Source organism: Odocoileus virginianus, chromosome 9 (assembly GCF_023699985.2).
Source record: "Odocoileus virginianus isolate 20LAN1187 ecotype Illinois chromosome 9, Ovbor_1.2, whole genome shotgun sequence".
Taxonomy (NCBI): domain Eukaryota; kingdom Metazoa; phylum Chordata; class Mammalia; order Artiodactyla; family Cervidae; genus Odocoileus; species Odocoileus virginianus.
The window spans coordinates 56,167,970-56,286,732 of NC_069682.1; the positions used below are offsets into that span (position 1 = coordinate 56,167,970).

The 118,763-nt window shown below is 42.6% G+C and overlaps 1 protein-coding gene, 1 long non-coding RNA gene and 1 pseudogene across 4 annotated transcripts; 2 read left to right on the top strand and 1 right to left on the bottom strand.

Moving 5' to 3' along the window:
* Positions 1-19,440: 19,440 nt before the first annotated feature.
* Positions 19,441-48,910, bottom strand: LOC110141860 (uncharacterized). 2 transcript variants are annotated; one of them, XR_011489591.1, is made up of 5 exons: positions 47,957-48,910; positions 41,415-41,560; positions 26,118-26,217; positions 24,859-25,061; positions 19,441-23,411 (listed from the first exon to the last, which is right to left on the bottom strand). It is a non-coding gene; the product is annotated as an uncharacterized lncRNA (long non-coding RNA). The 2 variants fall into 2 exon arrangements; XR_011489590.1 differs by lacking the exon at positions 19,441-23,411 and having other exon boundaries at positions 24,813-25,061; positions 47,957-48,900.
* A 65-nt stretch (positions 48,911-48,975) lies between these two features.
* On the top strand, positions 48,976-103,160 carry CSNK2A1 (casein kinase 2 alpha 1). 2 transcript variants are annotated; one of them, XM_020900871.2, is made up of 14 exons: positions 48,981-49,081; positions 62,666-62,825; positions 81,237-81,446; positions 83,676-83,787; positions 88,165-88,266; positions 88,781-88,831; positions 89,991-90,050; positions 91,518-91,601; positions 96,215-96,325; positions 97,054-97,155; positions 98,283-98,383; positions 99,120-99,268; positions 100,443-100,529; positions 102,882-103,160. In XM_020900871.2, the coding sequence occupies exons 3-14, from the start codon at positions 81,346-81,348 to the stop codon at positions 102,995-102,997; spliced, it is 1,176 nt and encodes a 391-aa protein (XP_020756530.1). In that variant the 5' UTR covers positions 48,981-49,081; positions 62,666-62,825; positions 81,237-81,345; the 3' UTR covers positions 102,998-103,160. The 2 variants fall into 2 exon arrangements, with proteins under 2 accessions (XP_020756531.1, XP_020756530.1); XM_020900872.2 differs by lacking the exon at positions 62,666-62,825 and having other exon boundaries at positions 48,976-49,081.
* LOC110141841 (large ribosomal subunit protein eL19-like) lies at positions 67,652-68,363 on the top strand (annotated as a pseudogene).
* Positions 103,161-118,763: the final 15,603 nt, after the last annotated feature.

The following is a 118,763-nucleotide window of genomic DNA, read 5'->3' on the forward strand; positions in this document are numbered from 1 at the left end:
ATGTATCTTGTTTTTCCATGTGAGTAGTGACATTTCACACACTGATCTGCACTTGCATTTGTTTTTTTTTCCGCTGAACAATACATCTTGGAGACACTTCAGTGTTTAAAGAGCTGTTACATGCTTTTTTGCTGCCTCATGCTTTTTTGCAGCTGCATACTGCTCCATTCTGCACGTTTTGCTGCTTGTTGTCTTCCCTGGGCCTCATTCCTGGGTAGTGGACAGTTAATATCTTGGGGCCCATGTGAGCTACAAGGCCAGTGCAACACACGTGACTTGGGAGAGGCACAACTGTGGACCAGTGTCTCTGGGAGCCACTTGCCAAACATCCCTGCCCCCAACACACACGCTTTCTGCCTGTAGGATGGGACAACCCAGCCATTCCATGTTGCCTAAGTGAGGACTTAACTCAGGGCTAGAGGAGTTTAAGGAGTTCGGGGAGGAGAAACCCAGGGCTGAGGCAGGTGGGATGAGCAACTTCATCCAGGCCACCTGGGACCCTGAAGGGGAGGCCTAAATATCAGTTTACACCCTCCACCCAAGCCTTCTTAGCCACAAGGAGCATCAGAACAAGAAGGATCTCAGAGTGCATCATTTCACAACGAGAAGTTGAGCCAATACAGACAAGCAACCTGCCCAAGGTCCCCTAGCTAGTCCCTGGCTCTTCTGAGCCACCAGGAGCCCAAGTCTTCCTGCCTGCCATTTAGGACTCTCTTCTCTAATTCCACAGTTGCAAGTTGGAAAGCCTCAGAGGCCACCCATGGAAATGGAGAAACAGAGAAGGACAGCGAAGGGCCAGGGTTGCACAGCTTTTGGAGCTGAGAATGCAAAGTCCCTCTCTCTAGCCCAGGGCTGCTCCACCACTTTTAGTTCCCCTCAGTATCCCAGACCACTTCCATTTTATGATGCTCCTATTAGATTTTTTAAAAATAAACACACTACAGAATAGAATCCTCAAAACTCTAGCATATTCAGCAAGTTAATCTATTAAGCAACCTATACAATCACAAGAATGATGAATTATCATGAGAACATTAGAAGATTTACAAAATCATCAGTCTGTGGGACACACATGTAAGGTTGACCATCTTTGTTCAACCTGTCTGCATCTCTTGCTATTGTATATTTTACCTCCTGTGGGCTTGATATCTAAAGTCTAGATAGGGACAGCAAAATGCCACATGCCCCTGGGCTGGGCCCTGTCCTACTGGGGATTGATGCTATAGAGGATGTTACTGGGCAGTTGACAAAACTGGAGTAAGAACAACAGATTAAGGGATCATGTCAGTGTCACACTTGGGGCTTCCCAGGTGGCTCAGTGGTAAAGAATCTGCTTGCCAGTGCAGGAGACACAGGAAACTCAGGTTCGACACCTGGGTTGGGGAGATCCCCTTGAGGATGACACAGCAACCCACTCCAGTGCCTGGAAAATCCCACGGACATAGGAGCTTGGTGGGCTATAGTCTATGGGGTTACAGAGTTGGACACGGCTTAGCAACTGAGCACACACACATACATCAACATTACATTTACTGAATTTGCTACCAGTACGGTGATGTAAGAGGATATTCTGGTGCTTCAGAATCACACTCTGAAGTATTATGGAGTAGAAGAACATGGTGTAGGTGACATACTATCAAGTGGATCAGAAAAAAGTAACTGCAAGAGTGAGAGCAAGACAAAGCAAATGTGGCAAACTGTTAAAACTCGGGGAATCCAGGTAGAGGGTATGTTGGAGTTCTGTGCACTCCTTCTGTTACTTCGCTGCATGTTTGTAAAGAACTCCAGAGCAAAAAGTTAAAACAGAGCTGAGATCTTGGCCCACTAGGAGGTAAGGCCTGCCAATGGTCTCTTGGCCCGCTCTGACCTGCCCTGTTCCAGCTGCCCCAGAAGAGGACAGAAAAACCCCCAGTGGACCCAAGCATTTCTGCCCATGACACTCAGGCCCCTGTGCCCTTCAGGAGGCTAAGGTGGTCGTAACCCCAGAGGCTTCTGCCACCATGATTTATATCCCTGTGAGCTTCAGCAGCTGTGAGCACGGGTCCCGCCAGGCAGCCTGCTGGGGGGGCCCGGCGTTTGCTTACCAGCGTGTCTAATCCAGACCAGATTTGTAGACCCCACGAGCCTGGGATTGGGCTCCCGGGGGGACCAGGGTCAGAGGGTAGGCCACCAGGGCCTGGAAACCAAGGAGATCCTGAGGTTGAACTGGTTGGAAGACAGGAGACCTGGCTTGGCCACTGTTCCTGTGTGACCTAGGGTGGGTGTCTGCCTCTCTCTGGGCCTTGGTTTTCCTCGTTTTAGCACAGCCTGCACCAAGTAGACCAGAAGGCTATATGAACTAGGACAGACTGGCCCTGTGGAGGGAAGACTGGTAAAATTTAGGAGTTGGTGTTTTCTGAATGCCCAGATCCTCTAGACTTGGAAAAGTGCCTGACTTTTTTTAAGGTCCTACTAGGTGTCAGGTCTTGGTCTACACACTTTGCGTAAATTAATGTAACCTGTAACCTACTCAACAAGTTATGGCTCCATTTTATAGGTTCGGGAACTGAGGCACAGGGAACATGCCCTGTGGATTTGAACAAGATTTGAACAACAAGTGGATTTGAACCAGGTTCTGACTGCAGAGCCTCAGCGAACTCTCACCCCTGGCCCACACGGCCTCACCAGGTATGTGCCCAGTCCTGTAAGGGCCCGGACGGAACCTGAGCTTGCAGAACAAGATCGAAAAGGTCATTCTGGCCAGAGAGTAAGACAGATGTGGTACCTGCTCTCACGGAGGCCAAGGTCCATCAGAAAAACAGGCTGTGAGCAAAGAAAGAGTAAAAATATGATGGGTGCTTCCAAGGTCTGTGGGGGTGTGTGAATGAGAAAGAATAGAGGAAATATAAGGATGATGCCTCGGAGGCAAGAAAAGACTTTGCTGAGTGTGCAAAGGTCCTGCAAAGTTGTTCAGGCCACCCCTGCATGAGATGCAGTGTTTGGGGCTCTTGCTGGTCCCTGGACTTCCCTTGATCATAACCTGATAATCCCTGACACATCCCCTCTGGGCATCCAGAGCTGCTCTGCAAAGTACTCGGAGCAAGGCAAGCCTCTGCAGACAGAGGAGAAAAGCATGGGGAGCTCACGGAGCACCAGGTCTGCGCCGGGTGTGGTATGACCCATAATTTATCTACTTCTTCCAACCCCGAGAGGCAGGGACTGTTAGCATCCTCCTGGTCACTCAGCCACTGAATGATAGACCAGGATTTGGACCCAGGCATGAAGAGTCCCTGGAGAAGGGCATGGCAACCCACTCCAGTGTTCTTGCCTGGAGAATCCCGTGGACAGAGGAGCCTGGTGGGCTACAGTCCATAGGATTGCACAGAGTCAGACACGACTGAAGAGACAGCATACACGCAGAGTCCAGAGCCACCCCTTCATCTTCCTTCTCTGCTGTCCACGCGCTCAGTGTCGAGGTTCCGAGGCAGCAGGCAACTCTCCCCAGGCCCCTGAGCTGGGCCAGAGCCCCTGCTCAAAACAACTCTGGCTTCCACCATCACGCGGCAGCATCCCAGGGCTTCACATGGTGCCAGCACATAGCGGGTGCTTAGCGGAGACCTGCTGAAGGACCAAGAGGCTGGGCTTCCAGAACAAGACGGAAAAGTTCATCCCCCGAGTCTGGGTCTTCTCCCCTGCCCAGAGTCCAGCCCACACTGAGGGAACCAGAGTCTCAAAAATCAGAGTCTCGTATCCACCCTGCGAGGCGGGTTTGACCCATTTCATAGGTGGAGACCATAAAGGAGCAGTGGCTGACCCGAGGTTACACAGTGAGGAGCACAGTGAGACCTCGAACCTGGCTCTGCAATTCATCCCATCTGTAGAAACCCACGCCTGAAAGCTCAGAAGATACTGGCAACGGGCCTTTAACCAGAGAGGAAAGAGGGATGGGCCCAGAGCTTAGAGAAGAGAGGAGGCGCTGACCAGCTGGGAACTCCGTGGGAACAAATCTTGCCCCCAACCCCACCCCACCCCAGTGCATCCCCCTAGGCAGCAGCCAGGGCAGCGGGAGGAAGGGGTCAGGGAGACGGGTCTTGGATTCCCAAGGAGCACGCCCCCTCCTGTCCCCTGTGGGGTGGTTTTGAAGCCACCCGGACGGAGCCGGGCCTGTCTGCAGCTTGCCCAGCCTTCACTCTTCTCCTTGGATGCTGCCGCCCCCTCCTCCCCACCCCTCACCTACCTTCCCCTGCCTCCCTCTCTCCTCTCAGCCCAGGCCCACCACCTCCCCCGCCCCAGGCTCTCAGAAAGCCCTGGAAAGGCTGCTTTCTTTGAGACAGGAAGGTGTCCTCAAGTCTCAGGAAGGAAAAACAGTCAAGCTGAACCCACCAAGACCGTCTCCAAGGGGCCGGGGCTGGCGCGGGGCCAGGACTGACATCACCTGGGAACTGCCACGGCCCGCAGCTGCAACACGCCTCCTGGGGGGACGAGCTTTGGCTATTTAAAAAAATAATAATAATAAAAATAAAAAAAACATTTCCAGTCTGATGTTTTCAAATGTGCTTTTTATAGTGGGCCCTGGGGCGTGGGCGTTTTGGTGTCCACCCGCCCCCCTCCGCTTTTTCCTCACGTCCTGACTTTCACACTACACAATGCAGTCTTTGACCAATTCCAGCTAATTCTCGGGGATGCTGGGTGGGACCTCCTTCCAGTCTCTGATCCCCTCAGATTATCTTTTATGTATCTGAATACACTTAACTTTAACTTTCAAAATATGTATCAATAATACATGCCCACGGGGACTTCCCTGACTGTCTGGTTGTTAAAATTTTGCCTTCCAATGCAGGGAATGCTGGTTGAAGAGCTAAGATCCTGCAAGCCTCGTGGCCAAAAACCAAAACACAAAAAACAGAAGCAATATTGTAATAAATTCAATAAAGAGTTTTTAAATGGTCCACGTCAATAATTTAAAAAAATAATAATATTTGCCCATGTTACCAAATTCAAAAGTTGCCTGAGAGCATGAGATAAGTCTTTCCACCACCGCCTATCATCTCCTATCTGCCCACTGCAGCAATTCCTCTTTTATTTTATTCAACAAAATCTCCTCTAGTATGTACTATGTTCCAGGCACTTTTCTAAACAATTATCTAATATTAACTCATTTAATCTTTATAAAAATTGTATGAAGTAGGGTTTCCATTGTCTATATTATTGTGAATATTGCCAAAGGTATTTTATGCATATAGAAACAAATCTAGATGTGTAATCTTACCCTCAACTCACTTTTTAAAAATGGAAGTTTATTATACACCCTCATCTGCACTTTCCTTCATTTACTTAAAAATGTATCTTAAAATCATTTCAGATTGGTGCTGAAAGAGATTTCTTCATTCATCTTTACAGCTGCATGGTGTTCCCTTCTATGGAAGGATTACCATAAAATAATTAATATGTCCATTCTTGGTGAACATTGAGGATATTTCAGATTTTTTCTCTTATGAATAATGCTGCAATGATTGCCCAAGTGATCCTTCCAAAGCATAACTTGGGGGAAAAAAAAAAAAAGCATAACTTGGAATTCATCAGTCCAATATTCAAAAATTCTCCACCTTTCTCTTGTATGCAGAAGAGCATCTTGAACATAGTGGTTATCAAGAACCCCTCTAAGACTCTGATGACAGCAATCAGCCTGCTCTCTGAAAACAGCTCATGAACAACTGAGCTTCATATAAAGTTCAGAGACTCCTGGAAACCCCATCATGGGCCCAATAATGCTATTAAAACCTCCCCTGGCTGTGTGATGTGCCCATAACTTTGAACTGGGCACTCTGAACTGTCAGTTCTGCTGCCAGCTCCGCTGCCATCTCCACTGCTTCCAGGTTTCAGGGCTATGGGGACATTGCTTAATCTCACCAAGCCTCAGTTTTCCCACCTCTAAAATGGGACTAATTAGAGTAGCTTCCTCCTAAGACTGTGAAAAAGAAATTAGATCCAGACTCTAAAGTATTTAGCTTGGCACATAGCACATTCTTAAACCAAGTTAGCTATTGTTGTTTCTGCAAGATACATTCCAAACTCATTCATTTATTCAACAAATATTTATTGAGAACATACTATGGGCAGAGAACTAGGGGGTTCCAGGAAGTGAGGAGAGGTAGCGGTTTGGGAAAAATCAAACCAAACCAAGCAGCCATGCGTGACAGTGTCCTCTGGACTGCTGGTGGAAGAGGCGGGGGAACACAGAAGAGGAGACAGCTAAGGTAGCCTGGGGTGTAGACAGTCAGGGAAGTCTCTGCAGAGAGTGGTGCTGGGTTGACTCTTAAAGGATCATGGGGGAGATTCTCTAGGTAAAAAGGGACCTGTGTAGAGGAGAGGGTATGTGCACCAGCCTTGAGGAGAGAGCCTGAGGCAGCAGGGGGACTCCTGGAAGGCTCAGAGCAGCCAAGGTGTCGGGGGCGAGTGTGAGGGGAGAAGAGACTGGAGAGCTGGACGGGGCTGGACTGGAAAGTGGGAAGACGCGGCTCTCACCAAGGGAAGGACTGGTCACAAGTGCAGGTAGAAAAATCCTCCAGTGGACACGGTGGAGGCCCTATTAGCAGGAGGCCTGAAGGCTGGTTGGAGGCTGCTTGTGTCATCTGTGTTAAAAAACGATAAATTAGGTAGTGGTCATGAAGGTAGGAAGAAGAGGGCAGCAGCCCAGGAGAGATAGTCAGGAAGCAGAGGTGAGATAACTGACCTGATTAAGAGACAGTGCTGGAGAGAGGGGAGAAGTTGAACAGAAAGGGCCAACTCCTGCCCCTTCTCCTGCCCACACTCGCAAGGGTTCTCATCACTCTTACAACCAAACCCAAAGTTCTCTCCCTGTGCTTCAGCTTCTGCCCCCCTTGTGGCCTCATCTTCCTCCCTCCCTGTCCCCCTTGCTCTCTGCCTTCCCTCCTTGCCCTCTTGGCCGCAGGCACACCAGCTTCCTAGCAGTTCTCGCAACGCACCAGGCATACTCCAGCCTCCTGGCTTTTGTTCATGTAGTTCCCTCTGCCTAGACTGCTCTTCCTCCATGTATCCTCAAGGCTCACTAATTCCCATTTTTTATATCTTTGCTCAAATGTCCCCTCCTCAAGGAGGTCTGCCCTGACTACCATCACTACAATAGCGCTCCTCCACCCATCTATTTTTTAAATTCTGATAAAATAGACATAACATAAAATTCACCATTTTAACACTTTTGCGTGTACAATTCAGTGACATTAAGTACTTTCACCATGTACACCATCACTGCCATCTGTTTTCAGAACATTTCACAATCCCAAACAGCTCTCCACCAACCTTCATCCACTTTGTTTGTCCTAGTTTTTCTTTGTAAGTTATCACTACCTGACCTTATGATACTTATTTATCAATTTATCATGATTATTGCCTGTCTGTTTAGACTAGAATGGAAGCTATAAGATAGCATGGCCTTTGGCTGTGTTGTTCACTGTTGCCTTACCAGCCCTTCAGCAGTACCTGGCATGTAGACGTTGTTGTTCCCTTGCTAAGTTGTGTCCGACTCTTTGCAACTCCATGGACTGCAGCATGCCAGGCTTCCCTGTCCTTCACCATCTCCCGGAGTTTGCTCAAACTCATGTCTATTGAGTCGATGGTGTCAACCAACCATCTCATCCTCTGTCACCCCCTCCTTCTCCTGCCCTCAGTCTTTCCCAGCATTAGGGTCTTTTCCAGTGAGTCAGTTCTTTGCATTTGATGGCCAAAGTATTGGAGCTTCAGCTTCAGCATCAGTCCTTCCAGTGAATAGTCAGGGTTGATTTCCTTTAGGATGGACTGGTTTGATCTCCTTGCTGTTCAAGTGACTCTCAAGAGTCCTCTCCAGCACCATAATTCAAAATCATCAATTCTTCAGTGCCCAGTCTTCTCTATGGTCCAGCTCTCACAACCATACATGGCACGTAATAGGTGCTCATTAAATGGTTTATTGATGCTTTTGAAGTTTGATGTGGTGTTGGTATCAAAGATGACTGCTAACAATGCTAGATCAGGACTTATCCTTTTAGAAACCCCTTGGATTGGGCCCCTTTTCTAGTAGTTCCAGCAGAAGTCCAAGAGAAGGCCCCCATTGGCCTGCCTTGGGTCGCATTACCGACCTGTGCCAATCACTATGGCTAGAGGCACAAAGCGTTCTGATTGGCTAGACCTAATCCTATGGCCATCTCTGAAACAGGTGTGGGGTTTGCCTGACCTGAGCTACAAAACCAAGAATGGGAGGAGGGGTGGTTTTCCCAAAAGAAATGATTACTGGGGCAGGCAATAGTCCCAGATGTCAGCAGTGATGAATGTAACAGCTATGCCTCTGTTGGAGCACTGGCCACACTGCCACCAGGAACTTAAGTTATTTTTGTCTTCCCCTTGAATCTGTGAGTGCCCCTGGGGCAAGGTCTCAGCTCAGGGTCTAGTACATGGACTCTGCTTGAGGGACATCATCATGCTTACCTCCTCTCCTCCACAATCTGAGCCCTCTTTACATTCAGTCTGTGTTTTGGCCATCTTAGGAAAGACCCTGACCCTGGCTAGCACAGCGGCCAGGCCCGCGAGAGTATACATGATCCCTGACCCTGCCCTATCCCTCTGGCACAGCATGTCCCCACCACAAGGAGATCAGGAGGTCCAAGTCTCAGTCCATGTCATCTATGTGACTTTAGAAAAGTCCCTTCCCCTTGCCAAGCCTCAGAGGTCCTTTCTGTTCCACAGGGGCTGGCAAGGCATTTGACCTAAGAGGCATTTCCTCCCTTTCAGTCCATCATGTCCCTCTTTTCAATTTTTTCCATGTCTGGGTACCACCTGTGCCATCAGTTATGTAATATTTTTTTCTTTAAATGAACCCTCTTTTAAAAACATAGATATATTCATTTCAAAAGGGAACTTTAGATCCCTCCATAAATGGAAAACCAGTATCTCATGCCATAAATAGAAGGTAACCATAAAAATAAGTACAATGAAAACAAAACAATGTTATTAAATTCTTGCCAGATCCGGCTGCCTGCCGAAGGCTCGGAGGTGGAGGCCTGCTCTCTGTTAAAAAGGGAAGTAAGTGTTAAGAGAGGTGTTAAAAACACACCAGCATTCAACAAAGACTTTCTCCTCAACAACAAGTTGAAGGAAAACGGGAAAGGGAGGAAAATTCCACTCTGGGCTCAGTTGCTCTTAAGTTGGGAGTGGCTCCACCTGGCAGCAGCTCAGGTGGGACCTGTCCCACTCCGCCCACTCTTAGGAAGCTGTTTTTCCTGTGGAGGGGCCGAGCCTCCCCTGCACACAGGCCAGGGTGGAGAAGGTCAGGATGGAGCCAGGATGGAGCTTGAGTTGGGAGCTCTGGTTCTTGTACATGGGCACAGGAGTCTCCACCTGTTCAGTCCCAGCTGCTCTCACCAAGCATGGCCTGGGGCTCAAGGATGTAGTTTTCATTTGCATAAATTTGAATGAAGAAACTCTGAAAAGATCAGAAATGAATAAAAGTGGTGGGAAGGAGACAGACTGGGAATGAGACTCTTCACAGGATCCCTTTTTATACTTTTTGAACTGTGTGAATATATCACCCACTCAAAGTTTAACAAATATTTATTATAGCCCCTGTTATGTAAGCAGTCTTTGTGTTAGGCACTGAGTTCATTCATTCATTCATTTATTCACTCTTTTATAACTGTGCTTCTGCAACTGGTCCCTTTGCTATTCCTCAGATACACCAGACTCTTTTCTACCCTGTGGTCTTAGCACATCCTGTCCACTCAGCTTGGGATGCTACCTTCTTCTCTTTCTTCAGGCTTCATTTTAAATATCTTCGCAGTAAGCCCTTGTAAAACTGTATTATTTAAAGCAGAGATTAGCAAACAATGGCCCATATTCCAAATCTGGCCCGCCATTTGTTTTTATAAATAAAGTTTTATTGGAACACAGCCATATACATTTATTTACATATTGTCTATGGTTGCTTTCCCATTATAATTCAGAGGTAAGAACTGTGACAGAGACTAGATATGCCTCAAAGCCTAAATATTTACTGTTTGGTCCCTTACAGGAAAAAGTTTCCTGACTCCTTATCTAAAGTAATCTTTCCCCTCTTCCCAAGTTTTCTTTTTCTTTTTAATTATAGTTGATTTACAATGTTGTGTTAATTTAGAAAGAATTCAGTTGTACATTGTACACATTCATTTTCATATTCTTTTCCATTATGGTTTATCACAGGATATTAAATATAGCTTCCTGTGCTATACAGTAGGACCTTGTCCCCAGTTCATCTTGATCATATCACTGCATTGATTTATTTCACACACTTAGAACAGTGTATAATTATCCTGGTTGTTTGGCATGTGTGAGTGTATATAACTGTTAGTTGTCTCAAAGAAAATTTAGAGACAAAAGCAGTTAGAAAGCAAACAAAAATTTACCCGAAAAGAAGTTTTGGAATGATAAATCACTGAATAAAAAATATAATAGTGGGGCTTCCCTGGTGGCTCAGTGGTAAAGAATCTGCCTGTTAATGCGGGAGACGTGGGTTCAATCCCTAGTCTGGGAAGATTCCCATATGGCATGGGACAACAAAGTCCATGTGCCACAACTACTGAGTCTATGCTCCAGACCCGGGAGTCACAACTTCTGAAGTCTGAACACTCTAGAGCCTGCGCTCCACAGCATGAGAAGCAGCTGCAATGAGACGCCCCTGCACCACATCTAGAAAGTAACACCCGCTCTCCACACCTAGAGAAAAGCCTGTGCAGCAACAAAGACGACAGATACAATACAACAGGTATTGGTATTAACAAAATAAAAATGCAACAGATATGTCAAGGGAAAAAAATTACCAAGCATTAGTCTCTCCAAGTTAGAAAAAATGATTTTCTCACCTGATTATTATATCTGCAAAGGTAATCACTTATTTTTGGACATAGTTTTGCAGAAGTAAGAAATAAAGTTGTTTTTGTTAGAGAGGTGGAAATTCACAGGAAAGCCTCAAGGCTTGGCTTGTTTGGGGATTTAGAACTAGACAGGAGAGCCCTGGTTTTTCTCAGACTATAAAGTGCTTTTATAATCTGATCTGACTATTAGACAAAAATGGCAGAGACTTGGTTTGGCTTCCCAAAACTTTCTGTTCCCTAGACCACTGCCCCACTATAAGAACCTAAGAGAACATTTAACATTCTTCTTTCTGAGGGAGATATTGTGTCTGTATGGTTTACCTCTGTATTACCTGTACCTAGTACAGATTTGACTCATATTGAGGAAAATTGTAAACGACTTCAAAATGGCAAAATGCAAAACAAAACAAGAGCCACAAAGATCACCAGCTGTCCTATAGAATCCTATCCCTAGTCTTCACCTCATTTGGGGTTAACTGATTCTATGATAGTTGATCCCTTTCCTTTTCTTTGAGCTATGGCGCATCTCCGTGTAAGTTGTAACAAGACTGGTAGTGACACAAATAATTCTTGCTCATAGGGAAGCAAGTAAGTTTTATCTGTTGGAAGTATAACCAATACCCCCACCCCACTCCCCATCCCTCTTGGAAGAAAATAGTTTTACATCTTAACAAATTAATTTTAGCATATATATGCTCTGGCTTCTCCTTTGATCTAGTTTTTAACATCTTATTGTTTCTCTCATTAATTAATCATTTAAATAAAAACTTTGACACATGTTCATTTTATGTTTGAACAAGGGGCATGACTTTTTCTTTTGAAAAAGTTATTTTTAATATATAAGTTCCCTTGTTAAATATTTGTATAATGAATGCTGGAATGAAACGTGATTATGCTCTCATAGCATTCTGTACTTTTGTTTAGCCACGAAGTCGTGTTCGTCCCTTTTGCAACCCTATGAACTGCAGCTTGCCAGCCTCCTCTGTCCATGGGATTTCCCAGGCAAGAAAACTGGAGTGGGTTACCATTTCCTTCTCCAGGAGATCTTCGCAACCAGGGATCGAACCCATGTCTCCTGCATTGGCAGAAGGATTCTTTAACCACTGAGCCACCAGGGAAGCCACTGTAGTGATTTAATAATTTAATTAACTTTGTGGCACTGATTTAATAATTTAATAATTACAGTTATTTATGTATTCATTTGTGTATTATCTGTCTCTCACTGCACATTCCATGGGACAAGGACTTCAACTTGTTCACCACTGTGTTCCCCAGAAACTAGCATAGTGGCTAGCACTGACAGAGTAGATAATTATATACACATGTATACATATGCATGTGTCTGTGTGTATGTATATATACACTTGTATGTGAGATAGATAGATAGATAGAATGGGGTTATGTGCTTCCCAGTTTATAATAGACCTAGAGACCTCTTGAAAGATCCCAGTACAAGATGGAATCCTTCCAAATTTCTGAGATAAACTGAATAAATAAAAGGGGAAAGGAAGGAAGGAAAGGAGGGAGGGAGGGCAGGAGGGAGGTAAGGAAGGAGGGAGGAAACTGGTGCTGGTTCTCTGATAGGAACAGGACAGGCTAGTGGCATTCAAGATGCACCTCATATTCCCCACTCAAATTCAGGCACCATCTAGCCTCACTGATAAGGTAGCAGAAGCCAAGATGCTCTGTGGACTGCTGAGCATTTTATTGCAGAAGAGCTGTGATTACTGCACGGTCCCTTCTGACCCCAACTCTGCCTCCTCCTTCCAAGATCTTCTCTGCTCCCTCACCTAATCCAGTCCTCCCTTAAGTTACCTTCCTGAGTCCCTCCACTATAGCTGGCTTCCTCCCAGATGCCCAGCCTGAACTTTAGTCCTCTCCGTTTGATCATCACCAGGCAAAAGCCCTCTAACCCACTTGTTCTGATTCCATCATATCATCAAAACTCTATCCAAGGTCTGAGAGAGCTTCCTTCTTAAGTCTGAGCTAGAAGCTGCCAGGGATATCAGAGTGATGTAACATAGCTTCCTGCTCCTCGGGGAGCCTGCAGTCTAGTGGGAGAGACCATATCTGTCCCTACAGAGTTTTCACACCATGAAGAATACTGGTGCTCACATATAGGGTCCTCATTTGTGACAGAGACCACTGCTGGTCCTTCATACCCATTCTCCCCTTCTCTTACAGAAATAAAACTTCTGATCTTTAGCTGGACATCTAGCCACACAAAATAGACTCTATTTCCCAGCTTCTCCCTTACAGCTAGTTCTAGCCATGTGACTAAATTCTGACTAATGGTACACAGAGTACCCTGCATGTTTTCTAAGTCGTGACTGCCCCTTTCCTTCCCCCAACCCCACCCCTGCTGGCTGGCCATGGTGTAGACATGGAGGAGCTATCTGAGACCATAAGGAGCCAGGTGACACCTTAGAGATGGCAGAGCTACAAGCTAAGAGAAGCCTGGGACCCCAGCTTTATCAAGCTAGTCCTAAGTTATTATGTCCAGGCCTGAAACAAAGAAAATACTTTCTTCTGTATGCTATCATCACTTAGGATTTGTGTTATTTTAGAACAACTGAGTCTATATGCTCTATATTCTAATGGGTCATCCATTTTCTCTGCAAAAGAATTCAGTCAAGGACTTCCCTCATGGCCCAGTGGTTAAGAATCTGCTCGCCAATGCAAGGGACATGGGTTCGATCCCTGGTCCAGGAAGATTCCATATGCCACAGGTCAGCTAAGCCTATGTACCACAACTACTGAAGCCCGAACAGTCTAGAGCCTGAGCCCTGCAATAAGAGAATAGCCCTTACTTGCCATAACTAGAGAAAAGCCCATGGGCAGCAACAAAGACCCAGTGCAGCCAAAAACAAATAAATAAATAAAAAAAAAAAACTGAACTTGTCCTAAGCTATCAGTCATATTTAAAAAATAATAACATTTTTTTAAGAATTCAAGCAAAAACAAATATTTATTGTCTACCATGTGCCAGGCACCGTTTAAAAGTCTGGGGATACATAGATAATCTCCAACGTGATGGAGCACATGTTTTAGTACATGAGTGACTTTGTCTAAGTCATGTATGATTCTCCTCTTCCCACTGCCCCACCTCCTTCCCTACTCACCTCCAAAGCTCCGTGACCAGCACAACCATACAACATGCCCAAAGGACCATGAGAGAGAGGAAGTGGAGTGGGAAAGACACGGAATCTGTAGCCTCATGAACTAGATTTAAATCCTAGCATTAACTTCTCTTATTCTTACTCTTGTTCTTACCCCTGCTTGAATTGAGTCTTTTGTTTTGCTTTGAAGATTCGATTAGGTAGGCCCTAGCGGGGGAAAAAAGGGCTTCTCTGCTGGCTCAGAGAATCCATTTGCAATGTGAGAGACCTGGGTTCGATCGCTGGTTTGGGACAATTCCCTGGAGGAGGGCATGACAACACACTCCAGTATTCTTGCCTAGAGAATCCCCAAGGGCAGAGGAGCCTGGTGGGTTACAGTTCATATGGTCGCAAAGAGTCGGACATGACCAAGCAACTAAGCACAGCCCATTAACTTCTCTGGAGAAGACTCTCGAGAGTCCCTTGGACTGCGAGGAGATCACCAATCACTTCTACAGGAAATCAACCTTGAATAGTCATCGAAAGAACTGATGCTGAAGTTGAAACTCCAATGCTTTGGCAACCTGATACAAAGTGCTGACTCATTGCAAAAGACCCTGATGCTGGGAAAGATTGAAGGCAAAAGGAGAAGGGGAAGGCAGAGAATGAGATGGTTAGATAGCATCACCAACTCAATGGATGTGAACTTGAGCAAACTCCGGGAGATAGTGGACGACAGGGAAGCCTGGTGTGGTGCAGTCCACTGGGGTCATAAAGAGTTAGACATGACTTAGCGACTGAATAACAACAATAAATTAATTTCTCAGAGACTCAGTTTCCTCATCTGAAAAATGGAAATGGAAGTAGTAACTACTTCTTGGGCTTTCTGAGGGGTGGGGAACAAAATGAGATAACGCATGGAAAGCTTAACACATAGTCTGTGATGAATAAAACATGACTGTAAGAGAGTAGCAATATTATTAATAATTACCTGAGTAAAGGTAACAAGGATATACTGCTACTGCTAAGTCACTTCAGTCGTGTCCGACTCTGTGCGACCCCATCCCTGGGATTCCCCAGGCAAGAACACTGGAGTGGGTTGCCATTTCCTTCTCCAACGCATGAAAAGGAAAAGTGAAAGTGAAGTCGCTCAGTCGTGTCCAACTCTTCGCGACCCCATGGACTGCAGCCTACCAGGCTCCTCCGTCCATAGGATTTTCCAGGCAAGAGTACTGGAGTGGGGTGCCATTGCCTTCTCCAACAAGGATATACTAGGTATCTCTTTTCTGATCCATCTTCGCCTAAGACGCTGCGGACTAAATGTTTTCACCTCACCTGCTCCCTGCCGCTTTCTTTCCTCCGAAGGCCGTTCTTTTCTTCTCTTTGTCAAATCCATGCCAGTTCCTAGGGTCTCTGCTGCTACCTTTCCGTGAATGGAGAGCTGAGGTCTAAGGAAATCCTCTTCACCCTCCCATCCTAAGCAGCCTCTCCCCTGCCTTGACGTGGGTTTTTCTTCACTGACATGTCTGCCCAGATTTGGGAAATAGAAACATTAGTCTAGGAGGCCGCAGGCAGTTACAAGTCTCTACTCTGTTGCTCTCAGTAAGGTTGTGTGCTCACTTCCCTGCGTTAGGACTGCTTCCCCCCAACAAAAACACCAATTGAACCTCTACTCATCTTTTAAAACCCAATTTAATAGCCACTCATCTTGATAATCCTTCCTTTGTTCCCTCAGACAGAGTTTAGGGGCTGACTTCTCCCCCACAGTGCTTGGTACAATCATTCTCCTATAACAGAAGCCATCACATTATGTTTAACTACTTCCTGGCTTGTCAGTCTTTCTCTACTAGACTCTGAACTACTTGAGGACAGATTGTAGTTTATTTAGCCTGTATCCCCAGTGTAGATTCCCAGTGTGGATTATCCCTAGGTAACACGGAAAATGAAACATAAATGGATAGATGAAACACAACTGGATAGATGGGTACAAATGGATGATAAAATGTTTAATTGTATATGGCTTCATAGGCGTCTGTTGCATAGATGATGATAGATGTGACTAATAAATGATAGATATTTAGTAAAAGAATGAAGTATGGGTAGTAGATGGAAGAGAAATAGATGGAACCTAGATTGGTGACTTGATGATTAACTTGTGAATGATGGATATGAAGAAACGAATGAAGAATATATGTTGAGTGCATACTTGATGTATGAGAAAGAGTGGAAAGATAAGTGACAAGTGGAATAATGAATGGATGGCTGGATGAGGGATAAAAAGATGCATTAAGAATGGGTGGATGAGGAACTAATAATTGTATAAAAGATGGTGGATGGCTATTAAGGGCTAGTGAATGGTGAAAAGATGAATGATGGTTGAATGGATGATAGATAGATAGATGGAATTATTATGGCTGACTAGGTGGCTGACTGAATGGAAGTACAGGTGATAAATAGATTGATGAAGGATGGATATAGAATGGATGGTATGTAGATGGATAATGGGTTGGTGGTGAATATATGATGGACATTTGGTGAAGTCTGAATAGACATCTGGCTAGATGGATGGTGAGTGGGTGATAAACGAATTGTTGGTATTTGAATGGATGTATGAAAAATGGATAAATGATAGCTAGGTAGATTGATGGATGATGTGCAAACAGTTCATGTATAGGCATGTGTGTCACCATATATATTTTTTTGAGGGTCCTTCTTGCCTTGATATTGTGTGACTACCTCTTCCCTGGGAGATGAATGAAACTGATATTTGATATGTTTCCATGAACCAGGCCTCTTCATGGGTTCTTGACCCTGTCATCTCTAGTAATCATTGCAACAACACTGAAAGGCAGATATTGTTATGCTTACCTTACAAATAAGGAAAATAAGGTCCAGGGGAGGAAGAGATTTTCTCAAGTCTGGTTCCACCTTGCTTCTGTGTATCTTTTCTTCTTCTCCCTCTAGTAGTACCTTAACCCCTCTGCTAACCATTTTGCACTTCCCTGCACCATTCATGGCTTGCCTTCCCACATCCCAACCCTCAGGGATCTTTCTGCTCTGCACTTGAGACCTCCTCTTCACCCTGCCCTTTTCTACATTTCACTGGTTCCTACCATGATTGACAGTTCTCAATCATTACAACAGACTCATTAAAAACAACCATTTATTGAGTGTCCACCATGTGCTGGGCATTGAGCTTGGTGCTCTACATATATTACTTCATTTTCTGTTCATGAGAGACCTAAACTTAGATATTATTATTCTCATTTTAAACATGAGAAAGTTAAAACTCAGAGAAGTACAGTGACTTGCCCAAGGTCATCAGCTAGTTAGTGAAGAAGATGGGAGTGAAACTCTGGACTGTTTAGTTCCAAACCTGCATCTTAAACCTTGACACCATATTTCCTCTTGGCTACTGTGATGTTTGGTTATCCATGTTCATTTGTGTAAGTGTGTATATACATGTATCCTCTTCTCTTTGTGTCCAATTACTTCATGAATTGGAAGAGAGATACTTTGTCACACATTTCCTAAGCCCTCTTCAGTATCAGATATAGAGAAGAGCCACAGAACACTAATGAAGACAGAGCCACCTTGGACAAACAAGTTCAACCTCTTTATGTTCCCAGTGAGATCACTCTAGGCCAGAGAGGTGATGCAATATGCTCAAGACCACACAGCATACTGAAGGACTGGGCTGGGACCTGAACCTGAGCCTTGGTGCTCAGCCAAAAATGTATTGGGGGGGGGGGGGGGAAAAGAAGAAGAAAGAGGAGGAGAGAGAAGAGGACAAGAACAAAGAACAGGAAGGAGAAGAAGAACAAGGAGGGGAAGAAAGGAGAGGAAAAAGAGAAGAGAGGAGAAGCAGGAGAAGTGGAAGAAAGAGAAGGAAGGAGGAGAAGGGGAAGGAGAGGGGAGGAGAAGTGAAGCAAATGTAACTCTTAGGCCACACCCAATGTAAATAGTCTCCATTCCACTGAGTGGTATAAACTTAATCTTGCTCAATTCTGGGTATCTTGTTTCACTTTCCCTGCTCAGATGACCTGCTCTCTCACCTCCTGGGATGTGCAGAAAGAGTCATGGTCCAGGGGGCATGCACACCTTCTCGGACATCTAGGTTCACAGCTTTCTTAGGTTTAACCCAGGATTGAGACCATAAGTTCTTCTCTCTGATCCCTTAAGATTACCTGAGGTTTCTGTATTCTTTTCTCAGGATCACACACCAGTATGTACTCACTTTATAGCTTCCTGTATCTGACCTTCTGTAATACTTGGGATGCGAATTTATCTAGTGTAACACAGGCCAAACTGTGTCCCATATAAGACAGAGTGATGCTGAAGCTAAAGCTCCAATAATTTGGCCACCTGGTACGAAGAACTGATTCACTGGAAAAGACCCTGGGTAAGATTGAAGACAGGAGAAGAAGGGGATCACAGAGGATGAGATGGTTGGACGGCATCACTGGCTCAATGGACATGAGTTTGAGCAAGCTCTGGAAGTTGGTGATGGACAGGGAGGCCTGGCATGCTGCAGTCCACGGGGTCACAAACAGTTGGACACGACTGAGCAACTGAACTGATACAAGATAGAAGTTGATTTCTCTCTCACTAACCAGTCGAGGGTAGGAAGTGCAGTTGATATGGAGTCCCCTGGTGTCAGAGATCTTAGCTCCTTCCATTTTATTGCTCTGATATCCTTCTCACATGGCTTTCATTTTATGGTCTAAGACGGCCACTCCAGCTTCTGCAGCATGTCAAACTCCAGCTGGCAGGAGTAGAAGAGGAGTGATGATAGAAGGTCCCTTTTTTGTTTAAATACATAACGCAGAAGTTGTACACACCATTGGGTTCACATGTCCTTTGTCAGTACCTAATCATGTGGCCACATCTAATTGCAAAGGGCACTGGGAAATGTAGTCTTCAGCTGAGTGACCATCTGCAGCTACAGAAGGGGAAGTCTGATAATTGCCTGATGACTAAATATCTTTGCTACACTTCCCTTCTCCCCACTTCCCAGATAATCTTTATCTCATTTCCTACAGAGGAAAACCAATTTTGATTCACCTATTCTTCCCACTCTGTTAGTTACAGCATAAATTGCATATGCTCAAATTCTTCAGGGCTTTGACTAAATTTCTATAATTTTTCCAAACCAAAAGCTTGGGACTTTGAGACTCAAAAAAGAATTTCTTCCTTTTCTGCCTTACTATCCCCTGTCTAAGGTGATAGAGGCCACTAACAAACAGGGGAAAGGAAAGACAAAGTGTGAAAGAAATGCAAGTGATGTCTTCAGCATGACAAAATGCTTACAGCGACAGATACAACCCAGACATCTCCCTTTCCTGACAGTTCTTCTGGTGGCTTCTCTCGACCTTAGATTCTTAGTCTTGGCTTAAATATTAACTCCTCAAAGAGTGTTCTCTGCCTAGCTTATTTATTTCCTTCATAACAGACACCATGATATGTAAGTTATAAATATACACACTTTATTTGGCTTGTGAATGACATGAAGGAGGGATCATGTCTGTCTTCTCATCTGTGTATCTTCAATACCTGGCACAATGCCCAACACACAATAGATGCTCAACAAATAGATTGAATGATGAATTTGCATACCACGGCTTCATGAGGTGCAAACAATGTTCAAATCTTTTCTCAGGCAACTAAGTGGCTGGGAGTGGCTATAACTGTATTTACACTTAGCGTCTCAGGAAGAACTATGTTTCTTTGACTCTAGAAGTCAATGTACCAACATGAGTGGAGTTTTTCTCAGTGGATGCCAAGGGGAGGCATGCTGGAGAGCCGGCTGAGGCGGGGCGGCGGGGGTGGGGACTGCTACATCTTGAGAAATACCAGTCATAGACCTCCCCATTCACCCCCAACCAATATCAAGATGCTCCCACCCATCCAGGACTTAAATCAATCCAGGAAAAAACGGAAGACAGGGAAAGTTTGACTCACTCAATTTCATTCAAATCTGAAATAGCTTTTTTTTGCCTAGATTTGATTGAAGTTTGCATTTTTTGGCATCAGGGAAAATAGGAGCTCAGGAGAAGCAAAATCCTTACAGAAAATGGAGTGTTACATTTTTTTGCATGTCTGAGTACATGGCTGAGAGGTGTGTTTTGGCCACATTAAAATGATGCCATTCTGGAATCACAGATGGATGAACTTACGAAAACTTGTAATCACAGAGTGAAAGTCACTCAGTCTTAGAATCACAGAAGGTTAGAATCATAAACTCTATTCAGAAAGTATGTTAGAGATTGTCTTAACTTGGATTCCCCTGAGACCAGAACCTGAGACAAGGATTTGAGTGCCAAGTAGCCCAGGAAGCAAGGGGGAAATTTGGGAGACTGAAACAAAGAAGGGAGGAAAAGCAATAAAAAAAAAAAAAGTGACTGAGCCAGTTTCCAACATGGGTAAAGGTGCCCTATCTCACGTCGGACCTTCTCAGCAGCCAAGGAAAGCCAACTCCAGTGAATAAGAGGCTGAGACAATAATCTACTCATTCAACCCCCCACCCGCATGATAGAGGGCTGCCTCTGGAAAGGGTCAGTTGATCCCAAGTCCTGGCTGGGAGTTCCCAAGGCTTCAGAGAGGCCAAATGACTGACAGGTACTTGAGGTGGGATACCATCAGTTTGCTGGGAAGTTACCACCACAGCTCTAGCCAAAGTCAGCAGTGTGGGATGCCAATAATAACCAGGGATTCAGTTTTACCCCAGAACAAGAATTCCCTTCTAAAGTCTAGACTGAGAGTCTGCACACTACACCAGTCTAGGGGATGCATTTTTTCATTTTATTGTTCGGTCGCTAAGTCGTGTCCGACTATTTGTGACCCTATGGACTGCACCACGCCAGGCTTCCCTGTCCTTCTCTATCTCCCAGAGTTTGCTCAAACTCATGTCCATTCATTTGGTGATGCTATCCAACCATCTTATCCTCTGTCATCCTCTTCTCCTCCTGCCCTCAATCTTTCCCAGTGTTAGGGTGCTTTCCCATGAGTCAGTAGGCTCTTCACATCAGCTGGCCAAAATATTGGAGCTTCAGCTTCAGCATCAGTCCTTCTGATGAATATTCAGGGTTGATTTCCTTTATGATTGACTGGTTTAATCTCCTTGCTGTCTGAGGGACTCTCAAGAGTCTTCTCCAGCACCACAATCCAAAAGCATCAATTCTTTGGTGCTCAGCTTTCTTGATGGTCCAACTCTCCCATCCATACATGACTACTGGGAAAAACCATTAGCTTTAACTATACAGACCTTTGCTGGCAAGTGATGTCTCTGCTTTTTAATAAATACACTGTCTAGGTTTGTCATAGCTTTCCTTCCAAGGAGCAAGCATCTTTTAATTTCATGGCTGCAGTCACTGTCCACAGTGATTTTGGAGCCTAAGAAAATAAAATCTGTCACTTTTCACCTTCTATTTGCCATGAAGTGATGGGACTGGATGACAGGATCTTAGTTTTTTGAATGTTGAGTGTTAAGCCAGCTTTTTCACTCTCCTTTTTCACCCTTATCAAAGGATCCTTATCAAAAGGATCTTTAGTTCCTCTTCACTTTCTGCCATTAGGGTGATATCATCTGCATATATGAAGTTGTTGATATTTCCCCCAGCAATCTTGATTCCAGCTTGCGATTTATCCAGTCTAACATTTCCCATGATGTACTCTGCATAGAAGTTAAGTAAGCAGGGTGACAAATATAGAGCCTTGATGTAATCCTTTCCCAATTTTGAACCAGTCTGTTGTTCCATGTCCAGTTCTAACTGTTGCTTCTTGACCTGCATACAGGTTTCTCAGGAGCCAGGTAAGGTGGTCTGTTCTTCCCATCTCTTGAAGCATTTTCCACTGTTTGTTGTGATCTACACAATCAGAGGCTTTAGCATGGTAAATGAAGCAGAAGTAGATGTTTTCTGGATTCCCTTGCCTTCTCTATGATCCCACAGATGTTGGCGATTTGATCTCCGGTTCCTCTGCCTTTTCTAAACCCAACTTGTATATTTGGAGGTTCTTGGTTCACGTATTGCTCAAGTCTAACTTGAAGGATTTTGAGCATTTTTTCATTAGCACCTTGTTAAAATGAAATCAGGATCTAAAGGCCTTTAGGAGATGCCCTCAGTCTTCATTTTGCTATATGCCCCACCACTCCCCATTGCTCAAATGCTCTCAGACTTTGTTACCTGTCCAGCCTGCAGAGCCATCTGGCCCTGAGGCCCCTACACAGCAGCTCCCATCAGCTGCAGGGCCCTTAAGAAGACCTTTGTCTCATATCTGTGTCTCCAGTTCCCTTATGCACAGCCTGGCCTGTAATATGGCCCAGAAAATCTGCCAGGGAATGGTGCTTCTGCTTGCATTTTTCCCTGCCTGGGAGCTCACTCCTTCCAAGGCTGCCTGTTGTATTGTCTACTACCTGCCCCCACCCCCTCCTGCCCAGGCCCCAGTCATTCCCAGTGGGGACTGGGGGTGAAACTCCCTGCTTGGGGTGAGCAGCAGGTTAATTTCCTCCTGGAGCTTCCCTCGGCAAACAATGAGACAATGGCGAGCCGGAGGTGGCCTGCGTAAGACTGCCGTGGAGGGGAAGTTGTAATCTGTGCGTGAAGCCAGCGGGCGGGCAAAGGGGCGAGGAAAGCAGCCGGGGCCAGACCAGGCCCTCCACCCAGCCGGCCCCTGGGACCAACCTGAAGGTCACCTGAGTCGCCCTTGAGGAAAACAGCCACGAACCACCAGAGCGAGGAGAAAACACGGATGGGTGGGGCACGCCCCCACACCCCTTCCCTGTCCAGATGGTCCTAGTTCCTCTCTGCATAACCCCAACTGCCCACCTTCTGAGCCCTGCTGGCAGGGAGTCATCCCCAGACAGACACCATCTGAGTCTGGCTGTGCTCTGGCGGTGTGACCTTGGGGCGTGTTACTTAACCTCTCTGTGCTGTTGGTTCCTTATCTGTAAAAAAGAGAATAATACCACCTCCTTCCTCTGGTTGTCAAGAGGATTCCTCCATCATCCCATAGGCTTGTATTGAGCATCTGCTATGTGCAGACACTGTGTTGGACGCTGGGGCTACCACTGTGAACAAGACAGCGTCCCTGACCTCGTTAACTGCAGTCTTAACATGGAGATAGTCAATAACCGAGTAATCACACCATGAAATTACGACAGTGATAGGTGTTGCCAGAAGAGGAGGTGGCAACCTTAGGACCAAACAACATGAAACTCAATCTAGTTTGCAGGTCAAGATGGGCTTCCTCTAGGAAGAGGCAGTTGAAAACTGAGCTGAACAGGGCACAGAAGTTTACCTGGCCAAGGGGGGGTGGGTGTAGGGATCAATGCAAGGCTTGGATACTGGAACAAAGTTGGCATCAATGAGGAAGAACCAGGAGGCCTGTGCACCCACGACAGGAGTCTGTTCTTCATCTGGAGGGCAACAGGAGGCCACTGAAAGTTGGAGTGGAAGGAAATCATTCCACTGGCTTTCAACTGATGCAGGACAGCACTTAGCACAGTACCCGGGCAGGTGGGGTCCCTTCTCCTGGACAGGCGGTCCTGTCCAGGCATGTCAGGCACAACAAACCACTGCTTTCCTACCCTTCCCATCATTGCGCCAGGGCGGGGTTTTGCTGTGTTCCCTCATGGCAGCTGAGGATCAGGGGAGAGGGAGGCTGACTGAGCATACCAGTGGGTCCAGCCCCCTCTGGGGGCGAGGGATGAGTCAGAAGGGCAACCTGAGACTGTAGAGGAGGACCCCCAGACTCCTCTGCATCTCAAGGTGGCTCTTTGCCCCTCTTCCCTCACCCTAGTGGCTCTCCTCAATCCAGCTCTGGTCTCAGAAAGGGAAAGCAGCTGCAGACAACTCAGGGGTATCCCCATCCAAGGTCATGACCCCACACATCCCTGGGAGTTGAGCAGCCTCATTCAAAGCCACACCCATGCTCACATTCAAAGCCAGCCTTGAGCTCTGCCCAAGCAAGTGGCTTCAGACTCACAGAAAGAGCAACTCCCACCCTGGGAAGCTGTTGCTACACCCTTCATGGTCCTTCTTCTTGGTCATCTGAGTGCTATGAGCCTCCCTTCTACCAAGGAGGAAACTGAGGCATGAGAGGGGGAGTTCCCTGCCCACACTCAGAGCCGGGAAGCAGCCTCGCCTGGTCTCAAAGCCCATGCTCTGAGGGCGCGTCTCCTGCAGCATCACCTACGCCACCCCCAACCCCTGTGGGTTATTTTGCAGACATGTCACTGCACATGTCAGAGCTCTTGGTGGTTTCCCATGAATGAAGCCAAGGCCCTTTCTGGGCTACAAGCCCCCACCTCTCTCTCAGCATGGCTTCCCCCTCCTTCCCTCACCTGCACCCACCTCTGAGCCTTAGGAGCCCACCGCCCCCTCTGCAGCCTAGCCCACTTCATTCATGCCTCAGCTCTCCGGTCCCCCAGCAGAGGCTCTCCCCCAGCCCTCACACCCTGCTTCACTCTTCCCCATCTCCTCTTGACTTTATAGGGACTTTTGTCTGTGGATTGAGCCTTGGTCTCTTGTGCTCACTGCTGTGTGCCAGTGCTTGGCACAATGGTAAGTGCTCAACAAGTTATTTGTCTCATGAACGAATGAAGGAGGATGGAGGATCTTCATCCCACCCCTGCCCCAGTGTATCCCCCAAACCTGCCTCCCCAACACCCCCCAACACCTCACTTGCTCGTGATGAGTTTTATCCCCTCACTGGACCATCCACAGGCCTTGGCAGGTCCTGGTCACAGGCCCCAGACTAAGGCGTGAGGAGACCAGAGCCCAGCAGGAACCTGTGGCTTGTCCAAGGTCACAGAGCCCCAAAGGTCACAGAGTCACAGTTGCCTGAAGGGGTGTCTTGTAGTGGCCCATCACAGGAGTAGGCACCTCTTCTAGGAGCGTCCAATGGAATGGGAATCCTGAGGCTCCAGCTCACCCCCTTTTTCCAGAGAAACCAGTTATGTTTGGGGGGCGGGGTGGTGTTCTGCTGCCAGCAGCTTTCCTTCTCCCAGCGCTGGGACTCCAGCTCCGAGTGTTCCAGGAAATCCAGGCCGCATTTCCCTCCAGGAGCCTCCGCCCAAAGGGACCCTCTGGGGAGAGACAGAGCATTTTTGAGGAAAAGGGGGGTGAGGGTTGGGGGTGTGGGAGAAAGAGTCACCAAAAAAAAAAAAAATTAGTGGCTGGGCCAGGAATGTGCCTGGGTGAATTGGAGCCAAGCCTCCTGTCACATCCACAGCTGTGCTGGCCAGGGTGGGGTGCAGGGCGCAGGCGGGGCCGGGTCACTCTCCGGGCAGGACACCAGCTGCCAACCTGCTCCTGCTGGACTCCCTGCCACCAGCCTGGTGGGGGAGGAGCCAGGCAAGCATCTGGGCCAGGGGTCAGGACCCGGGGCTCTGTCACCCTAGCCCACTTGCCAGCCGGGGGGCCTCAGTTTCCCCCTCTGTGCAATGATGGGATTTGGAGAAACGCTGAGACAGGGTGACTTTTCAATCAGAGATGGGGGTGAATAAAGTGAGGGCAGCCACATTCTGTGGCAGAGGTTCTGCACCTGGGCTCCAGGACTCAGGGACTTGAGAGCTTGGATAGGAATGAAATAAAAACTGTACAGTCACCAACCTCTAACTGAAATTCAGCGTTCCCTTCAAGTATGAATGGGGACAACGAGCCCCGGAAGGGTCAGCAGTGACCCTGCCACAACAGAAGTTGGAGACACTTGTCTGACATCATCACAGTGCATGTAGACACCCCCACACACATATTGTTTAAGCTCATCAAGACCCCAAACCAGCCTGCGCACCTTTAACTTAATGTCGTTATAAAGAGGCTCTTCTGTTACTACATCGCGAATTCTTGCTGCTGTTGCAGTCATGGCATCTCAGTATGACTGACTTCCTTTGTAACTCTATGCACTTTATTTTATGTGGCTAAAAACCATAATTGTGATAAGGGGTCCATCCTACCACCAGATGCCAAAGGGGTCCATAGGACAAAAAGCTAAAAATCCCTGCTTTACATGCAGCCATTTTTGGTTGTAAGTGGGGAGGTACTCTGTATGCTGACTTGGAACAATGTCAAAACACTGTGCTAAGTGCAATACAAAAAGCAGGATGCATCAGTGTCCGTGTAAAAACAAGCTGGGTACCTACATTTGCTTGATGTGCAAGGAGGCCCAAACTGGAAACAGTGGTCGTCTCCAGGGTCCCAAGGAGATCCGTCGCTCAACACCTCGAGTACTGATTTTTCCCCCTGTGCATAAAAATTCAGAAAGAAAAAAAAAAAATTCAGAAAGAGTCAGGCTTCTAGGAAGATGACTGTGACTTTGGTGGAAACGTAGTTTTTGAATCTTTCCAAATCCCCACATCAAAACAGGTGAAGCAACTAGTTAGCAAACCAAAACCCCACCTCCCAGATTTACATCCAAACCAGGTGACAAGCCGTCCCTACAAATCCCCAAATACAAGTGGATGGAGATCAACCTGCACAGGATCAGGGTCCTCATGGGAGAACACTCACACTGTATTTGTCTCCAGGGATATATGACTTTTAATAATAAGGTCTCAGTCACTGCCCCGGGGCCCAGGATTAGTGGGAGACACAGTTAATCACAGAAGGACATATAAAATTGCAACTGTGGCCAGAGTAAGTCTAAGAGTTCCAGATCCTGAAAGTATACAACAGAACCCATGTCAAACAAATCATGGTTGAGAAAAAAGGACAAAGCAAAAAAGAAGAAAGAAAGAAAGAAAGAGCCCGGTAGACAGACAGACACACAGATAACCCCCTCTTTGCAGACCCAGCTCAGTGGCCAGGAGACAGAGCGGGCAGCGTCCACCCATGCCTGCTCCAGGGAAACTTCCCAGCCCCCAGCCCAAGCCTCAACACCCACCGCCCAGCGTCTTCCTTTGCGATGAATCATGTGTTTGTGGACTGAAGACAAGGTGATCTAGCCAGGAAGTCTGCAGAGTCATTAGCATGGAAGCAGCCCCTCAGAGCGGAAAAAACACAGACCTCAGAAGCTGGAGACGTGGGTTCGAGTCCCAGCTTGGCCACATAATCCACAGCGTGCCCTCACACAGACCTTGGAGGTACAGAGAGCGCATATCTCCCAGGTCTCACACGCACATCTTAGACGCCACCAGACTCCCAGGTGGGCTCTCCTGCACCTCAGCTCCTCTGCGCAGAGGGAAATGGGAGGCCCTTGGTAGCCACTGGACTGTCGCTCACAGGGACGAGGATGAAGGCCTGTGCCCTCTCGCCTTAGGCTTTCCAGATACTCAGGTGGCACCAACAGAGCCCTGCAGACCCAGCCGCACTTCTGTCTACTCTCAAGAGCAACTCCAGCAGGTAGGTGTCCTCATCCCCATTTGACAGATGAGAAAACTGAGGCCCAGAGAGGGGAAGAAGGTGACCTGAGGTCACGCAGCCCTATTGTGCTTTGACCCTGGTTACTCGATGGGTGCACCTCACCCCCCTCCCCGGGGACAACGAGTCTGTCCTGGCAACTCTGGCCCCACGCCCAGTCTGGAAGCCCGCTCAGGGGTGCGGCTGTCTCCCTGTGAACAAGACTATTTTTAGCATCAGCAGCAGGGGCCAGGGGCCAAAGCCAGGAGTGACAATGGGGGGAAGGGGGTGGGGCTGCTGGCGGCCGCCCCCGCACCCAGCAGCCGCCCCATTTCCTCGAGGAACCAGGCTGTGCACAATACAAGGAAAGCCGAGTGGGGAGCGGCTGGGGGCTCCCGTGGGGGGGCTGACCTGGCCCATCAGGGCAGCTGGGGGACTGGAGGAGGCCTCTGGACCAGGGGGGAAATGGACCGTTAGTCCAGCTGCCTGGCCTGGGCAGAGATGATCTCTCATGCTTTATACACACACACACACACACATTCATTCTCTCTCTCACACACACCTCAATCTGTCTCTCACACTCAGGCTCATTCTGTGTTTCTTTCTCTCACATGTACTCACCCATACACATGCGCACACACACATGTACACACACAGGTCTTTTCCTAACTCCTACAGTCTCACTTCCAGCCTCAGAGGCAGAGAACTGGGGCCCTGGGGACTCAATGAGGTGATTCTCACAAAGGAGCTAATCCTCCCCAACCAGGAGCTGATCTGGGGTCCAGGTGAGAAATGCCATCATGAGCACCCCAGACCCTCTGCCAGGCTGTGGCTTCTCGGGGAGGGGTGTCCCTGCTGGGGAGGGTCCTAGGCTGGGGCCCCCAGTCAAGGGGGAGCCGTGTGACAGGAGCAGGAAGGTGGCTCCCTCCAGCCTGGCAGCAAGGGCTCCTTCCTTGGCCTCTACACAGGGGGCTCCAGTGCTGCTGGGCAAGGTCCCTGAACCGAATTTGACATCTGAAGTTCTCACGGGTCTTCCCATGGCCCGGGGCAAGAGACTGTGCCTCCGGTTCCCTGCCCCTGCACTGTCATCCATCCCACCTCCACACCCTGGCTTATGCCACGCCCCTGACAGGGGTGCCTTCCTGGTCTCCCCATTCTCCTGCCACCATTAAAGCTCTGAGAGCAAAGACAGCGACATTCTTATCTGCCACCATCACACCTCCAGAACCAAGTACAGTGCCGGGCACACAGCTGGGGTGCAATAAACACCTGTCGAATAAAACCCTTGCCTCCTGCTGGGGGCCTCCTCTCCCCTCACCAAGGCCAGAGTTATCTCACTGGACCTTCTCCACTGCCCAATGAGGCAGACACATCCATCCCCACCTCGGGCAGGAGAAAACAGACTAGGAGGGGAGGCAGCTTGCTGAAGATCACACGACAGATAGTAGCCTAGGCAGAACTCAGTCTGGAACTGGGATCCCAGGCTGTGTCCTCACAAGCCCACACCTGCCCCCGGCCATCAGCTCTCAATCTGGAATTGATGTGGTCTAAGTGCCATCACAGTCCAGCTGCCAGATGAAAGTGACGAGGGGACAGGGTAGATGGGATGGAGTTCCAGATGTATGTCAGAGATGGGACCAGCAGGACAAGACGCAGGGGTGAGGTGGGAGGAGTCAAGGCGGTCCCTCCTTGGTGTTAGGCCTGAGCAGCGGCATGAAGGGTGGCCCTTTACTGACAGAGAGAGTTGCAGAAGCAACAGTGGTGGGCACATTGATGGGCAAGCAGATACCAGGATCTTGAGCTCAGGAGAGAGCCTGGATTCACATGTCAGATTTTTTTTTTTTTTTTTGGTTGTTTCCCACAGTTTGTGGGATCTTAGTTCCCTGAGCAGGGATTTAGCCTATGCCCCTGGCAGTGAAAGCACAGAGTCCTAACCACAGGACCACCAGGGGATTGCCTACATGTTAGATCTACATTTAAGGGTCATCAGGGCATGGGTAGGCTAAAGCCGCGGGGCTGGGTGACATTACCTGGGAGTGAGTCCACAGAGGAGAGAAGATGGCAGAATTTTACTATGAGAGTAATCAACGCTGGCATGAGTGAGGTTCCTCTGCCCCAAGATTTCAGGTCTTTGTTCAAATCTCACTTCAGAGAGGCCCTCCCTGACTACCCTCATAAAACAGCTCTGCTCACCTCTCGGGCTTTACAGCCTGACCTGATATTATTGCACACTGATTTGTTTTCCGTGTCTTGTCTGTCTCCTCGTGAGATTGGGGGCTCCTTGAATTGGAACTTGGTGTCTCCTCAGAGGGACTTAGTTTCCTGCTAGGAGGAGCCCAGGAGCCACCGGGCACACGGTGAGCCCTTCACAGGTGTTTGTTGAATGAATGAACGAATGCCCTGGACAGTGCCCATCTGGTCACTCAGTTGCGCTCAGCGTGTGTGAGCCACTGAGGCCGGGGACTCTGGGCTCACCCTGGTGGCACCAGCAGTGCGCAGCACAGGAGTGAAGGTGGCATCTGTTGAGGGTCCCTCCACAGGGTCCCATCTGTGGAGTCTGGAGTGGCAGGGGTCCAGAACCCTGGGCCAAGGGCCTGGCCTGTCCCCAGCCCACCCCTTCCACTCTCCCCTGAGACTCCGGACTCTGCTTCCTCTCTTGCAGCTGTATCTTCCGCCTCCCAGCCTCTTCCTTTCCTCTTCATCTGGGCCCCTAGCTACATCTCCTCAGGACTTTATCTTCCCTTCAGCTGCTCTGGAGGAACAGAGGCCCTCCCTACATCCTTTCCTTCCCTGCCTCCCTGGCCTGCGCCCTAAAGCCTCCCCCTCAGGCTCAGCGCCCCAGCCATCCTCTCTTCTCCCCTCCAGCCACTTCCAGCGGGTACAGTGGGGTGCAAGGCCAGACAGGAGTGGCCAGAGGAGCCTTAGGGTCCTTCCAAAGGCCGCTGAGCCTCCAACTTGCTGCGTGGTCTCTCCACTCAAAGGGCCAGCTCAGAAACTCAGCTGTCTGTGCTCCAGTCCTCAGTCTGCCACTTGTTACCTGTGTAGTTTTAGGCAAGTCACTTAGCCCTCCTGTGCCTCATTCTTCTCAGGTGAAAAATGAGGGTCAAGACACCCACCTACTTCACCTGGAAGAGTAAAATATAAAGCCTGTCAGGCCTTTAACAGAATGCTTGACACAGAGAGTTTGTCTTAACACAAGGGCGTGATGCCACTGTGTGGAAGTCTTTGTAAAACTGCAAAGCCCTAAATGACCCTTGGCTGTGTATTTGTGCCATGTTTCTGACCCAACAAACCCAAAACTCTGAAGGAGGACCTCCTAGTGGCCCCTAATCTATCCCAGATGTTCTCTACCATCATTATCCTAATCAGTACATGATCAATAACCTCCTCAGGCTTTAGAAAGGCCACAGACAAGGGTTGAGGTTCCAGAGAACACCCTAGAATAGCACCCCTCAAGCTAAGCCCACTGTCAGCAGAAGCCTCACAATAACCCAAAACAGGGAAGAGTCATTATTACTCCATTTTACAGATCCGGATGCTGGAGCTCAGAGAACTTCCAGCTCCCTGACCCCAAAGCCAGGCTCCATTGCTGTCCCCAGCTCACTGACTGGAGTCTCCGCCCAGCAGTCCACACCTGCGCTCAACCTGGGGACTCCTTTGAGCTCCCCAACACTCCTGCTCAGCAGCTTCTCCCTCCCATTTTCACCAGGTACTTGCCTCTCCTTCCAGGATCCTTATGCCAGTCAGCCCGGGAACATGCTAAGAAGCTTCAGTCATGTCCTACTCTTTGCGACCCCATGGACTGTGGCCCACCAGACTCCTCTGTCCATGGATTTCCCAGGCAAGAATACTGGAGTGAGTCGTCATTTCCTACTCTAGGGGATCTTCCCAACCCCGGGATAGAACCTGCATCTCTTGCATCTCCTGCATTGGCAGGCGGGTTTTTTATTGCTAGTGCCACTTGGGAAGACCAGGAAGAGCCAGCAACAAATCAACTGCTCTTTCCCCCTAGATTCCAGAACAAGAGAAGCTGGTGTCACTGTGAGCCTCGAGGCCCCAGGCCTAGATTTGCCTGTCAGTATTACCAACAGTCCCCACATGGAAGGGGCTCTTATTCCCATATTACAGTTTGACTCAGAAGAAGTTAGGTGAACAACTTGCCTAAGGTCACTTAGCTAAAGAGGCTGTGAGGCAGAGTTGAAACTCAGGTCTGTTGGATTCCAAAAGGCTTGCTGCCAGCCATCAAAGAGTTGAGTGACATTGAGTGACTTCTTTCCCAACTCTAGTCCTTAAATGCAGATAGCAACATGTCGTTTGTTGAGTTGTGAGAATTAAGTGCAAGAGTTTATAAAGTGCCCAGAACAGCACTGTGCACATGAGTGTGGTATTGCTGAAGGACCGGGGGCGCTGAGGTCAGGCCAATCTAAGGTCAAGACGCTGTTTCACTTTTGCTCATGGAGACAAATGTTGTATCTCTCTGAGCCTCAACAGACTCATCTGGAATACAGGAATGATCAGCCACTCTCATAAAGATGATCCCCAAAGATCAATTTTTTTAAAGACATAATTCTCATACAAATAAAAAGTAAGCATGTGCCAAGGGGTTCCCTGGTGGTCCAGTGTTTAAGAATCCGTCTTGCACTGCAGGGGTTGTGGATTTGATCCCTGGTCAGGGAATTAAGATCCCACATGCTGGGGGCATCTAAAACTGAGCCCCACACTACTGAACCTGCATACCACGGCTAGAGAGTCAGTGCGCTGCAGTGAGGATCCCGAATGACACAACTGAGACCCTGTGTGGGCAAATAAATAATTCTCTTTTTTAGTGCTTGTCCTCCCTGCTCTCTCTTGGGCCCACATTCTGCGCAACCGTGTCTTGCTCTCAAGAGGCATGTCATCTCCCCCAGCAAAGCCGCCCAGGTTGCGGAGGAGGCGGCATGCAGCTCCTCTTTGCTTGGCTCTCAGAGCACATCATGGCCCTGATCATGGCCTGAAATTCAGCTAGCCCTTCCTTCTGGGTGCTTTGGGAGAGTAGCTCCATGTTCTGGCTTGACTGTAAAACACTTCACAGATGTAGGAGCCGGTGTCATAGATGAAGAGCATAGAGGAAATGTTGGTGTTGTACTGTTATTTTGGCCAAGAAAAGTTTGAAGTCAAAAAGGAGTTGAGCTGGAGGAGTTGCTTGTATATTTTTGAGATTAATCCTTTGTCTGTTGCTTCGTTTGCTATTATTTTCTCCCAATCTGAGGGCTGTCTTTTCACCTTGCTTATAGTTTCCTTTGTTGTGCAAAAGCTTTTAAGTTTCATTAGGTCCCATTTGTTTATTTTTGCTTTTATTTCTGAAATTCTGGGATGTGGGTCATAGAGGATCCTGCTGTGATTTATGTCGGAGAGTGTTTTGCCTATGTTCTCCTCTAGGAGTTTGATAGTTTCTGGTCTTACATTTAGATCTTTAATCCATTTTGAGTTTATTTTTGTGTATGGTGCGGATAAGCAGCTCAGGTTGGGTACATGAGACAAGTGCTCGGGCCTGGTGCACTGGGAAGACCCAGAGGGATCGGGTGGAGAGGGAGGTGGGAGGGGGGACTGGGATGGGGAGTACATGTAAATCCATGGCTAATTCATATCAATGTATGACAAAAACTACTGTAATGATGTAAAGTAATTAGAAAAAGGGTAGTAGAACTGCACAGCTCATTTTACCCAGAAATAGAGAAAGCTCAAGTTTTAGATGACACTGAGGGGGTTCAGGAAGTTTTGGTTTCTGGAAATAATTAAAATTTATACCAAGAACAGAAAATGAGAATAGGTACTTTTTCCTTGAAAATAAAGACTTTGCTTAAAAAAAAAAAAGTAAGCACGTGCCAAAATTATCTGTAATTCATTAACATTTAACCAATCAGCAGGGCCGTTAAGCTGCTTCAAAGAGTATAAGAAAGTTTATAACCAATGAAAGACAAAATGCTGAAAAATGATTGCAGAGTGAAACTGCCGAAACTCCTACAGGGTAAAACAACTGCAACCTTCAGGATGACCTTTTCTACTGGACAAAAATCATAAATAAACCTACAAGTGAACACAGAACTTCCCTGTGTTCAGGCCCTAGCAGATGAGTAAATGACAAGTCAGAAAAAGATCTGTTCCCCTAGAGACTTAGATAACCCTTGAGTGGGCCTGTTAAAAGGATGCTCCAGCATGTTTCTGAAAGAACACACAGTTCTCCTTTTGCATTATTGCTTAGTGTGGGGTAGTTTTTTTTAACCTGAGGGTGCAATGCAATAACAGAGGTAGAAAGGATTTACAAATTTATTATTTGTGCAGTGTCTCTGCCCACCAAACCCAGAACTCTGGAGGAGTCCCTCCGAGCAGCCCCTATGATAACAAATGAGGTAGACAGTGAGCTAGGATTGCTTGCAAGGCTATAAACTATTTACAAACACCATCTTATTCATCTTTTAAAAAAAAATTCATTTATTTGCTTTTGGCTGTGCTGGGCCTTCTCAGGCTTTCTCTAAAGTTGTGGCAAATGGGGGGTACCCTCAAGTTGTGGTGTGAAGGCTTCTCACTGCTTCTCTTGTAGTATAGCATAGGCTCTGGAGCGCAAGAGCTTCAGTAGTTGTAGTAAATAGGCTTTAGTTGGCCTTCAGTATGTGGACTCTTCCTGAACCAGGGATCAAATCCACGTCCCCTACATTGGCAGGCAGATTCTTAACCACTGGGCCACCAAGTACGTTCCTTTCCCTATCTTTATTTCCTTCCAGATCACTCTGAATGTCAGGGTTGGGACTAGGGTAAGGTGATACTGAACATCACATAATCCATATCATTTACATGGAGTCCCTGCTCACCCACTGGCTGTCTGGTAGGGTCTGGAAAAGTGTTTAGTTCTATTTATTCAATGACTATTTCCTGGGGGGCCTACGTGCTGCCAGCACTGTCCTGGGTACTTGGGATGAAGCAGAAAGCAGTCCCTGACTTCAAAAGCCTAGAATCTAAACCGGAAACAATCAACCAAGATAAGGTAGCTGGGTTTCTCTGGTAGCTCAGACAGTAAAGAATCCGCCCGCAATGTGGGAGATCTGAGCTTGATCCCTGGGTCGGGAAGAAGCCCTGGAGAAAGAAGGGAATGGCAACCCACTCCAGTATTTTTGCCTGGAAGATCCCATGGACAGGGGAGCTACAGTCCATGTGGTTGCAGAGTTGGACACAACTTGAACGACTAACACACACACACACACACACACACACAAGCACTCAAAAGCAAAAGAACAGGGATGAAGAGGAGCAGGGCTGCCAGCTTCTGGGCTAGCAGAGGAAAAGCTTTTCAAATGGTGACATTCAAGTTGGGGCATGAGGAATGAGAGGATGCCAACCAAGGAAAAGATTGTGGGGAAGGCATCACAGGTGAGAGGCAAAGCACATGCAAAGGCTATGATGCAGGAACCAGCTTCAAGGACAGAGCAAAACAGTGTGGCCATTGCTTAGAAAGTGGCAGGAGATAAGATGAGGAGAGAAACCAGGACTTGTGGCAAGGATGGAGGGGAATCTGATCAGAGACAGATTTAATTCTAAACATGATGGGAAGATACTGGAGTGTTTTGGTCAGACACCTCTGTTTCCCCATCTCTGAAAGGAAGGAGGCGGTCTTGATTTCTACTTCAGAGCTCCAACCAGGGGTTCTGATGGTGAGGTTCCTGAACTGAAAGCATCAGCATCCCCTGGAACTTGTTAGAAATACAGATTCTTGGAACCAACCCCAAACCTATAGATCAGACACTCTGAGAGTGGGGTTTTTTTTTGTTTTTTTTTAAGCTGGGTTTTAACAAGCCCTCCGGGTGATTTTGATGACATACAAGTTTGGTAACCACTGCGCTGGAATCAATTTTGTCAAGTTCAGTCACTCAGTCATGTCCGACTCTTTGTGACCCCATGAACTGCAGCACCCCAGGCTTCCCTGTCCTTCACCATCTCCCGGAGTTTGCTCATACTCATGTCCATTGAGTCAGTGATGCCATCCAACCATTTCATCCTTTGTCGTCCCCTTCTCCTCTTGCCCTCAATCTTTCCCAGCATTAGGGTCTTTTCCATTGAGTCGGCTCTTCGCATCATGTAGCCAAAGTATTGGAGCTTCAGCTTCAGTATCAGTCCTTCCAAAGAATATTCAGGGCTGAGTCAATAACTCACAAGTTAGAAACGCGACCCCGCGTCGCCACCTCGTGTTATTTTATGGGAACTACAGCCTGGATACACATTCCATCACCAGCCGGCTGGGAAGAGGAAGAGCATTTTCCACCCAAAGGACACAGACCGTGGTCCTGGACAGGAGGGCGGCTTTAGAGTGTACCTGCCCACTTTTCTCATATGCAAGGACACACAACATAGGAGGGATTCCTCAGTGAATAACTTCAGGTTTTTTCCCTGCTACAGTTGGGATAAAGCCCAGATTCCTGGCCTGGTCTGCTCTCTCCCTATCTTCCTGTCCTCACCCTCTCTCTCCTCTCACTCATTCACTCCCTGTCAGCTTGCTTCCTTTTTGATTCTCAAACACACCAAGCATATCAGGGCTTTGGTACTTTCTGTTCTGCCTGGAAAGTTCTCCCTGCAGACTTGTGTGGCTCATTCCACTTCAATCAGATCTGTTTCAATGCCACCTCCTTCAGGAAGACTTAACTATACCCACGCAGCCCTAGCCCTATTTCTATGACCGTCTTCTTTTTCTCCCTCCCTGACATTGTTTTATATGTTTATTTGATTTTTGTCTATCTTTCTGAGACCATGAGTTCCAATAAGGGAGGGATGTTCATTCTGTTCACATTATAGCTCCAATACATACAGTTGGTGCGCAACAGATATTTACCAAACAAATAAATACACTGAGACAGGTCTTACCACCCTCTTTCTGACCAATGGGGAGACTGAGACTTAGTAAAGTGACATGGCATGACTCACTCAAGCTCATACAATGAGTAAGGGGCTGAGATTCATACAGAAAGGAGTTCAGGAAGCTGAGGTGTGAGCTATGTTCATAGAGGCTGGAGGAACTCCAGTAACCCTGGAGTTGCTGAGGCTAGGGAGACTGTTTTTTCTTTTTTGGCTCCTCTAGGTCTCCATTATAGCGTGTGGACTTTTTTCTAGTTGCAAGAGAGCTTAGCTGCCCCATGACATATGGGATATTAGTTCTCTGACCAGGGATCGAACCTGTGTTCCCTGCATTAGAAGGCGGATTCTTAATCACTGGACCACCAGGGAAGCCCCTAGGGAGGCTCTTCAATCTGGCCATCAAGCCTCCTCTTGCTCCAAGGTCAGCAAGAGGCACTAAGGAGTTTTAAAGGATGTTCTTCAAGGTCAAGGGACAGAGGGCAAGGGTCCAGTGCCAAGATCTCAAGTGGGGCAGCATTGTCAGGGGTGTTGGGCAGCCCCACTGATTGGGGTGTGGCCTGGGCATAGAGCAGGAGGAAAGCAGGAGTGCAGACATCCTGCAACGGATCCCAAGTCAAATGCGGTATTCAAACATTCCATTATTAATTAGCATAGGTGAAAATCTTGTTTTTAACAATCTGAGCCTGGGACTAAATTCTATTTTACAGCAAACACAGTGTGTGTGTGTCAGGGTGGGGTGGGGAGGAAGGGGTCGTTGTTCTTTGTTGTTGCTTTGTTTTTGCTTTTTTGGCTGAACCAGGAGGCTTGTGGGATCTTAGTTCCCCAACCAGATATTGAACCTCAGCCCAGGGATTGAACCTCAGCCCTTGGCAGACAGAACAGTCCTAACCACTGGACTGCCAGGGAATTCTGGGAGGCTTGTTTTGCTTCATTCATTTTAATAGGCTTTATTTTAGTTTTAGGTTTGCAGAAAATTTGTGCAGAAATTATACCAAGTACCTCTATACTTCTCCCCCCCAACACACCCAGTTTCTATTATTAACATCTTGCATTAGTGTGGTACATTTGTTACAACTGATGAACCAATACTGATACATCATTATTCAGGGAAGTCCATAGTTTACATTAAGATTCACTTTTTTATGTTGCAAAGTTCTGTGGGTTTTGACAAATGCGTAATCCTGTATTCACATGACAGTATCATAGAGAAGGGTTTCACTACCCTAAAAATGTCCATGCATCATCTGTTCATCCCTCCTGTCCTTCCCCCCAGTCCTTGGCAACCACTGATCTTTTTATTGTCTATAATTTTGCCTTTTCCAACACAGTATTTGCTTGGTTTTAATAAACAATGAATCTGCCAAGAAAGCAAATAAGTTGGGAACAGATCAGGTTGTGCTTGGTTCAGAACTTTACCTAGAGCTGGCACTCACATTTTGGACCATCACAGCCATGCAGTGGTAGTGTTTGAGTAGTCGGAGCTCCTGATTCAGCCCACAGATTCACAGTGAGTCCACTTACAGCCCTGCCCTCCCAACTATAAGTCATCCCCTGGTATCCAGGGAGGAATTGGTTCCAGGGCCTCCTGCAGATACCAAAATCCACAGATGCTCAAGTCTGTGGATATATAAAATTATATAAAATGGTGTATAGCATTTGCATATACCCTACATACATCCTCCCATATACTTTAAATCATCTCTAGATTACTTATAATACCTAAAACAATGTAAATGTCATGTATTTTGGTGGTGATGGTTGTTGTTTTTTTGGCTGCAGTTTGGAGCATGTGGGGTCTTAGCTCCCTGACCAGGGATCAAACTCAAGCCCTCTGCATTGTAAGCAAGGAGTTGACCACTGCACCTCCAGTAAAGTCCCAAAACCAAGTAAATAGTTGCCAGTGTGTGGTATATGCATATTTTGCTTTTTAAGTTTTTCTGAAAAAAAAAAAAAAAAAAAAAAATTTTTTTTCCCTAATATTTTCAGTCCAAAGTTGATTGAATCTTTGGATATGGAGGACTGACTGTACTTTGTGACAATATTGTGCCCAAATATTTATGTGTTGTTTTTTATTCTTTTTTAGCTGTTCTGAGTCTTTGTTGCAACACACGGGCTTTCCCTAGTTGTGGTGAGTGAGGTTGGGCTACTTCCCAGTTGAGGTGTGCAGGCTTCTCACCATGGTGGCTTCTCTCATTGCAGAGTCAGGCTGCCTGGAGTTCAAAGTCAAGTGGGCCTTAGGAAGCATCACTACGAACAAAGCTAGTGGAGGTGATGGAAATCCAGCTGAGCTAGTTCAAATCCTAAAAGATGATGCTGTGAAAGGGCTGCACTCAACATGCCAGCAAATTTGGAAAACTCAGCAGTGGCCACAGGACTGGAAAAGGTCATTTTCTTTCCAATCCCAAAGAAAGGAAATGCCAAAGAATGTTCAAACTACCACACAATTGCACTCATTTCCACGCTAGCAAAGTAATGCTCAAAATCCTTCAAGCTAGGTTTCAGCAGTGCATGAGCTGAGAACTTCCAGGTGTAGAAGCTGGATTTAGAAAAGGCAGAGGAACCAGACATCAAATTGCCAACATCTGTTGGTTCATAGAAAAAGCAAGGGAATTACAGAAAAACATCTACTTCTGCTTCACTGACTACAAGCTAAAGGCTTTGACCATGTGGATCACGACAAACTGTGGAAAATTCTTCAAGAGATGGGAATACCAGACCACCTTACCTGTCTCCTGAGAAACCTCATGTAGGTAAAGAAGCAACAGTTAGAACTGGACATGGAACAATCAGCTGGTTCAAAATTGGGAAAGGAATATATCAAGGCTGTATATTGTCATTCTGCTTATTTAACTTATATGCAGAGTACATCATGCAAAATGCCAGGCTGGATAAAGCTCAAGCTGGAATCAAGATTGCCAGGAGAACTGTCAATAACCTCAGATATGCAGATGACACCACCCTTATGGCAGAAAGCAAAGAACTGAAGAGCCTCTTAATAAGGGTGAAAGAGGAGAGTGAAAAAGCTGGCTTAAAACTCAACATTCAAAATACTAAGATCATGGCATCTGGTCCCATCACTCCAAGGTAAATAGATATGGAAACAGTGATAGACTTCATTTTCTTGGGCTCCAAAATCACTGAGGATGGTGACTGCAGCCATGAATTTCAAAGGTGCTTGCTCCTTGGAAGAAAAGCTTTGACAAATCTAGACAGCATATTAAAAAGCAGGGACATTACTTTGCCAAAAAAGGTCTGTCTAGTCAAAGCTATGGTTTTTCCAGTAGTCATGTATGATATGAAAGTTGCACCATAAAGAAGGCAGCGTGCCAAAGAATGGATGCTTTCAAATTTGGTGGAGAAGACTCTTGAGAGTCCCTTGGACAGTGAGGAGATTAAACCAGTCAATCCTAAAGGATATCAACCCTGAAGAGCTTGGAAGGATCGATGCTGAAGCTGAAGCTCCAATACTTTGGCCACCTGAGAAGAGCCGATGACTGATTGGAAAAGACTCTGATGCTGGGAAAGATTGAGGGCAGGAGCAGAAGAGGGTGACAGAAGATGAGATGGTTAGACAGCATCATCAACTCAATGAACATGAATCTGAGCAAACTCCAGGAGATAGTGAAGGACAGGGAAATCTGGCCAGCTGCTGTCCATGTGGTCACAAAGAGTCAGACACAGCTTAGTGACTGGACATTTCCTCATGAATCGGCCATGCACTTTAACAGAAATACCACTGAAAGTATGCTGCATCCCCCTCAGCATCATATGAGGGATAGGTCAATCTGCCCCATTACTGGTGGTTCTTTATCATCACTTGATCGGTTTCTTCACTGTAAAGTTACAATGTTACCATTTGTAATTAATAAGTACCCTGTGAGGAGACACTCTAGGACTATGCAAATATCCTGTTTCTTGTCAAACTTTAATCCACTATTGCAATATCCATTAATGATTCTCTCCTGAAATAATTATGACTAGAATGGTTGCCAAATGGTAAATTTCTAATTCCTCTTTTTCTACTTTTACTTGTTCTTTTATTGTTAAGAGTTTTCCTTTCCCTTATGTGTATATGTATGTATGTATGTGTGTGTTTATACCTTAATCTTATATACACTCTCTTAATCCTACTCCAATCAGACTCTTGCTCCGATTTTTCTATTTACACTCTTTCCTGTCAAAGTAACAATGCCCTCCACTTGGCTAAATCAGTTCTTGATCTTTATATTCCTGGACCTCTCAGCAGCATTTGACACAGTTCATAAATTCTCCCCGCCTTGAAATGTTTTCCTCACTTGATTCCCAGGGCCATTTTCCTCACTAGCTGCTCTATCTCAGGCTCCATTGTTGGTTCTTTGTCTCTTAATGTTGGGGCCCCGGGGTCTGAGTCCTTAGCCCTGCCCTCTTCTCTGTCTAAGCTCACTCTGTTGGAGATTTCACCCAGCCTCATGGCTTTAAAAATCATTTCCACAAGGATGACTCCTGTGTTAATCTACTCAGGCTGCCATAACAAGATACCACAGACTGGGTGGCTTAAAAACAGAATTTTTTTTTATTTCTCAGAGTTCTGGAGGTTGAAAGTCCAAGATAAGGGTGCCAGCAGGGCTGGTTTCTGCAAGAACTCTCTTCCTGGTTTGCAACCTTCTTTGTGTGCCTTCACACAGCCTGCCTTCTGCGCGCGCGCGCGCGCACACACACACACACACACACACGCACAGAAAGACAGAGGAGCCACTCAGATGTCTCTTCGTCTTCTTCTAAGGATTATTGAATTAAGGCCCTACCCTCATGTCCTCATTTAATCTTAATTACCTTCTTTAAAGGCCCTATCTCCAAACATAGTCACATTGGGGGGTTAGCATTTTTGACACAAATTCTGGGGAGACACAAGTCAGTCCATAACAACTACCAAAATTATAACTCCAACCTGGGCTCAGATTCACAAATGCAACTTCTAACTAGACCTCTCCACTTGGAAATCTGATAAGTGCCTTAAGTATAACAAGTTCCAAATATTAATAGAACTGCTAATTCTCCTCTCCTTTCCCCTGCAAGAAAGTTCTCCTTCTACAGACTTAAACATCTCAGTTAATGGCAAATTCCTTCTTGCAATTCTTCTGGGCAAAAATCTTGGAGTCATCCTCAAGTCCTCTTTCTCAAACATTCCATCATCAATCTGCTACAAAATGTAGATTAATTTCATAATAACCCCCAATTATTACCTTCATAATAATCCCAAAGTCGAACTTTGGTTCAAACCATCACCATCTTTTGTCTGGACTGTGGCAGCAGCCTCTTATCTGGTCTCTCTGCTTCAGCTCACTCACATTCCATTTGTTCTACACCCATCAGTTACAGAGATGAGATCCTGTAAAAATGCAAAGTAAGACCTGTCCTTTCTCTGGTCAAAACTCTCCAGTATGGCCCACCTCACTCATAGCAGAAGCCAAAGTCCTTACAATGACCCACAAAGGTGTGCATGAACTAGTCCCAGGGGAATCTCCCTGACATCACCTTTCCCTTGCTTATTCAGCTCAGCCATCCTGTCTACTGGCTTCTCCTTAAACCCACCAGGTATGAGGCCACTTCACCGTCTTTACCTATTCTCTGCTTGGAACAGTCTTCTCCCATATACCCTTGTGACTCCCCACCTCACCTCTTCCACGTGTTTCCTTAAGAATCACCTTCCCAGCAAGGCTTCCATTGACTATTTGAATTTACACCATAGCACTCCCTTCTCCCTTCCCTGCCTAACTGTTTTCCTCCATAGTGCTCATCACCTTCTGACAGAGCACATCTCTCTCTACAAAACATGAGACCCGTGAGAACAGGGACTTCTCTGTTCCCAGTTGCACCCCCATAATAATCACTCACATTGACTTTACTCTTGTTACATGTCAGCATATTTTTAAGGGCTTTACTGTACCACTTGGGGGCGTCCCAGGTGGTGCAGTGGTAGACTCCACCTGCCGACGCAGGGGATGAAATTTTGATCCCTGGGTAGGGAAGATCCCTTGGAAATGGAATAGCAACCCACTCCAGTATTCTTGCCTGGAAAATTCCATGGACAGGAGAATGGTGGGCGGGCTACATACAGTTCATGGGGTTGCAGAGTCAGACACAACTGAGTTACTGAGCATGCACATGCTGTTATCACTCATTTAATCCTAACAAGGGCCCTTAGAGGTGGGTATAGCATAATAGTAATGCTACATAACAAACCATCCCCAAAACCCATGCCTTATGGCAGCAAATGCTGATTTCTCCCTCTTCCACCTGCATTTGGGGTTTGGCTGATCTCAGCTGGGCTCTGCTGGGTTTGACTACTACATGTGTCTCTTATTCTTCTGGATTTGATGTTAGGGATTTGGATAGAAACTATTGCTTTCCTACATTGACACAGAGCATTCTCTTCCTACCTGTTTAGTTTCCTGACATACAAAAGAGAAAGAGTTCATGGGAAAAAAAATAATACGTGCAAAAGAGGAGACTTCCCTGGAGGCTCCCCAGTGGAGAAGACTCTTCTCTCCCAATGCAGGGGGCCCAAGTTTGATCCATGGTCAGGGAACTAGATCCCACATGCTGCAACTAAGAGTTCACATGCCACAAGAAAAACTGGAGATCCCACATATGGTGATGAAGACCCGGCAGAGCTAAATAAATAAGCAAAAATACAACCTAAAATTTAATACTAGGAACTCCCTGGCAGTCCAATGGTTAGGACTCGGCACTGTCATTGCCAGGGGCCCAGGTTCAATCCCTGATCAGGGAACTAAGATTGGGCCAGCTATGTGGCTCAGTCACCCAAAAATAATAATACAAACAAAACACTAAACTACGAAACTATCCTTATCCCAGACTTTTCTATGGCAACTTTGACACTGTTTCAAAAGATGGAATACACTAATGACAGCCCCATCCTTATGACAGAGAAGGAAATTTCAAGGAGGCAGTTGAAAACATGAGAGATCTCTTAAGGCCTAGGCTGAACTTGCACATTGTCATTTTCATCCACATTCCATTGGCCAAAGCAAACTGCTTGGCCACATCTAATATCAACAAAGTAGAGAGTATCAATCAGTCCTAACTGGGGGAGAGACTGAGTCATTGCATAGTAATCTAATTTGCTGCAAGATTTGTCATACTGCACCCCAATGTTCATAGTGGTACTATTTAGCGAAGAAATGGGAGCAACCTAAGTATCAATAGACAGATAAGAAAGATATGGCATACATACATATACATATATACACAATGGAATATTAGTCCACCATAAAAGAATGGAATATTGCCATTTGCAGCAACATGAATGGACATAGAGATTAACATACTAAGTGAAATAAGTTAGAAAAAGATAAATATTATATGATATCACTTATATGTGGAAATGAAAAATAACACAAACTTATTTACAAAATAGATCCACAGACATAAAAAACAAACTTACGGTAACCAAAGGAGAGTGGGGGAAGAAATGAATTACAAGTGAGAGATAAATGGGCTTCCCAGGTGGCACTAGTGGTACAGAACCCACCTGCCACTGCAGGAGACTTAAAAGATCCAGGTTATATCCCTGGGTTGGGAACATAATCTGGAGGAGGGCACGGCAACCCACTCCAGTATTCTCGCCTGGAGAATTCCATGTTCAGAGAAGCCTGGCAGGCTACAGTCCATGGGGTCACAAAGAGTCAGACACGACTGAGCAACTGAGATTAACAAATGCACACTATCATACATAAAATAAACAAGGATTTACTGTGTAGCACAGGGAACTATATTCAATATCTTACAATAACATGTAGTGGAAAAGAATCTGAAAGAGAATATATATACATATATATAACTGAATCACTTTGCTGTACATGTGAAACTAACACAATGCCGTAAATCAACTATACTTCCACTAAAAAGAGAAAGAAAAAAAAAAGGAAGAATCCTGAAAATAAAAGGCAATCAGTATATTATTCTAACAGGAAAAAAATACAAAAGATACATGTCATGCTATATCCTCTCCCCTTTCTTTCTTCCTTCTCTTTCTCTCTTAACAGATAAGGAAACTAAGGCTCAGAGAGGTCAAATAACTTCTCCAAGATTTACTACTAGTAAATGACAGAGCTGGAATCCAATCAAGTTGGAGTCAAGGTTACACATGCCATGTATCTGAGACCAAGATGTTTGGGCTTTCTTTGAAGGTAATGCAATGCCACTGAAAACTCTTGAGCAAGAAAGGAGCAGTCAGTATGCAGAGCACGTGGGAGAGGGAAAGAGGAGGGGCACCCTATGATAGTCACAAAATTTCAGGTCAGAATTGATAAGGGGCTGGGCTGGGGTAGTGTCAAAAAGGGAAAACAGGGACTTCCCTGGTGGTCTAGTGGTTGAGAATCCACAGGGCAATGCAGGGAACATGGGTTCAATCTCTGGTCAGGGAGGGAACTAAGATCCCACATGCCACGGAGCAACAAAGCCCGCTAGCCGCAACTACTGAAGCCCATGCACTCTGGAACCCGCACAACACAACCAGAGAGCCCGAGTGCCACAACTAAGACCTGATGCAGCCAAATAAATATTTTTTAAAAAATCAGTAAATGTAAAACCAAATAGAAAGACAGAAGAGACAAGTTAAGAACATTTTAAAATGTTTTTTTTTCTTTGCTACATGTAGAAATAAAGTTATCTTTGTTGTACAAAGAAAAAAAATCAAACAAAAAATTCACACTGTGCAGACAAAAGTATTTAAAGTAAAAGTTCCCTCCTCTTCCTTTCTTCTGAAATAAGTTTCATTAAGAGTTTATGGTAAATCTTTCCTGAACTATGTCTAAAACCACATAATACTTATCCATATACCTGTTTTTAAAAAAGTTTTTTAAATGTGTTCTCACCAAACTTTTGCCTCTAGCTTTTTATCACATACTAGTATGGCAAGATCAGTTTTCTATGTCCAGAAATCACTTTTAAGGGCTTTGGCACTTACTAGCTGTGGGATCTTGCACATGTGGCTTAACCTAAGACTTGGTGTATTTAATTTGTAGCTGCGGATAAACATGAACCTGTCACACAGAGCCATTATGAGGATTAAGTGAGTTAATACACAGAAAGCATCTTGTACACTCTGACATATTAAGAGCTCAAAACATATTAGCTCTCCCTATTAATAGATCCATGTTTAGCTATACCATAATATACTTAACCAGTTCTGTACCTATGGTCACTTAATGTGCTGTGTTGTTCACAGAGATGGTCACAATGATTCCCCCACCCCACAAACTTGACTCTGCAATATGACTCTGTTTTCTTTTCCATCAAGAGACTATTTCTAGTCTCCTTGAATCTGAGTTGGACATGTGATAGGCATTGATCAATAAAATGTAGTGAAGATGATGCTATAGCACTTCAGAGAACTTCAGAACCTAGGCCTCAAGAGGTCTTGCTGCTTTGGTTTTTTCCTTTCAGAGGCCATCATGAGGAAGCCTGAGCTAGCTTGATGAAGCCACGTGGAGAAGAACCTAGGCCCTCAAGCCAGCAGCCCCAGCCATCTGCCAGACTCATGAATGAGGCCATATATGTATGACCAATGAGTTTGCTGACTTGCAAACTGACTGCAATGCAGCAGTAAGCCCAGGCAAAACCATGTACAGCTGAAAAGAGCTGTCCCAGCTGAGACATGTCCAAGTTGCCAATCCACACAAACATAAGCAAACAATTACTGTCATTTTAAACTACTCTGTTTAGGGATGATTTGTTAAGCAACAACAGAAAGTTGATATGCTGAGGTTCTTATGCAGTGCCTATGGCTCTGGTTGGAATATAAGCTCCATTTCTTAAGTGACCTTGGGCATGTCCTGCAACCTGACTGAACCTCAGTTCCCACGTCTGTACAATGGGATACTTTTAACTCCTACCTCACTAGGCTGATGTGAGGATAAAATGAGATGATGAACATTCAGTGTGTGGCACAGGACAAGTACTGTGAACATTTTAACTATGACTGTAGCTATTGTTATTGTTTGAAGAAAGTTTAATCTGAGAGCTGTGCTATGGAGGGACACAGGAATTAGTATTAAAGATAACTAAGCTGTTTTGGGAGGCGCCATAACAACTGAACATTGGAGATTGAGAACTTTTTGGAATCAGAGACCTATACCAAGCTGGCCTGGAAGACAGCAGGGGTTGGGTCTCAACTGTGACCTACATAATGTGGGGGATTGTGTGTGTCTGGGTGAGCCCTCTGAATGACGTCACACATGGAGGCTGGAATTGGGTAGAAGAATGAAGAACTGAGGCTGTGGGGGCTGCTGAGATCATTGGAAAGGTCTCATGAGGGTTACACCCTGGGACTTACCCCTACTCTTTTCAGATGAAATTCCAGACTCCTAACCATGGCCTGAATGCCCTGGCCACCTTTCCCACCTTATTTCCTACTCTTCTTACCTTTATTCCGAATGCTTTGGCTGCCCTGGCCTCCTTCCTCAAACTTGGCAAGCATTTTCCTGCCTCAGGACTTTTGTTCTGTCTTTCCCTCAGAGGGGCTTCTGAACCACTCAAGCTAAAGTTCCCCCCTCACACCTACTTATCTTTTTCCTTCATAGTGTTTGTTTACTTGTTTACCTGTGTGTTATTTTTTATCACTTTAGAAGGTGAGTTTTACAAGGAACTGGTATCTGTCTTGCTCATACCACATCCTCAGCATCTAGCACACTGTCTCATGGTGAGTGATGAAAAGCTATGAACTGAATAAATGTGAATAAAGATAGGGGAAAGGAACCAGAGAGTGAAAAGACAGCTGAAAAGCTAAATGAAGGCCTCATTTCCTGGAAGATAGCTTCACAGAAACCTAGAATCATCTTGTCTAACCTGTGAAAAGCTAAGACTCATAAAGCAGAAGTAACTAGTGTGAACTCTAATACTTTGGCCACCTGATGCGAACCTACTCATTGGAAAAGACCCTGATGCTGGGAAAGACTGAAGGCGGGAGAAGGGGACGACAAAGGATGAGATGGTTGGATGGCATCACCAACACAACGGATATGAGTTTGAGTGGGCTCCAGGAGTTGGTGACAGACAGACAGGGAAGCCTGGTGTGCTGCAGCCCATGGGGTCGCAGAGTCGGACATGACTGAGCAACTGAACTGAACCGAACTAGCATGACACCACTCAAGACAGTCATTACTGTGGACTTTCAGTCCACTGAGGTCAAATGCCACAGACCTCTCTGACAGACAGAAGAGGCCCAGAAAAGGTCACAGCCACCTCCCTGAGGCCACCACTGTATGTCTGCAGCTGCCACCACTCCATCCCTCAGGGGAGGAGACTGACTCTTTGACAGCAGAGGTGCCAGTCAGCTGAAGAGCTGTGAAAGGAGAGCTGGAGAAGGTGGGGAGGCCCATCCCCTGGGTCAAGCAGCTATTCTGAGGCAGCTCAGGGATAAAAACAGGTACCAAAATAACCCAGCCTTCTCGCCCTTGTTCCAGACCTCACAGCTCTGCCCCACCAAAGGTGAGGCTAACACCTGAATTCCTCGCAGTAACACACACACCAGCTTTCAGCAGGGCCTGCAGGGAACAGGGTGGCCATCAGACTCAGCCCTGTCCACTAGGAGGTCACAGTCTGATGGAAGAAGCAGGCCAGGGACGGTGAAGGACAGGGAGGCCTGGGGGACTGCAGTCCATGGGGTCGCACAGTAGGACACAACTTAGCAACTGAACAACAACAAAGGGAGGGAAGAACCCCAGAGGAAAGGATCCCTGGATTGGTTCAATGGACATACCGAAGTTAGCCAGTCCAGGAGGTGACAGTAACAGAAGTAATTGCCATTGCAAAGGGAGGGAGGCAACACAGAAAGATCCAGTAACAGTCTGCAGTTTTAGTGGGTGGGAGCCTCGGGAAATTTTAATGAGAGCGGCAGAAGAGGCGGCTTGAGATGGGCGGGGGGCGGGGGTGAGAGAGGATGGCGACAGTGTCCAAATTATGCAGAAACTCCGATGTTAACAGAAGAGCTTGCGCTCTTTTTGGTGCACAAAGTAAAGTCTTGGGAGATGTTCAACCAAGAGGACGTCATAATCAGTTTTGCGCAATAGAAAGTCTCCTATACCTGCCTTGGGGCGGTTGCCCGGGAAAGTGGGGTGGAGAGGCAGATCGAAGAGACAAAATACTTTATTCTGGCTAGGACTCCTGATGAGCAGAAACTGGGTTTAAGTCTCCAAAGGGCTAGTACCGTCACTTCTCGACTCCTGCGCCACCCCACTCCTGGGGCCCAACTTTCGTTTACTTGTTCCGGAACTTGAAGTGTGAGCAGAAAAAAACGTGCTGCTGGAACCCCGACCCTAGACGAGGGACCAGTGAACGAGACTTCAACTCCCAAAATGCTTCGCTCTCCAGCTCTGCAGGTCGCGCATGCTTCTTTTCACGAAAGGCGGACCGGCTTGCAGACTGTAGGACTTGCCAACTGGATGAAATGCGGGAAACCTAGGGACCGCCATCTTACCTTAGGTCGAACCAATTGTACACTTAGGGGGAGGTTCGTGTTCTCTCTCTCGTCAGCTCGCAAAGGTACTGAAATAAAGTTCGCTTAATTATTTCAAGTCTCCTTATTATGATTTACGATAAGAACGCCTTCCATTTTGCGCCGCAGTTCAAAACTGAACCCCTAGGGATTCAATGAGACATCCCAGCATGGCCGCACTCTGCGAGACTCTGCTGGGGGAGGAGTCGGAAGCGGTCCCTCCCCGCCTCCCGGTCGGAGGGGGGCTTCCGCTTCCGGCAGCGACGGCTGCAGCCTCGCTCTGGTCCCTGCGGCTGGCGGCCGAGCCGTGTGTCTCCTCCTCCGCCGCCGCCATATTGTCTGTGTGAGGAGAGGGGAGAGCGGCCGCCGCCGCTGCCGCTTCCACCCCAGGTACTGTGGGAGCTGCCAAGCGAGGTCGTTGGGGGGTGCGGGTGGGCCCAGGCGGGGCAGCTGGGCACGGCTGCCTCTCACGCCTCCAGCAGACTCCCGAGCGGCCCTTCGTCTTCCCCTGCCCCCCCACCCCCCACACTCACCAGCCGAGGCCCCTGCAGCTCTTCGGAGAGGCCTGGGGCCACACCCCAGGGCGGGGAGGGAGGCTTTGGGGGCAGAGGCTGATGTGAGGATGGGAGCTGGCTCTCGAGTCCAGCTTATGACCGGGGAGAGGGTTGGACTGGGGCGGGGACTAGGGGGCAACTTGGAGAAGGGGGTCGCCAGAGGGGGAAGGGAGCTTGAGGGGTGGGGCCGCAGGGGGGGATGCTAGGGGAGGGTGACTAGGGGAGTGATGCCCTCAGTGTAGGCTGGGGTGGACCTTCCAGGGGAGCAGAGCTACTGGAGTGGAGGCCTCCTAAGGTCCCTCTGGGCGAGGCAGGGCTTCCCACCTGCACACTGGGGTGTAAGGTGGAGGCGACCCGGGGCGAGGTCATTGAGGATAAAGAGGAAGGGAACCTAGAAGTGGGACAGAACGGGTGGAGTTGGAGTTAAGGGTTAGTTGGGACCTTGGGTGGAAGAGGAGAGGTACACAGAATGAAAGATTGGCTGAGTTTATATGTTAGTTTGTGACCTTTGAAGAGTAGGACTTTTATTTTTGTTTTTCGGTTGTTGTGTTTTTGTTTTTGCAGCGTTGGAACATTTCTTGCCTTGGCAGGTGATGGGTGGAGCTTATGTAGTTTGTTTTTGGGAAGCAAAGTCGAGGTCAGGAGAAGTTGCTTCTTGGCTATTGCTGTTGTGAGAAGGAAAGAGTTCTGGCAGGGAGGTGGCAAATTAATTGGGGAGGCCTGATTACCTTTTCAACTGCTAAATTCTATGAGAAGTGGGCGTGTGGAGAGGAAATGAAAAGAAAGCTAGAAAGGGAAGATTTTTTTCTAAGAGTTGGATCCGAGTCCATTCCATCTAAGAAGTGGCAGTACATCTCTGGATTCCCAGTTAGAAATGCCACTGCTGTTTCCCTGTGTGACCGAACTTCTGTAAGTCTGTTTTTCTGTCTGTAAAATGGGGATGAAAATATTTCTTAGAGGATAAGCTTGTGGTGAGTGAAGAAGATAATTTGTGTCAAGTGCTTACTACAGTGCCTGGCAGGTTCTAAGTGCTCGATAGACCTTACGTGTCGCTTTTCTTAAAGGGCCTACTTGGTATTTTTGGGGTTCCGCCAATCTAGGTAAAGTGTATGGTCAATAATCTGACAGTAGGCAAGGCTTCAGAATATTATATTTGTAGTCGTCGTAGTGTTTTTTTCTAAGTCACTTGGCGGGCCTTCAGCTGAAAGACCAGGACCAGTGTTAGTTCTCCCTCGTGTTTTTTTTTAAAGTTCACCTGCAGTTTTACCTAGACAGGTTTGTCCTTCTGTGACTTTGAAATACTTGACTTTCATTTGCTGTTGGAGGAGGGTGTGTGACTTGAAGAAAGAATGAAAATATTTCAAGTTTGCTTAGATCAGTTTTATCAACTGATTACAACATTAGGTCACCCTGGGGTAACTTTTTTAAAAAAGCAAAACCCAAATATGTCTAGTTATATCCAAAGGGCGAGTTTCTACCTAGTGTGTTAATTGCATAACTGTTTAGGGATAAAATTAATGTATTTTTAATCTCTTTTGCATAGCCAGTCTCTTCCAGGGTGATTCCTTGGTTTTAATGTTGTCTCTGTCTCTGAACATACACCTTTAATTCGCACACTCTTGGAGAAGGAAATTTTCTTTGGGGACTGAGTTTAAAGCTTTACTTTAGGGTTTGGAGTTGTAGTAGGCAGAATGACCACCACCACCACCCTCAAGACGTCCAAACTCTTAATTCCGGGATCTGTAAATATGTTACGTGGTAAAAGGCCTTTGCAGATGCTATTAGGGTTAAACATCTTAGAACAGGGAGATTATCCTGGATTTTGTGGGTAGGCCCAATCTAATCACATGCGCCCTTAAAAGCAGAGAACTTTCTCCAGCTGGGAGTCAAGAGAGATGGGGCAGAAGAGGAAATCAGAGAGAATTGAATCGTGAGAGGGATTCCATTTGCTGTTGCTAGAGGGGGCCACATGGAAAGCATGAGAAGGAATGCAGGGAGCCTCTAGTAACAAAGACCAGCCCCGGCTGACAGCCAAGAAGGAAATGGAGACCACAGTCCTACAACCACGAGGAACTGAAGTTGGCCAACAACCTGAATGAGCTTGAGAGTGGATTCTTCCCCAGTTTCCAGCAAGGATAACACCTTGATTTTGACCTTGTGAAACCCTGAACAGAAGACCTACCCAAGCCACCTAACTTCCGACATACAGAAACTATGAGATAATAAATTTCTGTTGGTTTAAGCCACTATGTGTGTGGTTTTGTTACGGCAGCAGTAGAACACTAGTATAAATTTTTGTACCAGAAATGGGGTAGTATTACCTAAAAATGTGGAAGTGGCAGTAGAAGAGGCCAACAGTTTTTTGAGGAGGAGCATGAGATAGAAAAGGCCTAGAAACAGATTGTTGGTAGAAGTAATGAGGACTCAAGTGGAAGTGAGGTATACATTAGAAACTGGAGAAAAGAGGATCTTTTTACATAGTGGCAAATAAATTTAGAATTGTGTCCTGAAGTCATGTGGAAAAGAAAACTTATAAGTGATGAACTTGGATGTTTAGCTGAGGAGATTTCCAAGTGAAGTATTGGTTTATTTGTAGATGTGGGTTTAACGGTGAGCTCCTGTGAAATTCACGTGAAGCCCTGTAAGTTCTTGAGCATTTTATACTAGCAGAAACAATGTCCGCTTGATTGAAAAACATAGAGTTTGAAATTAAAGGGGGCTCTCAACCCTTCCTCTCCCCCAGATTTTTTTTTTACTAGTAAGAAGCAGGCTGGTAAAACTCGAGATATGAATGTGTTTCTTTTCTTTTAAAAAAGAGTGACTTAGAGGGTGGAACCAAGAGCCCAAAGAGGTGGAACTGAGGGTTACAGAAGAGATTTCCCTGGCTTTGAAATGTAATGGAGTTTGCCCACATTTTGAAACTGATTTGGACCAGTGGATCCACTTTCCCTTATATTTTGCCTGCTTTCTTTTATAGTTATATTCCCTGTTTGAACTGGAATGTTTTTGACTATTGCCTTATGCCTGTCTCACCATTACAGATTGGGAGCAGATAACTAGTTGTCTTTTTTTGTGTTTTTTAAGAAATTGTGCTCCAGGGGGTTGCACTTAGTGTATTATACCCAGAGCTTCATCCACACCTGCTTTAGATGGTGAGATTTGGGAGTTTTAAATCGATGAACTTTAGATGAGATTTTTGGACTTGGAGTTGATGTTTAGTGAAATGAGACCTTATTATGAATTGGATGGTTTTTGCATTTGGTAGAGGTATCAGTCTTTGGAGGACATTAGGGTGAACTCTTCCAAAGATCCTCTGGAATCTGAGTTTGTTACTGTTTTGTGGCAAAGGGGACTTTTCAGATATAACTGTGGTTTAAGAATTCTAACATAGAATGGTTATCCTGGATTTTCTGGGTAAGTAGGTCCAGTCTGTTCACATGAAAGCAGACAGCTTTATCCAGCTAGAGTTAGATTTGAAGCATGAGAGGGACTCAACCTGCCATTCCTGGAGGGGGCCACGTGGTAAGCACAAGAAGGAATGCCATCAGCACCAGCTGACAACCAACAAGGAAATAGGGACCTTAGTCCTGTGCCCACAAGGAACCTTCTTTCAGCCAACAATCTGAATGAGCTTGAAAGCAGATTCCCTACCTCAGAATTTCCACCAAGGAACATAGCCCTACAGACACCATGATTTTTGGCCTTGCATGACCCTAAATAGAGAATCCAGCCAACCCTACGTCACTTCTAGCCTATAGAAGCTGTGAGATAATAAATTGTGTTGTTTTATGTTTGTGGTAGTTTGTTCCAGCGACAATAGGAAACTAATTAGAAAATTTTTTAAAGAAAACTAATTAGAGGGGTTTTGCTTACTTTATTTTAGAATCTTTCAGGGATTATTTTCTAGAGAACAAAGACAGCAGAGATTATTCTGTAAAGTGGGTATTTGGTCCTGGAAGACCTCACAGAATAATGGTGTTAAGTGGAACCTAGGCTTCTTCCTAGATGTGTAAGCATGTTTCATTAGATGAAGTTTGAAGGGGCTAGATGAACAGCTTGGTAAAACATAGATTCTAGAGTGCTAGGCCATTTTGGTAGAATTTCTATAAATTGGTGATTCTTCCATTCCTGTAATGAGCATCCTGGATAATTCCTTCATCTTTATTAGCAGAATAAAGCATTGAGTTTATTTGACAGTCCTTTAAAGACTTGCTGTTTTTTTTAGAAGAGCTGAAAATGGGTGATTATTTTTTAGGAATTGATAACCGCCTATATACAGTAATCTGTTCTTTCACACTTCCCACCCCAACCCAAAATTGTTACAAGGTCTTTCTCCCTGTCATTGCCCCCCCCCCCCCCTTTTTTTTTTCTGGCTGAGCTGGATTTTTGTTGTTGCATGGACTTTCTCTAGTTGCGGTACACAAGCTTCTCATTGTGGTGACTTCTCCTGTAGCAGAGGACGGGCTCAGTTCCCCACAGCATGTGGAATCTTCCCGGATCAGGGATCAAACCCATGTCCCCTGTATTGGCAGGCAGGTTCTCAACCATTGGACCACCGGGGAAGTCCAGTCATTGTCATTGGTCACTTGAGGTTAAGAATAAGATTTGGGGACTTGCCTGGTAGTACAGTGTATAGGAGTATGCCTGCCAGTAAAGGGGACTCAGGCTCGATCCCTGGTCTGGAAAGATTCCACGTGCCACAGAGCAACTAAGTCTAGGCACCGTGACTGCTGAGCCCGCAGCATGCTGCAACTACCAAAGTAAGTGCGCCTAGACCCTGTGCTCCCCAACAAGAGAAGGGATTGCAATGAACAGCCTGCGCTCGTGTCTACTAGAGAAAGCCCTTGCACAGCAATGAAGACCCATAGCAGCCATAAATAAGATTTGGGTATATGTGTGTAACTAAATCACTTTGCTGTGCACCTGAAACTATTGTAGCAGCATAGAGCAACTATTAATTTCTAGAAGAGCCAATACAGTTTAAAAAAAGAAGACGATTTTGGAATCATAATTGCAGAAAAGACTTCTGACTTTTAAGAAAGGCCTTTTTGTTGTTTATCAGTATGTTTCTGATTAGATATATAAGATGTGGACTCTCGACTTTAGTGAAGGGAACTCCAGAGCATGGAGGAAATTTGTCTTTGAGTTACCTGAATAGAAAGATGATTGCAAAATTAGAGCATTTCAGGATATGAAGGACTTTTGTGATTATCTGTTTGACTTTTAGGTTTAGAGTAAAGGAAATTGGGCCACCTGAAGGTTAAGTGACTAAACCAGGTATCTCACTTCTACAGCTGGCCTAGAATCCTGGTCCAGGCAGTGGGGATTCGTGGCTTTAAGAATATATTCTCTGTGTACCTCGATCCTGTCCTTTTTCTATATTTTATCTTGCATAGGTTATCTCTCTATGCCTCATTTTCCTCATGGGGTCATTGTGAGGATTGATTGAGATAACACATATAACACATTTAGCATAGCACCTAACACAGTAAGTGCCCAAAAGATGTTAACTGTTATGTTTATGATAATTGTTTTGACAGCTGTTTGATATCTTTTGCATAAATATTACAGCACAATTTGTACAAGTTCAGAAACAGAATTACGTGATTTGGCATTGGATTAGGTAAGGACTTACTCTGTTAAGGTAATGAGAAACTGGATTTGATCCTTGGTCTGTCACAATTAATTCATTGGGTGACCTGGACCAAGTTTGTTTCACAAGAATGTTAGTGTCTTCATAAATCTACATTTCTTTGAACTCCTAAAATGGGTAATTTAAAATGGTACTGTATCATTTAGTTGTTCCTTTAGAGAGAGAGAGATCTAAGCCATCTAGCTTTTCAAGGGAAGAAGTTTCTCTAGAATTATTAAGAAAAAGGAACTCCTGTCATTGTAACGAATATTTACATTGGAGTATAGGCAATTGGTAGTTTCTCCAAGGTGGAGTTCAGCTGACCTAGTTGTTGACCAGACTTTTTTCTCCTTCACCTTATAGAAATCAAGTATTATCTTTTTAAACGTTTAAGGTGAAAGAATTAATAGTATCATACTAAGAGTGACTTTTCACTAGTTTCTACAAAGTATGTCTTTCAGCCTTAGACATAAGAAATGTACTTAGCAACAGTCACTATGGTGGGCAAGCTTTTATTACATTACTGATGATAGTGTTTTCTTGCATAGAAAATATGTGTTATCTGAAGTGAGGGTTTTAGGGTTAAATACCAGGGTATACTTAGAATAATGTTTTATAATTTTATATGTGTCATGTCTTAAATGCCTTTATATTGGCCACTTTTTTCTTTCCACACTTTCTCGTCTTGTGGATTTTTCTGACAGATTTTTATTAGCTGAAACATTTTAATCTGTTTGGAAAAGTGAACACTTGGAAATTTTTCTGAAGTTATGACTAATGCCCTAGTGGGCATTTCTCAATTTAGCTCTCACATTAATGTTCTATAATTTTTAAGAAAGCAACCTTGTTAAAATGAATGGATAAATTATTTTCCTAAAAATTTAATCATGTCATATCAGAAAGTACAAAATAGCCATTTGACCTTATTGGATTTATAACCAGTCAAATGATGTTAATTCTTTCAACAAGCCGTGAGTGCCTGGTGTATTTCAGGTAGGTGCTATGCTTACCTGATCTCTAGATGGTCCTTGACCTCAAACTTAAAATTGAGTGTCATTTTGTCATAATGTATGTATCATTTCATTCCGTAACTTGGCAGCTTTCTGCACTTGATCTTAGCCAAAAGGCAGAGACGCCATTGCAGCAGCTTTCTGGAGTGTTTTCTTATGAAAACTCTTACTGGCTTTGTATCTTATGTATAATTTCTGAAACAGCTGCAGAAATTTGGTGGGCAGTGGATTCAGGATTTTTGATTCTTAATGAAATTCTTTAACCAAGATTACTGGGGCTCAGCCATAAAAAAGGAACGTCATTTGAGTCAGTTCTGATGAGGTGGATGAACCTAGAACCTATTATACAGGGTGAAGTGAGTCAGAGAAAGATAAGTATCGTATTCTAATGCACATATATGGAGTCTAGAAAAATGGTACTGAAGAATTTATTTACAGGGCAGCAGTGGAGAAACAGACATAGAGAATAAACTTATGGACATGGGGAGAGGGGAGGGGAGGGTGAGATGTTTGGAAAGAGTAACTTGGAAACTTACATTATCATATGTAAAATAGATGGTCAACGGGAATTTGCTGTATAGCTCAGGAAACTCAAACGGGATCCGTGTCAACCTGGAGGGGTGGGATGGGGAGAGAGGTTCAGGAGTGAGGGGAAATATCTATATCCGTTTCTGATTCATGTTGAGGTTTGACAGAAAACAACAAAATTCTGTAAAACAATTGTCCTTCAATAAAAAAGAGAGAAAAAAAAGATTACTGGGGGAACTAAGGGAGGGAGGCAGCAGGATAGTTGGGAAAAGCGTCAGCTTTGGAATGAGACCAAGTTTGGGTTTAGTAACCAAGTTTACTTAACTCTTAAGCCTGGATTTTGTCATCTCTGCAATTGGGATAACAACTACCTTGGGCAACTTATTTATTAGCCTTCTGTTCCTTCATCTATAAAATGGGCGTCAGTACTTACCTCAGAATTTTCTTGTGAGGATTAATAAGTAAAGCACCAGCTAGTTATCATAGCTCAGTTGGTAAGGAATCCGCCTGCAATGCAGGAGACCCTGGTTTGATTCCTGGATCAGGAAGATCTGCTGAAGAAAGGTTGGGCTACCCACTCCAGTATTCTTGGCTTCCCTGTGGCTCAAGCTGGTAAAGAGTCTGCCTGCAATGTGGGAGACCTGGGTTCGATCCCTGGATTGGGAAGATCCCCTGGAGAAGGGAATGGCCACCCACTCACTCAAGTATTCTGGCCTGGAGAATTTGGGTTGCAAAGAGTCAGACAAAAGTGAGCGACTTTCACTTCACAACTGAAAATTAAAGGAGATAATTTATAAAATGCCAGGTACCTTTTCCTCCCTGTCAATGAAAACTGTATGTTCATTGCCATTTTCTGCTGCCAGGAGTTCTTATTTTTCAGTGAGGCCTTTTGCCCTATACTTCCTGTTTCTGATGTGGCCTGTGGGATGGGTGAGGTACTGAATTGCTGCTTAGGGGTGGGTCAGTATGTAGCTCATGCCCAGTGTAGATTGCCTCAGTTACTCATCTACAGTGAACATGGTCAGGTTGTTATCTAGTCTTGGTGAATCTAGGGTTCTGTTGCTTCTAGATAGAAAAGTGACTCCATCTCAGACTTGGGGAAAGTTCAAAGTTTGCTCACCTATGGACTTGTGAACCTGAGATCAGAGATCTTATTCTTGATAGTTCTTTGATCATAGTTTGGGAATTAACTTGTGTATTGTGTGTTAGGGATATGTTTGGAGGAGAACTTTTTCCTGCATTAACATCTTTTCTGTGTCTTGCTCACTCAGGTAATCCACTAACTTGCTTTCTTTTCTCTGTATTCTTAAGTCATACACACACACCCTTAGGCGTAGCAGAAACCTGTCTTCATCAGTACTTACAGTCCTCTGTATATTTTTGGCTCTGTATAGAATGAATACAAATAGCCATCTGCCTTGGGAGTTGTCCCATCTTTCCAAATCTGATTCTGTATACCACTGTGACATTGTGGCCAGCCCATTCAGGTAAGAGAATAAGGAAGACTCCAGGTTGTCAAAACTCAAATCTCACCCTCACCTTGCCTCCAAATTTACAGAAATCCATTTCATTGTAGTATTGCAAATGACAGGTTGTTGTTGAATCAGTGTGCAGAGTTGGGGAAATAGCGTTAAACTAGTAAAAATAATCCCTATTTAGGCTTTGAAACGTAAGATTTGACTTGGGTTCAAATCTGGCCTCTAGTAGTCCTGTGATATTTGGCAGGTTATTTATCCTCTGAATCCATGTTTATTTCTAAAATGGGAATCTGCATCTAATACCATGCCTGGCTTATAAGAGACATTCAAATGATAGTTATTACATATGATATATTACATATGGTGTGATACATTACATATATGGCTTATACTTAAGATTATTCTAGGTCACAACGAATCTTTCGGTTCCGGAGGGTGATAGCAAGTGGAATAGAGTAGCAGATTGAGACTTTATTTCACTGTATTGCCTGGTAAAAAGACACAGGTGGTAGCTTCTTTGCCCACCATTTATTGTATTTTATATTGTTGGAAACAGTATTGTACTTCAAACTTATGTCAAGTGTTTGAGGTAGAACTGTGTTAATTCAGATCAGACTGCTTGGGGATGTTTGATTTTGGTATTATTAAAGTGTAGTTGATTTATAATGTTTCAGGTATACAGCAAAATGATTCAGAAATAATTGTGTGTACTAGAGTAGTATAGTGTTAGTCGCTCACTCATGTCCGATTCTGTGATCTTATGGACTGTAGCCCACCAGATTCCTCTGCCCATGGGATTCTCCAGGCCAGAATACTGGAGTGGGTAGCCTTTCCCTTCCCCAGGAGATCTTCCCAACCCAGGGGTCAAAGCCAGGTCTCCCACATTGCAGGCAGATTCTTTACCAGCTGAGCCACAGGAAAGCCCAAGAATACTGGCATGGGTAGCCTATCTCTTCTCCAGTGGATCTTCCCAACCCAGGAATCAACCCGGGGTCTCCTGCATTGCAGGCGGATTCTTTACCAACTGAGCTATCAGGGAAGCCCTTATTAGGATTATATCAGGTGTTACTGTGAAATTTATATTCCAAATTCAGACCCTTAACAGGATCTAAAAAAACTTACACCGTTAGCTTTGAACCAGGTAGTTTTCTTCCTTTTCAGTGTTCACTTGGGATCTTGGAATTTGAGGGTTGGAGTGGGTATTGCGAACTGTCAAGGAGCTAAATTGTTAACTTTTTGACCTGTATTTTCCCCCAATTGAAAAACACCATTGATTATGGCATTAGTTTGGTAGATGAGGGAGAATCATTTTAAAATAGAGGAAAGAATATCGCTTCATCTAATCTTCATTTTATTTCCACCATTAACCTGTTTTCTTTTGGCTTATTCTTTAAAACTATTGGGTTAGGAGGTTTAAAACTATTGGGTTAGGAGGTTTAGGTTGTGTTTATTGTTTTGGTTTTCTTGTGCCAGTGACTTCTGAATGGATGACCTCCCAGAAGAAATGGTAGTATATTAGTGAACTGTACTTGAAAGCTGTGAAAGATAAATTGTGTATCTCTTAAAGGAGCACTATGAAAATAGTTTTCTCAGTCTACTGCATGGATTTTGACAATTCAGCTTATGATCTCTTTAGTTAAATCAGAATTTTTCAGCCAGTGGACTATGTCAGGGAGGGTTACAGATACGCTGAGATTCTGGTCCCCTCAGCCTTCAGGCCATTTGGGCAGAGTACAGGGCCTCCAAACCGGTGACCTTAAGTCCAAAAGTCTTGATCATTTATCCATTATTAAAAATGCTATTTTCTCTTTGTGTTTTGAGTTTTTAAAAGGCTACATGTAAGCGCTAGTTGAAAAAGTTCAGTAATTGAGTATCTTACCAGTTTTAAGGTTCGAGGGGATGTTGATCTGAAAATAGTCTTGATTTTAAGTTTAGAAAAGACCATTTTAAAGTGTGTCTTTCTGATCCTCAGGCAATTCCCTTTCCACATATAATTCAGGGGGTATACTTTAAAATGTGAGACTAAACAATTAGAGTTTGGGAACTTGTGAAGAAATTTGAGTTCTTATTTTTTTAAGCAATAATGTGAAGCAAAACAAGTTACCTTGTATAAAATTGGTGTCCTCATCTGACTCTGAATGCCACTGTAACTTTTCTGGGAGCTGACACTTTGTTAATCATTTGTCAGCCATGGGTCTCCTGCTTTAACATAAATTGAAACCTAGGATACTGTTGTCTTCCCCTCTTCCTTTGGGAAAGAATGGGATATACTTAACTTAAAATTTTAATTGTTTAATATTTATGTAAATTATGAAGTTAGCAGCGCCGCCCCCCCCCCGCTTTTGACCATGCTGTGCAGACTGCAGCCTCTCCCCAACCAGGGATCAAACCTGTACCCTCTGCAGTGGAAGCATGGAGTCCTAACCACTGGACCACCAGGGGATTCCCATCAAGTTAACTTTTAAAAATTGATTTTTTGCAGTGTTAAAATATCTCCTTTTGTCTAACTTAGCAATTCTTAATTCTGCTGGGGTTTACAGATTTGTCTGAGCCTGTAGTGAAAGCTACAGACCTTTATTTCAAAAAATGTACTGTACACGCTACTTTGTATTACTTTAGGGAATTTATGGACCTCCAATCTCATTGATGAACTCCAGTTTGAAATTTGTTTAGTCCAAATAACAGTTCCCCCATTTTATAATTTTTAATACAGTAACATTTGTATGCTTTATCATTTTTCACAGTATTTTTTAATTGAAATATAGTTAATTTACAGTGTTGTGCCAGTCTCTGCTGCATAGCACAGTGACTCAGTTTTACATACATGTGCATTCTTTTTTTTTTTTTTTTTATATTCTTTTCCATTATGGTTTATCCCAGGAGATTGGATATGGTTGCCTGCGCTATACAGTAGGATCTTGTTTATCCATTCTCAGTGTTGTAGGTTGCATCTACCAACCCGAGATTCCCAACTTCTTCCTTCTCCCCTCCTCCTTAGCAACCACAAGTCCGATCTCTGTGTCTATGAGTCTTTCTCTGTTTTGTACATAGGTTCATTTGTGCAGTATTTTGGATTCCACATATAACTGATGTCGTACAATATTTGTCTTTCTGACTTACTTCACTTATTTTTAATAATCTTGCATCCATGTGGCTGCATATGTCATTTTTATGGCTGAATAATATTCCATTGTATATATATATGTGCTACATCTTGATCAACATTTAGGCTGTTTCCATGTTTTGGCTATTGTGAATAGTGCTGCTATGAATATAGGGTTGCATATATCTTTCTGAATTACAGTTTTGTCCAGGTATATGCCGAGGAGTAGGATTGCTAGATCATTCTATTTTTAGTTTTCTGAGAAACCTCCATACTATTTGCCATAATGGCTGTATCATTTATGTTTCCACCTTTAGGGTAGGAGGGTTCCCTTTTCTTCACAACCTCTCCAGCATTTGTTATTTGTAGACTTTTTAATGATGGCTATTCTAACCAGTGTGAGGTGGTACCTTGTAGTTTTGATTTGCATTTCTCTAGTAATTAGTGATGTTGAGCATCTTTTCGTGTATCTACTGGCCATCCATAGGGCTTCTCAGATGATACTAGTGGTAAAGAACCCACCTGCTAATGCAGGAGACAAAGAGATGTATAAGTGCGATCCCTGGGTTGAGAAAATTCCTTGGAGGAGGGCATGGCAACCCACTCCAGTATTCTTTTCTGGAGAATCCCATGGACAGAGGAGCCTGGCTGGTTACATTCCATAGGGTCACAAAGAGTCAGACACAAATAAAGTGATTTAGCATGCACACATGCACTAGCCATTTGTATGTCTTCTTTGGAGAAATGTCTGATGCATCCTGAGGTTTCATCACAAAACTCATGCTATTGGGGATAATCCTTACAAATGTAATGTAAGGTCTGTTTGTTTTGCTGTTGTTGAGTTGTATGAACTGTTTGTATATTGTGGAGATTAAGCCCATATCGGTTTGCGTCATTTGCAAATATTTTCTCCCATTCCTTGAATTGTTCTTTTCATGTTTTGTTTTGGTTTTGGTTTTCAGTTTCTTTTGTTGTTTTTGTTTTCCTTTGCTATGCAAAGTCATACATTTGATTAAATCCCATTTTTGTTTTTATTTCTTTTGCCTTGGGAGACTAACCTAAGAAAATACTGGTACAATTCATGTCAGAGTATATTTTGCCTTTATTTTCTTCTAGGAGTTTTATAGTGTTGGGTCTTATGCTTAAGTCTATAAAGCATTTTGAATTTATTTTTGTGCATAGTGTGAGGGTGTGGTCTAACTTCATTGATTTACTTTCCCAGCACCATTTGCTGAAGAGACTTGTCTTTTTTCCATTTTATATTCTTGCTAGCTTTGTCAGGGATTAATTGGCTGTAGGTGTGTGGCTTTATCTCTGGGCTCCATTCTGTTACATTGATCCATATGTCTGGTTTTGTATCAATACCACACTGTTTCGATTATTGTAGTATTGTCTGCTTCCCTCCTGGCTCAGACTGCAAAGAATCTGCCTGCAAAGCAGGAGACCTGAGTTCAGTCTCTGGATTGGGAAGATCCCCTAGAGAAGGGAATGGCAAGCCACTCCAGTATTCTTGCCTGGAGGATCCAATGGACAGAGGCAGGCTACAGTCCATGAAGTCACAAAGAGTCGGACACGACTGAGCAACTAACACATACATACATATATACATACATAGTATTGTCTGTGGTCTGGGAGAATTATACCTCTTGCTTTTTTTTTTATTCCTTAGGTGTCACAGTATCCAACAAATATTTCTGCATGGTATTCTGTATGTCAGCTTCTGTGATAGATCCTGAGACTGCAAAGGCAATATTCTCTGCCTTTGAAGCTTTGTTTAGCTAGGGCGACAGATGTGTAAAACAGTACAGTGACAGTGCCAAATGGAAGAGGTAAGCAAAGTATGCTATTGGAGTACAGAGGAAGGAGGGTCTTGATCATTGAAAATTTTCTGTAAATCTAGTCAGTTCTGTATTTCCTAATTGGCCGAAAGCATACTTCGAACTTCTCCGTGATTTTTGTTTTTTAAGCTCTAATTGAACTAATAACGGAAACTAAATCAAGAAGCAAATGGTCTTAAATTGAGAGCTTAAATGGGCTTATTACTGTTGCATCTTATTTTGCTGAATATTTTCTTTGCCCGTATTTTTCCCTAGTTATCTTTTTAAAATAGTTTTAAATTTATTTATTATACTTATAAAATTATATGTTTAATGTAGGTCAGGGATTGCTAACTGAAATACCTGCATGAATCAGGCCAGTAAGATAAATGTGTAGAATTGTTCAGGTTTACCTATGGCATCTTTGACTGGATAATCACAGTCAGCAGGTCCAAAGTGATGTGGTCAATGCAGGAATGCAGAATCATTGTTACCAAAAAGACAGACCTACCTACCTTTTCTTATTTCATCTTATTAGAAACTGAACATTAATTTGGTTTTTAGTGTTGGCAACCAAGTTACACTTAAAAATACTAATTATTTGTCACGAAAATCTTTAACACATAATTCAACTTAATAGCTGATTCACTTTAAAAACACTGTGGAAATTTTGCATAGGAATTTTCATAGCAGCATTAGTCATAGTGGCCATAAAGTGAAAACAAATGTCCATCAGCTGATGTATGGATGAACAAAATGTGGTATATCCTTACAGTGGATTCAGCCGTTAAAAGGGATGAACTATTGTAAAGCTACATCATGAATGAACCTTGAAAACATGCTAAATGAAAGAAGCCAGACACATAGGGTTATGTATTGTGTGATTCTGCTTGTACGAAATGTCCAGAATAGGCAAATCTCTAGAGGCAGAAAGCAGATGAATAGTTGTTAAGACGGGGGGCGGGGGGTGGGTAGTTATTAAGAGTGACTACTATGGGATGTTTGTTTTCTTTGGAGGTGAAGGTAATCATATGGTAGTGACCGTTGTATGTTAAAAACATTAGAAAAACCACTGAATTGTACACTTTAAAATGATGGATGTGATGTTGTGTGGATTTTCTCTCAGCTTTAAAAACTGGAAGAAAAGAGACTGCATGAGCTAAATAGGGTATATATGTTTGCTGTAAAGCAGAATGAATAGGTTTTGAATCTAGACAGAATATCTTAAAATCACTTACCCTCTGTGACATGGTAAAAGTTGTTCAGATTCACCTACTCTTAACATGGGAAAGGTATTACGTAGGTCTTGGGCTTCCCTGGTGGCCCAGCTGGTAAAGAATTCGCCTGCAGTGCAGCAGACCTGGTTTCCATCCCTGGGTTGAGAAGATCCCCTGGAGAAGGGAATGGCTACCCACTCCATTATCCTTGCCTGGAGAATTCCATGGATAGGAGCTTGGCAGGCTACAGCCCATGGGGTCGCAAAGAGTTGGACACGACTGAGTGACTTTCACTTTCACTGGGCTTGTTATGTTCAAAAGTGATCATTTTAAATCCCAAGAAACAGTATAGGTATAGGCATTCACATTTCTTTAGATTTGGAAGCTGGATAGATAATGTTTGCTGTCCTGTTTCCAAGCTGTTTCCAATCTGTTGTTGGTAAGTCTAGGACAACCCACCCTATTTTTTATTGCTTATTGATCATCTGCAGGAAGTATGGTTGTCTCTTAGGTAACCTACCTCCATGATAGTAAAGGAGGGAGAGGGAGAGACTATTACTCCTCATATCCTGCAGTTTCCTCAGTGAAATCAGATAGGTTAAATGACAGTCCCAGAGCCATATTTGGACTTAATGGCTCAAGTGATCCTCTTCTTTCTACCACCTCCTGAGGCCTTATAAATCCAAGGTTCATGTTTTTCAGTAACAGAGTACTATATTGTTTCTGTAGTTCTATCAAGGATGCTCATCACATGGGTAAATTACATGGCCTCATAAAAGCTCATGGCTCTAAAGAAACATCTCCCACACATATTGACTAAATTCACATCTCATTGGGAAGTGATAGTATGACTGTTTTACCTTTGTTAGTGATGTGTGTGATAAAATTTACATGTAAAACCGAAGAGCAACTGTAAAATCAGCTACAGATCAAATATCCACTATACAGCCAAACTCGGTGTTGAAGAGGAGCAGATCCATATGCAAACAGGTTTGATTTTTGCCAATATATTGTCTGTCACTATCTTAATATCAGTTCATCAAATATTCATGAAACATTCAGCATGGCTTAGGCACAGTGATAAATAAAAAGTGTTACAGAAATATTAAGCTATGCAGTAGGAAAACATTAGGATGTAAAGGAGGTTGAAAACTGATAGCCGTTATACTGATTGAAATGGAAATGGCTATTCAGGATTTTCATTTCTTCTGTATCAGCTTTTCTAAGTCTTCTTCCTCTCAATATTTCAAATTTGTTCCTCATGTTATCCTGTGTTTTAGGATATGGCATATGATAGGATTTCCCCCCTTTTTTTTTATTTTATTTTTTTAATTTACATTAAAACTGATTCCTTTCTGTGTGTTAGTCACTCAGTCGTGTCTGACTCTTTGCAACTCCATGGACTGTAGCTTGCCAGGCTCCTCTGTCCATGGAATTCTCCAGGCAAGAATACTGTAGTGGGTGGCCATTCCCTTCTCCAGGGAATCTTCCCAACCCAGGGAGCAAACCCAGGCCTCCTGCCTTGCAGGCAGTTTCTTGACTGTCTGAGCCACCGGGGAAGTAACCACCATCACGACCAAGACACGGAACATATCACCTCCCCATATTACCCAGCCTCCCACCCCTGTTCTCTGGCAACCACTATTCTGTTCTCAGTTATTATAGTTTTATCTTTTTGAGAATGTTACATAAATTGAATCAGGCAGTATATAATATTTTGAAAACTGGCTTCTTTAACTCAGCATATTGCTTTTGAGACTCATTGAAATTATGTATATCAGTGGTCAGTTCCTTTTTACCGTTAAGTAGAATTCCACTGTATGGATGGACAACAGTTTGCTTATCCATTTAAGATTTTTTTGGTGATTATGAGTTGAGCTGCTGTAAATTGCACTTGTATAGGCTTTATAACATGGTGGGGTTGCCAGGTTATATGAAACTTTGTAACTTTCTAAAAAACTGCCAAACTGTTCCCAGAAGGGCTTTGCTATACTAGTTTGCATTCCCACCAGCAGTGTAAGAGAGTATTCAGTTGTTCCATGTCTCTCTAGCACCTAGTATTGTCTGTATTTAACTTTTAATTGGAAATAATTTTAGACTTAGAAGAGTTGCAAGAAAAGAATCCTCACATACCCTTCACCCAGCTTCCCCTAATGTTAACATATCACATAACCATGACATTTATTAAACTAAGAAATTAGCACTGATACATTTCTGTAAATTAAATTGTGGACTGTATTTCGATTTTTACCAGTTATGTCCTTTTTCTTATATTTTCCTTGACTCAATCCTAGACTAAGCCATTTCTCTAAAGAGCCCTCATTCCTTTTATTGGAGAAAGGTATTGAGAAACCAAGGTTTGGATGCTGCTTACTCTTGTTGCTGCTCATTAGCACAGCTTCTGAGTGCTCTCAGTGGACAGAGCTAGGAATTTGCAGCCAGTAATGTCCACTCTTTGTCATGGGCAGTTCTGTGGGTTTTGAGAATACTTAGAGTAGCAAATTAATAGTAAACAGAACAGTTGCATTTCCTTGTGTTGGTCATTCCTGTTCTGTCTTTTTCAGTATGTCTTATTGGAAACACAATATCTAGCTTTTTGGATCTGGCTCCTTAACAAAATATATTTAATATTCATCCATGTTGTACAAATCAATAACTTGTTTTCCATTGTGTGATTATACAATACACGTACCATTTGTTTATCCATTTACCTCCTAGACATCTTGGTTGTTTCCCTTTTTTTTTTTTTTTTTTTGGCAATTAATAAATAAAGCTGCTGTCTACATTTGTATACAGGTTTTTGTGTGAACATACATTCACTTGAGTAAATACCTGGGGGGGAATGCTGAGTTTATGGTAAGTGTTTATATAACTTTGTAATCAGTGACCAAATTTTTTTCATACCATGTTGTATTCTCATCAGAAGTCAGTTTCTTTTGCTCTAATTAATTTCTGTTATATCCTCACCAACTTTTGGTGCTGTCTTTTTTTTTTTAATTTGACTATTTTGATATATAGTGTATCTCACTTTTTTGTGTGGTTGCTCAGGGTTTTCATTGCTACATGTGGGCTTTCTCTAGTTGTGTCGAGTGGGGGCTGCTCTTCATTGCCATGTACAGGCTTCTTATTGCATAGGCTGCTCTTGTTGCAGCTCTAGGTGCTCTGGCTTCAATAGTTACAGCACAAGAGCTCAGAAGTTCTGGCATTTGGGTGTTCCCCAGCATGTGGGATTTTCCCAGAGCAGAGATCGAACCTGTGTCCCCTGCATTGGCAGGTGGATTCTTAACCACTTGACCATCAGGGAAGCCCTGAAATTGGCTCTTTTTAAAATATTCTGTTCTCTGCAGATAGTCTGAAGTTTATTTCATTTCTGTAAGGGTAGTCAACATAGTTGTTTCCTTGAGTCTAAGATCAAAAGTCTATTAGAGTTTTTTTGTTATCTGTTCTTTTTCTTCTAGTTCTTACTCTGTTACAACTTGGATGTCGTATTTGAAAAATTATTTGTAAGATTCATTTGAAGCCCATAGCGAGGTTCTTTTCTCTACAGAGAACCTGCTCATGTAAGGTATCTGTGAACACTGGTGATCTAGAGGTCACCTTAAAACAGGCTTCAGCTTTCCTTTCGCTGCTGCGGCCATGGCCATGAGTATGCTCAGACTTCAGAAGAGGCTTGCCTCCAGCACCCTTTGTTGTGGCAAAAAGAAGGTCTGGTTGGACCCCAATGAGACTAATGAAATCGCCAATACCAACTCCCACCAGCAGATCCAGAAGCTGATCAAAGATGGGCTGATCATCTGGAAGCCTGTGACTGTCCATTCCTGGGCTCGATGCCGGAAAAACACCTTGGCTCGCCGGAAGGGCAGGCATATGGGTATAGGTAAGCGAAAGGGTACTGCCAATGCTCGAATGCCCAAGAAGGTAACCTGGATGGGGTGGATTCTGTGCACTGGCTGCTCAGACGATACCGTGAATCTAAGAAGATTGACCACCACATGTATCACAGCCTGTACCTGAAGGTGAAGGGTAACGTGTTCAAAAACAAGCGGATTCTCATGGAACATATCCACAAGCTGAAGGCAGACAAGGCTCACAAGAAGCTTCTGGCGGACTAGGCTGAGACCCGCAGGTCTAAGACCAAGGAAGCCCGCAAGCGCCATGAAGAGCGGCTCCAGGCCAAGAAGGAGGAAGTAATCAAGACTCTGTCCAAGGAGGAAGAGACCAAGAAATAAAGGTCTCCCCCTCTTCTCTGTACATAGTGGCCTTGGCAATTGCATAGATCACTCATTCAATAAAAGACAAGCCTTTATCTGCCTACCTCTCTGCTTCCAAAGTCTTCAGTGGGGTCTTCACTGTTGACAGGACCAGAACTGAGGACTGAGATACAGACCCTTCCCTGGGTTCCTGCTTTGTTGCTTCCTTGACTCCTAGCCTCTAGTCCGGCTCATGCCCCCTCCATCCATGGTGTGTGGGGCCTACTTTGAAGGGCGGGGAGGAATGACTTCTACCCAAGCTTCGGATATTGTGCCTCAAAACTGCCCTTTACAGCAGAGTATGAGTGGCACCTCAGACATGGTCTCGGATGTTGGTTTTTGCTTGGTATTCAGTTGTGAGTTGTCACGTTAATTAAAAACGACAGAAAATAATATCCTTGGGCTCCTCAACTGCACCGAGGTTCAAAGTTGCAGTCTGCTGCCTTGAGAACCCCAGGACTGGGGGTTGAACCACCACCAGTCCAGAAGGTATGGTCTGAACCTGAACTGCTAACTGCTGTCTGAGCTCTTTAGACAGCCTTATTGAGATAGAAGTGAAGCCATCATTTTGAGTATCCCTATTTTTAATTTTTAAAGCTTTTTTTCTTTTCTGTCCTTATCAGTACTGTTTCATGCTTTGTTTTTTGCTTTATAACCATTAAAAGGGGCTCAAAGAGAAAAAAGACTTTCTTGGCAAGAGTTGGAATAAAGGCACATAACACACACTTGTCAAAGCCATTCTGGGTTAACTTTATACTCTTTGCAAATGAGAAGTAGGTTTTATCTTCCCTGTTATATGGTAGTAATAATAAAGTATCTGCTGTATGAGCCACGTACTAAGGCATTTTAAAAAAAAAACAGGCTTCATCTCAGATATTCCCTCTACAGATAGGACTGTAACTCTTCCCTGGATCTTTTACTTCCTGTTCACTTCCTCCCTAAGATTGTGACTCTCAAGTCTCAGCTTATTGTGACAAGGGTCTTTATCCTCATTCCTTCCCTCCTCCCTTCCATTTATTTATTTACCTGTTTACTGATTATGAGTAAATTTTTAATAATAAATATCTATTCATTATTTATTATGACTCCTCACCTTGTCAGAACCCTGGGGCTTTGCCTTCTGTCAGAACAAAGCTCTAATTTTAGGGGATCAAACAAAGACCCTTTGGGCTGCCCTGTTTGCTTTCTTCTCTGAGTTCTCATTTTCTCTTCACTTTTGTCTTTATGCTTGTTTGTCAGATGTGAAGAAGAGGCTTGTGGACACAGTGGGGGAAAGAAGGGGTGGAATGAATTGTGAGAATAGCATGGAAACAGGCACATTACCCTATGTAAAATAGGTAGCAAGTGGGAATTTGCTGTTTGACACAGGGAGCTCTACCCACTGCTCTGTGACAACGTTGAAGGTGGAATGGGGAGGGAGATGAGGGTGTTGTTCAGGAGAGAGGGGACATACGTATACCTATGGCTGATTCATGTTGATGTATGGCAGAAACCAACACATTATTATAAAGCAATTATTCTCTAATTTAAAAAAAAATTTTAAAAGTGAGACAGATGAGCAGAGTAAGAGGGAAATGGCAGGGGGGAGGGTGGGGGGGGGGGTGTTAAAGCCATTCTCTTTGGTTCTCTGTAGGAAACTTGACCTGGTCTGCCATTACTGAAAACAGGAGTTACCTGCAGAAACCTTGATTTCTTACTTTTAAAACTGAGAAGCAGTCACACTTTTAAGGATCATCTACATACTCCAGCTGCTTGGCGTTTCTAGGCGTTTTCCTTTGTGACCTCTGCACCTCTACAGTAGAACTGATTTGTTTGAGGAGTAGAAAAGGAAAGAGAATGAGATCTCAGGTGGAATGGTTATGAATTAATCATTGTTTCAGGGCAGAGGAGAGAGGCACACACAGTAACAGTGGAGTAGAGTGCACTGGTGTTTTCTAGATCAGATATTAAAAGATTGTTGATCTGATATGCTTCTTATAGAGGACTACAGTGTGTGCCAGCTTTTGGTCATTTGGGGATACAAATTATAGTCTTTAAAATTCCTAACTTGCTTAAAGAAGGGCTTTGTGATTTCTTGTGGTGTTTTTCATCTGAATAATTCCTGCGCGTGTTTCAAAACTGAGTATAGGTGTTATTTGTTCCCTGACTGCCTTTCCCAAACATTGCGTTACCCCACAGATATTTATTGAATGCATGGTAATGGATTGGTGGGTGACTGGAGTTCCCTTCACTTCCTGCAAGCGCACCCTGACTTTATTCTTTCAAGTACTTATAGCTTGCGATTGTAATGGTCTGTTTTCTTCGTTGGAGGGCAGAGTTACTTTCTCTTTATTCTCTAGGGCCTAGAGAAAAGATCCCTTCCTGGCAATCAAACATGTTTTCCTGGTACATAGTAAGTATTAGATAAATGCTTAATGAGTGAACATTCTGCTCTTGATGTGAAAGGAGTAGATAATTGGAAATTAAGAGCAACTGTGGACATTTGAAACAAGTAATTTCAGATAGTATTGACTACTTAGGCTTTTTTGGTGTTCATTTGGCCTTCTAAACAGTGCTACTTTGAAAGAGGAAAGGACAAGTTTGTATGACTAAATAAATGTTTGCTTTTGCTTCTACAACAAGGCAAAAACATATACATAGTTTGTTCCGCAAATCTTCTCACTAGTTTATGCTGCCTGGTTGCTGAGAAGAGGTCATTCTCTGCCACTACTTCAAAGCTGTTTTTTCCTCATACAACTGCTTTTCCTCTAAACGAGTAGTCCTAAATCTTGTAGTCAATGCAGTATAAGCACATTCCTCATTCTTTACGGTAGAACTCATCTTTGTTCTGTCTGGATGAGTATGAGCTCTTGTCGGTTCACCATGGTTGATCTAGGGATGGAAGGGGCAATTTTTATTTTTTTTAAGATGGAGACCCTCAGTAAATAATTACGGTTAAAAGACCTAGAACTGTTTCACGGCTTGAAAATTGTTGAAAGTTTCAGAATAATCTTTTCCAGTTCTCATACTAGAAAATTGATGCATAAAAATATATTTAGCACAAATAACTGGTTAGACTTATGCAGTTTTCTGATATTGGACCATTTACTAAGCCTCTAATTTTCTTTTTTAGTTACCAGATTGAAACAGAAATCACATGGAGTAGAAGAGATTAGAGGGAGAGAGTGGCTGAAGAGGGCAAAAGGAGTTTTTATTGAAAGTAATTAGTTCTGTTATATTTATGTCAATAAGCTTATGATTTTGACAGTATATATTTTAGCCTGATGATTTAATGAAGTTTTCATTTCCTTGCATTTTATTAAAGAATAGATCAGTCAGAGCCATGTAATTGGCTTTGATTGTAGGTGTAGTCTGGCTTTAGTAGGGAAACTTGTTGACAAGATAACTTTTCATAGTTGATTAATTGACTTTTATTAGGCTAACCTTTGAACAGACAAAACTTAGCCATGTCTTCAGTTAGTCTGAGGGCTTTTAAAATAGAAGTGATCTGAAATTGTTAACCACAAAAGTTGCATCTATTATACATTACATGGGGACAGTAAGGACTAAGTAAGGTCATTTAAAACAGAAATTAAAAGGAAAGGTGATGCTTCTTCTGTAAGTTATATTTTTTTAAAGGTACACTTGATTGTGAATGGCAGATAGAATTGACCTTCAGAAATCAAGCAATTTCCCTGACTTTTCAGATAAGCCATTGTAAAAATTGCTAAACTAAATTTCTTAGTATTCTCTTAATTCTAATTGTTGTGTGAGAGAAAGACAAATTTTAACTGTGGCCCTGTCATTTGATAGAAAAAAGCTGTATTGTGAAGGGGGAGAGAGTGGAAGGAAGAATTACTCAAGAGCCCTTGAGTTAGTCTTTTAGTTTTTCTAGTTATGTACCAGATGACTGAAGTGTTTCAGGATACCCTGCTTTTTGGAGGCAACTTCATTTATGTTTCAGTTTTTGGGTAAAAAACCAACATTGATTTGATTGATGAATAATATTTACTGAACATCCTACAAAATGCAATGCCTTGGGCTTGTGCTGTAATGTAAAAAGATGGATTAGATAATGAATCTTGACTTCAAGGAGCTAAAGGTCTAATAAGGAAATTAAAGTTTGAAGACTACCATATGATGTAGGAAGTGTTAAGTTCGATAGGAATGTAAAGACACCTTGGAGGCCAGTCATCTTGGCTTTGAATCCCAGCTCCATCTCTACTGGATGTTCTTGGTAAAGCTGCTGAATTTACTTAGGCTGTTTTCTTACCTGTAGATTAGGAAAAGAAATGCCTGCCACAGGATTCTAGGGGAGAGGTGGGGGGTAGATATTTTAAAGCTGGAGAACTTTTAGCTCCACACTTGTAATACCTGTTCAGTTCTCTTTTTAACATGTCAAAGAACCATTTTAACCTTACATTCAAAACCTGACTTGGTGAGCTCTCTTCCACAATGTTTTCTATCTCTCTGAATGGCGTCAACAGTCTCCCTAGCCAGACATCTGAAAGTCACTTCCACTCCTTACAGCATTAATCCAGTCTACCCAGAGCTGTTGATTTTACACCATAAATTTTGTTCATCATAATTGGTTCTTTTATCTCCATTGCTACCACCATAGGTCAGGCTTTCATCATCTCTCTCACATAGGCTACTGTTGATAACTTTTCTGTTTCCCTGAATGTATTCTCTCTGCCTGTCTCACACCAGCCAGAATAAACTTACTCAAAATGAACATACAGGTCACTTGTCTGCATAAAACTCTTCAATGAATTTCCATTGTCCTTAATCTGCAGATAAAATCTTAAAGGGATAATCATCTCACCCTGTTCTGCCTTGCTCATTATTATATTCCCACAGCCTAGCACACTACTTTTTCATAGTAGATGCTCATATAGTTAAAGGGATGAACAAAGGAATGTCTGAAAGAACCAAATCTGTAGTTGAGAGATTTAGCCCATCCCTGTATTTCTTTCTTGTTAGGCTGCATGTAAATGTTCAGTTGCTAAGTCATGTCCAACTCTTTGCAGCCTCATGAACTGGAGCATGCCAGGCATCCCTGTCCTTCACTGTCTCCTAGAGTTTGCTCATACCCATGTCCTTAGAGTTAGTGATGCCATCCAACCATCTCATCCTCTGTCGCCTCTTCTCCTTTTGCCCTCAGTTTTTCCCAGTAACAGGGTCTTTTTCAATGAGTCCCAGCATCAGGTGGCCAAGATATTGGAGCTTCAGCATCAGTCCTCCCAGTGAATAATCAGAGATGATGTCCTTCAGGATTGACTGGTGGTTTTGTTTGTTTTAACCCTAAATTAGTTATTTTTATTTATTTTATTTTTGGCTCTGCTGGGTCTGTGGTATGGCACACAGGCTTAGTTGACCCACAGAATGTGGATCTTCCCCGACCAGGGATGGAACCTACATCCACTACATTGGAAGGCGGATTCTTAACTGCCTTATCACCAGGGAAATCTTAGGATTGACTGGTTTGATCTCCTTGCTGTATAGGGAATTCTCAAGAGTCTTCTCCACCACCACAATTCAGAAGCATCAGTTCTTCAGCGCTCATGCTTCTCTGTGGCCCAACTTAGAGATGTCTCTACATGACTACAGGAAAAACCATAGCTTTGACTAGACAGACCTTTGTCAGCAAAGGGATATCTCTGCTTTATGCTATCTAGGTTTGTCAGAGCTTTTCTTCTAAGGAGCATGCATCTTTTAATTTCATGACTGCAGTCACCAGCCCCAGTGATTTTGGAGCCCAAGAAAATAAAATCTGTAAACAGTTTCCAGTTTTTCCCCATCTATTTGCCATGAAGTGTTAGGACTGGATGCCATAATCCTAGTTTTTTGTATGTTGAGGTTTTTTTTTTTTTTTTTTTTTTTTGCTTTTAAAAATTCACTTTTATTTCTTTTTGGCTGTGCTGGGTGGGCTTTTCTCCAGTTTGGGAGAGTGGGCGCTGCTCCAGTCGCAGTGCGTGGGTGTCTCATCGTGGCAGCGTCCCCTGTTGCGGAGCATAGGCTCCGGGGTGAGCAGGCTTCAGCAGCGGAGGGACGTGGCTCGGAGGTTGTGGCCCCCAGGTTCTGAAACACAGGCTCAGTGTGACGCAGGGTTTAGTTACCCCGCGGCACATGGGAGGATGGGATCTTCCCGGATCAGGGATCGAAGCGTGTCTCCTGAATTGGCAGGCGGATTCTTTACCACTGAGCCGCCAGGGAAGCCCTCATTGTAGTTTTAACTTGTATTTCTTCTCCTATGAGAATAAGGACCTCTCCCTATATTTTAGAGGCATTGCTCTTCCTGCTCAAATCCTTTGCCCATTTTTCCATTGGATTGCTGCACTTCAGCATATCAATTTGTAGGTAGCTTTTGTCTTACTGTGTCACACATTTTAAAATATGGTTGATTTAAAGGTTTTCCCTTATGTTCCCCTTCAACAGAAGAAAATTTTTAAATGTGTAGATAGTAAGATAATGTCTTTTTATTATATAGATTCTAAGTTTTGCATTGTATGTTGAGTTTTAAGCCAGCTTTTTCACTCTATTCTTTCACGCGCATCGAGAGGCTGTTTAGTTCCTCTTCACTTTCTGCCATTAGAGTGATATTTTCTGCATATCTGAGGTTGCTATTTCTCCCGGCAATGTAGATTCCAGCTTGGAATTCATTGAGCCCAGCATTTTGCATGATGTACTCTGCATATAAGTTAAATAAGCAGTGTGACAGTATACAGCCTTGACACACTCCTTTCCCAGTTTTGAACCAGTCCATGGTTCCCTGTCTGGTTCTCACTATTGCTTCTTGACCTACATACAGGTTTCTCAGGAGACAAGTAAGTCTGGTATTCCCATTTCTTGAAGAATTTTTCACACAAAGGCCTTAGCATAGTCAGTGAAGCAGAAGTAGATGTTTATCTGGAATTCCCTTGCTTTTTCTGTGATCCAAGAGATATTGGCAGTTTGATCTCTTGTTCCTCTGCCCTTTCTAAATCTAGGTTCTACATCTGGAAGTTCTCTGTTCATGTACTGCTGAAGCCTAGCATGAAGGATTTTGAGCATTACCTTACTAGCATGTGAAATGACCACAGTTGTACAGTAGTTTGAACATTCTTTGGCATTGCCTTTCTTTGGGATTGGAATAAACACTAACTGTTTGCAGTCCTGTGGCCACTGCTGAGTTTTCCAAGTTTGCTGACATATTGAGTGCAGTACTTTAAACAGCATCATCTTTTAGGATTTGAAATAGCTCAGCTGGAATTCCATCACTTCCGCTAGTTTTATTCATAATAATGCTTTATAAGGTCACTTGACTTCACTGTCCTAGATGCCTGGCTCTGATGAGTGACCACACCATGTGGTTATCCAGATCTTTAGGACCTTTTTTGTGTAGTTCTTCTGTGTATTTTTGCGTGAAATGTTTCCTTGGGATCTCTGATTTTCTTGAAGAGATCTCTAGTCTTTCCCATTCTGGGTTTTCCTCTAATTCTTTGCACTATTCACTTAAGAAGTCTCTCTTATCTCCTTGCTTTTCTCTGAAACTCTGCCTTCAGTTGGATATGTCTTTCCATTTCTCCTTTGCCTTTCACTTCTTTTCTCAGCTATTTGTAAGGCCGCCTCAGACAACCATTTTGCCCTTTTGCTTTTCTTTGGGATGGTTTTGGTCACCACCCCCTGTACAGTGTTATGGACCTCCGTCCATAGTTCTTCAGGCACTCGGTCTACCAGTTCTAATCTCTTGAATCTGTTCATCCCCTCCACTAAATGGCAGCCCACTCCAGTATTCTTGCCTGGAGAATCCCATGGATGGAGGAGCCTGGTGGGCTACAGTCCACGGGGTCGCAGAGAGTTGGACACGATTGAGCGACTTCACTTCTTCACTTCTGCTGTATATTCATGAGATTTGACTTAGGTCATAGCTGAGTGGCCTAGTGGTTTTCCCTGCTTTCTTCAGTTTACGCCTGAATTTTGCAATAAGGAGTTCATGATGTGAGCCACCGTCAGCACCTGGTCTTGTTTTGCTGACTGTATAGAGCGTGTGAATATCCATACACATTTACAGAGGTGCAAGTGAAGTAGTATTTCTGAGTAGAATAATGTTTATCTTCTTTTTTCCATCTTCACGTCCCCTCTTACTCCATTCCATCACCCTCCCTCACCCCTCCTTGTACCATTTTACTTAACCTGAAGTTGCTGGGCTATGTAGTTCATGAATATACACATGCACACACACCCATTTTCTTCTCCCCGCATAATTAACGAAGGCCAGCTATTTGAAATTCATGTGAATGACTCTTATTCTAAGCACATCACTTGGTATGCATGACAATAAAGTGAAGTACTGCTTTGGGTTGCTGCAAAACAACCAGTTGTCCTCCCCATGGAGGATCAAATTCCCCTGTTCATAATAAATCAGGTCCCTGTTGATGAGGCACAAAGCTGCAAATGTCAGTTAAACAGGTATTTGAAGATTTCAGGGGTTTCATTAGTGAGTAGGCTTGCTCTGCTCTCCTCAGAGAATACCAAGGCCGTATGAGAGCTGAGGACTTGCTGGTAAGTGTGTGATTGATACTTGGTCTGTTAAAGGAGTTGGGGAATATTTTCCATGTGAGTCAGATGATTTCCATGGAGAAATGAGGTCTCATTTTGTAATGGCGTGTCCACCCATAAGTTGGCCCTCAGAGGCTGGGAGTTAACCTCAGCTCCTATAATTTTTGTAAATGAAGTGAAGAAAACTAAAACTGAAGACCACAGCCTTTTAAGGCTAGGCTTCTGCTTATTAGTTTTCACAAAGGAGCAATGGTACAGTAATCATTCAGTGTTAATTTACATTGTATTTGGTGTTTCTGAGCCCTTTTTGGAAGAACATCTCACTTGAGCAAGTGCAATTAGGCAAGTTTTGTAAGTGATGAATCAAAGCTGGAAGAAGCCCAGTAGAGGTCCTGCAGCCAATTAGGGATTTGAACTCAGGACTTGACTGCTTGTTTCATCACCCTGTTGCATCTAACCCCAGTTATTAAATTTATGCTGATTTTGTAAACTTGTTAAGTTCATAGGGGAAGAGCTTTGAGACCCACAGTTAAAGGTCGTCTTATAGGTATAGAATATCAACAGAAAGAGTAAATTTTAAAGGAATATAGAGACTGAAGAGGGAAATACTGTTGCAGAGAAGAAGGTAAGAATTTAAAAGTATCTGGTATCATTATAATTTATAAATTCCTGGGACAGTATTTCTTCTGGCTTAATGCTGCTGTCTCTACTGTTTGGGCTGTTTGTGCACATACACACACCTTTACTCATCTCCCTAGTGTCTTTTGCTGCTTTTAGTGCAGGGATAATAGTCACCAGAGAGACCAACAGCCCTAAAGCACAAATGACCTTGTTTCTTTGGGAAAAAGGAAACTTAAAATAAGTGTCTGCTTTCTGGTTTTTTGCTTGTTTGGGGTATGTGTGTCTGTTTATAATTAACTGATATGAGATAAAGATAAATTGGGTTATTACCACTCAAGTTGTTTTATAAAACCAAAGAAATAATTTGGAAATATTTTAAAGGCAGTTTTGGTCCACTTTTTAATAACTATCTGAACTATGTTGTTGTTTTCTGGCCATATAAATTGTATACTTATAGGCCACCAGAGGTCAACAGTGGTGGTTATATTGGGTTTCATGAATGGGAGAATCCATAAGTAGACACATGGATCTTTTGGTCTCGTGCATTGTGGGAGGAGTGGGAGTATCACTGTCTGTCACGCTTCTGGAGTATATGGTTAACCCCTGCTCTGGTCTCTCATGCTCTTCCTCTAAAGCTTTAAGCCACTGAAACTAGGTATAAGGAGACAAATTGGAGAGAACATGCAGATTGCTGTAAATGAGTTTCATTGAGCTCTCAAATATGAGTTCTAGACATTTTATTAGCTTATTGGATCCTCACCACAAACATAAGAGGTGAATACAATTATCTCTCGATTTGTAGTCTGGTTGAACGTTGCCAGCTCCTTCTAACTGTGTGTCCTTTGACAAGTTACTTAATCTTTCTTCACTTCATTCTCCTCATCCTGTAAATTGGAAAGAATAGTAACCTTTCCTTACCATTTCCTTATGTGGTAAGGATTATGAAATATTCACGTAAAGCACATCATGAATGCCTGTAGACATTAGCTTTTGTTCTCTAACTAATTTATGATTACATGGCAAAAATAAGTTGCTATCACAAGAAACAGAAGTTTGGTTTCTGGTCCTTATTCTGCTATTAAGTAGCTGTGTGATTGTAGGTAAATTTTCCTCTGAGGTAAATGAGCCTCAGTTTTCTAATGCTCATTTTTTAAAAACTTTTTTATTTGGAAGTAACTTCAAATTTACATGAGACCAAAATAAAGATAGTACAGATAGGACATCAAAAGCACAGACAAGACAAAAGAGACAAGTTAGACTTCATCAAAATTTTGAAAGTTTTGTGCATCAAAGGATATAATCAACATCTTAAAAAGACAAACCACAGGGCTACTCTGATGGCTCAGTGGTAAAGAACCCACATGCAACCCAGGAGTTGCAGGTTTCGATCCCTGGTCTGGAAAGATCCCACTTGCCACGGGGTGAATAAGCCCATGCGCCACAACTACTGAGCCTGTGCTCCAGAGCTGATGCTCAGCAACAAGAGAAGCCACTGCACAGAGAAGCCCGTGGACTGCGACTAGAGAAAAAGACCACAGCAACCGAGACCCATCACGGCCAAAAATAAGTAAATAAAATTTTTTTTTTTTAAAGACAAACCACATAATGTGAGAAAATATTTGCAAATAATATATCTGATATTTGATATATCCAAAATATATAAGGAAATTCTGCATCTCAACCCCGCCCCAAATAAACAGTTAAATAAAATACTTGCATAGTCATCTCTGAAGAAGATAAATGACCGATAAACACCTGAAAAAGTGCTCAGTATCACTAATCATTAGGAAAGTACCAGTCAAAAATCACAATGAGATAGCACTTTATACCTGTTAAGATGACTGCTGTTTTTTTAAAAAACCATTACATGGAGAGGATATGGAGAAGTTGGAATCTTTGTGCATTGCTGATGGGAATATAAAATGATGCCGCCACTATGGAAAAGAGTGTGCTGGTTCCTCAAAAAATTAAACATAGCATTGCCATATGATCTACAATTCCACCCAGAAGAATTGAAAGCAGAAACTCCGGAAGATATTTGTGCATCACTTTTTCTAGCAGCATTATTCACAATAGCCTAAAGGTAGAAACAACTCGTGTCTATTAATGAATGATTGGATAGACAAAATACATACAATGGAGATATTCAGCCTTAAAGAGGAACGAAATTCTGGCATATGCTACAACATGGATGAACCTTGAAGACATACTAAATGAAAAAATGAGCCAAATGTAAAAGGACAAGTATTCTACCATTCCAGTTGTATAAGTTACCTAGAGTAGTCGGACTGAGAGAATAGAATGGTGGTTATTAGGCGCTCGGGGATGAGGGAGTTGGTGTTTAATGGGTACGGAACTTCAGTTTGGCACGGTGAAAATTTCTGAGGATGGATGATGTGATGATTGGACAAGAATGTGAAAGTACTTAATGCCTTTTAACTGTATGCTTAAAAATGTTTAAGTTGATAAATTTTATATATATTTTACAATAGTTTTTAAAAATGTTTCCGCAAAATAAAAATAGTACAAAGGACATGTTACCCCATTTGCTTTATCATGTGTAAGTACTTGTGTACATACCTGTCTAAATTCCAGTTTTGTCATTTGACCTGATAGTATTGTTTTTTATAGCATTTCTCCCCCTCTATTACACGATACAGTCTAGTCTAGGGTAGGACATTGTATATAGTTGCCATGTCTCTTTAGCCTTTCTTTATCTTTTATAATATTTACATTTTTGGAGAGCACAATATATTATTCCCCACTGCTGACTTTTTTAAATAGAAGCTTCCTCATTTTCTATTTGTGTTTTCCTTGTAATTAGATTGAGGTTACACAATCTAGGCTGAAATATGCATGGCCTGGAGACTCATTACATTTTTTAAAAATATGATTGTGTTTATTCAGATTTATGCATTGGACAGTGTCCCATCAAACAAACAGAGGGAGGTTCCCGCAATACATTTGTAATTAAATGCAGAGTAAAGGGAATCAAGAAATGCTATAGGACTCTTCGAGAAAGAAGATAACTAGATTGGAGTAGTTGGTGATGGAGGAGACTTCATTTTTTACTGGTTTGGTAGAAAGCACACTTCTGAAATTTCACCGCCTTTTCCTGGGTATAAAATTTTGTGTTAGTTCAACCAATGTATATTACTGTCTTCTACGAATTTGTATTACGCTTGCTCGTATATTAAATAAATCAGGAGGAAATTACTGTTTGTTTTTTTTTCTTTAATGAAGTGTATTTCTCAATTGGTGATCACGTGCCTATCAATTATTACATAAGGCTCCCCAAATAATAAGATAACATTGAACTTTGATGTATGAGAACAAGTGTTTATTCCCTTCCTGGTTTCATCAAATATTAGAGTAAGACTAAGGTTGGTACTCAACTTTGCCACCATTCTAGAGCTGTTTATCACCCCTCCTTGAGCTGTAGAAAACTGTTGAAAAGAAAGCTTTTTGTGTAAATAGAATGTGTAAATAGTAGTAATGCTGATGGGTGTATCCTCAATGCCATTTTTCGCTTTCAGACTGCAAGAGCATCCAAGCTTTTGATGAAGAGGTAACAGGCTACTTTGTAGGATAGGATCAGGGCCAGTGTAGGCTTAGATATGTTTCTTGGAGTTCTGTTGTTTTACTTTTTTCCCCATGTTTTAGGAAATACTGATTGGCACAGTTGGGATACATTCATTGGTTAACCAGTAGAGAGCCTGAGGTATACTTGAGACCATTACTGTAAGATAACTTTTTTTCTTCCCATATGCTTTTTAAAAATGGTTCCTTGGCCTTTATGTGTTTTGTTTCTGCAGTTTGAAGAAAACAGGTCTGAAACAAGGTCTTATCCCCAGCTGCCTCTCAACACAGTGACTGCCAGTTCTCCAGATAGCAAGTCCAGCTTTGTCCGCCAACCTGTCTGACATGTCGGGACCCGTGCCAAGCAGAGCCAGAGTTTACACAGATGTGAACACACACAGACCCCGAGAGTACTGGGATTACGAGTCACATGTGGTGGAATGGGGGTAATCATTTCCATTCACTTCACTGTTCTCATCCAAAGGGCCGACTGTGGTGGATTTGTTGAGTAATTTACATCAGAAATTCCCTGACTGCATTTATAAATCTCAAGATTGAACCCAATTTTTGTTTTCTTCTACAGAAAAGAAACAGGTTATTGGCTTTGGCAAATTAACAGTTTTGTTGGGTTATCATTTAAAAATCATTTCAATCTCTTATTTTTTTCTCTGATACATATAAAGCTGGTAACAAAGAGTTACCTATTAGCTTGCTCAGCTAAAGGCTTTGCAGTTAGGTGAGAATTAATACTTGAGAGAGTTTGAAAACACTAGACTCTTATATAAAAGAATTTTTGAGGTCAGAGGATGTTGTCCCATGATGATACTGATGGATAAAACAGTTCTCCAGAAAGGTGTCCTCTTTCTGATGAGAAGCAAAATTAAAACCTTAAAACATTTGCCCTTATCATGAGACCAGCCATGTGTAACATGGAATTCAGCCCCAATTCCATTCTGAACAGTTGCAGTCTGCCTGAACAGCTATATTTGCCCTTCTAATCCTCTGTGCAGTCTCCTCTGGATTTTTGCATATCTTGTCCCAGCATAGTATGTACTTATATAATTGATCGGGTTGTACATTTTGTGATAAAATTATTTTGATACTCAGATACAAAAGGTAGCAATTTGAAAACTCAGTAAAGCTGCAGCTCCTATATGTTACATTTTATATTTGTCCATATGTGATTTTCATAGCATGTAAGTGTTTATAGGCAGTCTTCAAAAATTATCATAGGGTGTGTTTTAATCCTGATGATTAATATGTTGATGGCCGTAATTCTTAACAGTAAGTATATTGCCTCTGCACAAGGAAGCTCAGTGTGCTTCAAAGATGCCATCAAGAACTGTGGTACAGTGCCAGTAAGTGTTACTGATAATAGTTTTCCTCTACATCACATGCTTTGGACTCTAGGAATATCTGAGTTTTACTGCAGAAATTTCAACCACTGTCTTCAAATGAAGTCCATTATGCTTAGTTCTGCTTAAATGACACTAAACAACCCTTTTGAGTTTTTTGGCTTAGTGCTGTTTGCTTGCTTGCATTTGTCTTCTAGGCCCTCCCACAGGAAAAGAACTCAACCAGAACTAAGAGCTTCCTTCCCTAGGCCTGCACTGATTATTACATTGTCCATTGTCCTTAGTACCTTTTGCCTTCTTTGTTCATTTACTTTCTTTATAGCTGCTTGAGGAAAATGAATGGTGGATTTTTTACATGTTGGATTTTCAAGGGTCCCCAGCAGGAGTGAATAGCATTTAGGCCTTATTGAAAAGGCTGTCATTCTTAAGAGCAAACTCCTCTAAGTTGTAAGCAGAGGTAAAGAAAGTGTTGGCATTTTCCCTTATTCCTTTTCACCTCAGATGTTGCTTAGTGGTCTTGGAATGTGGGTGAAAGTAGCGGGAAGAACACCAAACTGATTTCATGTTCTGTAGTGTGGTTTGCACTCCAGTACATGGACTGTCCTCAGAGCCTTGGAGAACAAGTTGAAAGTCAAACCTATGTGTTTGAAAGTCAGTTATCTGCAGAGACCCATTAGAAATCAGCAACTCCCGAAGTGTGGCTGAATTGAAATATTCTTACAGCACGTATTGACTTCTTGCTAGATGCCAACAGTGGGCAAGGCTATGGGGGACAGAAATATAATAAAAATTATTTTCCAAGGGAAAGCTGTCTATTGTTGGAGATAAACATACATAACAAACCCCAGTACAAGCTAGCTATGTGTGGTATGTCAGTAGAAATATAAACAGTTTGGGATTTGAAAGAATAACTCAAAGACTTGAATTTTTTAATTCTGGGATTTGGAAGATACATTTTTAATTGGCCAGCTTTAAAAAAAATACAAAGAAACCAATTAAGGAATTATTTGAACTACCTTTTATTTCTTTTACTCTACTGGGTGTAGTTTTGTATGGACTTCCCTGGTGGCTCAGATGATAAGGAATCTGCCCACACTGCAGGAGGCTGGGGTTTGATCCCTGGGTGGAGAAGGGAAGGGCGATCCACTTCAGTATTCTTCTTGGTGGGAAACCCCATGGAAAGGAGTCTGGTGGGCTGTAATCCATGGGGTTGCAAAGAGTTGTACTCAGCTGAGCGACTGACACTTGACAGTTCTGTAAATTGAATTAGTCCTTGATAATTTGAACTTTGTAAAACACTTTGATTCTTTTTGTTCCCAGAAATCAAGATGACTACCAGCTGGTTAGAAAATTAGGTCGGGGTAAATACAGTGAAGTATTTGAAGCCATCAACATCACAAATAATGAAAAAGTTGTTGTTAAAATCCTCAAGGTAAGTACAAAAAGATTGTAATTCAGAGGTTTTAAGTAGCATTTGAAGGTGTTTTTCTAGTGCTTTTAATGCCTTTATTTTATTGTTCCTTTGAAGTTGATAGAAGAGATTGTCTTCATTTGACAAATCAGGAAACTGAAGCAAGAGCAGTTTTTTGACTCAAGTTATATAGAACACTGTATAGGCCACATTGGCCCATGGGCTACTGTTGTACAGATTGTTTTAGTTATAACTGTACTGTGCACTGTCACATACCAGGAACTTAGCATATAGTTCCTTACCATAGAAACTTTTCTATATTTGACACGAGAAGCAGAGGGCCCCAGACTTTCTCAATTTATAGCACCCATATTGCCTCATTAACTTTGATGGTGCCCCTAAGCCAAATGAAATAGTTTTATTAAGTGAAGTAGAAATAACTAAAAATAGTATTTATGTTTCAACTTGGTAGCCTTTTAAAAAATTATACATGTGAAGTTAAAGAGAAAAGTAATGTTTTATTCTTCTGTCACCATAATTAATTACTATTGGGATATGTATACCTATTAGTCACTACACAGCTTCTCATATGTCAGAATCACACTGGACATCGGTAGCCTCATTTCCTGTTCCACACTGATTTTTGCATGATACTTGCTTTTTGTCATAGCAGCTGCTGAAAACCCAGCTTCACAAAAATATGCCATCAAAGATAATGTAGTGCAGTGTAATATTGAAACTATGAAACTACCTCAAGCTGGTCGTGACTGGCGGACCACAAGGATTAACTGGTGCTTCCCTCAAAAATTAAAAAGCCCACAGAGCACCTGTGAATTTTCTGGGTGTTTTGGCATACCTTTCAAGAACCAGAGAGTTTAAGTATTTATATCTTATTGTGTGTATGAAGAGAACTAGGCTGAAATCTGGACTTTTAGATTCTAATCCCACTTTAAAAGTAATTAGCCATGGTAGTTGTTTTTTAAAGACGTGATTATCTTTGAAAATGAGATAGTCTTGCTTTACCTGTCTTTTTCAGAGTTATTAGGATCAAACACAAAATTGTATATAGATATACACTTTGGAGACCGAAGTTCTATGTAATTATAAAAGGATATTCCTACAGAAAAGTATATGATAGACTGAGGTGATAGATCATTTAGAGTCATATGAAAGGCACAAGTAGTGAGTCTTACAGTGTAGAAGACAGTGGTGGTGCTTGGGGAAAGGTCCCTGAAACTGTATTCAGGGCCTGAGTGAGGAGGATTTGGATTGGTGTGCATGGGAGGGTGGGAGGGAAGCATAATCTAGAATGCACAAGATAAGAAAAGAGAAAGAAATAAGTGAGAGAAATGTTTCATATGGAAGCTATCATGTGACCATACATAGGAAGTAAACTTAGAAAGGAGAATAAATTAGTGATGACCTGGAAAAAATAACCTCTGCATTTCCTTCCAGCCAAAAAATTACAATTTTTGTTTCTTCTAGGTTGTTGGGAGCCATTGATGGTCTTTAGTGATGGGTGGTTTGGAAAGTTTTTTTTTTTAATCTCCTCCCATTTATTAAGACAAAATTTGCATTGATCACATTAAATTAGGGTTTAAGTGACCCTCCTGGTCTAATTAGTAGAAAACAGAAGAGAGATTACCGGATTAGTTTCTGGAGAAAAGGGATTCCCAGGTGGCTCAGATGATGTACATTCTGCCTGCAATGCAGGAGCTGCTGCCAAGTCGCTTCAGTCGTGTCTGACTCTACGCGACCCCAGAGACGGCAGCCCCCCCAGGCCCCCCCATCCCTGGGATTCTCCAGGCAAGAACACTGGAGGAGGTTGCCATTTACTGCTCCAATGCATGAAAGTGAAAAGTGAAAGTGATGTCGCTCAGTTGTGCCTGACTCTTAGCGACCCCACGGGCTGCAGCCCACCAGGCTCCTCCGTCCATGGGATTTTCCAGGCAAGAGTACAGGAGTGGGGTGCCACTGCCTTCTGCCGCAATGCAGGAGACCCAGATTCAATCCCTGAATCAGGAAGATCCCCTGGAGAAGGGAATGGCAACCCACTCTAGTTTTCTTGCCTGGAAAATTCCATGGACAGAGGAGCCTAGCAGGCTACATTCTATGGGGTTGCAAAGAGTCAGATACAACTGAGCAACTAACAGTTTGACTTTCCTAGAGAGGAGAAACATCTCCTAGATACTCTAGCAGATGAGAAAGATATAGTTGAAGCAAAAAGAAAACTTATGATTAGCTAAGTTTCCCACCCAGTGTACTGAATTCTAATAGAAGCAAGGCTGAGGCCATGGATTGAATTAAAAATGGAATTCACTGTTAGTATAATCAAATAGCTTTTATTAGTATAATCAAATAGCTTTCATTTATTGAATGCCTACTTTGCATTGGACTTTATTTTTTGTTCACCCGAGGTCCTCATTGGTGTGTATGGACTTTGTCTAATTATGGCAACCGGGAGTTACTCTCTAGTTGTGTGTGCAGTGGCTTATCTTGTTGCAGAGCACGGGCTCTAGGGCACAGAGACTTCAGGAGTTGTGGCATGCATGCTCAGTAGCTCTGCAGCATGTGGAATCTCCCCAGGCAAGGAATTGAACCTGTGTCCCCTGCATTGACAGGAGACTTCTCTGCCACTGAACTACCAGAGAAGTCCCCACTGGGGTTGGGCCCTTTTCTAGCTTTGGTTTTATATCAGCAGTTCTGCAAGGCAGGTGTAAAGTTCAGAAACACTTAAGTGTTTTTCCCAAAGTTGCACAGCTACAAAGCCAGGTTTTCAGGACAGTCTGTTTCCAAAACTTTCTGCTTTCTGCTGTACCATGTGCTTAGGATTCAAGGTTTAAAAAGTCTGCAGTATTGTTCAGTAGTTCCTAGACCTAAATCATCAACCTGTGAAATGTCTAAAAATATATCTCCATCTTTCTTCTCAAGATTCTGATTTCAGTGGGTCTGTACAGTTTGTATATTAAAAAATTCAGGTTGATCATCAAAGTTTAGTGACCAGTAGTCTTGTTAAAGAAGAGATGTTATATGCTTACAATAATTTCTAAGAAGTGTATACTGTGTGTCAGTAGTCTGAGGTGACCAAAACTGATAGGAAAGACTCACATGGTTCATTGTGGCAGACACAGGTCACACTGAACATTTGAAATATGGCTGATCCAAATTGAAATATGCTGTAAGGATAAAATACAGCAGTTTTAAAGGCTTAGTACCAAAAAAAGAATATAAAATTGTTCATTAGTAATTTTTATGTTGATTTACATATTGAAATTATAAGATTTTGGATTTTTTCTTGGTTAGCCCTAAAATATTAAATGTGGGTGCTGACAGCAGTACCACCTCTGAACAGTCTTCCTTTTCAGCATTTCTATTCCAATATAATGGCTGCTTGACTCAGTTGAATAAAACTATGTGTAACATAACAAAAAAAAAAAAATGTGGGTACTAGAATATTTTAAATAGACACGTGAGGAAGTCCCTGGCAGTCCAGTGGTTCAGACTTTGTCCATTCACTGCCACGGCCTCAGAGTTCATTCCCTGGTCAGGAAACTAAGATCCTGCAAGTCTTGTGGCATGGCCAAAATAAATTGAAAAAATAAAATACACATGTGGCTTGCATTGTATTTCTTTGGACCAGGACTGTTTTAGACTGTTTAGAAAGAAGACTTTGCAGAGGAGGTGCATTTGGACCACAGCTCTTCTCAGAAAAATGAAAGCGATTTCTGTACTAAAACAGATGTGGAAATGATGGGTGAAGACAAAGGAATATGAAAGATACGTTGGTTATAAGGCTTAACAGATATTATGTCTCAGCCATATTCTGAGTTCTTTTTAGATGTCTCATTTGAGTCTTGCAATAATTTTATAAGTATTCTTATTGATCGTTTTACCTGTAATGAAAGGTTTAGAGAGGTTATATAACTTGCTCATAAGCACACAGCTCGCAGGTAATGAAAGTAGGATTCACATTAGGCAGTCTGACTCCCAGGCCCACATTTAACCCAAAAGGTTATACTGCACAAAGATAGTTTGGCCATCTTTGCTACTGGTCCTGATTTCCTTCATTTCTGTAGGGTGTTAATAAGACTTAGAGGAAGGAATGGAAACAGTCCCATGTTTCATTCTAATGTTAACACATTAAGACTGATCATTAGAATTAAATGCTAATTCTGCAGAGTTCTGGTGTTTGGAGTAGAAATCTTTATTTTCTTTCAGTTCAGTATTGCTAAGTAGCTGCAGAGTACCTGGCACAGGACAAGGAGAGGGAAATTCAGAGATATGTCTGACACATTTCCTTCCTTCAAGGAGTTCATAAGCAAACCATTTGTGTATTATACTACCTGTTGAAATACCCTGAAATAATTTTTTTTTAATGATGTACTTTTACCCTTTCAGCCAGTAAAGAAGAAGAAAATCAAGCGTGAAATAAAGATTTTGGAGAATTTGCGAGGCGGTCCCAACATCATCACACTGGCAGACATTGTAAAAGACCCTGTGGTGAGTATAGTAGGCACTAGTAAGGCCCACAAGGGCTGAGGTGGTGTTTGACCTTGAGCACAACTGGCCTCTTTCTGTTCTTCCCTCTGCCATTAAGTCCTGCTTTAAAAGTGCTTAATCAGTTATACCATTTGACTAGTTCGGGTCTTTCTTTCAAAGAGACCTCCACCCACAGACTATTTCTTATTCTTCTAGGCTAAGAGACTGATAGCACTGGAAACTGAAATGTGTTAATCCATTTTGCAAACTCAGGTCCGATGCCGATGGGCGATGGGCGCATTGTCGGGCTGCCTAGAGCCTGGTGAGACTTCAGCTCCATGTCTTCTGTTTGAAATCCATCCCCAAAGTGACCTAAGTGTGGTGATAATCAGAGTGGGGAGGGCTTATAACAATAGAGGGTTTCCTACTACTGAGGCGAGGACTGCCAAATGCACCACGTAGTGTCCACAAACATTGTGCCCACTAAAGCTGCCAGGTCTATTGCTAATGTGTGTTTTCTTTTTCTTTCCCTTAGTCACGAACTCCCGCCTTGGTTTTTGAACACGTAAACAACACAGACTTCAAGGTATAATGTATAACCAACCATTTCAAGCTGGGTTTTAGGCCATATAAAAAACCTTTTAGGGGTGTTACTATTAGAAGATACTATCATCCTGATAGTATTAATTTAAAGATAGACATACTGTTGTATAGTGCCCACTCTCCACATCTTGTATTTTGCTCTTTTATTTGTTTAATGCTCTTTAATACCAGTGCGTAGGTTTGTCACCATTTGACAGTTTACCATTCATTTGACAGTTTCCACTGATGTCAAACTTAATGAAAGCAACAGCTCATGTTTAATCAGGATCTGGCCTTACAGCATTTTGCTTTAAAAACGACAAAGTTCAAGAAGGAATATATTGTATATATAAAAGCAAGGACTGCTTGCTATACCTTAGAATTCCTCAGAAACTTTGGGCTCTTGATCTTAAAAAGAGATGGATGGGAAAGAAAGGGTGGTAGTAAATTCTGCTAAAACACAAACTCCTGAAACACAAACTCTCTGACCTCCAGCCAGATTCAAACAGTTCTCAATCCCAGTACAGTAGAAGAATGTGGGCACTCCCTTGGATTTTAACTTGCAGAAATACTTGATTTGCATTTGCACAAGTCCAGTATTAAAAATGTTGGATGTCAATAAATGATTGAATTCTTATGCTGAGAGGAGGAAAACAAGAAAGAAAAGTTTACTTTCAAATTGGAGCAGAAATATTCTGTTAAATTGTCCTGATATGTTTGGCAACAAGCCATCTGCATACCCACTGGTGATCTGCAGTGGCTATGACTGTGTAGGCCAAAGGTGGGTTAATTCCCTACTAAGGAGGTGATATATTTGCCCACATTCCTTTTATGAGAGGATCTGGAGGTAAATGAGAAACAAACTAATCCGAAATTGTATATCAGCACATGTTGCAAATATCAACTGGTATGCTTCCAAAAGTAGATTATAGTTTGAACAATATGAGCTTAAGTAGTTCTTCACTTTTACATATAGAGTTGAAAACCCACAGTATCTCTTTAAAGTTAGTGTTTTGCTGGAGAAGTAGAGACTGGTAAACAGACAGGTCTTAGAACAGTGGTACATGAGCCAAGTCTTGATTTGAATTACTCCAATGAGGATGAGAAGTTGCCTTCTTTTCAGTACTATTTCATAGCTCAAATGTTGCATTTGTCTTTAACAGCAATTGTACCAGACGTTAACAGACTATGATATTCGATTTTACATGTATGAGATTCTGAAGGTAAGGGATTCTTGAATACTAAATATCTTTGGATTGATCTCCCCTTTGTTAAATAATCCAGATGACTGTAGAAAAGCCAGTGGGTTGACTTTGTAAAATTTGTTGGGGTGGGGAAGTCTGTTTCTATAAATACTTAATAAACTAATAGCTTCAGAACTCTTAACGATGATTGAAAGATAGGGTCTAGTAGGAATATAATTTATAATGCTTTGGAAAGGGTATTTAGAAGAGAGGTTAAAAGACTCCTTAACAAACATTTGTAATCTCTATCAAAAATAATTCCTGTTGTACTGGCTTCTGATGTACTTTATTTCACTTAAAATTGGGCAAATAAAACAGTAAACTTTGACTTAACCCTCAAAGAGCCGTTGTCCTAAGGATTATGTGAATCTCTGCTTAGAAGTTGCTGATTTAGAATGAGCTTTGATTTCTAAAGTAGGATCACCAAATATATTGCTTCCAGTACTCAAAAGATCAGCTTTATAGGTAAGAAAATTGCTAAGAGTTGGCTAGTGCCTTACTAAATGAGGGTTGACATAAAGTCTACATTTGAACTATAGAAGTACCCTAGAGAAACTGTGCCAACAGAAGTATTTTATCTTTCATTGGCTCATGCAGTCTTGTGGCACGCAGGACTTCACAAAGTTAAGGATGTGCTTGCCTAACCCTGGGTATCATAGGAACCCAAGTTGCCCTTCAGAAAGGACAAAAATTTGGCCAGTGGCTTCAGCTGGCTTGAAGGCCTGGATTAGCAAACTCCAGAAGTTATGCCTCTCACTAGTTTGAAGTTGGACTTGGTTTTCAAATTGGATTTGATGTCATAAATCAGGAGTTTGCAAACTTCTTTACACGGCCAAATGCTTTAAAAATTTTGGGCTTTGTGGGTCAGAGGGTCTTGGTCACACTACTCAGCTCTGCTGTTGTAGCATGAAAGCAGCCACAGGCAACATGCAAGCAAATAGTTGTGGCTATTAAAAACAATAAAACAATTTATAAAAACATTCCAGTAAAACATTCACAAAAACAAACCACAGGTCCTATTTGGCCCATGGGAGCATCGTGGTTTGCCAACCTCTGTTGTAGACTCTTAGCTGCTAGAGATTTACTATTCTTTGAATAGGAGGTTTGTAGTACAGGTCAGGTTTCTTCCTTTGAGGGGCTCATGTTGGTGAAAATAATGCAGGCTCTCGGTAAGAGGGAGAAATTAGAAGTGAAGTAGTTGGTATACACTTTGAGTTTTTAACAAAAAAGATGTTGAAATACCTCTGCAGGAACAGGTCTTGGGAATTTAGAGTCCGTGGGTTTGCACAAGTCTCTGAAAAATACCTGTGGAAGTGATTGTCCTAACCTTGACTCTCAGGAGTGTTGGAGGCTTGAAGGAAAACTGGAAGAGAAAGTAAAAGACTTCAACTAAAAAAATGTCTTATACAAACTAACTCTTCCCTTTTTTACGTGTTCCTCCCACAGGCTCTGGATTACTGCCACAGCATGGGGATTATGCACAGAGATGTCAAGCCCCATAATGTCATGATTGATCATGAGCACAGAAAGGTAAAGTGATAGAAGGGCAAGTCTTATTTATCAGCACAAGAGAGTTAACAGCCTGTCTTTCAGCATTTTATCCCTAGCATCTTTCATAGTCTGTGGTACCTATTAGGCACTTGATAAATGTTTGACAAATGAATGAGTGAACAAATCAGTGTGGAATCTGAAATATGGCACAAATGAACTTACCTGTGAAACAGACTCACAGACTGGATACCAAAGTGAAGGTGGGTGGGGGAGGGGAGGGCTGGGAATATGGAATTAGCAGATGCAAAACATACATAGAATGGATGAACAACAGGGTCCTATTTTATAGCACAGGGAGCTATATTCAATATCCTGTGATAAACCATATGGAGAAAAATATGGAAAAGAATGTATATATATGTATAACTGAATCACTTTTCTGTATAGCAGAAATTAACACAACATTGTAAATCAACTAGAATAAAACAAATTTTTTAAAAATCACAATGTTTAAAACTTCATTCATATTCCTTTCAAAAATAAAAGAGATTAGTGTTGTGGGTAAAACATTAGTTTGGGTTTTAGTCTTATTTATTGAAAAACTACTCTCTTGGGAAATGCTTTTTCTCATCTGCCTCTTTTTTTTCTTATAGGGAGTATACAAGTAATAATATTTGTTGTACATGCCACTAGGTTATTATGAGGATTAAGTGTGTACAGTTGTAAAATGTATGAAATATTCAGAAACTGCTGCTGCAGGTGTCATGAGTATTAGTTGCAGTATAACATTTCTGTTTTTTAAGGTGACCCAGGCCCACCTTTTGTATGCAGTGATGGCTTTCTGTTGCAGGCTTTGGAGATATAGGTGATTTGTTCATTCAGTTAATATCCTGTTACACATTTATACACTATGTGTAATGGGGACTATTCTAGAGGCTGGGGTGTATGTATAAAACAAAAAATTCTTGTCCATAGAAGCTTGCACTTGAGGGAGACTGGTGGGATACAGAGTTTAAAGTGGTATGGAAGAAAAATAAAACAGGAGTGGGGAGTGTCAGAGGGTGTTGCAATTTTTAACAGGGTGACAAGGGAAAGATTTCGTTAGGAAGGTGACATTTTGTAGAACACTTGAATTAGCTGTGTGGTTTTGAGAAGAAAGTATAAGATGCAAAAACCCTGAGACAAGAATGTGCCTGGCATATTGAAACAGCACAAGGGTAGAGCTAGGATAGAATGAACACGAGGAAGAGAAGAAGGAAATGAGATCGAGAGATAAATAGAACCGTATCTTGTAAAACCTTGAAGATCACTGTCAGGCCTTTTCTCTGAAGATATAGAGGTTTTTGCAGAGTTTGAGCAGAGAGTTGATAAGTTCTCCCTTCTGTATTTAAAAGTTTACTACACATCTATTAGTACAGCTAAAATTTTTAAAGAAAAATTCCAAATGTAGACAGGAATGCGGAGTAACTCAATCTCTCATACATTGCTGGTAAGAATGTTAGGTGGCACACTCATTTTGGAGAATGTCAGTCTGTATTGTTTTATAGTTTGTCAGTTTCTTTAAAAACTAACCATACGCTTACCAAACAACCCAGCAGTGACATTTATCCCAGAGAAACAGACTGAGATCCATACAGAAACTTTCAGTTGGGTAAATGATTCTTTAAACTCTGATGTATCTGATGGTATCATTGTAGTATCATTACTGATTAGTAAGAACTATTGATGATGCAACAACTTGGGTAAGTCTCATGCTGAGTGAAAAAAGCAGTCTCAAAAACTTAAACTGATGGTTCCATTTCTGTAATTCTCAAAATGACAGAGTTAGAGCACAGAAGGGTTGCCAGGGCTTAGAAAGTCAGAGGAAGGAGTAGCATAAAGGATAACTGTTGTGATGCTCTTTATCTAATCATGGACTAGATATTAATCTAGCTGTATGAATCTGCATATGTGATAAAATTGTGTAGAACTATACACACATATAAAACTGTTGAAAAGAAAGGTCTCTGAATTGTGTCAGTTTCCTGGCTTTAATATTGTACTGTAGTGACGTAAGATATTACCATCAGGGGAAACTGGGTGAAGGGTACACAGAACATCTCCAGATTCCTATGAATTTATAACCATCTCAAAATATTTTTTAAGAGGATCATTTTGGTTCCTGTGTGGAGAATCAAGGGTAAAAGTGAAAGGTAGACCAGTTAAGAAAAGCAGCTATTGCAGTAAATCAGAGATTGGTGATAGCATGGACCAGGGCGGTGGCAGTGGATGTGATAATAGGGTCAGAATCTGATAGAACCATCAGGATATGCTGACAGATTAGATGCGGGATAGAGGGAGAGAAGAGTCCAGGGTGAAAAGTTTTTAACCTGAATGACAGGATAAATGGAATTACATTTAAGGTAACAGAGGAGGAGGAGGATTCCATGGGAAAAACAAGTTTTGCAGTGAATAATCGGTTTTAGTTCTGAGATGTCTTTCAGGTGATCAGAGAGAGATGGCTGGTGAGAGGTGTGGGCTAAATATAAGTGGGAATAGCAGAGATGCTGTGTGTGAAGCCACAAGACCAGAAATAGTCATCTGGGAATACTTAACTGATAAGACCGGAAATTCAGGAATAACTCTGGAGCACTGATACTAAGATGTTGAAGAGAAAGACTATTAAAAAGCTACATTTTCATATTTTTTGTTATATTTCCCTTTGTTTTCTAAAAGAATACACTGAACCTAATTAACTGAAGTTTTGGAGACAGTGCTGGAGCAGTCAGGCATTACTCAGGCCCTTCTGCTCACACAAGTTATGGTCATGCTTTGCATGAAGGTCAAATAAGGTTGCCTCTTGTCCTTGATACTATTGGGGTGGCCAAAAAGTTTGTTTATTTCTCTATACGATGACTCTAGTAGCACTTAGTTGTCTTTAACTTCATTAGAAATAATTTTGTTGGATTATATTGTTATCAGTGTGCATTTTTTAAAAAACTTAACCAAATTAGTGAATTTTTGTGAAGCCATTTTAATGTTGAAGATGGAAGAAAAAAAGCAACATTTTCAGCATATTATGTTTTATTGTTTCAAGAGAGGTGAAAACGCAACTGAAATGCAAAAAAAGATTTATGCAGTGTGTGGAGAAGGTACTGTGACTGATTGTGTCAGAAGTGGTTTGCAAACTTTTGTATTGGAGACTTCCCGCTGGATGATGCTGTTTGGTCAGGTAGACCAATTGAAGTTGATAGCGATCAAATCGAGACATTGATTGAAAAAAATCAATGTTATATACCACGCAAGAGATAGTCAACATACTCAAAATATCCAGATCAAGCGTTGAAAATCCTTTGCACCAGCTTGGTTATGTTAACCACTTTGATGTTTGGGTTCCACATAAGTTAAGTGTAAAAAACCCTTCTTGACCGTATTTCCGCATGTGATTCTCTATACTTAAACATAACAAAATTGTTCATTTTTAAAACAAATTGTGACGGATGATGAAAGTGGATACTGTACGGTAATGTGGAATGGAAGAGATCTTGGGACAAGCAAAATGAACCACCCATCAACCACACCAAAAGCCGATCTTCATCCAAAGCAGGTGATGTTGTATATGTGGTGGGGTTGAAAGAGAGTCCTCTATAATGAATTCCTTCTGGAAAACTAAACGATTAATCCCAACAAGTGCAGCTCCCAGTTGGACCAACTGAAAGCAGCGCTCCAGAATTGGTCAACAGAAAATGCATAATCCTCCACCAGGATGACACAAGACCGCATGTTTCTTTGATGGCAAGGCAAAAACTGTTTAGCACCTTGGCTGGGAAGTTCTGATTCATCTGCCATATTCACCAGACATTGTACCTTCAGATGTCTGTTTATTTTGGTCTTTATGAAATTATCTTAGTGGAAAAAACTTCAGTTTCCTGTAAGACTGTAAAGGCACCTGGAACAGTTCTTTACTCAGAAAGAAAGTGTTGGGAAAATGGAATTGTGAAATTGCCTGGAAAATGGCAGGATGTAGTAGAACAAAACGGTAATACGTTGTTCAATAAAGATCTTGGTGAAAATGAAAAATGTGTCTTTTATTTTTACTTAAAAACCAAAGGAACTTTTTGACCAACCCAATACTATTTTGGTAAGAGTTGTATTTTTATTTTTCTCCTGTGTCCTGAGCATTATGTTGAATCCTAAAAATTAGCAAAGGTGAATAAAACAGTCCCTACCCTCAAGGATCTTACAGTCCATATTTTTTTAAAAAGTAGAAAGCAAATATTCAGTAAAGAGTTGTAGGTTCTATTAAATTTATCTGAGGTTGGTGGGGGAGGCAATTCAAAGACAGTAGTTGCTTCTATTTACATAGTTAGAAAAGATTTCACTGAAGGAGTTACCTCAGAAGAGATGTTCACCAGAATAGGAGTCTAGGTTGAATAGTAGAGACATTTTAGTCAGAGGAGTAGTTGAAATTTGCAGAAACAGAAAATAATTTATGTTAAAAAGAGTAGTTTTGGGAATTCTTAACTGCCAAGGGCCCAGGTTCAATCCCTGGTCGGGGAACTAAAAAATCCCACAGGCCACACAATGTGACCCAAAAAAAAAAAAAAGGTGATGGCATTGTGGGGGCTATCTTAAAAGACACACTTATTTATTATCTTTTTTTTTCCCTTCAGCTACGGCTAATAGACTGGGGTTTGGCTGAGTTTTACCATCCTGGCCAAGAATATAATGTCCGAGTTGCTTCCCGATATTTCAAAGGTCCTGAGCTACTTGTAGACTATCAGGTGAGAAGAGAAGGGCAGATAAAATTTTTGTCCTATGTTTGTTTTGCACGTGATTTTTTTAAAATGTTCTTTTGCATTTTTAATAGGCCATTTTTACACATCCATGACTGTCCCTTTTATAGGAGTGTAAAATATGAATCTCTTCAGTTCATCTACCACAACTTTTGTGTGTATTGTCACAGTGTCAGTAGAATATATATCTGCATTTGATCCTAACTGAAAAGAAAGACACTTGTAATCAGAAATTCCAGAGCTTCTTTTAGAATTGAAAGAAGTTAAGGCTCTGTCCTAGAAATTTCTTTTCTGGTATAGCCCTGAATTCAAAGAACATTTTATACATAAAAATATTTTTTGCAGCATTATTTATAATGGTGAAAAACACTATTCTACTATAGGGTACACTAAAGATTAAATTCTGAAACAGTCATGCTATAAAATAATGGTACACATTAAAAGGTTTCCATAAGCTAACAATTGGGTATTCTTATGTAAGTGAAGAAAGTAATTCAAAATAGTAGGTACAGGTTTCAAAGGAGAGGGTTAGGGAGTATAAATGGAAATGCATAGAAGAAAAGACTAAAAAGAAATATATAAAGATACAGATATTTGGACCTTAAAGTCAATGGAGTGAGATTTGTTTTTCTATTTTTAAAAAAGAGCTTTTTATTTGAAGTGACAAGATTCATCTTGTCATTTCATGTGTCATGACAACACTTTCTTTAATGCAGATGTACGATTATAGTTTGGATATGTGGAGCTTGGGTTGTATGCTGGCAAGTATGATCTTCCGGAAGGAGCCATTTTTCCATGGACATGACAATTATGATCAGGTAATATATGTTGTTCCTGTTCGGAAATTTATTGATGTACCCTCACAATGGTCAGATCTGCTTACTCCTTGGAAGTTGCAATGAATCTTACTAAAATACAAATGCCTAACCCCTACCTGAGAGCTATTCATAAATTAGAATCTCTGAGTGTAAAACTCCAGAATAATTTTCAGTTAATGGCTTGTTCACTTAATGATTCCAGGGCCTTGTGGGAGGTACTGTTGCCTTGTTTGAGCACAGTGATTTAATTTGAGATAATGTAAATCGATGTGAAAGTGAAAGTCACTCACTTGTATCCAACTCTTTGCGACTGCCTGGACTATACAGTCCATAGAATTCTCCAGGCCAGAATACTGGAGCAGGTAGCCTTTCCCTTCTCCAGGGAATCTTCCCAACCCAGGTCTTCCACATTGCAGGCAGATTCTTTACCAGCTGAGTCACCAGGGAAGCAAATTCACGTGAAGTTGCCATAATTAATACAGAGAGATATAGTGTATCTTTTACCCAGTTTCCCCCAAATAGAACTTTTTGCCGACTATGTACAGGATCACAACCAGGATGTTAATACAGCCAGAATACCAGAACATCCCTGTCACCTCAGGAATTCTTTATTTGCCCTTTTGTAGTCACACCAGCTTCCCCCCGGCCTTCACACTACTATGTTGTAATCTCCATTTCTGCAATTTTATCATTCCAAGAATGTTATATAAACATGACTTTATGAAGTCATACTTGCCTATGACTTACATATTACAATTCATATGAAGATGACTAAGTTGAAGAATATCAGGTGAATTCAGTTAAAATCAGCATCTTCTTGTTAGGTGCCATGCAAGTTTCAGGAATATAAGATGAGACTTCACCAGAGGGAAGGAACCAGGTTCTAAAATAGTTTGTTTTTTCTTTTTGATGTGTTCACATTGTTGGGATATGTTCACATCCAACAATGTGAATGTTGTGTGGAAATCCATTCATGCTATGCAAGGAAATTTGAAGTGAATTCCTTCAGGTGTAGCATTCATACCTGTAGCCATGATGGTCCCATTCTGTTAACTCGATCATGGTTAATTGTTGATTTGATCATGTAATGTGCTTTTCGTGTGGGTTTTGTCTTCTTTTAATCCTAGTTGGTGAGGATAGCCAAGGTTCTGGGGACAGAAGATTTATATGACTATATTGACAAATACAACATTGAATTAGATCCACGTTTCAACGATATCTTGGGCAGGTAAGTCATAAAACAAAATGCATCTGTGCCATAAGCACTTTGGATGTAAAATGATACTTTGGATTCCCAAAATAGTTAATGTTCTGTTTGCCTGCAAAGTGTCTGTGGTCCACTGCTACAGGATGGATGCTGCACTGGCAAGCCTGTGATGAAAGCTTTGGATTGAATGGCCATTTTCCCAGATTCACTAACAGGAGTCTGAGTGTGGAGGTTGTAGGCAGAGGATCCCTGACCTTGTAGAGTCTAATCGAAGGGTTGTAGATGAGTCAGAAATCAAAATCTAGATTTATCTTGCTTCTGTAGATGACAAAGCCCCTTCTAAGAGAAAGAGATAATCGTAGAAAGTGCATGTTTCAGACTGGTTTACAGACAACAGACTCTAGAAGTAGTGACTAGACCCAATACTAATTCATTCACCACTTAACAGGAAGAGGTAGGCTTTCTTGTTACAAAGGCTTTTGGAGGCCAAGTGGTAGAGATGCCAGGAATATGGGTGGGGGTGGGGAGAAGGCCAACCAGCCCAGCCTTCTATAACCTGAATTATGTTTCATAAAATTGTGGGGACCCAGATTTCTCTTCTGCAACACTGCCATTTCCAGTCTCTCCAGTTAGCTCTTGAGTTTTGACCTCTCTTTGTGATTGGCTGGAATGCTAGCCACTAAGGAAAATGTAGGATTAAAATGTTGGGCTTCTCTCCCTCTGGGTCCATTTCTCATTCTCCCTTTTGGTTCTGCAGACATTCCCGTAAGCGATGGGAACGCTTTGTCCACAGTGAAAACCAGCACCTTGTCAGTCCTGAGGCCTTGGATTTCCTGGACAAGCTGCTGCGATACGACCACCAGTCACGGCTCACTGCAAGAGAGGCCATGGAGCACCCCTATTTCTGTGAGTCCAGCTGTTCAGTCCACAGACCCTTGCAGGCCTGCCCAGCAGACTCTACAGAGCAAGGGAGAATATATGCTGTGAAGAAAGCTCCGGACCCATAGAACACAATTGGAATCCCAGCCTCCCTTACTTAGCTTGCTGCAAAGTTACTTCACCCACAGTGAGCCTTGGTCTCTTCAGTGCGGATAGTGATGGCAGTTGTCTTGCAGAATTGTTGAGAGGATTCTTGTCTAACAGAATACCTGACACATGATCATCCCTAAATAAACTTCTTTTCTTATTGTGTGGGCGACAGTTCTCGTGGCTAGTTTGGAGTGGTTGGATTAGAACATACAGCCCTATGTTTGTCCTATTAATCATTCATTGGAGAGAGCCAGAGAAGCTTGAAAGTCTAATTATATGAACACCTTGATCTAGGTTTGTAAATATAGCTAACTCTGCTGTCTTGAGTGAAAATGCCACTTAGCTAGCTCCACTGCATCCTCACTGTGATGTTAGCTTCAGTGTCGGATTGTTCCTTGGGGAGTGGTAGAATGGTGTTTTAGTGAATCAGTTATATTCTTGCTCGGTCTCCTGTCCTTGAAGCTGACTGACAGGCTGATCGAGATGGAGAGTGAAGTCTGTGGTCATAGCAGTAACTTGATCAGACCTGTAGTTTTGGCCCATTTGGCACCATGCTTGACCAACTGCAGCAAAACTCATTCATTCTCATAATATAATACTGATAGGTAGGGTAGATTGTATTGTCTCCTTAAACTGTAACAGGATTGTTTTTGTCTTAAATTAGCTCTACTGGGACTTCCCTGTCAATCCAGTGGTTAAGACTGTGCTTCCACCACAGGGGGCACAAGTTCAATCCTTGGTTGGGGAACTAAGATCCCACATGCCATACAGCATATCCAAAAGTAAATACTTTTCTTTTTTTAATTATCTCTACTATGATTACTTCATTTTCACAGTTTGTCTTTCTCACAGTTTTAAGCAAAAATAGTTCTATTTTATATTACTTGTTGATTTCATATTGAAGGTAGTTGACACCTCAATTCTATTTTTAGGGGAATAATACAGAGTCTAAATAAAATGTAAAGAATCAGGATGGCTGCTATAAGACCCTAGACCATTAGTTCAGCTCTTCAAGCATAACAGAACCTAACATTCTTGTCTCTTTTTCTAGACACTGTTGTGAAGGACCAGGCTCGAATGGGCTCATCTAGCATGCCAGGGGGCAGTACACCTGTCAGCAGCGCCAATATGATGTCAGGTTAGTGTCATTGGTAAATTTCTTTTTTTTTGTTAAATGTATATATAGAAGTCAATTGTCATTCTTAATTTTGCTCCTTCTTTGTGGCCTGATTTCTATAGCTCTCCTTTATAATGATTACCTTATTAACATACTGACTTGTGTGGCTCTCTCCACCAGGTTTCAGGATGCTTTTGAAACCCGTTATCCCTTAGTAGTTAGAGCAAGTGTCCCCCAACCTCTGGGCCACAGAACAGTACCTCCTGTCAGATCAGCAGTGGCATTAGGTTAGAAATAAAGCACACAATAAATGTAATGTGTTTGAATCATCCGGAAACCATTCCCCACAACCCCAGTCCATGGAAAAATTAGCTTCCATGAAATCAGTTCCTGGTGCCAGAAAGGTTGGGCATCGCTGAGTTTGAGTATCAATAGTCTCTTTGAGGCCAGAATCACAAAAATTGTTTGGGACTTGACAGTCTCAACAAACCATTAAGAATGAAGAGATCCTTTCATCTCACAGGTTAGAGTGGCAGTAGGTGATGTGGTCCTCATTACATAAGAAAATGAGGGAGAGTAGAGATGGGGTTTGTACATGGGTACATATGTGTATAAGAATGATTCTTTTTTCCAGAGCAGCTACAGGGTGCCTAGTAAATTACAATGGTTTGTGTGCAATTACTTTTTATTGTTGTTGAGTCATTATGATTTAGAGTGAGTTTTTACCAAGAAGAAACCACAATTACCCAAAGAAATCATAGGCCTGTCCCCTAAGAATTCTATACATGGGCAGCACCCACATGGGTACTCTTGTGAGCACCTATTCCGACACCCTCAAAAAATTGCTGTTGTCTCAATTTTTTTTTTAAGAACTAGCTGCCTTCTAGAGTTCAACCTCTGGGTATCATGCAAGTGTGCAAAATGATACATACCCAAGGTTACTCATTCTAGCCATATTTGAAATCAGAGAACATTAAAAACAGCTCCTTGTAGAATAAGGAATTGGTAAGATGAATTATGGGGCATCCTTTCAGCAGAGAACTATATACTCCGAGAAAAGAACAAGTGTTTCGTGTTCTTTTGTAGCTTCAACTCAAAGGTAATAATGTGAGGTGAAAAGAAGCAAGATGCAGAACCATGCTCAAGACTAGGAATGGGCAAGAACATAGAATCAAGTTCTTATATGTGATTTTTTTTTTCTTTTCCATTTATTTTTATTAGTTGGAGGCTAATTACTTTACAGCATTGCAGTGGTTTTTGTCATACATTGAAATGAATTAGCCATGGATTTACATGTATTCCCCATCCCGGTCCCCCCTCCCACCTCCCTCTCCACCCCATCCCTCTGGGTCTTCCCAGTGCACCAGGCCTGAGCACTTGTCTCATGCATCCAACCTGGGCTGGTGATCTGTTTCACCCTAGATATACATGTTTCGATGCTGTTCTCTTGAAACATCCCACCCTCGCCTTCTCCCACAGAGTCCACAAGTCTGTTCTATACATCTGAGTCTCTTTTTCTTTCTTTGCAATTATATGTGATTCTTATATGCATGTTTTATAAAATTCAAGTACACCCATAAAATATTTCTGGAAGAATACACCCAAAAATAGTACTATAAGTTGGCCAAGTTATAGGATAAGGGAGAATTCTCACTGTATCCTCTTGGCAGTTATTTGAGTCATGTAACCATATTACATATTCAGAAAATATATATAATATTTTGAAAATTTTAAGAACTAGCTGACTGAGGGCAATGTAACAGGTAATATGATCAAGAAAGTAAGTGAAAATAAATCCTAAAACACTATTTTAATTTAGAGATGAGAAATGATCCTCTCTGCACCGGCTGACTCTAGGCACAGTGGCCATGAGCACATGAACTTTGACTCTAGCCTTCTGCTGTTCAGTTTGTAGTGACTAGCCACATGTGGCTATTTAAATTCACTGAAGTCAAATGCAATTGTAAAATCAGTTGCTTAGTTTAGTTACACATTGCAAATGCTCAGTAGTCACATGTGGCTAGTGACTGTCATGTTAGTACAGGTTACAGAGCAGAAGGTTTGGTTGGACTGTGTTACCTTAGACAGTCTTGGGTTGGAATCCAGGCATGCATACCTACTACTTAGCTGTGCACCTTGGACAAACTGCTCAAACTCTCCAAACTTAGATTTCCTTCTCTGTCTTCTAAATTTATTGGAACTTAACTTTTAATTTGTGAGGATTCAATTTGAAGTTAATTTATAAAAATTAAGGCAAGGCATTCAATAAAGAGTATTTATTGTGTCACTTTTGAGATAGGTGCTTTGAAAAACCGGTGACTTAAGAGTTCTGTGGTTGGTGCTTCTAACTCACTGTCAGCTGTTTTCTTTCAGGGATTTCTTCAGTGCCAACCCCTTCACCCCTTGGACCTCTGGCGGGCTCACCAGTGATCGCTGCTGCCAACCCCCTTGGGATGCCTGTTCCAGCTGCCGCCGGCGCTCAGCAGTAACGGCCCCTTCTGTCTCCTGATGCCTGAGCAGAGGTTGGGGAGTCCACTCTCTCCCTTGATGCAGCTTGCGCCTGGCGGGGAGGGGTGAAATACTTCAGAAGCACCGTGTCTGAACCGTTGCTTGTGGATTTATAGTAGTTCAGTCATAAAAAAAAAATTATAATAGGTTGATTTTCTTTTTTTTTCTTTCTTTTTTTTTTTTAACTCGAACTTTTCATAACTCAGGGGATTCCCTGAAAAATTATCTGCAGGTGGACTATTTCACAGACAAATTTTTTTCTCCCCTTCCAAATTCAGTTTCTCATCACTAAAGATCAAAGATAAACCAGCCTCAATTCCAGCCGCTGTGTTTGGGTGGAGATTTCTTCCCATGCTCACCATTGCTCCCCTACCATCCCACACTCTGGGTGGGGGGGGGGGGGGGTGTACTTCACACTCTTCTCCAGAGATTACAAAAATGTAGCTTCTTCAAGGGAGGTGGGAAGGAAGGAGGAAGGGAGGACCCAACCTATAAAAGCAGTGCACTGCTAGTCACTTACATCACTTTACTCCAAAAGTGCTTCAGTGGGGTTATCCTGGTGAATCTAGTGGAAATATGTCTTAGTTACATTGAGAAGCTAAAAATCTACCCAAAGTGCAGACAGGTCCTGAAAGCTTCCGTGCAGTTTGAATCATGTCTTATTGACCTAACCTAAATCCAGCTCATTTAGTTTGTTTAGTTTAAAACTTTAATACCATCCCTCCCAGACTCCTTACCTTGGTCCTCTGCCCTTTCATCTCCCAACATGCTCTATAGCTGGTAGGAGGGGGAAGGTAAAATCTTTTTCAGTTTTCTTTGACTTGGCCCTTTTGAATTCAGTTAGTTATTGGGCATAACTTATTGCTTTTTACAAAAGGAAAACATTGTCTATGTAGGTTTCATGCTAGCAACTCTTTAAGAGCTAATGAGAGATGTGGCCACTGAAGTTTATTTTCAGCTTTCTACCTTCATTTCCTCCTACCTTCCCCTTCCCTCATACGCCATCCAATGAGAAGACCTGCCCCTCAGGTTTATAAATGTATCTGAGTGGTAGGAGCAGAGCCACTATCTCCAGTGAAACTGAAATGGTAGACCTGTAATTGTGGGAAAACTAAACTCTCTTGTTACAGCCCTGCCACCCCTTGCTGTGTGTATATATATAATACTTTGTCCTTCATATGTGAAAGATCCAGTGTTGGAATTCTTTGGTGTAAATAAACGTTTGGTTTTATTTATCAAGGTTAGATTTAAGTTCCCTGTGTAAAGGTTTCGCTGGGTGGGTGTCTCACGTTCACATCTGAAGGGCCTGCAGCCCTGTACCATGGAGGCTTCCCAAGGCCCCCATTTTTATACACCCCTCGTTCAACCCATGGTACCGGGCAGGGCAGAGAGGCCTTAAAAAAGCACCACAAGCCAAAGCGTCTCTGGGGATTAAGGATCCTTTGCCATAAAATCATTTTGTGTCTCAGCAGTGCAGGGATTGGGGATGGGAAAAGTCGCCAGTTTTTGTGTGTTTGTGTGTATGTAAAGTGGATTTTCCACTGTAATCCAACCACCTAAGTTTATCAGGTGCTTCACTGAGGAAGCCTAGTTTTTTAAGCACAATAGCAAAACCATCAGCTCTGTATTATCTCCTGTTATTCCATTACAGTAGCTGCTTGTGGGGACTAGGAAAAATTCTTCCAACATATTTTAAGACCTGAAGTCTTAGTTCCCCATTCTTCTACCTTTATGGATTTACAGATTTTTCTCACCCGGGCAGCAGAGGTAAACATAATTGTTTGAGGAGTTGAATTTAATGAACTTATCTAACTTTGTAACCCATCTTGGCTCTAGTAACTTTATCAAGGTGGTGGCTTTAGTAAATATAATGGTAAACTTTAGAGAAAGCTAAAGCCTTCTTTTTTGTTTCTCCACCATAGGGAAAACATTCTGACTGTGTGGCAGGGTGATTTTCTTCTTTGTGGCCACATACAGTGGATATTTATTGTTCTTGACCCTTTTTTGCCCTAGAATGCTGTAGGGGGTTACCATGTTGAATCTGTGCAGAAGCTCAAAGCGCCAGATGTGCCGGAGATGCAGTCTGTGATTTCATTTGCACTGGATTATGATTTGAAGAGGACTAATGAATTCTTTCTTCTGAGGTGGGGAGGAGGGTTGTAAATCAAGATTTTACATCACATCCTTGTAGCTCAGAGAACAACCTAGGTGTAGCTGAGGCTAATGTGGGAAGCTGCAAATAGCTGGACCTCCTAACATGCATCAGACCTTGAAGGAAGCTGAAGGTGAATGCAGAGGACTCTGAAATGCTACCCAAGAGCCTTTTAAAAGAAATAGAAGTTTTAAAAATGCTACTTAAGGAGTTACTGCAGAAGCATGAAAAATTTAAAAAAGACCCAGTTGGGTGGGTGGGAGGGACAAGGGTTTACAGAGTAACAACTTCTGTGTTGCTGTAAGTTACCTCATCTGCATACCTTGTACTGGGACACTGCATTTCTCAGCACTGCCTGTCTGCATTGATTAGATGGCAGGATTTGGAATGCCAGTTTCAGATGTGTTGGCAGTTACTCTGAAAGGTGTTTTTTTTTTTTAGTATTTTTTTTAACATTGAAGTGCTCCTCCCCCCACTTTTAAGTTTGAAGTCATAAGTTTACCCTCCCCACCTCAATGATTTATTGGTTGTAATTGTATTGTAATTGGTATAACAAAAACATAAATTGTGCTGGGAAGAAGTTGTGCCATGAAGGTCTTTAATTTTTTTTTTTTTTTAAATAAAAAACATTTAAACAAATGAAATGTCCCTGCAGCCTGAGCAATATGCTTCTCCTGCCGACACCGTGTGTTTTAGATTCCTTAGTTCTCATGTGCTTTGAATTTAACACTGGGTTGATGGCAGTGTGATGCGGGATGGATTAAGGTTGGTGGAGGAGCACTGAAGTCTGGGAATTTTTAACATAGAGATATAATGAAGAGAGCATGATGTTGCTAAACAGGATTGGTTTCATTCCTGCCCTTGTTACATACCTGGCTACTTGGCAGGTATGTTACTTCTGGATCTGTTTCATCATCCACAAAATGGAGCCACTGCTTCTTTGGGATTGAATGAGAGTAAATATCAAGTGTCTGGCACCTGCTAAACCTAACTCCCCTGGCCCCTTATATGGAGGATTAGTCCTTGGCCCTGACTTTGCAGATAATTCACAGTATGACCTCTCTCTCCTCTGGCTCTTTTGGGACCTCTGTGTGTTCAGTCAGGGGGAGACTGGATGAGATGTCTTCTGAGCTTCTTTTCAGCTCTGACACTGATTTTAGAAAGTTTGAGTTGGTGCATAAAGGCCCATAGAGACAGTGTGTTAGCAGAAAAGACCAGTGTTAGTTAATGGCAGTAAGCCCTGTGGAAGATCAGTCTTGGGAGATACCTCCCAGTGTGGGAGGCAATTTGCAGTCTTGGGGCCTAGAATGAAAGGTCCACTGGTGAGCTTATGGGAACATATTTGGCAGCTTAAATAGAAACTATGAAAAGGCCAGTAAAAGAAGTGAAACAGAGTTGGTTTTTGTTGTTCATTTGGTAAGTCGTGTCCGACTCTGTGACCCCATGGACTGCAGCACACTATGCTTCCGTGTCCCTTGCCGTCTCTTGGAGTTTGCCCAAGTTCATATCCATTAAATTGGTGATGCCATCCAACCATCTCACTCTCTGCCTCCCCTTTTTCTGCCCTCAGTCTTTCTCAGCATCAGGGCCTTTTCCAATGTGTCGGCTCTTTGCATCAGGTGACCAAAGTAATGGAGCTTCAGCATCAGTCCTTCCAAGTATTCATCGTTGATTCTCCTTTGGATTGACTGGTTTGATCTCCTTGCTGTCCAGGGGACTCTCTCAAGAGTCTTCTCCAGCACCACAATTTGAAAGCATCAATTTGTTGGTGCTCTGCCTTCTTTATGGCCCAGCTGTGACATCTGTACAGGACTACTGGAAAGATCATAGCCTTGACTATATGGACCTTTGTCGGCAAAGTGATGTCTTTGTTTTTTAATACACTGTCTAGGTGTGTCATAGCTTTCCTGCCAAGAAGCAAGCATCTTCTAATTTCATGGCTGCAATCACCATCCACAGTGATTTTAGATGTCACTGCTTCCACCTTTTCTCCTTCTATTTGCCATGAAGTGATGGAACCAGATTCTGTGATCTTAGTTTAATACTAAGTTTGTTGTTTTTTTGTTTTTTTGTTTTTTTTTTGAAGAAAAAAAATTTTTTTTCTTTTTTTTTTTTCCCTTTATTTTTATTAGTTGGAGGCTAATTACTTTACATCATTACAGTAGTTTTTGCATACACTGAAATGAATTAGCCATGGATTTACATGTATTCCCCATCCCAGTCCCCCCTCCCACCTCCCTCTCCACCCGATCCCTCTGGGTCTTCCCAGTGCACCAGGCCTGAGCACTTGTCTCATGTACCCAACCCGGGGCTGGTTATCTGTTTCACCCTAGATAATATACATGTTTCAATGCTGTTCTCTTGAAACATCCCACCCTCGCCTTCTCCCAGAGTCCACAAGTCTGTTCTATACATCTGAGTCTCTTTTTCTGTTTTGCATATAGGGTTATCGTTACCATCTTTCTAAATTCCATATATATGTGTTAGTATACTGTAATGGTCTTTATCTTTCTGGCTTACTTCGCTCTGTAAAATGGGCTCCAGTTTCATCCATCTCATTAGAACTGATTCAAATACTAAGTTTCGAGCCAGCTTTTCACCTTCATCAAGAGGCTGTTTATAGTTCCTCTTTGCTTTCTGCAATACGTGTTATCATCTGCATATCTGAGATTGTTGATACTTCTCCTGGCAGTCTTGAGTCCAGCTTGTAACTCATCCAGCCTGGCATTTTGCATGATGCGCTCTGCATCATAAGTTAAATAAACAAGGTGACAATAAACAGCCTTGTACTCCTTTCTCAATTTTGAACCACTGAGCTGTTCCATATAAAGTTCTAACTGTTGCTTCTTGACCCGCGTACAGGTTTCTTAGGAGACCAGCAAGATGGTCTGGTATTCCCGTCTCTTGAAGAGTTTTCCACAGTTTGTTATGATCCACGTAGTTGCTTATTGATGTCAAATGAGTATATTCTACAACATTATATACTTGAATTGCCATTTATTCTTTCTCATTTAAAGAAATAAAGTTGAAATCAGGAGATGCTGTTATCCCAGATTCCTAGTTTTCTTTCAGTGTTCAGTGCATCCCTATATTATTAATATTGGGAGTTGAGAAACATGGTTTAGATAAAAGGAGCCATTGCATAATATCATGTATCTGAAATGCCTAGGTTAAATGAATGTTAATTTCTGACATTATCTGTTTCTTATTTTATCCATGAGACAGATAGGAAGATTAAATTATTAAAATGGGCCTATTAGAGGCAGAGGAATATACTTTGTAAAATTAGAACTTCAGAGTGTGGCCAATGACTGTAATCCTAACATAGTAGAGAGCATTGCGGATTGGTTGACAGATTTCAAAATTTTTTTATTTCCTCTCAGTCTTTAAATTCCATCATGTTTCACCTGTTGTCAAGTGTGTTATAAGTATCTCTTGAAAAAATACCTAGTTCTGTCACCATTCCCACTGCAGATTTCTCCCCTGAGATTAGAGTTGGGTTTGAGTAATTATTTCATCTTTTCAGTCCTTGCCTACTTCCCTGCTGGTAATTTCACCCTCCCTTGTGCCTCAGCTTTGAGGACTGTGGCTGATCATTAGTGGTGTGCATGCTAGAGAGGCTTTCTTCCTGGGATTTTTTCCTGCTTGACAAATGGTCACCAGAAGTCTTTGAAGTAAAGTTGTCCCCAGTTCTGTCTTCAAAACATGGGTCTAAAAACCTTAATCTCCACCATATTTAAAGTCACCTCTCTCTGCTTCCCCCACTACCGTCTCTATCCCTGTGCCCTTTTTCCTAGTAACACCTGAACTTGTTATTTTTGTCTCTGTTCCACCCTGCATGCAAACTCCCTGATGACCTTGTATGTTTTACTAATCTGTGAATCTGTGCATCCTCATAAAAACCTTTTATGAGGATGTGGTAATATCCCTCAGAATTGAAGATCAGTGGAGTATCACAGGGAAAATGCTTGGCACCGTGTGTGTGTGTATACTTAGCAGTGTCCAATTCTTTGTGACCCCATGGACCGTATAGCCTGGGAGGCTCCTTTGTCCATAGAATCTTCCAGGCAAGAATACTGGATTGGGTTGCCGTTTTCTTCTCCAGGGGATCTTCCTGAACTAGGGATTGAACCTGCATCTCTTGCATTGGCAGTCTCCTGTGTTGACAGGCAGATTCTTTACCACTAGCACCACCGGGGAAGCCCTACCAGGTTCCTAGTAGGTGCTCAATAAATAGTAATTCCATCCTATACTCCCAGTTCCACCTTCTTCCTCCCTCACATACAATAAGTTAATTGGGAGTATTGTTGAATAAGATCTTAAGATCAGAGATCCTTGTTCATAGGTTTGCAGCTGTAATTATAAGATGTAGGCCAGACTGGATTAACACGACAAAATTTTTATTTAATGTTTGCTGCTTTATTTAGTAATGTAATGAGCCTTTGGTGAAATCTTAAGTGGCTGAAGGCTGAGCAATGATCCTGACCAATTTAGGAGACTTAGATGCCACACACAATATCCCTGCTTTACACCATTTGTATATAATAATGTGAAATTCAGGCTGTTCTCCAAGTAGAACAGACATACAGAGGGTGTCACAGGGTAGTCTGATTCTGGAGTCAAATTTAATGTAGACAAGTGCTTTCTAGATTTTATAACCTTACTGTGATTCTGTGGTAAATTTTAACTACTGCAAAGAAGTAACCTAGTTGAACTTCACATGCTGTACCAAGTTGTAAAGAAGCTGTAACACCCATGAACCAACCCGAGTCTGTATTACCAATACAAATGAAGCGCCTTTTGCCCCTCTTCTCTTCCTCCCTGCCCCAGAGGTTCTAATATTGTTTTCATATGTAAAATTTGAGTCTTGGTATCTATTTTGTAAAGTGGTTATTCAGGTTAGATACAAATGCTTGCCACAGTGTCTGGCACATAGTAAAGTTAGGCTGACATTCATTTCCACTCTGAATTGTGTGTAATTGTGTAGGTCATGTGCATGTGCAGAAAAAGATGCCACATAAGCTGTGCAGTGCTGTAGACTTGTGCATTTATTTCTATAATTTTACAGCAGATGGCTCTAAGTATCTGGTTCTAGAAGAAGAAAAAATCCATGCCCTAAATATGACAGGTTTTCAACAGATGCAGATTGTTTCTAATTTTCATGAAGGCCAGCATTGGCCTATTCTCACCCCCATCACTCTTTGCCTCTAAGATCCTACCACTCTTGTCTCTGAATTTTTCTCTACTGAAAGCCAAATATTCTTGCACTACAGCAAATTACAGTCTGGATTTGTCTCCCTGTGGTCATAATCACCAGGGATTCTTAGTGACCTCAGTGTAAGAAGCTCTTCCCCAGACACCCCCAGATGTGAGACTACAGGATGGCCAATCCCTTTCTTGGAGAAGTTCTTGAGGGGATTGAGTATTTCTGAATCAGCTTCATTCTTGCATCACCTACTTTGACAGAATTTTCTTGGCTCCTCTAATGATAAAAAGGAAAAGTAGCAGCAGCTGGCAAGTGGTTTCCTGATTTCACCCTATGAGTCAGAGTTTCAGCTATAGATAGACATTTGTAGACATATCTCGAAAGGGAGGATTTGCTTCTCTGTTGAACAGTTCTGAGAATTCTGTGGTAAACTTCCTATGAAGAAACCTGAATTCTCATAGCTGTTTACTCATTCTAATTCCTTGCTCACCCACTCAACTTCATCCCCTCAGCTCAGAATCAGGGTTACTTTTCTACTCATCTTGACTGGTCTTTACAGAATTCATTTTTTTATAAAATATGCCCCTCAGTAAACATGTGCTGATGTCTGTGAGCCTGGTCCCATGCTAAACACTGGAGATTGGGAGAGATGAGATGCACAACCATGGGGAAATGTGTTATTGTGAAACAGAAAAGCAGAAAACAAATTGTTCCCTAGGGGGGAAAAATCATTGCTAGTCAGCATAGTGGATTGCTCTAAAGATAGGTACTTACCTCTAAATATGTGAGGATGCTGATATAACTTAATTTACTTTAAAATAAATAGCCAGTTTCAAAGAAAGAAGTGGGAATTTCCAGATGGCAGAAAGGAAGACAATTCATCCTGAAGGTAAGTGGGTATTGAAGTCACAGTGGGCCCCAGGACATGTGACTTGGATACAGGTGGGCCTCAGAGGGTAGGGGCTAGGATTTGAATGCCCTCAGGGAGAGAGAAGACAACCTCAGTGTCTTCGAAGGTAAAAACAAAGAATCCTCTGGCACTTGGAAAGGCTGCTTCTGGGAAAAGAGTTTAGAAGAAAACAAAGTTTAGCTGTAGTTGCTTCTGAAGGGTGAGTTTGTGATACGATGTTGTAGAAAAACTCCTTAGGAAGGAAGAAGCCCTGAACTCTTGCAGAGGGGAGAATGATCAAGAAAGCCTTTGCAGAGGAGGGGATGCTTGGAGCTGAGTTAGAGGCCCTGCCTTAGCAGGTTCGAGCTGCCAGGGCCCACACTTGCCGTCAGAATCCATGCGTGTTGCTTGACTCTGCTTCACTGAGTGCCTTTGTATAGCTGTGGTTCCCGGATCGCTGTCCAGGTTTCTAACCAGTCATTAAAGATAAATTTTCTCTTGATTTTTTTTGCTCTCTGGTCCTTCCATTATCCTCACACAGATCTCTAGGTCAACTATAGTTCAACTGATCTAAAGTGGGTTCAGCCAAGCGGCTCAGCTTCAGCTTGAGGATTGATGGGACTGAACTGAGCTCCTGTGTTTGGTTTCAGGCTCCATGTAGTTCCTTCTGGGTCCCATGCTGAAGTTGCAGCAGCTACCCAGGGCATGTTCTTATGGTGGGTGGCTTGGGGCACAAGAGGCCAAAGGACAGACACCAAGCCACAAAGAAATCCAAGAAGCTCTAAGAACATGAAACAAATTTATACACACAAAACTAGGCATACCATATTCAAAATACTAAAAGGACTTCCCTGGTGGTCCAGTGGTTAAGAATCAGCCTGCCAATGTCAGAGGACACAGGTTTAATGCCTTATCTCAGAACTAAGATTCCATATTCTTTAAAAATTTTTTTTTAAGGTTAAGAAAAAATCTTAAAGGCAGCCCAGAGGGGAGAAAAAAAAATGGGACATTGCATGTAGAGGAAGCTTAAGAATTATCAGAAACCATACAAGCTAGAAGACAATGGAGTGACTTTAGTACTGAAAGTAAAAACTCAATCTAGAATCCTATGCCCACTGAAAATCTCTTTCAAAATGAGGGGGGAAATAAAGCCTTTTCTCAGACAAGGAAAAACTGAGGAAATATGTTACTGGAAGAAATAATAAAGGAATATTAAAGGAAGTTCTTCAGACAGAAGGAATAGGATGCCAGACAGAAACTTGGACCTACACAATGAAAGAGTACTGTAAATGGAATAGATGAAAGTAAATTTCTAAAAGATTTAATTGCCTTAAATATAAAGTAGGAGGTAGGCAAACTTTCTGTAAAGGAGCAAATAAATGACTTAGGTTTTGCTGATTACATGCTCTCTATTGCAACCACTCTGCTGTGGCATGAAAGCAGTCTTAGACACTAGGTAAAGCATGGTTGTGTTTTTTCAGTAAAACTTTATTTATGGATTTAGATTTGCATTTCATATAAGTTTTATGTGCTGCAAATTATCCTACTTTGATTTTTTTTTTTTTTTTGCCAATAATTTAAAATTGTAAAAGCCACTCTTAGCTCATGGACTGTACAAAATCAGTCAGTGAGCTGATTCTGGCATGTATGAGTTACCCTTTGCTAACCCCTAATCTAAAGCAAAAATATTAACAATGAATTGTGTATTTATAGCATGTTAAAGTTTTTAAATGTGAATAAATGAACTGCAGTATATAATGAACTACTAAGCAATAAAAAGTAATAAACTTGATATATGCAACAACATGGATCAATCTTAGAATACTATGCTGAGTGAATACTAGACCAAAAAGACTACATACTATATGGTTCCATCCATATAATATTCCAGAAAATGCAAGCTAATGTAGTGACAGAATGTGCTTAAGCAGTTGCCTGCAAGTGTAGGTTGAGGCAGGGTTGGGGTAGAAGGGAAAGAGGAAGGAATTTAATAAGCAAAGCAAAGCATATGATAGCAGCATGAAGAACAAAAGGGAGGAAATGGGAATCTACTGTTGTGAGGTCTTTATACTTCCCATGAAAGCAGGATATTATTTGAAGGCAAATTGGTAAATTAAAAATGTGTATTATAAATCCTAGGGCAATCATAAATTAATCTCCACCTCTTTCCCACTCTCGGCACCAGGGTTTGGGAACTTTTCTTGGAAATGCAGAAACAAAGAATTCAGCTGTATTTCATAGAGTCAGATGTAGGAAGTATGTGAAACCTGGAGCTGCCAGAGTCATGTTATGAACCCAGGACCTGTGGAAGAATGCAATCAACATGAAGAGATGGGCAGCTGAGAGACAGGACATGTAGAAGGGCAACAACTTTTCATTTAATGTGAACCAGTGTATCTTTTTGCCTGAGCTTTTTTTTAGGGGGGAAGGCGGGTGGTGAAATTGTCCATCCCTTGCTCTGTAAGAAAACACCACAAATTGATAAAACGCCTACAGTAGGAGACTATCCCCTACTTTGAACATCTCTAGGGAAGGCCTGCACTTTCTTTTAAATGACTTGCTTGATTAGGTCCACCCAGGCCAATCTTTCAGTTGAGTACAGAATCAACTGATCTAAGACCTTCATTACCTCTGCAGAGTGCCTTCATCTTTGCCATATAACATCACTGAATCATGAGACTGAGATCCTATTATGGTCACAAGTCCTGCCCACACTCAAAGGGAGGGAATTCATCAGGCATGTACACCACGGAGTGGGGATTTTAGGGACCATCTTAGAATCCTGCCTACCACACAGACCTAACGGGTGCTCCTGTACACTTTACTCAGTTAGGAGTCTTGGTTTCTGGGATTTTCTGTGTTCGCCCAGATTTCTAGGTTGCCCTCTTCTGACCTCTTTTGACTTGGCTTTTCAATTGCCTGGTTACTTTGTCTCTTTCCCATTAGAAGTTGAACAACTCAACTCAATCTATGGCCTGTCTCATAGCCTAGCACTGGTTTCATCCATAAACTTTTGTTATATGGATAAGTGGAAGTGATTCTTATTGGAGGTAAAGATTAATCTAGATGACATCAAAGAACATATTCAATGCTAAAAAAAAAAATTCTTTAATTCACCCTGCTGACTCCGTCCAGTCCAAACTCTGAATATGGTTGAAGAGATTCTGTCTGGCTTGTCCCTGCACACTTCTCTGCCCTCACTAGTGTCAAAGTTCATTTTGTCTTTCCTGTTGTGCTTTAAGAAAACTAAACCACTTGTAGTTTCTAGACTGCAATTTGCTTCCTCATAGCTTCAAGATAATGCCTGTGCTATTTTCTCTGACTAGAATGGTCTTCCCTACATCAACTGACTTACTGCTGCCCTTTTCTCTATGTAAGTTTAGAAATCACTACCCCAGGAAACTTCCCTTCATCACCCTCTTCTGCCCTTGTGTGTGGTTAATCCCATTCTTTGGGCTTGCATAACCCTCTAAGTTTCTTCCTTTCCTAAAACTTGGCACGCTTTGATAAATCCATCTCCCTTACTAATCTGAGCTTCCTGGAGCACAGAGACTAAAGCTTCATTATGTTGGCTCCTAGCATGAGCTGGGGGAGGACCATGAGCGTTTGTTGAGCAAACAGTAATCTTGGGGGTCTTCCAAGATATTAATGTTTCTCAATGTCAGTGGTAGACCAACCTAGCGGGCTCCACACCCAAGCCACAGGGCAGTGGGCATGACCAGTGTTCAGATCATAGGCTAGTTTCTATTGACTCAGGAAGGTTTCTTAAAAATTGTCACCTGCCACCTAAATCTCTAAACAAGAGTGGACATGGGAAATTAAGAGGCAAAATCACTAGCATCTTTGCTCACCCTCTCATTTAGAACTCCATGGTGATGAACTGCAACTGTAAGTGCTGCTCAAAACCCATTTTTTCCACATCCCCACCAGCATTTGATATTATCAGTCTGTAAATTTTTGCCAGTCAGAGAAGCAAATTATATTTAATCATCTCTTCATTTCTTTTTTGTATCTATTTACTGCTATATGTCCACCTGCTAGGGCAGGGGCTCTCATAAAGGAAGACTCAGTAGATACTGATTGAATGAGTGGAAGAATTAAAAAAAAAAAAAAGAATTCCCTGTTAGTGCAGTGGTTAGGACTCCATGCTTTCACTGCTGAGGGCCTGGGGTTCAGTCCCTGGTCGGGAAATTAAGATTCTGCTAGCTTCATGGAGCTGCCAAAAAAAAGTGCTGTTCAGAAGATGGGGTACCAGTCTGGGACAGAAACTGATTATCTCTAAGGGACACCTTGTTCCATCTTCTTGAGCACTTGACAGTAGTTGGCCCTCTCCCCCTTTTCCTGGTGAGCCAGCCACTTTCTTGTTTTACAAAGGATGTGAGCTGGCTCAAACCTCACAATAACCACACACTATTTAGCCCGAGAGTTATGATAGTGGCGAGGGGAGCCAGTCACGTCTCATCACTATTGCAAGCAGGAATCCAGCTGGCTCAACTGGCCAGCACAGTAACTGAGAAGGGAAGAAACATCCCAAATTGCTTCAGCATGCTACTCCCAGATTGGCTTGACCTAATTTTTTCTTCAAAGCAATAAACATCTTTTTTTTTTAATTAGTTGGAGGCTAATTACTTTACAATACTGAAGTGGGTTTTGTCATACATTGACATGAATCAGCCATGGAGTTACATGTATTCCCCATCCCGATCCCCCCTCCCACCTCCCTCTCTACCTGATCCCTCTGGGTCTTCCCAGTGCACCAGGCCCAAGCACTTGTCTCATGCACCCAACCTGGGCTGGTGATCTGTTTCACCCTAGATAATATACATGTTTCGATGCTGTTCTCTTGAAACATCCCACCCTCGCCTTCTCCCACAGAGTCCACAAGTCTGTTCTATACATCTGAGTCTCTTTCTGTTTTGCATATAGGGTTATCATTACCATCTTTCTAAATTCCATATATATGTGTTAGTGTGCTGTAATGTTCTTTATCTTTTTGGCTTACTTCACTCTGTATAATGGGCTCCAGTTTCATCCATCTCATTAGAACTGATTCAAATGAATTCTCTTTAATGGCTGAGTAATATTCCATGGTGTATATGTACCACAGCTTCCTCATCCATTTGTCTGCTGATGGGCATCTGGGTTGCTTCCATGTCCTGGCTATTATAAACAGTGCTTCGATGAACATTGGGGTGCACGTGTCTCTTTCAGATCTGGTTTCCTTGATGTGTATGCCCAGAAGTGGGATTGCTGGGTCATATGGCAGTTCTATTTCCAGTTTTTTAAGAAATCTCCACACTGTTCTCCATAGTGGCTGTACTAATTTGCATTCCCACCAACAGTGTAAGAGGGAATAAACATCTTTTAATCGCAACTATGATTTAAAGATTAGAAATGTTTTAAACTCTCACTGTTAATATTTTTGTGGTACTTTAAAAAGAAAAGTGAATTATTACATTTATAAATGCAGTTTCAAATGTTCAAAGGCAATTAATTGATGAGGTTTTATTAATGGTAGTTACCAAACCAAACTTGGTTCTACTGGCCCATGCACAATAAAGCCAACCTACCAACCCAGGGTTGTGGCGAAGAAAAGGGCAACATTTATTGCAGGGTGTCGTCAACACAGAGTCCACACAGCTGATGCTTAAAAGACCCAGATTCCCTGGTGGCTTTCAGGGAAAGGTTTTCAAAGACTTGGTGAGGGAGGGGTTGTATGGTGTGCAATCAACTCTTGGACATTTTTCTTACTCTTTAGTGGTGAAGTAATCAGGAGTCAACATCATCAACCTTCCAGTTTCAACTGGACTGGGGTCTACATGCTTGTGGGCAGCATATAGTTAACTTTTTTCTCCTGGTGGGGGTTTCAGGATCTGCCAAACAAGTCAAAGGATATGGCTCCCAGTATATCTACAGCCCCTGAGAAGGAACTAAAGGGCCTTGGCTAAACTATTATTTTGCCTTGTTTGACTGTTTTCCTTCCTTTCTATATTTTTTCCCCTCACTTCTCTAATTAAATTTATTCCTTGGAACTTGAGGAAGGCCTAGGAGGCTGAAGTTTTTCTACAACAAGCCACACGCAGAGGACATGGAGGAGGGGTGCAGGGAAGGGCGGCTCGGAGGAGGGGGGCCGGGTCTATCCTCTGAGGGCTCTATACGGTCTTACTCATAGTACCAAAGAAGTGATTGTTATAAATGACCCAATCAAAAAATGGGCCAAAGAATTCAACAGACATTTCTCCAAGGAAGACATACAGATGGCTAACAAACACATGAAAAGATGCTCAACATCACTCATTATCAGAGAAATGCAAATCAAAACCACAATGAGGTACCATTATACGCCAGTCAGGATGGCTGCTATCCAAAAGTCTACAAGCAATAAATGCTGGAGAGGGTGTGGAGAAAAGGGAACCCTCTTACACTGTTGGTGAGAATGCAAATTAGTACAGCCACTATGGAAAACAGTGTGGAGATTTCTTAAAAAACTGGAAATAGAACTGCCATATGACCCAGCAATCCCACTTCTGGGCATGCACATCAAGGAAACCAGATCTGAAAGAGACACGTGCACCCCAATGTTCATCGCAGCACTGTTTATAATAGCCAGGACATGGAAACAACCCAGATGCCCATCAGCAGACGAATGGATGAGGAAGCTGTGGTACATATACACCATGGAATATTACTCAGCCATTAAAGAGAATTCATTTGAATCAGTTCTAATGAGATGGATGAAACTGGAGCCCATTATACAGAGCGAAGTAAGCCAGAAAGATAAAGACCATTACAGTATACTAACACATATATATGGAATTTAGAAAGATGGTAACGATAACCCTATATGCAAAACAGAAAAAGAGACTCAGATGTATAGAACAGACTTGTGGACTCTGTGGGAGAAGGCGAGGGTGGGATGTTTCAAGAGAACAGCATTGAAACATGTATATTATCTAGGGTGAAACAGATCACCAGCCCAGGTTGGATGCATGAGACAAGTGCTCGGGCCTGGTGCACTGGGAAGACCCAGAGGGATCGGGTGGAGAGGGAGGTGGGAGGGGGGACCGGGATGGGGAATACATGTAAATCCATGGCTAATTCATTTCAGTGTATGACAAAAACTACTGTAATGATGTAAAGTAATTAGCCTCCAACTAATAAAAATAAATGGAAAAAAAAAGAAGTGATTGTTAAACGTACTAGATTAATGAATGGAACTGTAAAATGTCAGTTGAAATCAAGGAAAAGCAAGGTTTGAGGATTTCTAATTTTAGTAAATTGAATATTTAAAAATCAGATTAACTTCAGTCTTTACTGCTCCTGAAAACTACTGAGGACCTTTTTAAAAAGGACTGACAATGTGGTGGTGGGCCATGATCCTGGATTGCACAGAATGGACATGAAACCCAGGGATCCAACCCGGCTCTTACGTCTCCTGCATTGGCAGGCAGGTTCTTTTACCACTAGTGCCACCAGTAGTTTCTATACTCTTGATAGTGT

Excerpts from the sequence above, each read along its gene's own strand:
- CSNK2A1 (XM_020900872.2), top strand. The coding sequence starts at position 81,346 with ATGTCGGGACCCGTGCCAAGCAGAGCCAGAGTTTACACAGATGTGAAC. Across the intron at positions 81,447-83,675 it reads TCACATGTGGTGGAATGGGG|AAATCAAGATGACTACCAGC; the intron begins GTAATCATTTCC and ends TTTTGTTCCCAG. Across the intron at positions 90,051-91,517 it reads ACATGTATGAGATTCTGAAG|GCTCTGGATTACTGCCACAG; the intron begins GTAAGGGATTCT and ends TTCCTCCCACAG.